Raw genomic sequence first — 144,179 nt, forward strand, 5'->3', positions numbered from 1 at the left:
TGTAGTCAGATCTCTATATATTCACTTAGGTTTCATCCCAGGAGAATAAAGCTCCATGAGAACAGACACTTTTTTTGTTGACTGCTATTCCCTAGTGGCTAGAACAGGACCCGACTGTACTAGACTCATAAATATTTGCTAATGAATATATAGCAAGGCAGCTCATGGTATTGAAATTAGCTGGTATGGTTTACCAGCCAGACTGTAAGCCCTTAGAGATCCTAACAGCCCTTACACCTAGCCTAAAATCTGATGTACTGCAGGTGCTCAGACGTTTGTTCAAAAAAGAAACAGCAAGGCCAGGCTGTTGGAATGGATGGAATGTTGCCTGCGCTGCCCTCCTCTTAACCCAGGCTACGACAAATGGCAGCTTTAATTGAGCCCTTTGTCCCTCTAGAAAGGAGTGCCTCTGGCTTTACCTGAACTGAGTTCCTAAAAGGGAATCAGAGATATGGTAAAACCTGGGGTAAGTGGCTTATGTCAGGAATTCCCCAATCTATCTCTGGAAACCTCTGAAGACCCCACAGTGGCAACGGTGCCCACTTATTTAAAAAAAAAAAAAAAAGTGAAGAATGGAATTAAGTGTCAATAATACTAAGCTCACAATTACCAGTTAGCAGTGTCATGTTTGTTTTCGTTTTGGTTTTGCTTGTATAAAAACAAAGTTTATTGCCTTCTACTTTTATAGTTTTCCTTTCCAATTTTCATTTTTGAAAAATCAAAGTATAGTTGGAGTTCCCATCATGGCGCAGCGGAAACAAATCTGACAAGGATCCATGAGGATGTAGGTTCAATCCCTGCTTACTCAGTGGGTTAAGGATCCAGCGTTGTTGTGAGCCTGTGGTGTAGGTCACAGACGTGGCTCAGATCCCCCATTGCTCTGGGCTGGGGTGTAGGCTTGCAGCTACGGCTCCAATTTGACCCCTAGCCTGGGAACCGTTATATGCCATGGGTGCGGCCCTAAAAAGACCAAAAAAAAAAAAAAAAATGTTGATTTACAGTGTTGTGTCAATTTCTTCTGTACAGCGTAGTGACCCAGTCATACATATATACACTCGTTTTCTCATACTAGCTTTCATCATGTTCTACCCCAAGAAATTGGATATAGTTCCTTGGGCGGTTGTATAGCAGGACCTCATTGCTTATCCATGTTTGTCTTTTTGTTATTTTTGTTGTTTCATCTCTCCTTCCAAGACTAATACAGGTCATGTTTTTCAGACCTCAAATCTATTAGGGAATTTTAACCCTCCAAAAAACAAAACAAAGACATTTTGTAGTGTCCCTCCATTTTTAACAGAGGCTACTCTGATGATAAATTTTAGTGTTCATTTCATCACACAAAATATAAATCACAAGACTTAATGAAAAACCAAAAACCCTGTATATTCATCAGGAAAAATACTATATGCCTTGTGTAAGCCTTGTTTATAATCAATGAAGAAACACAAGAGTCCTTTACAAGAAAACAAAAGAACAAGCGTCAAGTCCATACACCACTCAAGACTGAGAACTTGTCTATTCTCAAGACTTGTGGGGCACCTTGGGATGGGAGGGAGTTCCCAAGATGGTGGAGTGGAAGGACCCTGAGCAGACTTCCTCTCAAGGGGATACCAGAACACAACTATTTACAGAACAACTATTGATGAAAAGACTGGAACCTAGCAGAAAAGATCTCCTACAACTAAAGATATAAAGAAGGAAAGGGGGGAAAAAAGGAGTTCTCTTGTGGCCTAATGGTTAAGACTCAGCATTATTACTGCTATGGCTCAGGTTCAATCCCTGGCCTGGGAACTTCTGCATATTGTGCATGTGGCCAAAGAAAGACAGACAGAAAGAACTATGAGACAGGAGGAGCAGAGTCACAGTACTGTCAAGAGCCCTACCCCTGGGTGTGTGTGTGTGACCTGAACATGAGGATAACTACAGTTGCAGAGGTTCTCCCAAAGGAGTGAGAGATCTGAGCCTCATGTTGGGCTCATAAACCTGGAGGACCTGCAATGGGAAGACAAGCCCCCAGAGTATTTGGCCTTGAAGATCAGGGGACTTACTTTTGGGAGACCCAGGGGATGGAGGGAAATAGAGACTCTACTCTTAAGGGTGCACACAAAATTGCCAGGCCCTAGGGAAGAAGCAGTAATTTGAAAGGAGCCTGGTTTAGACTTACCTGTTGATCTTGGAGAATCTCCCAGAGAGGCAGGAGATAACTGGAACTCGCCCTGCGGACAAAGACTCTGGCAGCAAGCCATTTATGGAAGACTGTTCCCCCAAGAGGCAAGCACCATTTTAGAATCCTCCCTCTAGTCTCTTAGTCTCAGGACCCAGCCCCACCACCACCCACCAGCCTGGAGGTACCAGTATTCGGATGCCTCAAGCCAAGCAACTAACTGGGTAGGGACCCAGGCCCATCCACCAGCAGACAGACAGCATTAAGAATTTCTGTGCCTACAGCTAGCCCTGGACACAGCTCTACCCACCAGGGCCCAGGACATGACACCACATACCAGATACACAGGCATTAGACCTGGGATCCCCAGGGCCCTGCAGCCAGAAAACCCTGGGACCAAGTTCTGCCCAGAATCTTCTGGGCCCTGGACCCACCTACCAGTAAGCCTGCTGTTCAGACCAGCCTCACCCACCAGCAAGACAGGACCAGCCCTGGGACTGGTTGGGCCTCAGCCCTGCCCACCAGCAGGCCAACACACATTTTGCAACACTCTAGACCCCACAGCCAGCTGTGTCAAGAACTGGCCCCACCCACTAGTGATCCAATACCAGCTCTGGGACCTCTGTGCTCTGCAGCTAGACCCTAGAACCTGGTTTCACACATCAGTGGGTGAGCACTAGCCCCAGGATCTCCTGGACAATGAATGATTCCATCCAACAGGCAGCCAGCACTAGCCCCAAGGGGCTTGAAGTTCCAAAGCTAGCCACCTTGTGACCTGGCCCTACCAATCATTGGCCAGCAGTCTCCACACAAAGCAAGGCCTCACAGCCAACCAGATCAGGGTTCAAAAAGCAAGTTAGGCAATATGAGGCAACAAAGGAACATGTTCCAAATGAAGGAAAAGACAAAACCTCAGAAGAGCTAAATGAAATGGAGAGAGGTGATCTACCCTAGAAAGAGTTCAAGCTAACTATAGCAAATGTGATAAAAAAAAAAAAACAACTCAGAAGAATGGATGAACAGAGAGAAAAGTTAAAAGTTTTTAAAAAAGAGAAAATATAAGGACAACCAAACAGAGCTGAATAATACAATACCTGAAATGACAAATGCATTAGAAGGAATCAAGAGTAGGCTAAATGATACAGAAGGATGGATCAGTGATCTGGAAGTCAGAGCAGTAGAAGTCACCAAAGATGAACAGAAAAAAGAATGGGAAGAAATGAGGACAATTTAAGAGACCTCTGGGACAACATCAAGTGCACTAACATTCACATTATAAGGTTCCCAGGAGGAGAAGAGAGAGATGGGGCAGAGAATATATTTGAAGACATAATAGCTGAAAACTTCCCTAACTTGGGAAAAGAAATAGACATCCAACTCCAGGAAGCATGGACAGTCCCAAAGATCAACCTAAAGAGGACCACACCAAGACACACTATAATTAAAAGGGCAAAAACTAAAGATAAAGAGAGAATATTAAAAGCACCAAGGGAAAAGCAACAAGTTACATACAAGGGAATTCCCATAAGACTATCAGCTGACTTTTCAGCAGAAGCTCTGCATGCCAGAAGGGATGGTATGATACATTAAAGTGGTGAAACCAAAAAACCTACAATCAAGAATACTCTACCAGCCAAAGCTCTCATTCCAATTGTCACTGAACGCATGTCCATGCCCATGCACAGTGAGGCCAAATAATACCAAAATGCTGGAATTTGGAGCAGGGAATGGTTTATTGCAGGGCCATGCAAAGAGACAGGTGGCTCATGCCTTAAAAACCTGAACCCCTTGAAGCCTTTCAGCAAAGCCCTTCTATGAGAAAGGTGAAGGAGGGGCATGGTTAGTTGTTGCAAACTTCTTGGTGTTGGATCCTTTGTTCTTGAATCTGTCCACATAGGTTAGGTCACAGAGAGGTCACGATGTTCTGTATTTTTTTTTGTCTTTTTTTGCTATTTCTTGGGCTGCTCCCGCAGCATATGGAGGTTCCCAGGCTAGGGGTCCAATCGGAGCTGTAGCCACCGGCCTACAACAGAGCCACAGCAACTCGGAATCTGAGCCGAGTCTGCAACCTACATCACAGCTCACGGCAACGCCGGATCGTTAACCCACTGAGCAAGGGCAGGGACTGAACCCGCAACCTCATGGTTCCTAGTCGGATTCGTTAACCACTGCCTGTCTTTTTTTTTTTTTGTCTTTACGATGTTCTGTAAATCACCATCAAAATGCATGTTATTTTCTGTTCTGAAACAAAGCGATTCCCCCCACCCCATCTTATTGCTCAAGGTCCCAAGCATTGACTTTCACCTTCTGCGGTCTAGGCCCTGGCTAAGAGCAGGGGACAAGGGTTGGGGCTGGTCACCCTGCCCAAGAGCATTTGCCTAGCTCCCAGCCTGGGTCCTCCCATCAATGCCTAGGCCTGGCTGAAAAGGTAGCTCTCAGCTAGCAGTGCCCTCTGGTGCAGGTCCAAAGACCCTGCTCAACTGTCATCACTGAGGGAGCAAGGTGCCCAGGACCCAGCTAGTCCTCAGACTCCCTAGGCCAAGCAAACAGTGACCAGGTCTCATGGACTGTGACCCAGGCAGACTGCCACTGTCATTAGGTTGTGGGGGTGGGGCCTGGGCCTGTCCAGTGGGCAGCTGCTGCAAGGGCTCTGGAGTGCTGCAGGACACAGCCCTCAGCCTGTCCCAGGCTACCCCCAACTCACCCACCAGCCAGAGGCTGGAGGGCCCTGTAGAAAAGCCCGCAGTCTGCTTCTCACCACACTCTGCCATGAGGCAAAGTTGTTGGCAGAGCAGGACCTCTATAAGTCCTGCACTAATGGTCATGTGCTAACAGCTGTGTGCCTGTCCTGCCATTATTACAAAATTTGATGGAGAGATCAAAAGTTTTACAGACAAGCAAAAAAGAAAAGGCCACAACTAGAAATATGAAGATTACAAAAAATATCATTGGTAAAGGCAAATATACAGTAAAGGTAGTAAATCAACCATGCACAAAGCTATTAGAGAGGTTAAAAAACACTAGTAAAATCATCTACATCCACATTAAGCAGTTAAGGGATACATAAAACAAATAGATGTAAAATATAATGTCAAAAATAGCATTTGTGAGGGAAGAGAGTAAAAATGCAGGGTTGTTAAAAATGTGTTTGAAATTAGGAAGTTAGCAACTTAGAACAATCTATTTTCTATATGTAAACCTCACGGTAACCACAAACCAAAAATTTACTATGGATACACACAAGGAAAGGAATCTAAGCGCTAAATATAGTAATCAAATCATAAGGGAAGAGAACAAAAAACTATAAAAAAGTCCAAAAATAATTAACAAAATGGCAACACATATATACATACCAATAATCACTTTAAATGTAAATGGACTAAATGCTGTAATCTAAAGACAAAGACTGGTTGAATGGATACAAAAACAAGACGTATATATATGCTGCCTACAGGAGATTCACTTCAGATCCAAAGACACACACAGACTGAAAGCAAGGGGATGGAAAAAGGTATCCTGTGCAAATGTAAATCAAAAAAAGCCAGAGTTGCATTAATAATATCAGATAAAATAGATTTTAAAACAAAGACTGTTACAAGAGACAAAGGAGGATATTACATAATGATAAGGGATCAATCCCAAAAGAAGATGTAACAATTTAAAATATATATTTATTATATATATATATATGTACATACATATATATATAAAGGAGAAATTGGCTATAATGCAATAATAGTAAGAGACTTTTATATCCCACTTACATTAACTGATAGATCATCCAGACAGAAAATTAATAAGGAAATACTGGCCTTAAAAGATACATTAGACCAGAGGGACTTTTATATATAACATTCCATCTAAAAGCAAGAGAATACATCTTTTCAAGTATACACAGAATATTTTCCAGGACAGATCACATGCTAGGCTATGAAACAAGCTTTGGTAAATTTAAGAAAATTGAAATCATATCTAGTATCTTTTCTAACCACAATGCTATGAGACTAGACATTAAGTAGAAAATAAAAAACACTTCAAAACACAAAACAGGTGGAGGCTAAATAATATGCTACTAAATGGCCAACAGAGCACTGAAAAAATCAAAGGATAAATTTAAAAAAATACCTGAGACAAATGAAAATGAAAGCATAATAATCCAAAATTTACACAGCAAAAGCAGTTCTAAGAGGGAAGTTTACAGCTCTACAAGACCTGGGCCAGATGGCTTTGTAGGTGAATTCTACCAAACATTTAGAGAAGAATCAACATCTATACTTCTAAAACTATTCCAAGAAATTTCAGAGGAAGGAATGCTTCTGAACTCATTCTACAAGGCCAGCAGCACCCTGATATCAAAACCAAATATATCACAGAAAAAAAGAAAATTACAGGCCAATATCACTGCTGAACATAAGATTTAAAAATCCTCAATAAAATATTAGCAAACTAAATTCAACAATACATAAAAGTATCATACACTATGATCATCTGGGATTTATCCCAGGGGTGCGAGGATGGTTTAAAATCTGCAAATCAACATGATACACCCCATTAACAAACTGAAGAATAGAAATCATTTCAATAGGTGTAGAAAGAGCTTTTGACAAAATTCAGCCTTTGTTTATCATAAAAAAAAAAAAAACCCAACTCTCAACAAAGTGGGTATAGAGGGGAAAACCTCACCATATTAAAGACTATATGACAGGCCCACAGTTAACGTTATAGTCAACGTATTCAACAGTGAAAAGCTGAAAGCATTTCCTCTAAGATCTAACAAGACCAGGAGGCCTACTTTGAAAACTTTTATTCAACATAGCATTAGAAACCCTAGCTACAGCAATGAGACAAGAAAAAGGAATAAAAGGACCCCAAATTGAAAAGGGAGAATTAAAATTGTCACTGTTTGCAGATGACATGAAACTATGGATAGAAAATCTTCAAGATGCCACTAAAAAACTATTAAACTAATAAATGAATTCAGTACAGTTGCAGGATACAAAATGACTATACAGAAATCTGTTGCATTTCCATATACTAGCAGCAAACTACTGGAAAGAGAAATTAGGAAAATAAACCCATTTACTAAGCCTTTTCTCACTAGTATAAACAGTTTGGCTGAAGTGTTGCTAGCTTCCACATGTTCTAGAACTTACCTTCATTTTCCTTCACTAAGAAAGAGAACAATAGGTTAAATAAATAAACATTCACCCTGGAAATGGAGAAAACAAGCTTTATTATAATGATTTGAGATTTTGTGCATGGTCAAGATATACACATAAATCTTGTTTCTCCTATGTTTCAAGACAGAATTAATTTAAAGATTTATTGTAGACTAAAGCATCCAAAATACTGTGGTACGTATGTAGCTACGAACATACAAACACTTTGATGCACAGCGTTCATTCTTTTCTTTAAATAGGCAGTCAGCATTTTGATTCATAAAAGAACAAATGGTGAGAATCTATCAGTGTCAGTGTCAAAGAGAGCAAGACTTAGTGTTCTCTACACAAAACGTATGAAACAGACCTATAAAGACGGAATGTACAAAATTAAAAAAAAAAGAAGCAAAAACCCCTCATCCTCATTACATAGGATTGAAAGGCTATAGAATTGAGAATGATATAAAGAATTCTAAGCATACACTCTGTTGATGACAGAACATTCCTGTGTCATAAAGCAAAGACATTGAGTTTAAGGCTGTGTTGCTTTCAAAAGTTAATGGACGTGCTGTACATTCATTGGAACAACATAGCCAATTTATTCACCTATTTTCAAACAGGAATAGCTTTCATACGTTCTCCACAAACAGACCACACAATCACTGCCACACAATTCATCTTCAGAAAATTTAAGATTAACACCATGATTTGTAGCTTACTGTCATTTAAAACAAAACCAAAAAAATTATTTATTTATACCAAACACATCTTTATTGGGCACTTAGTTTCCTTTATGGCAATGCTAGATTCCTAGTTATCAAAAATATTAAAATAACTGTAAGTTTAAAACCCTGCAACATTTACAGAATGCAACAGTATCACGATTTTTGATTTTAAGCAAAATGAGACAATGTTTGCTGCAAATAGCTTTGATTTTATCCTACCTGGAAAGGTCTTACTTTTCAATGATTAAACTAAAAATAGCCCTCCTTTTTCAGAAGCTGGTGAAGGGAGGATATTAAGAGTCCCAATGTCCAGAAAGGTTTTTCCCATCTGAAGTCATCTCCAGATTACCTGACATTTATCTGCTATGTCTTCCAATGAACTCGATAGGTATTACCAAAGCATTTATGTGAATCCTTCCATGTTAAGGCTCCACAGACACTTGCTAGTGTACTGCTATTCCAGTTCACTCCATTAGAACATACCCTGTATACTTAATTGCAGAAGCAAGTGTGTTCTAGTTGCATGGACGTCTTAGTACTTACTTGCCTCAAATCTAGTCAAAGAGGAAATTAAAATAAGGAAATGTGGAGACTTTAGTTGCTGAAGGCTAAAGTTTGAACAAAATACCAAGAACCATTTTTTCCCCCAAAAAATGGTTAATAGTCATAAAGGCTTTTTATTCATGCATTTCTAGACGGTCAAGTGACTCTCCACCCACCTCCCGTGTCCAGCAGGGGAGGTCTGTCTGGGAGAGGCAGGTACGGACATCTGTAACGGGGGAGGGAGTGCACTGTCACCGACCTTTACATTCCAACTGGCAACCTTCTGCCATAAGTGCCCAGGGGAAATCTGAATGGGTCTCTTTTCAGTGCTACTTATCATGAATGTATGACAGGATCTGTACACTTGACAAAGAGAAATCAAACAATAATGGTAGCCCGGGGGGGGGAAAAAAAAGCCTCACTTATTTGAATATCCTTCTCAGTTTACTAGAAACCATTTTCCATAGAATGTGACAAAACTTCATTGAAATCTTGTCTATTCGTGTCTTAGCAGCAGCACTTTTCTCACCTAAGATATGCTTACTGGGAAATACAGTAAATGCACATATGTATCCAATTTTGAAATCTTATCTATATTTTAAGATTAACCATATTTTGGGGAAAATATGGTGTTTCCTTGAGTGCCCATGTGTTTTAGGAATAGACAGTGGAACAGGTCTGAATTATAATATCTCTTTCTTTCATTTCAGTTTCACTCCAATACTGGCATGGAAAAAAATTAGCTCTGTATTCCATCTACTATTGAGATAGCCAGTCTGATATGTTTGGATAGCTGGTTAATTTCCAAATTCACAAGTATAATTTAAATGTGCCAAAAAACACAATAAAACCCTTTTAAGTAAGCTAGTCTTAAGATCAATGGCCTAGGACACAATCTAAAACAGGAAACCATTTTCACTTGTGAAAAAATAAACTAAAATGAATTTTACCGATTTTAAAAGTTTACTTTTAGACATTTTAGGAGCTATCAAGTGTCTAGCTTATCTTTTACGGAGAATGTTAGTAAACAGTAAAATGGGATTCCCTCTCTAGAATGTAAGCCCCAAGGGGGCAGGGAATTTTGTCTGTTTTATCCATCACTGTATCTCTAGTGCCTAGAACAGGGCCTGGCACCCAACAAGCACTCATTAAATATGAATGTTTAAATTCAAAGGCTTAGGTCCCTGACTTTAGGATACGATGTCTTAGTTTAACGTTCTAAAAATGTTCTTGAATTTTACAACTTTGTCACAGACTCAAATATTTTGAAAACTCTACCTAACTAAGAAAATATGAAACCTAAATGTAAATCTGGCTGAAGAAAATGTTTTTAAGAGGTTGATTTGGGCATAATAAATTTGATAGATAATTGAAAGTAGCTAGATTTCCCTTCTCGATTTAAAAAAGTCCTCTATAAGAGAATGGCGGAATTAGAAATTAATCGGCAATAAGCATCACATTCACATAGTTATACATGTGGGAAATGTTGTCTTATAGTAAGTACAGTGCTAAGGTGCTTTCAGTGAAGAAGGTCCCAAAGTCATTACCGAAAATGTCAAACATGACATCCTATTTGGTAGAACTGAGTAGAAAGTTAAACAGTGGAAATAGGCCACGTCTTATTTTATAGCATCAGTGACAGAGTAACGATTGACTAAATGATTCTTAACATTTCTCAAAACGCATTTATACTTAGTTTATTTTTTATTTAAAAAAATTGGGGGGGCCACACCCAGGGCACATGGAATTTCTGGGCCAAGGATTGAACCCGTGCCACAGCAGTGACAATGCCAGATCCTTAACCTGCTGTACCCCAAGGAAACTCCTATACTTACTTTAAATTAAGTGTAACTCAAGTTCGGAGTTCCTGTTGTGTTAAGAGTCTGACTTAGTATCCACAAGAATGTGGGTTCGATCCCTGACCTAGCTCGGTGGATTAAGGATGCAGCATTGCTGTGGCTGTGGTGTAGGCTGCAAATGTGGCTCGGATCCAGTGTTGCTGTGGCTGTGGTGCAGGCCGGCTGCTGCAACTCCGATTCAACCCCTAGCCTGGGAACCTCCATATGCCACAGGTGCACCCCTAACAACAACAACAACAAAAGGCAACAAGTTCAACTTTTCTTTCGACCTGTTTTTTGTTCTGTTTTATTTTTGAAAGCACAGAAGGCCATTTTCTGACAAAAAGTCAGCTGATACCAGCATTCCTGGAAAATGGCAAAAATTAAATCTGCTTTAGGGCTTTGCTCTACTCGGACGGCTTTAAACTGTGCAGTAAAGGAATGTGCTGAAGATGCTTCTGTCTTTCAGAGTGCTGCCTATTTTAAAACACCGAAGATTCAACGATATATATATATATATATGATACATTCTACCTTACCCTAAGCATGTATACATAGTCCTTTAATGCCTCTACTAGTCATTAGACGATAAATAACCATAACATGCCCTTACCTGTAATGCTTTCGAGATAACACAACTTTGGTAACACTTGCTTTCTAAGGGGAAACCGTTAAGCAATCACATGTCTTTGGTTGACACCATCAGTTCTCCAAAGGGCTGCTTATGGCTCTCTGTCCTAGGATACTGGTGTCCTACTGCACGTGCTGACGTTTTGCAGGAGGTAAAGCTTTTGCATTCATGAAGTGGAAGAGGAGAGACACAGGTGAGAACATGGCACAGACAACGCGACTGACTTTTCCTTGATGACATTTCAGTGCGTTAATCTGGAGTTCACGGGGCTGATGGTTTACCAGAAGGTAGCATCGCCATTGTAATAGGCTTTTCAAAGTATTAGGGATTTCAGGTTTCCCTGAAAATGTACTTTGTTTTCTTGATACCAAGTGAGCAGGGGAGAGGTGAAAAAAACACACGAAGATCTCTGATCCAACTCAAAAAGGATGGGGAATTTGCATTGACTTTCAGGTGCGAAACGGAAGAGCCTTGCTAATCCCAGATGGGAGGATTTTGCAAGACAAAGTTATTTTTCCTAAAGTAATTTATGTGCAGTGATTGGTAACCCCCCCCAAAAAATGTCACAAGGGTACACCTACTGTAAAAGTGAGGTTAGAAGATCCCCTGGGTCTTGTGACCAAGGTTAAATAAAATATATAACTATAACCGATCTTGTTTTTGGAAGCTCTGCGCAAAAGCTACCACTCACAGGATTAACACATACCTTTAAATATTCTAGTTGCTTTTTTAATGCCTGTTTGACTTGCAAAATTAGTTTTACTATGTAAATCCCTGTCCTATAAGCCATAGTCCACAGGAGTAAAACTTTGCAGTTTTTTGTTTTGTTTTTTTTACAGATTCAGTAGAAGAGATTTCTTTTTCTTCAACCCTAAGTGTGGATTACAGAAATCAGATATGCAGTTTTTTTAAGGAAATCGTTACATTCAGAAATAACCTTGGAAAGTTCACGATGATTCCTTCCAGTATGTAAAGTCTAGTATCATCTGGTCCTGCGTCGAGAAATCCATTCCAGTTTCTAGGGTAAGAACTTTGTAAGGGGTGTCCAGCTGCCCACTGTTACTGAAGGTACCGATAGACCTTGAAACAGTGGTTTCCAGAGTCTGCAACCACCACGTGGCCGTCTGAAGTGAGAGCCAGGCCTTGGGGGCCGTAGAGTGGGTCAGCAGAGGTGTTAATGTAGGACAAAAACGATCCGCTTCCATCAAAAACCTGTAAATATAAAGTCAGAGTGGGAAAGGAAAAGTTATAGTAATAGGATGCTGTTATTACTGTCGGGGTTAGAAAACCCTTGATGCTAATGTTTTTAATATAAACACCTGTGTGCAACCCCTCCAGGTTTGTTTAGGTCATTATCACAGACAAGCCCTCCCCCTCCACGGACCTGGCTTTTCCTCTCGTCTATGCTCCAAGGTCACTGACAAGGACATGCCGTGGGCCAGAGGATCTCCCTCACATTCTGACAGTGCTCACATATGGGGGGAATGGCCCTGGACGGTGCCTGGAGAATAAATAACCCTTACTTCTCACTTTCTCCCCTTCCAGCCTCAGAGCCTTCTTTTATTCCCAATCAGAAGAGAGAAAAATCAGCAGCTGGACCACAGAAGAATGATCTGAGTCAATGTGTAAGGAGAAAAAATAGAGATGATTTTTTTTTTTTTTTACTTTCCAGAAAAGAGTACGTTAGACCAAGTCAGTGGTTCAGCACCTCCGTTTGGATCTTCTTTGGTCTGTAGGCTTCCAGGAAATAAAAGGCACACTTCTCCTTCACAGGCCCAGGCTGGTTTCTTCCGACCATTCTGGTTGGTGCAAAGGGGGCTTCAAAAGGCAGGGTAACTAGCCAGGTGCTCTGAGAGACACGATATAAAGAACTCAGTGTCTGTGGCCCTAACAGAACTGCTTTGTGGACCTAGTTCCCTGTCTGCTTCTGGCTTCCCATCAGATGCAGAATGCCTCTTTCAAATGTTGATGTCTACTGGGATAATTAAGCAAGATAAATATACTGGAGAAATAAAAGCATTCAGTGCTACGTTTATTTATTTATTAAATTTTTGGCTTTTGTCTTTTTTTAGGGCCAGCCCCGAGGCAAATGGAGGTTCCCAGGCTAGGGGTCGAATCAGAGCTACAGCTGCCGACCTACACCACAGCCACAGCAATGTAGGATCCGAGCCATGTCTGCGACCTACACTACAGCTCATGGCAAGGCCAGATCCTTAACCCACTGAGCAAGGCCAGGGATCAAACGTGTGCCCTCATGGATACTAGTTGGGCTCATTAACCACTGAGCCACGACGGGAACTCCCCATTCAGTGCTGCATTTCACAGCCCTTTTCCTAAGAAGTAGATACCTGTGTCAGGTTCAAACTGCTGGCCATGGCGGTCCTCACAGAGACACCTGAAAGCGCCTAGGTCTACAGTTAACCTATACAAACCACACAGGTAAGGATGAACTGCCCCGTCTGTAAATGCATGCTTAGGTCCATGCAATGACTACACAGAGAGATGTGAGAAAATTCTTCCTTCAGTGAGGATTGGAAAGCTTTGTTTTTAATTTAGAGGAAAATCAAATTTATTTGCGTCATGGGCCCCTCTGATAGTCTGACAAAGACTACAGACCTCATCACAAAATAGTGGGGGGTTTTCTGTTTTGTTTTGTTTGCTTTTGGGGGCTACACCTGTGGCATATGGAAGTTCCCAGGCTAGGAGTTGAATCAGAGCTGTAGCTGCCAGCCTACACCACAGCCACAGCAAGGTGGAATCCAAGCCACATCTGCAAACTACAGCACAGCTGACTGCAATGTCGGATCCTTAACCCACTGAGCGAGGCCAGGGACTGAACTCACACCCACATGGATACTAGTTGGGTGCATAACCTGCTGAGCCACAATGGGAACTCCCATAAAATAGCGTTTTAGTGTTTTGTTTTGTTTTTTTTTTTCCTGGAATGTAACCAGTTTTATGATTATTTCTATCCAATCAAAATGCCAAATGCCATTCAGAGTATCATTGCTCCTAAACCATGAAAACATATTTAAATTCATTATTAATATTACTTTTTTGGATCCTTTTTTAAATTTTGAAATAATTATAGATTCAAAAGAAAATTGTAGAGATAGTACAGAGCGATTCTGTGTACATTTCATCCAGTTCCCCCCTGTGGTTACATCTTCTGTCATGTAGGACAATAAAAAACCCATGAAATTCATGCTGGGATGTGTGTATAACTAACTGCACGTCATTTTATCACAGGTAACCCCTGCAGTCAATACACAGAACTCTTCCATCATCACAGAGATCTCCCTTGTGCTGCCATTTTTGGCCACAGAGGATGTTTCTAGGCCAGGGATCGAACCCTGGCCACAGCAGCAGCCTGAGCCTTGGCAGTGACAATGCCTAATCCTTAACCTGCTAGGCCATCAGGGAACTCCTCCCTTTTTATAGTCATACCTACTCCCCTTCTCCCACTACCTCTAACTCTTGCCAACCGCAAATCTATTTTCTTTCCATATAATTTTGTCATTTTGAGAATGTTACCAAAATGGAATCATAGAGCATGTGATTTTTTTTTTGTTTGTTTGTTTTTTAGGGCCGCACTTGAGGCACACATGTGATGTTTTGAAAGTGGCTTTTTCTCACTCAACTTGTGCCCTTGACATACATTAAAGTTAGGTGTGTCATTAGTCTTCTTATATTCCGTAGAGTGGCTATACCAGTTTGTTTGGCCATTAACCTATTGAAAAACATACTGGTTATTTTCAGTCTTTGGCCATTCCAAATAAAACTTCTATGCATAACAATTTACTAGGTTATAATAAGGTTAAATGCCCCTGCAATTACTGAGTTTTATGGTAAGCGTGTGCTTAATTTTTTAAGAACTTGCCCAACTATTTTCAAGGCTATCATTTTACATTCCCACTGGCAATGTATGAGAGAGCTAGTTTTTCTGCATGCTTACCAGCATTTGGCATTATCAATGTTTTAAATTTTAGCTGTTTTAACAAGTGCATAGTAATAATTCATCAGAGTCTTAGTTTGCACTTCCCCAACGTCTAGTGATACAGAACATCTTTTCAGTGAAACTTCTCTTCATGTCTTTTGCCTACTCTCTAACTGTACTGTTTGGTTCTTTTATTCTGAGACTCATTATATGTTTTAGCTATAAGTCCTTCGTCTGGTAATGTGGTTTATAAATATCTTCTCCCAGTTCGTTGCATGTCTTTTTATCCTCTTAACAGAGTCTTTCATGGAGTAAAAGTTTTTAATGTTGATGCAGTCAAATGTGTTGATTTTTTTCTTTTATGGATCATATTTTTGGTATCACGTCTAAAAATTCTTTACCAAGCCCTATATCCCAAAGATTTTCTTAGAATCTTCTAAAAGTTTGTATTCTAAAACATCATCTTCTAAAAGTGTTTTTTTTTTTTTTTTTTTAAACGGCCACACTGTGGCATAGGGAAGTTCTTGGGCTAGGGGTAGAATTGGAGCTACAGCTGAGGCCTATACCACATCCATTGCAACACTGGATCCAAGCCACATCTGCAACTTATACATCTGCACATTGAGGCAACACTGGATCCTTAACCCACTGAGCAAGGCCAGGGGTTGAACCTGTATCCTCCAGAGACAACATTGGGTCCTTAATCTGCTGAGCCAACAACAGGAACTCCTAAAAATTTTATAGTTTTACATTTTTCATTTAAGTCTATGATCTTGTTTGAGTTTATTTTTATGTACGGTGAGGTTCATTTCCTTTTCTCTATGGAGACCTTAACTGCTCTAGCCCCATTTGTTGAAAAGGCTATCATTTCTCCATTAAATTGCCTTTGCACCTTTACCAAAAATCAGTTGATTGTACGTATGTGGGTCTCTCTTCTGTTCCACTGATCCACATGCCTATCCCTCCACTAATATCACACAGTCTAGATGACTACAGCTATATAATAGCTAAATAATAACTCATGAAACCAGCTGGAGGGATTCCTCTAGTTCTCCTTTTTTTTCAAAATTGTTTTAGTTATTCTAGACCTTTTACCTTTCCATACAAATTTTAAGATAATTTTGTCTATATCTACAAGAATTCCTGTTGAAATTTTGTGGTAAACCTGTATGTCAATTTGGGAACAACTGACTTTTTTCCTTTTTCTTTTGTCTTTTTAGGGCTGCACCAGTATTCCTAGGCTAGGGGTTAAATCGGAGCTGCAGCTGCCGGCCAACGCCACAGCCACAGCAAGGCCAGATCCCAGCTACATCTGCCACCTACACCACAGTTCATGGCAACACTGGATCCTTAACCCACAGAGTGAGGCCAGGGATTGAACCCACGTCCTCATGAATACCAGGTGGGATCTTTACTGCTGAGACACAATGGGAACGCCTGACTTTTTTTCTTGAGTCTTGCAATCCATGTAAACAGTACGTCTCCCCACTTATTTAGATCTTCTTTTCTTTCTTTTATTAGCATTTTAGTTTTTAGATATATATACTAGACATGTTTTGTTATTACATCTAAATATTTCCATTTTCCAGCAACTGTAAATGGTATTGTATTTTACTATTTTTTGTTTTTATTTTAGGATGCAGAGTATTTTGATTTTTTTTTTCTTTTTAAGGCTGCTCCTGTGGCATATGGAAGTTCCTAGGCTAGGGGTCGAAATGGAGCTGCAGCTGAGGCCTATGCACAGACATTAACCCTAACTTAGGCTGCAGCTTGTGGCAACACCGGATGCTTAACCCACTGAGCCAGGCCAGGGATCGAATCCACATCCTGACAGAGACAACATCAAGTCCTCAACCTGCTGAGCCACAATGGGAACTCCACTGGTATTGTATTTTAAATTTTGGTTTCCACATGTTTGTTGCGGTAGCAACAGAAATATCATTGATTATTGTATGCTGATCTTGTATCCTGTGACCTTGCTGAACTCTTTTATTAGTTCTAGGAATTGACTGTCTTGTAGATCCCTTGATATGTATGTGTATATATTTGTTTGTTTGTTTGTTTTAGGGCCACACTCGTGGCATATGGAAGTTCCCAGGCTAGGGGTCTAATCAGAGCTACAGCTGCTGGCCTATACTATAGCCACAGCAACGCAGGAGCCAAGCTTCATCTGCGACCTACCCCACAGCTCAAGGCGATGCTGGATCCTTAACCCACTGAGTGAGGCCAGCGATTGAACCTGCAACCTCATGGTTCCTAGTCAGATTTGTTTCTACTTCGCCACAACGGGAACTCTTAGATCCCTTGATATATTTTTATGTAAAAAATCATGTTATCTGCAAATGGGGACAGTTTTTCTTTCTAATTTGTACATTTCTCATTTCATTTTCTTTTCCTGTTGTATTGGCTAGAGCTTCTAACATGAGGTTAAGAATGGTGAGAGCAGTGCCCTGTTCTTGATCTTAGAGGAAAAGCTTTCAGTCTTTCACCATTAAGTATGGTGTTAGCAGTAGGTTTTCATAGAAAATTCTTTTATCAAACTCAGAAAGTTCCTATATATTTCTAGTTTTTTGAGCTTTTAAAATTAATAGGTATTGAATCTTATCAAATGCTTTTTCTGCATCCATTGATATGGCCACATTATTTTTATGCTTTAGCCATTTAATATGGTGGATTAAACTGATTTGTTTTCTTTTTCAGCCATGCCTGCGGCACGTGGAAACTCCTGGGTCAAGGATGGAACCCATGTCAAAGCAGTGACCCAAGCGACTACAGTGACAACGCTGGATCCTTAACATGCTGAGCCACAAGGGAACTCCTACACTGATTTTTTTAAAATGCTGAACCAGCCTTGCGTTCTTGGAAAAAACCCCACTTGACTACGGAAAGATTTTCACATATTGCTGAACTCTACTTTATAACCATCTATTAAATATTTTTTGCATCTATATTCATGAGGAATATGGTCTATTCTTTATTTTTAAGATTTTTATTTAAAAAAATTTTTTTTGTCTTTTTGTCTTTTCTAGGGCTGCACCCAGAGCACGTGGAGGTTCCCAGGCCAAGGGTCCAATTGGAGCTGTAGCTGCTGGCCTATGCCACAGCCACAACAACTCCAGACCCAAGCCACGTCTGCAAACTACACCACAGCTCACGGCAATGCCAGATCCTCAACCTACTGAGTGAGGCCAAGGATTGAACCCGAAACATCATGGTTCCTAGTCAGATTCATTAACCACTGAGCCACAACAGGAACCCCATGATTTTTATTTTTTATTATAGTTGATTTACAATGTTCTGTCAGTTTCTGCTGTACAGCAAAGTGACCCAGTCACATACACACACACATTCTTTTTCTCACATTACCCTCCGTCATGTTCTATCACAAGTGACTAGATATACTTCCCTGTGCTACACAGTAGGTTCTCATTGCTTATCCACTCTCTCTTTTTGATTACAGTTTATTTACAATATTGTGCCAATTTATGCTGTACTACAGTTTTCTTTTTTGTACTATTTTAGTCTAGCTTTGGTATCATTGCATCAGTAGCTGAGTTGGAAAGTGAACTGTAAATTATTCCCTTGTCTATTTTCTGGAAGAAATTGAACTGGTGCCAATTGTCTTTAAACATCTGGGTTCTTGGAGTTCCCATCGTGGCGCAGTGGTTAACGAATCCGACTAGGAACCATGAGGTTTCGGGTTCGGTCCCTGCCCTTGCTCAGTGGGTTAATGATCCGGCATGGCCGTGAGCTGTGGTGTAGGTCGCAGACGCGGCTCGGATCCCACGTTGCTGTGGCTCTGGCATAGGCCGGTGGGTACAGCTCCGATTAGACCCCTAGCCTGGGAACCTCCATATGCCTCGGGAGCGGCCCAAGAAATAGCAACAGCAACAACAACAACAACTACAACAACAAAAAAGACAAAAAGACAAAAACAAAAAAACACATCTGGGTTCTTGATTTGACTTATTCTCCAATGAAACCATTTGAGTCTGGAAATTTCTTTTGGGGGAGTTTGGAAATTATGAACTGAATTTCCTTAATAGCTGTAGGGCTATTCAAATAATTTACTTTATATTGGGTGAGTTGTAGGGTTTATACTTTTTTAGAAATTGGTCAGTTTCATCTAAGTTGTCAAATTGATGCATGCCAATTCATAGAATTCCTTATAATCCTCTTGATGCCTGCAGGATCTGAAATGATACTAGGTTTTTCTTTGTCAGTCTTACAAGTTTCATTATCTTTTCCAAGAGCCAACTTTCTGTTTCATCAATTTCCTCTATTTTTCTGTCTTGAATTTAACTGATTTCTAGTACTACCTTTACTATTTCTTTCCTTCAGCTTGCTTTCAATTTTTTTTTTTTTTCTTTTAATGCCCACCCCTGAGACATATGGAAGTTCCTGGACCGGGGATTGAATCCGAGCCACAGCTACAACCCACACCACATCAGCCAAGACACTGGATCCTGTAACCCACTGCACCAGGCCGGGAATCCAACCTGTACCTCAGCAGTAACCTGAGCCACTGCAATCGCATGCTTAATCCAATGCCCTGTGGTGGGAACTCTGGTTTATTTTGGTCTTCTCCTAGCTTCTTGAGGTGGGAGCTTGGGTTCTTGATTTGACTTATTCTCTGTTCTAATGCAGCATTTACTGCTATTTATTTCCCTTGCAGGTAGAGTGGTGGTTACCAGTGAGTGAGGATGAGGGAGAAACTGGTCGAAGGGTATAAACTTCCAGTTAGAAGATCTATAAGCTCTGGGGACTCCAACGCACAGGGTGATGATAGTAAACTGTACTATGTTTTGCAAAGTTGCTAAAGGAGTAGAACTAAATGTTCTCACCACAAAAGATAAATGGTAATTATCAAATGCATCAAGATGCATGCATTAAATGTGTGCCATTGTTTTGTATGTCCATTACACCTCAATAAAGCTCGGAGAAAAAAGGAAAAAAAAAGAAATGATAATTATGGGACATGATGGAAGTTTTAGGTAAAGCTATAGTGGTTATCATTTTGTAATAAATAAGTGTATCAAATCAACCAGCTGCGTACGTTGAACGTACGCAATGTTATCTGTCAATTATATAGCAATACAGCTAGGGAAAATATTCCTTCTGGGCAATGTTTTAGCTGCATTCCACAAACTGATATGCAATAGTTGCATTTTCATTCAGGGATCGAACCTGCATCCTCATGGATGTTAGTCAGATTTGTTTCCGCTGAGCCACGACGGGGAACTCCCTAGACTGGTACTTCTGTTGATTTAAGGCCAATTACCTAACCAATGAATAAACAGAAAACATTCCAGTTTGGGGGACAGGCAATTCTTTGCCGTCAGCAAATACCAGTCACTCTTAAGAAATAAATCGGCGTTTGAATCTACCTGGATCCTGCTGTTGCCCCAGTCAGCTACGATGATGTTTCCATTTGAATCCACCGCTACCCCCGTGGGGGCATTAAACTGCCCATTTCCTTCTCCATTCGAGCCAAACTTCAACATGAATTCTCCTTCCTGATTAAACACCTGTATGAAATATTTTTAAATTATTATACTTTTCATTAAAAGAGTTAAGCAAACATTATGGCTTTTAAAAATATCTGAGTTGGTTATTTGAGACATTCTTTTAAAGAGGGGGGCAGTCACGCTATAAACCAGCTATGATGGAAAAAATTAAAATCATTTAAAAAGCGGGGGCAGTCTCCAAACTAGACCTTATATTACTTGTCACTCCCCAGTTTATGGCCTATATCTGACTTAGTGTTTTTTTGTTTTTTTTTTTTTTTTTTGGTCTTTTCTAGGGCCACGCCAGCAGCATATGGAGGTTCCCAGGCTAGGGGTCCAAACGGAGCTATAGCTGCCAGCCTATGCCAGAGCCACAGCAATGCCAGGTCCGAGCCGAGTCTGCGACCTACACTACAGCTCACGGCAACGCTGGATCCTTAACCATTTGAGCAAGGGCAGGGATCAAACGCGCAACCTCATGGTTCCTAGTCGGATTCGTTAACCACTGATCCATGATGGGAACTTCTGACTTAGTGTTTGTTAAACCACTTCTTTTTTCTGGCTTCTGTTTATTATTAAATACCATGTAAAAATACTTTTGTTATAAATTATAAAATATATACAAATATGACAGACTATGAGTAAGCAAAGCTGTAATTTCCAACATTATTCTTTCTGCCTTTAAATATAGCGAATTTCAAGAATGGGCATGGTATTTCTATCAGGATGGATGGTCACTCAGAGCTGAATCAGAGAAGGAAGCCAGATACTCAGAATTTATTACCATTTTACTAAGTTAACAAAGAAGAGTAGGCTTTACAGCAAGGAAAATTCACTGAGTAAGCGAGTAAGAGACGGGGTCGGCGGAGGGAGGGGTGATGGCAGCCGGTGAATAAGAAAAAGTCTTTTTAAAATAAACTTTTTCCAGAATATATTTTAGTTAAAACAGAGATTTTATATGACCCTGAGGCTTTAATAAGTAGAGCCTCTGACAGAGGGGAGGCTGACCCAAGTGGGTGGGTGGGAGGGGAGCTAAAGAGAACTCTTAAGAACTCTCTAATTCTCTATTATCTAATTCGGTTAAGCAGGGAGTTGTTGTTATTTAAATATTCTTATTCCTAGAGTGTTACCAAATTTGTATCAGTTGCAGATTACTCATTTTGAAAGAATTAAAATTTTAACAGGTGCTTAATAATAAGACTCTAAGCATGATTTTATCCACATTTTCTGTTTTTCCCATCTAAAATGTCAGTTAGTTGCTTATACTTATTCAGGTAAAAGTATATTAAGAGGCAGAAGGATAAGCTGAAATCATTTTTATAGGTTTGCTCTTTTTTTCTTTTTTGGCGGTGCCAGAGGCATGTGGAAGCTCTTGTGCCAGGGATCGAACCTATGTCACAGCAGTGACCCAAGGCACGGCAGTGACCACATGGGATCCTCAACCTGCTGAGCCACCGGGGAACTGCCGGTTTTGCTTTCTAATAACAGTTGTGGTTTTTTTCCTGCTTTTTTTAGGGCCGCAGGTGCAGCATACGGAGGTTCCCAGGCTAGGGGTCGAATCGGAGCTGTAGCTGCTAGTCTACACCACAAGCACAGCAACACAGGATCTGAGCTGCATCTGCAACCTGCATCACAGCTCACAGTAACGACGGATCCCTGACCCACTGAGCGAGGCCAGGAATTGAACCGACATCCCCATGGATACTAGTTGGATTCATTTCTGATTCGCTACAACAGGAACTTCCTAATAACAGATTTTTACAGATGGGTTTTGTAACTTTGATGATAATCCTTTTGATTTTAAAATTCTGCTCACCTCAAATACCACCTCCACTTGGAAGTCTTCCCTGATAGGCTTAGGTACAGACATCTCTATTTCTGGATATTTACAGAACTTTATATGTACCTATTTTTAAGAAATTGTTTATTGCTACAGCCTTGCATTTTGGTTCTTATATATATAACATTTCCTCCCACAGTGTCATCAGGTGTCAAAAGGAGTTGACCCACATACCAGTGCCAGATGATGCCTAGAGGCTCCCTGCAGTGTTGGGACAGGAAAGGCTCTGAGGCCACTGTTGGCGCTTAGTGGAAAAGAGCGACTGGATTAAGGTCACTGTCTTCTGGGGAAGGAGGGCAGCATCTATGCCAGACTTTGCTGGCCTTTGCACTGTGAAGACCTAGATCGGTTTCTTTCTGGTGGGAAGCACCAGGTTAAACGATGGTTCCTTTAGACAGTGAGTGAAGGGTAAGGAAGCGTGATAACAGCCTGAGTAGTGACGCTCATCGCACAGGACTGTTACACCCCCTGGGACGTTGGTCACAAGCCCAGGCCCTGCTGCCTATTTGCTCTGTTTCCCTCCTCCTCCAAAGACCTTTCCACTGTCCTTCCTTTTTCTGGTCTTTTTAGGGCCGCACCCGCAGCATATGGAGGTTCCCAGGCTAGGGGTCTAATCGGAGCTATAGCTGGCAGCCTACACCACAGCCACAGCAACGCCAGATCAGAGCTGCCTCTGGGATCTACACCACAGCTCACAGCATCACCGGATCCTCAACCCACTGAGCGAGGCCAGGGATCGAACCTGCCACCTCGTGGTTCCTAGTCGGATTCACTAACCACTGCACCACCATGGGAACTCCCGTCCTTTTCCTTTTAACAAGGCATCCCCACCACGAGGGCAGCAGCTCTGGAGATGACACGGCAGGAAGCAGGCTGCCCAGTGAATGAAGGTGGGCATTCTTTTCCTCATCCTGCCCCACCACCAAGGCCCCCAGTGCTCGCCTCTTGGCACAGGGACTTGGTACCCACCACCGCAGCTCAAGGCCTTTCCCCTTATTTACTCAGTTTATAGATACCTTCTTTCAGGAAGAGCTGGGGACATAAAGTGGGGAGGGACACAGACGAGAGTAGCTTTGGCTGTTGAAATCCTATCCTTAGCTACTATTCTAGTTTTCATCACTGCAAACTGTTCTTAAGTCGCGTTGCTCAATGATGGTCTTTAAGAGCAAACTTTAGTTTACGACACATTTTCTCCTTCCAGTAGGTGAGACATGTGTTTTTAACCACTTTATTGTTTCCTGATTTGCTCATAGCCGAGGTCAAAGCGCCCTCCTCCCTCTACCGGGTGGGAGAGTTTAGATGTACTAAACTATGTGGAAGAAGGGGTGGATGCTGTTCCCTAAGGAACATCTAGGATGTAGGAAACGCTCTGGATGAATGTTCCCCTCCCCAGATCTGTTGTTCTAGCTGAGTTCTGATATCTCATTTGGTTTGAAAGGCCTGATGATGTAGAAAATTGAAAAAAAAAAATGTGATCTGGTTTTAATTTACTGAAGAGCTGCAAGACATTAAGCTTCAGAAAGTTCTGGCTCCCTAAGTTCAAGGGACTGCTTTTTTAAATTTAATTTTCAAGGCACCGCCATGTACACCAGCTTCAAATTAAGAAACGTATGGCCACCATATTTTGTTCACTTTTCTGACTTTTCAAAGCCTGTATGTTCAAACAGAAACCCGTATTTTTTTTCTTTTTTCTTTTTTTGGGGCCACACCTGTGGCATATGAAAGTTCCGAGGCTAGGGGTCCAATCAAAGCCGCAGCTGCCGGCCTACACCACAGCCACAGCAACTTGGGATCCGAGCTGCATCTGTGACCTACACCACAGCTCACGGTAACGCTGGATCCCCGACCCACTGAGTGAGACTAAGGATCGAACCTGTGTCCTTATGGATACTAGTCAGATTTGTTTTCACCGTGCCACAATAGAAACTCGGGAAACCTGCATCTTTAAGGAGGAGCAAAAATCTACTCTTTCAGATTAACTCCTCTACGTTCTGGGTGTCTATGTGGGCATTACGTTTTCTTCCAGACCGATTCCTCAATCAAAGCAGTTAAAAGTTAACAACAATTGATCAGTTCGTGGTACCTTGACAGAATGATTATGGAAATCTGTAACAATAATCTCATTATTGCTATTTACAGCTGCAAAATGGGGACCTGAAATAAAGATAGGAAAAAAGATATGTGATGACTGTAACAACAACAATGATTACAACACAGTAATTTCAAGACATAATATTAACTTAGTTATTTAAGAAAGCACAAAGAATCGTCAACCCAGTCCTTGAAAGAGTATTCAGCCAGACCTCTGGCTGCAGATAACATGGATTCTATAGCATCCTACGCCTGGGACGGTCTTCTCTGCCTTCTTCCAATCAAGCCAAGAGCTCCAGCAGCCCTCAGGAAGTGGGATGAGCAATAAGCATGGGAATTCATTCTCTGCACCAGCATCTGAAAGTCACACCTGCCAGCTGCCCTGGGAGTCACATGGGACCCTCAGCTCCCACTGTGGAGGGACATGGTGACTCTCAGCACAGGGAAACAAGTTCCAACATGTAATATTTTTCTTGGAGTTCCTGTCGTGGCTCAGGGGTAATGAACCCAACTAGTATCCATGAAGACACAGGTTCGATCCCTGGCCTTGCTCAGTGGCTTAAGGATCTGGCGTTGCCGTGAGCTGTGGTGTAGGTCACCGATATGGCTCATATCTGGCATTGCTGTGGCTGTGGCTGTGGCTCCAATTCGATCCCTAGCCTGGGAACTCCAATATGCCATAGATGAAGCCTTAAAAAGACATATATATATATACACATTTTTTTTCTCCTTAAGCTGAGCAGAAACCCACACATTATAATTTTGGTGACATTCAGAACCTGGCAAAACTGGAGACAAAGCATAAAGAAAGATTATGCAAATTAATGTTAAATGCCAGAAGCATCCATAAGAAAATCAATAAACCATGTTTAGCATATGTAAAAAACAAAGTAAGCTTGTGATTGCAAGGTGGTGCACTAACAAAGAAGTCAGAGACTGCCTTTCCTGTGCTCAGAGAATATTCTAAACTTCTGCTCTCTTATAAACACCTAGAAAGCTGAAAAATACTCTTTCAGAAGCTCTTTAAATAAGTCTACAGCTAGGTGGAAACAGGAGTGTCTCCATTGTTTCACAAACATTTTTTTTTAAAAAAGACTTTATTTTAAAGTTAATGCTTTACTTATTATTAACATTCAAAGGTTAGACTTCTGAGTTGAAAACTGCCACCAATAGAAGCCATACAAGGCTGCGGTTGACCTGACTGTGGGAGAGTAACTGAGAAGCATCTAACCATGCTTTTGCTTGGATTTCATCCCCAGCATCTTTCCCAAAGCTGGCAAACACGCTAGGGGATGCGGCGTCTTCAACATGCTCCAACGTCATGCAAATGTGAGCAGAAGAGGCATAAAGAAGGGGGTTTACATATTACCATCGAGTGTACCTGCAAACTGCCTGTCCCCATTTCCTCGGCTACCAAACCTGGTGACTATTTTCCCGTTGGGCTGAAAGATGAACACACAGCACGCCTTGTTATCCACCACGATGATATGCCCGTTGCGGTCCACAGAAACGCCTTTGGGCCCCATCAACTTTCCTGATCCAATTTTTGTCTGTTGGAAACAAGTACGGAAAGGAAGGTGAAAGCACTGCAGAACATGAAGATAGACACTGGTTTCAGCAAACATTCACCTGGATGTTCAAAAGTGCACAGCTACTCATGTGTTACCCTGATCTTCTGTCTTGGAAAACTGTCTTTGTCACATCCATTAAATGTGACTGATATTTATATGACATCCTTATTTTTGGCTTTTTAGGGCCGTACCTGTGGCATATGGAGGTTCCCAGGCTAGGGGTTGAATCAGAGCTATAGCTGCCAGCCTACACCACAACCACAGCAACACGGGATCTGAGCCGCATCTGTGACCTATACCACAGCTCATGGCAATGCCAGATCTCTAACCCACTGAGCAAGGCCAGGGATGGAACCTGCATCCTCATGGATACTAGCCAGATCCGTTTCCACTGAGCCACGATGGGAACACCCCTTTTTTTGAAAAAGGGATCGCCATCAAAAAATTGTTCTAGAATCCCCCTCACTGGGGTCACAGTGCCCATGGAAAGAGGCAGGGTGGCACAGCACTAGATCACTGGATTGGGGGGTAGGGAGATCACCCCGTCACTTGCTTCAGACACAACTGATACACAAATGGATTTATTTCCTTAAGCTTCACATTTCTTATATATGTAAAATGTCGGCGTTCCCACTGTGGCTCAGTGGTTAATGAATCCAACTAAGAACCATGAAGTTGTGGGTTCGATCCCTGGCCTTGCTCAGTGGGTTAAGGATCCAGCTGTGAGCTCAGTTGCTGTGAGCTGTGGTGTAGGTTGCAGATGCGGCTTGGATCCTGAGTTGCTGTGGCTCTGGTGTAGGCCAGTGGCTACAGCTCCAATTAGACCCCTAGCCTGGGAACCTCCATATGCCGCGGGAGGCAGTCCTAGAAAAGGCAAAAAGACCCAAAAAAAAAAAAGTCAAAAAATAATGACCTCAGTAACTTCCAATGGTATTTCTGGAATATGTATCCAGTAAAATTAAGTAGGTAAAGTGTTTAGTGTAGAGGACAACACATATTAAACAGTCATGAACGGGAAGTCATCTTTATCATTATTCTAAGTCACAATTAATATCGAAATTGCCAGACATCTCCCACTGAACTTTACTAGAATTAAGTACCACATGGGTGGGAATCACGTCTATTTTATCCAGTACTATGTACCCAGAGCCTAGCACATGTCTTGATGCCTAAAAGGTACTCAACAAATATTTGTTCAATATATTAACTTAAATAGTCTAGCATTACCATAGGGTAATCATGATGATTACGTGGTTCCAGTTTTCATAGTATTTTATTTATTTATTTATTTGGCTGTGCCCATGGCATGTGGAAGTTCCCAGGCCAAGGATCAAACCCTCACCACAGCATTGACCAGAGCCACAGCAGTGACAATGCAGGATCCTTAACCTGCTGAGCCACAGGGGAGCTCCATCACAGTATTTTAAAATGGGAGAAAAGCATTATATTTCTATTAAACATACACTGTATGCATTTAAAATCTTGCTCATTTTTATGAGTAGACTACAGTATGTAGACAAATACCTGTTTGCCATATGAGGTGTGCCTTATATCTTAACTTTTATAGCTCCATTTTCTAGACTACTTATAAAGAAGAACTTTACTCATTCATCCATTTATTTACAAATTCTGCAAACACTGCTCGAGCTCCCACTACATGGCACTTGGCAGACAAAGATGAAGATGACACCCATCCTCCAGGGCATCTCGGTTGCACTGCCTACCATGCCCTTTCTATTTCTATTTATTTTCTTTTTAGAGCCAAACCTGCAGCATATGGAAGTTCCCAGGCTAGGGGTCGAATCGGAGCTGCATCTGCTGGACTAGGTCACAACCACAGCAACGCCAGATCTGAGTCACGTCTGCGACCTACCCCACAGCTCACGGCAACACTGGATCCTTAACCCACTGATCACGGCCAGGGATCAAACCTGTGCCCTCATGGATACTAGTCAGATTTGTTTCCACTGAGCTATGATGGGAACTCCTACTGTTGTGCCTTTTCTAAAGTGCCGGGTATCATCAAGTGTTCAATTTGGCAGATTTGGGAACATTCAATAGGTCATCTCAGAAGCCATGTGGAACAAGAACTTGATGAGGCAGGTCATCTAGATAAGGAGTGAGAGGGGGCACCCAAGAGGAGGGAGCAGAGGGGGCCTGGGAGTTGCGGGGGGTCAGCAAGAACCACGGTCCTCCCGGTACCGGGCTGGAAAGTGTCAGGGTGAAGGAGATCTTTCTGAGCCTTCAGGAAAGACATTCAACACACTTCTGAACACAGCAAGGCACAGAACAGTCAGCAGTCTGAGCCTGCCTGTATTTAAATGTGTTTAGATAGGTATACATATTCCTGACCAACTAGTGTTTATATCTTAGAAAGTGATATTAGTCGTGGCAGGAAAAACATTTTTCATTTTATACTCATCTGCAGACTTAGTTGAAAAATCTATGTGCATGTATTACTTTTTAACTTAAAAATGGAAACTCCCGAGAGGTCCCGTTGCGGCGCATCGGAAATGAATCTGACCAGTATCCACGAGATGCGGATTCAATTCCCTGGCCTCACTCAGTGGGTTAAGGATCCAGCGTTGCTGTGAGCCGTGGTGTAGGTGGCAGACGTGGCTCGGATCTGGCGTTGCTGTGGCTCTGGTGTAGGCCGGCAGCTACAGCTCTGATTCGACCCCTAGACTGGGAACCTCCATATGTGGGGGGTGGTGGCCCTAAAAAGACATTAAAGAAAATGTAAACTCCCCAAAAATTACATTCTCAAAATGTAAGGTTCTGTTTTAATCCTCTCATTGCCCCTCTATGTTAGTGCTTGCTGACAGGAATATATTATTAAGCTGCACAAGTAACTTCAAATTTTGTAGCAGTCACATCAACAAAGGAAAAAAAAACAGGGAAAATTAATTTTAATTATGTATTTAGCCCAATATATCCCCAAAGTCACCATTTCAACATGTAAAATTATTAATGAAATATATATATATATATATATATATATATATATATATATAGGACTAAATCTTTGAAATCCAGTATGTATTTTACACGCACAGCACATCTCAATTCAGACAGCCCCATTTCAAGAACTCAGTACCCACCGTGGCTAGTGGCTACCACACTAGACTTTACACACTTCTGAGATCTCATTTACACTCTGGCGTCAACTTTCACCTCAGTGTGTAAGATTCTCAAATCCGCTTCTTTGGTCATGGCCTATTTCACAGGTTATCAACTTGAACTCAACCAATGTCAAACCAGATATCTTCTTTATTCCCATCATTAAAAAAAGAAAAAAGAAAAAAAAAAAAAGAACCCCCAAACTAGCACCTCCTGATTTCCTAATTCCTTATATGACATGATACCATCGAGTCACCCAGGATCAAAATTTCAAAGCAAAACTCATCCTTTCTTTCACCGTTTTGAACCTCAGTTTCCTCATCTGTAAAATGGAACCTCCGATATCTACCTCCTGGGTTGTGCAGATTCCAAAGGATAAAGAAACACGCCAAGCACAGCCTCCTTCTACCCCACCTTCTCCAGCTGATATTATTCCTTATCTTCTCTCCCAACATAGACACGAAGGTATATGCAAAGAGAAAGCATGAAGACAGGGATGACGACCTGCTCACAGCGGAGGTTCAGACTTTGTAGCATCTTTCACTCTTGAAAGTTCATAAATGAGATTCAGACATGAGATTCATTTACTTAGGAAGGAAACACTGGCATTCTTGCAAGAGAGTCTGTTGGTGAATTTAACTCTGATTCTGCAATCTAGCCCCAAGATCAGAGACTAAAACAAAAGAGCTTGCAAAAATATATATACTTTCTGGAGTTCCCTGGTGGCCTAGTGGTTAAAGACCTAGCATTGTCACTGCTGTGGCTTGGATCACTGCTGTGGCTCAGGTTCGATCCCTAGCCTGGGAATGTCCACATGCCACAGGTGCAGCCAAAAAAAAAAAAAAAAAATTATGGACTTTCTTTCATGTCTGAGTGGAAGATGTGTCAATAGAAATCAAAAGGAAGAGAGGAAACTCTGATTGTTAACCAAGTGGATGATAATTATATAATATAAAAACAGAAAATAAGGGATTACTGTCATTCTCTCATTTAGTGAGAACTAGTGTATAGCTAAAAGAAAAAACTTAAATGTTGAACCAGAATCTCTTTTCCTTCCATTTCCCTTCATCACTCCCAGTTTAGCTGCACCAGATTCTACCACATGAAATAAGAATGACTGCATTTGGCCTGATGACACGTCCCCCATCTTAAATAGAATAATAAGCAGAGATATCAACTTTACTATTATACCAATAATAAGCAAAGCTTGCTTTAGAAAAGCTAAATAAAAATATTTAATTCAACAAATAGGTTCTTTTTTTTTTTTTTTTGCTTTTTTAGGGACGAACCCCTGGCATATGGAGGTTCCTGGCTAGGGAGTGAATTGGAGCTACAGCTGCCAGCCTACACCACAGCCACAGCAACCTGGGACCCAAGCCACATCTGTAACCTACACCACAGCTCACGGCAATATCAGATCCTTTCATCCCCTGAGCGAAGCCAGGGATTGAACCTGAGTCCTCATGGTTACTAGTTGGGTTCATTACCACAGAGCCACAACGGCAACTCTGGGAAGATATATTCTGGGTCACAAAAAGTTCCCTGATGGACTGGAAGATGTAAGTCAAGAGGGAAGATGGAAAGAAAAAAGATAAGAGGCAGAGAAGAACGAAAATTAAGGCTAAGAAGTTGGTGAATCAAAGCAAGAAAAGAAGATAAGAAAGACTATCCCTACCACTATTAGGAATAAATACAGAGACTCAAATTTGTGTTACAGTTTGTCTTCTGAGCACTTGCTTAATTTTACTGAATTCCACTGAAGAAGAAACTAAGTATCTGTTCATGGCCATGGCCTTCACACCTGGATGAAACGCCATTACAGTACAAAAGTGTTTTCACTTATTATCCTACCACTCTTTGGGTTTTGTTCAATACCTCTCAAAAAAGGGGAATATGTTGAAACCATACCATATCCATTCCTCCAATCCTCTAGAGGGCATGAGTGTTCTTTAATGTTTATTCCAGTTATTACTGACAGCATTCCACCTCTCAGAATCTAGTTCTTCCAAAAACAAAGTCTATTATGTGTAGAACACGGAACTGCTCAATGAAAAATGCTCAACTCAGGAAACCATTCTCTCTTAAACATAAAACTTTCCATTTGTTTTAATTTATTAGATATGAAATATTTCAATACAGTAGATATAAAACTGTTTCAATAACTATTTTCATATTAGTTTCTGAATTTAAAAAGACAGCTCAGGAGTTCCTGCCATGGCTCAGCAGAAATAAACCCAGCTAGCATCCAAGAGGACGCATGTTCAATCCCTGCCTCGCTCAAGGGGTTAAAGATCTGGCACTGCCATGAGATGTGGTGTAGGTTGCAGAGGCAGCTTAGATCCCCAGTTGGCCAGCAGCTGTAGCTCCAATTCGACCCCTAGCCTGGGAACTTCCATATGCCACAAGTATGGCCCTAAAAAGACAAATAAATAAATAAATAATAAATAAATAAAAAGACAGGTTAGGAGTTCCCTGATGGCCTAGTGGTTAAGGATCCAGCATTGTTACCTCTGTGGTTCAGGTTAGATCCCTGGCCCAGGAACCGCAAGCTGTAGGCCGAGCCAAAAAACCCCACCAAAAAACAGGTCATAGTTTTGCTAGAGTACCAAACTAGAACAAATGGGTAACCTCCAAATCTGAAGTGTTCATTCTACTGATGTGAAAGTTGTCATATTTGGGTATTGTCTTACTACAAACACAATTAGGAAGACGGAAGAGAAAGAGAGGACGTTAGAGATACAGAAAGATGTATACGTGGCCAACATTCAGACATCAAATTTCTGGTGGAACAAAAAAATCAAGGACAATTGAAGATTTGTATACAATATGGTAGAATTAAAGATGACAGCTTTTTATTCTTCTAGATTGAAAAGATGGTGCCCTACAAAAAACAGAGGCTCCCATCAGAGGGTTATTAATTTTTTTTGGCCACACCTGTGGCATGTGGAAGTTCCTGGGCCAAGGATCAAACCTGCATCACAGCAGGGACCGGAGCCACAGCAGTGACAGTGCCAGATCCTTAAGCCACTGAGCCACGAGGGAACTCCTGACAGTTGGTAACTATGTAGGTAACTTGTTTTAATAAAAACGAGGCAGGGACTATAATGATCCAACGACTAAAAAGGAAAATGGGGAGTTCCCGTCATGGCGCAGTGGTTAACGAATCTGACTAGGAACCATGGGGACCCAGGTTCAATCCCTGGCCTTGCTCAGTGGCTTAAGGATCCAGCGTTGCCGTGAGCTGTGGTATAGGTCACAGACGAGGCTCGGATCTCAAACTGCTGTGGCTGTGGTGTAGGCCAGCAGCTGCAGCTCCAATTGGACCCCTAGCCTGGGAACTTCCATATGCTGCAGGTGCAGCCCTAAAAAAGACCAAAAAAAAAAAAAAAAAGGAAAATAGAAACTCCTCCAATAAAGGACTAATGAGTGTAATCTTCAGGTTTCAGAATGGATTATGAAGAGCATCATGTCTGCATATTTCAAGTAAGAAGGAATGACTTCTTCTGTCTCTCAACTGGCCAGTGGTAGTTAATCTTACCTTGAACTTCCCATCTGAAGAGAAGATGCTAACCCATTTGTTATCATAGTCTGCAATGATTATGTCCCCACTGGGATGTACCGCGACGCCCGTGGGCCGCTGCAGCTGCCCGGGGGAGCGGCCCCGGATGCCAAAGCGACTTTTGAACTGCCCATCGTTGGAAAATATCTGTAAAACAAATTACACTCATTGGCAGGTGACCTAGCACAGACATCAGTAAGAAGGAAGCAGTCTGGAACATTTGTCATCAGTCTTACAGATCAGAACATGCAAACTCTATTTGAAGAAAAGCCGATACACACATTATAAGCCTCACTTTCTTTCCTTGCATCTTCAGTCTTAAGTAGGAAAATAGGCAGCTGTCACTATTTTTTTTCACCTTGAATTTATTTATTTATTTATTTTAATTAATTTATTTATTTTTCTGTTGTACAGCATGGGGGCCAAGATACACTTACATGTATAGATTTTTTTTCCACCTTTCGTTCTATTACAATATAAGTATCTAGACATAGTTCTCAATGCTACTCAGCAGGATCTCCTTATAAATCCATTCCAACTTGTATCCGATAACCCCAAGCTCCCGATCCCTCCCACTCCCTCCCTCTCCCCCCCGGGGGGCCACAAGTCTATTCTCCAGGTCCATGATTTTCTTTTTTGTGGAAATGGTCATTTGTGCTATATATTAGATTCCAGTTATAAGTGAAATCATATGGTATTTGTCTTTGTCTTTCTGACTTATTTCACTCAGTATGAGAGTCTCTAGTTCTACCCATGTTGCTATAAATGGTATTATGTCATTCTTTTTTATGGCTGAGTAGTATTCCATTGTGTATATATACACGACATCTTTCTAATCCACTCATCTGTCGATGGACATTTAGGTTGTTTCCATGTCTTGGCTATTGTGAACAGTGCTGCAATGAACATGAGGGTGCATGTGTCTCTTTTAAGCAGAGTTTTGTCTGGATATATGCCCAAGAGTGGGATTGCGGGGTCATATGGAAGTTCTATGTATAGATTTCTAAGGTATCTCCAAACTGTTCTCCATAGTGGCTGTACCAGTTTACATTCCCACCAGCAGTGCAGGAGGGTTCCCTTTTCTCCACAACCCCTCCAGCACTTGTTATTTGTGGAGCTGTCACTATTTTATCTTTTTTTTTAATTTTTTGGCCACCCGGCAGCATACAGAGTTTCTGGGCCAGGGATCAGATTTGAGCCACATCTGCTGGGACAACACCCGATCCTTAACTCACTGTGCCAGGCTGGGGATTGATCCTGCATCCCAGTGTTCCAGAGATGCCACTGATCCCATTGCACCACAGTGGGAATTCCTCTAGTTTATCAATATAAGTAGTTAAAGGTATACGATTAGGGGCCATACCTGAACACATTGGTTGTTACTGTCTGCAATTAATATCTTTCCACTTGTAGATGCAGCTACCCCTTGAAGATTTGTAAATTCTCCTTTATTTCTTCCTTTAGTACCTAAAAATAAATTAGAAAACCCCAAGAAAGTAAACAATTGAGCGTTAGATGTCTCCATTTTAACAAGAGAATTACTCAGGCTTCTGTAGGTAACCTGAGAATGCAATGTTTTTTAAATTACCCATTAAAAAAAAAAAAAAAAAAAGGAACCCCTTCCCCATGACCTAAACCATATGCTGTAAATTTTTCTTCCAGACCAATAAAGCCTTTGCAAAATCATGTTTTCCGGTGCAAACACCAATCTTCTCTTATTAACTTGCAACTACATAGTAACATGATTAAAATATATTTATTTAATTTTTTATTGATTTAGAATGTTGTACAGCAGTGATTCCACTGTATACACACACACATCTATCTATCTATCTATCTATACATTTTAAGGTATTCTTTTCCATTATGGTTTATTGCAGGCTATTAAGTACAGTAGGACATTATTGTTCATTCATTCTCTATACGATAGCTTGCATCTGCTAATCCCAAATTCCCAGTCCATCCCGTCCCCACCCTCCTCTTCCTCCTTGACAACCACAAATCCGTTCTCTACTAAAATATATTTAGATTCCACAAAGACACAATTATAAAAAATAATACTACAATTGAGGGTCACAGGAGAGAGCCTTAGTTAGGAGTTTTACCAAAATCCCACCCTCCCACTCAGCAGCTCTTAGAAACCTGGACGCCTGATATTCAACACTCTTTTTTTTTTCTTTTGGCCACCCTGCAGCATATAGAGTTCCCAGGCCAGGGATCATTGCAGCTGCAGCAACCCCGGATCCTTAACCCACTCTGCTGGACCACAGATGGAACCTGCGTCCCAACACAGCCAAGCCTGTTGTGCCACAGAGGGAACTCTGACATTTAGCACTTTTTAACAAACGATAAGGTCACAGATGTTATAAAGCAGATTGATTTTCATACACCAGAGTTATTTATGCATTATTTTCAGAGACTCAATATCTCATAAGCTGTTTATCTTTCCTGTAAAAGGTATCTCGATCCTGCTTTCTAAATTAAATAAGATGGAGTTCCCATTGTGGCACAGCAGAAATAAATTCGACCAGGAACCATGAGGTTATGGGTTTGATCCATGGCCTCGCTCAGTGGGTTAAGGATCCGGCATTGCTGTGAGCTGTGGTGTAGGTCACAGATGTGGCTCGGATCCTACATTGCTGTGACTATGGTGTAGGCCAGCAGCTGTAGGTATGATTCAACTCCTAGCCCGGGAACCTCCAGATGCCTCGAGTGCGGCCCTAAAAATAAAAAAAAAAAAAAAAAAAAAAAGGAGTTCCCATCGTGGCTCAGTGGTTAACCAACCTGACTAATATCCATGAGGACACGGGGTCAATCCCTGGCCTTGATCAGTGGGTTAAGGACCTGGCATTGCCATGAGCTGTGGTGGAGGTCACAGACGCGGCTCAGATTTGGTGTGGCTGTGGCTGTGGTGTAGGCCAGCAGCTACACCTCCAATTTGACCCCTAGCTTGGGAACCTCTATATACCTCAGTTACAGCCTTAAAAAGACAAAAATAAATAAGTAAATAAATAAGTAAAATAAGAAAGGCAAAAATAAAATGAATTAATCCAAGGAATATTCTCATCCTTTCTAGACTTTCCATGGAAGAGATGAGGCAGGAAGGGGAAAAAAAGTGTCTATGGTTATTAACAGATGCTTGTTTTTGTTTCAAAAGCAGTGTTTATACCTTTGCTTGCTTTCAGCCACAGCATGCAGCAGATTGATGTGGGATCTCAGTTCCCAGACCAGGGACTGAACTCAGGCTAAGTGGTGAAAGCACTGGGTCCTAACCACTAGCCCACCAGGGAGCTCCCTGGCATTATTTATAATTTATTTTAATAGGACCATATAAATGTTAACAGGTGGAAACAGAAGGAACTTTGCTCAGAAATGACTGGCAAGGGAGTTCATAGATTTCATAGTTGCAGAAAGAGAACTAAGCCTCAGTTTTATAATTTCATTTATATTTTATATTCCAACGAGCAATTTGGTATTTGCTTATAGACATCAATGCGGTGCCTCAAGAAAGAGTAGACAGAGACACGCTACTGGTAGCCAGTGTCAAGCACAAGCTTAGGCTGCTTAGGAATAGGCAAGACTCCTCTGAAACTGGTTTCTGCATTTCTGCACTTCCTAGTGAAACTGTGATGGAATTAAACTCAGAATATAATCAACAGGGAATTGCTGGGTGAACCATTTCAGATCACCTGGTTCTCGCCAGACCCACATGGCAGTTGTTTAACTGAGACCCTGGACTCAAACAGTGACTCACCACCTCTCTTTCTAACATTAAAGAAAAATCGGAGATCGAGATCCTCAAAAGAACATCTTCTATGCGTGGGACAAACAGTTCTACTTTATTTCAGATGTTTCAGAAGAGATGACCTTATGGATAAAGGAATATGTGTGGCTGAATCACTTGGCTGTACACCTGAAACTAATGCAGCATCGTGGACCAACTATACTCCAACAACAACAAAAAAATTTTTAAGGAGTTCCTTGGTGGCTAGTGGGTTAAGGATCTGCTGTCTTCACTGCTGTGGCTCTGGTTATTGTGGTGATGCAAGTTTGATCCCTGGCCTAGGAACTTCTGTATGCCACAGGCATGGCAGAAAGAAGGAAAGATGATCTTTACACTTGATCTGCATAGAATCCCTATAACATGCAAGTCCATGGGATCAGCTAACACACTAAGAATGGCGTATTGGTATCTGTTGAGGGGCAGCAGGGAAAGGAGGGATTGGCCCTTGAAGGAGGTGTGTGCCACCTGGTATTAGCTTTTGGTCGCTCCTTCTGATGTCTGCATAACAGATGGTTAACAGGTACAGCAAAACCTAAGGACCACAAAAAGAAATAATTCTTCTAAAATGCTCTATTTATAAATACTTTTCAAAAGGTCAGAGTGGGGGACAAGGCCAGGATCCGTCAAGAATAAAAATTTAATTTACCAAAAGCATGGAAGTTATTAGCAGGATGGGAAACTAAGGACCACACATAATAGGGAGTTCCCACTGTGGCTCAGTAGTAACGAGCCTGACCAGTATCCATGAGGATGAGGTTTTGATCCCTGGCCTTGCTCAGTGGGTTAAGGATCCAGCGTTGCTGTGAGCTGTGGTGTAGGTCACAGATGTGGCTCGGATCTGGCATTGCTGTGGCTGTGGTGTGGGCCGGCAGCTGTAGCTCCAATTCAAGCCCTAACCTGGGAACTTTTCTATGCTGTGGGTGTGGCCCTAATAAAAAAAAAAAAAAAGACAATGAAAAACAGTCCTACTAGTGAGAGTGGAGAAGCGGCTGTAAAGGAAACCCAGGCCAGTCCAGATCCTCCTTCTGTAAAGTGCAAGTGCACCCACAGCTTCGCGGGCACACAGGCAGGGGGAGAAATACTGAAAAGGAGGGGAAGGAGGAACCACCCCAACAGTAGATGTGCATTGATTTGCTGTTCTTAAATCCATCTGCTGCTGTCTTTTATTCATGGTCCGTCCTGCTAAGGACGAAGCCTATTATTCTATTCAGAGGTGGCTCTGCAGGCAGCAGCAGCCGAGGTTTGAAAGGAAGGGAAAAAATGGAGACACTGGTGCTTTAGTAGAAGAAGATCAGGGGCGCCTGAGCCAAAAAGACTTAACTGCCCTTCTGAACAAAGAGAGGCGATGTGAGGGAGGGAAAATATAAGAGCAAAAAATACTAACATTATTTTCCTTCTCTGCAAAAATCAACACACATTTTTAAGTGTCAGTAGAAACAGCAAAGAACTGTATTTGGGGGTATAATTTTAAAACTTGGGAACATATTTGGAGTACCTGTTGTGGCTCTGCAGTAATGAACCCGACTAGTATCTATGAGGAGGAAGGTTCGATCCCTGGCCTTGCTTAGCGGGTTAAGGATCCAGCGTTGCCGTGAGCTGTGGTGTAGATTTTAGGCGAGGCTTGGATCTGCGTGGCTGTGGCTGTGGTGCGTGCTGGCAGCTACAGCTCCAATTAGACTCCTAGCCTGGGAACTTCCACATGCTGGCCCTAAAAAGACAAAAAAATAAAAAATTAAAAACTAAAACTCGGGAAGACGTTTAAGTTGAATTCCATACCAATACCGTTTGGAAGAAGAAGACAGACTCCACGCTCAGTTTGAAATGAATGTGAGGTGCTAATGCCTGTAAATGAGGGGCCATGAGAGCAATGTCTCTGCACTGCAGCTGACCACAAAGCTGGGAGAGGTTCTCCACTCTCCCCCACCACCCCAGGCTCTGGGCCTCGCTGTCACTCATGGTCTCATGATAGCTAGAGCTTCAGCCTGCGGCCCCACGTGGAAATAAAATCACAGGGCTGGAGGCACATCTGTTAGTCCCAGATTGCTTATGTATTTTTTACTTTTAAAGTTTTATTTATTTATTTTGACTGTGCCCACAGCATACAGAAATTCCCAGGCCAGGGCTCAAACCTACATTACATCATGGGAAAAAGAAGTGTCCAGTTTCAGCACTTGCATATACATTCTCTCTCACGCTCCCTATAACAAACCCAAGAACCAGTAAAACTAAATATGATCATTCCATTTTGTAGATGAGAAAATGAAGCCAGGCACATCACAAAGGTCGTAAGGAGAGAGAGTAAAGAATAAAACCTGCAGGGTTCCTCTTGTGGCTCAGTGGATTATCCGACTGCAGGAGTTCCTATTGTGGCTCAGTGGTAATGAACCTGACTAGTATCCATGAGGACTCAGGTTTGATCCCTGGCCTTGCCCAGTGGGTTAAGGATTTGGTGTTGCCATGAGCTGTGGTGTAGGTCACAGACTCAGCTTGGATCTGGTGTTGTTGTGGCTGTGGTGTAGGCCAGCAGCCGCAGCTCTGATTTGACGCCCAGCCTGGGAATGTCCATACATATATTTAAAAAAGCAAAAAATAAATAAAAAATCAGGAGATAGAACCTCCTTGCCTGCCCTCTTGCATCTCCCACAAGCATTCTATCTTAACAAATCTATTTCTTGCCTATTAAAAAAAAAAAAAAAAATCTGACTGCAGTGCCTTGGATCCCTGACTGCAGTGGCTTCAATCCCCAACCTGCCCCTGTGGGTTAAAGGATCCCTGGCGTTGCCACAGCTTCAGTGTAGCTTGCAACTATTGCTCAGGTTCAATTCTTGGCCCAAGAACTTCCATATGCTGTGGGTGCAGCCATCAAAAATAAAATAAAACAGAACAAAACAAAACCTGGTTCTCCTGACCCTTCATATTTTTTTTAATACACACATTATCTCTCTCTAATTGGACAGAGAATAAGCAGGTTTCTAAGGTGAGGATAATTACCCTTTGGGTTCATGTGCATCATGTTTTCTCCATAAAATCTTTCAGAAAACTCCCCTTTAACTGGTTCACTGTCTCCCTCACTAAACTGGGAGCTCTCCGGGGGCAGGGGTGACAACTGCCCTGTTCCCTGTTGCATCCTCCAGCACAGTGCAGTGCCTGGCACTCGGTAAATAAGAGCAGCATCTTTTTATGGATGAAATGCAAGAAGAGTTCCTAAGGATGAGGTTCTCAAGGGGTTTGGGCAGGGTTCCTATAATGACCTCAGGTGCCAAATTAGCATCATCTCCTCATTCAGAGATTTTTAGGGAGGGAAGGTGGTGGTTTACAGGGGGAGACAAGGAAGAGGAGTTATAAAATAGCATATCTTTCTGTAAAGACTTTGAACTCATGCTATGTGATTTGACATACCCATTTTTTGGGGGAGGAGGGGGCTGGCATGTGGAAATTCCTGGGCCAGGGATCAAACCTACACCACAGCAGTGACCTGAGCCACGGCAGTGAGAACGCCAGATCCCGAACCACTAGGTCGCCAGAGAACTCCTACACATCCACCTTCCATCACATGAAAGCACACTGATCTAGAGTACAAGGAGTGGTTCATTCAACATACCCTGAGGATTCATTAAGGCACGGTGTATGAATTACATAACTTGAAACAATTCAACCATAATAATTTTTTTACTCCCTTTCACATCTTCAGGCTTCCTCTTTGTTCGATGATTTTCTTTCGTAGCTGACAAAAGTGGCTCATGGCTTAAGTCTGCACACTCTAACAGTTCAGGAAAAACAATCTCTGTGCTTCAAGGAATCACCAATAGATGCTCTCAGCCACCTTCCTAAACTCATTCAGGATTGTTGTGCAATACAATATGAGACAGTAACTCATTCATAGTGGGCATAAATTATGTTTTCAGGCATGGGAGGTGTCAAACAGCTCAACTTTTAACCACAGTAGTTAAAGGACATTTTTTTTTTCTTGCCTTTTTAGGGCTGCACTTCCCAGTCTAGGAGTTGAGTCATAGCTGCAGCTACTGGCCTTTGCCACAGCCACTGCAACGCAGGATCTGAGCTACATCTGCGACCTACACCACACCTCACAGCAATGCCAGATCCTTAACGCACTGAGTGAGGCCAGGAATCAAACCCGCAACCTCATGGTTCCTGGTTGGATTCGTTTCCGCTGAGCCACAACAGGAACTCCACGGTAAAATTTTTTTAGACGCAAAGACAGCGGAGAATACCTAACGCCTTAAAAGCACATGCAAAACAGCCATTCTCATTTTTTTAGCTCCTCCTACATGCCAGGCATTAAGCTTGGAACTTAATTCTGAGAAGCAGATAATTTTATCTTTTCTTTTTGTGGATGTGGAAACTGAAGCCCAGAGAAGCTGAGAGACCTGCCCAAGGTTTAATTAAGTGGCAGAACCTGAGTGGCAGGCCTGGGAGGCTCCCAATTCTGTGCCAGTCCTGGGCCCTCCACTCTGCTTTGGTAGGGGTGTCTCAACAGCTCTGCCCCCACAGTACACAAATGCCAGTGGATGGAGGGCCTCCATGCCCTGATTGGACAGCTTACTTGTCATATCACGGTCTTTACCAAGATTCAGCCTAAAGAATAAAAATAACACAGGATAATATATAAGAAAGAAAAACAAGTAAGACAGCAGCTCAGAGTTCCCTGGTGGCTCAGCAGGTTAAGGATCTGGTGTTGTCACTGTGTGGCGCAGGTTCAATCCCTCACCCAGGAACTTTCATATCATGGGCATGACGAATAAACAAAAAAGCTTTTGCCCAGGAATGTTCCCAGGAGCCTTATTTTCCCAAGATGTTCTATGGAAAAAGTTCTAGGGTCAGAAAAATTTGTAAGTGCTGCCTGTTATCCCTCCTGTGCCTTGGAGACTTTCGGTGCATATTGGCAGATTGTAAAGGTACTGCAGCCAAAAAAAAAAAAAAAAAATCTTTTTCTTTCACTTAAACTAAGTTTTCCCCAATGTTTCTGAACCACAGAATTGTTTTTCTCCATGTGTCAATTAGCATCCCTTGCAAGGTAGGACCCAAGAGGCAGAAAGAGAAGCAGGCTGGAGATACTTTTAGATACAGTAGCTAAAAGGCCGACTTTTTAAAGAATCATCAAATGGTTGGTTGTTTTCATTGAGTCTCCTTTCTATTGAAAAAATGGACAGCTTAAAAAAAAAAAAAATCCAAGGCACTAAATCTGACAAGGGAAGGGCTATTTGCATCCCCAAATCTCTTGGCTTATCCTAAACCTTCTTGCTTCCGCCCCAACCCCATTCCATTCTCTGTTTCCACCCACCCTCCCCTCTTTGGGGCTGCTCTCCAGTTACAAACAACTGGATGGTGACCACATCTTGCAACGCACCATGCCCCTCGCCCCCGCCCTTACAATGCTGGAGCAGTGACAGGGAGGCGTCAGACTCTGCCTACAGCCACAGCCGGCGCCGCCGACAGAGTCCAGAGAAACGCGTGAAGTCATCTGATAAGAACCGTCGCCCAGCCTTGGGGCTAGGCAGGAGCACTCCAAAAACATTCCCAAGGTCGGGGGTGGGGTGGGGGATTACCAACATTTCCTTTAAATTGTCCAGATTACGACTGCTGAAATTTGTCTAATTCTCTTTCTGCTTATTTTCAGTTTCTAAAGGTCCGTAGTGAATATGCAGTAGCACTTGCGAGGTTACGCAGGAGGAGGAGGGGAGAAGATGAGGGGGAGAAGAAGGAGGAGGGAGAGGGGGAGAAGGAGAAGGAGGGAGGGGGAGGAAAGAGGAAGGGAAAGTAAACCTAGAAGACCATCCGAGCTCAGCTAATACAATACACCCGCGTCTCCCAAACACCTTCAGCCACAGCTGTGGCCTGCAAAGCTGCAACGCGCGACCCTCTCCCCGCCACCCTTGAACCGAAGCCACGCTCAGAGCGCAGCCGCCCGCTCCTTACCCACTCGGAAGATCAGATCGTCTTCGATGGGATTCTCTTTTCGTTTGCCGGTGCTGTACATGCTGGCGGGTCTCTTCACCGCCTTCTGCTTCACGTGGCCGCTCCCCGGGGACTTGACGCGCCTCTTCACGCCCTCAGTGGTGGGGGACACGTCAGCCGACCGGATAACCTTGAGCTTGAACGGGCTGCCGCGGATGTGCTGGTCGTAGAGCCGCAGCGACAGGGTGAAGTCGCCCTCCTTCTGCACGGTGTACAGGAACTCGTACGTGCCGTTCTTGTTGTCCAGGATCTCCCCGTCAGCCACGCTGCCGTCGGGCGTGCTCAGCTCCGCCGTGAGGTAGGCGTTGCCGGTTTTACACAGCTCGCCGTCTTTGTCCTTGGTTGTTATGGTGACGGACATGGGCTGCCCGATGATGGTCTGCCGCAGCCCCTCGCCCGTGGCCACCGTCTCGGAGGCGACGGCGTTGGTGGTTAAGATCGTCCCCAGGTTATGGATGGACTTCTTGAGCCCCTCGGTCTCCACGATGAAGTCCAGCTGGTCGTTTTCTCGCGGGTGCAGCGGGAAGTCCTGGTCTGCCAGTTCATTCAGCTTCTCGCTCATCTGCTTCTTCACGAGCAGCACTTCCGTCTCCGTGCCGTGGTTGAGGGCTTGCGCCGTGAAAGTGCTGCAGCTCTTGATGCTCTCCTGCCCCTCGAGCAGCGTGTCCAGCTGCGACTGCAGGACCTGTGGGAAAACCGAGGTGGGGTGAGCGCTTCCTGCAGCGCACGCGCGCTGCACCTGCCACGGTGGGGTGGCGGGTGGGAGGGCCAGCAGGGGCTTTCAGTTTAAACTGGTGAACCCGCTTCTAATGCTTAATCCGAAATCGCCTTCCTGGGTTACTTTGCTGTACAGCAGAAATTGGCAGAACATTGTAAATCAACTATAATTATTATATACATGTATAAATATAACCACCCTAAACCCCAAATCACCTTCCTAGTACCTCCTCTTTTCCTTCCTCCTCGTCCCTTCTCTCCCACACACATATTTCTGGGGTCATGTGCCTTTGATGGGGCAAGCACAAACGTCACCACACCACTGACAGCTTGGCAGCCAGATTGCTATGCCTGGCATTTGAAATATTCATTATTCATTATCTTTTCCTAGTGTCCAAAGCTCCCCTGTCACCACCTAAAGGAACAGAAACTGGACAAATGAAAACTCCACACCTGAGAATTAGACGCTTTCCTCCCCAGTTTTGTGACTGGACATGCAGAGTGAAACAAAGGCTGCAGTCACGGTTCACTGTGAAGTTGACTAACAGGTTGGTGTGGGTGAGAGAGCAATTAAGAGACTATTAGCCATTATAAGTAAGGAAGGAAAACAATCCGGTTTAGCCCTAAATCCTGAAACCTCTTATGTTCCATCTTGCCTTGTGTCAATTATAAAGTGGTATTTAAGGCCACAGGTTCCTAGTTTTGCTGAAAACAGGAAGGGAAAAAATAGCTGGATATGCCATTAAATGAAAACTACTGTTTTCTGAACAGCAGTGACACTTAAGGATTTATTTGAGTCTCCTTTACTGCTAGCTGAACACAGTGCGCTACCCAGAGAAGGCCCAGCACATCGTGCCTCTTACATGACTGGTATGAATGGCTGGAGTCTTACTTTGTGTTTGAGGCCATAGTTGACTTCCAGCTCCATAAGCAGCACACTTTTGCGCACGTTCAGAGTCTTCTGGAGCTCATCAAAGGTGGAATGGATGTCATCCACAATGCTGGCCTTTTGGTTGGTTAACTGATGGATGATTTCTGAGATGAACTGAAGAGCAGAGTCTATTTCTGGGAGCCTGGAGGACAGGTGTCAGAGGTCACTGTTTGAGTAACACGGAAATAGTAAAATCCATGCAAATCCTATATTTTGTCAAGAAACATTTTCTGTGCCTTTCATCGTCTTTAAAAAGTAATAATGGAAGAAGAGAATGAAGAAGACATGACATAATTACTGCCTTGGAAAGATGAGATTTTGAGGGCCCATGTCTATTTCAGTCTACCTCAATCATTTAATTTTAGTAATTGATGGTACAAATCCTTGAAGCTCTCAGAACCCCATGGCTTTTCCTAACCCTGCAAATCAGGCATTCTCAGGAGTTCCTGTTGTGGTTCAGCGGAAATGAATCTGACTAGTACCCATGAGGATGCAGGTTCAATCCCTGGCCTCGCTCAGTGGGTTGGAATCCGGTGTTGCTGTAAGCTGTGGTGTAGGTTGCAGATGTGGCTTGGATCTGGCATTGCTGTGGCTGTGGTGTAGGCCGGCAGCTGCAGCTCCGATTCGCCCCTAGCCTGGGAACCTCCAAATGCCATGAGTGTGGCCCTAAAAAGGCAATCGATCAATCAATCAATCGGGCATTCTCTAACTTGACACTATTGTTGATATTTGGGGCCAGATAAGTCTTTATTGCAGGCGACTTTCCTGTGCATTACAGGATGCTTAACAGCATCCTTTTCTCTACCCTCCCCCACCCAGCTGTGACACCAAATTCTCTCCAAGCATTGCCAGATGTCCCCTGGGGGTTACAATGGCCCATGGCTAAGAACTACTGTTCTCAATATGTAGCTATATCTTTCTTCTCAATTACATGAAAAACTTACCCAAACTCAGAGTTTTCTGGGAACTTCTTGCAGGTTTCCAAATTCCTTTTATTATTTATTTATTTATTTATTTATTGTCCTTTTGTCTTTTTAGGGCTGCACCCAAGGCATATGGAGGTTCCCAGGCTAGGGGTCCAATTGGAGCTGTAGCTGCCTGGCCTATGCCACAGCCACAGCAACGCAGTATCTGAGGCATGTCTGTGACCTACACCAAAGCTCATGGTAATGCTGGATCCTTAACCCACTGAGCAAGGTCAGGGATCGAACCCGCATCCTCATGTATACTAGTTGGGTTTGTTAACCACTGAGCCACACTGGGAACTCCCAGATTCTTTTAACTGGTGTAGAATAACCACATTTTTTCTCACTTCGACTATTGGTAGAGAGATTTATTTTCAGCGGCTGTTTAATTCTTCCCTTTGATCCTCATGCATCAACCCCCTATCCTGTTCCTTCATTTCTTTACCAAATAAAGAGCGTGGAAGCTGGGAAACAGAGCAAATTGAGCAGGTGCTGCTCAGGGCTGTTTCGCTGGGCTCAATCAGAGAGCAGCCAGTCACAGCTGGTGCAATGGGCCTCTACGTATGTCAAGAACAGCAGCTGAGGAGTTCCCTGGTGGTGCAGTGGGTTAAAGATCCAGCATAGTCACTGCTGCGGCAATGGTTTGATCCCTGGCTAGGGAGATTCCGTATGCTGAGGGTGGGCCCAAAAACAAACAAAAAAAGGACAGTAGCCCAGAAAGCCTCTGCAGACAGCCTGGTTTCAGGCACACATTTCAAAGTTCTGAGAGCATTTTCCTCAAGTATATTGGATCCATTTAGTCCTACCAAGGTGCTGAAAGGAAAGCCACCCCTTATAGCAAAAGGGGGCTGGAATTTTACCAGGGGAGAGGGGTTCCCCTCATCCCTCACTGGTTTATGACAACAGACCTTCGATCAAAGGAGAATTTATTTAGGCCACATGAACCTACTGTCCCTCTGGGAACACGAGACCTTGCAGCCACCGGCGGCCAGCTGGGAGCACACACCTTTTGTTGACAGCGTCCAGCTGGACCTGGAGGGAGGCCTTGTGCTGCTCCACCACGTCCTTGAGGGGGACTGTGGGGTGTTCCGCGTGCTCCCCTTCTGTGCACTCTTGGCACATGGCGGTCTCACAGGACTGGCAGTAAAAGTCCATCACCTGTGGGTGACACAAGAGCAATTCCAGGTTGAGTGCCGCTGACTGGGCGCCAGCTATGCACGCTCTCATTTAACGCTCCAGACCTATCTGGCCCATGGGTATGTTATATCTAGCTTCCCAGGAGAAAAGGAGACATAAACTGTTATGTGCCACATCTCAGAAGTGGACTGGACTCCAAAGCTGCTGCTGTGGCCACAAAACCAGCTTTTCTTGTCCACTCCCCTAGGGCGGGAGTGTGCAGGACTGTGGTGCTCAAACTGGACACTCTTTCTAAGTCACTGAGGACTCCATGCTTTTGGTTTATATGTGTTAAATCTATAGATATCATATTAAAAAGGGAAAATGAGAAACATTCCAAATTAGTTATTTATTCAAAGCAAAAATAAGCCCATGAAATGTTAACATGAATAATTTATGAGAAGTATATTTTGCCAAATAAAACATTTCTTGAGGAGAGTGGCATTGTTTTCATATTTGTAAATCTCTTCAGTGTCTGGCTTAAGAGAAGACAGCTGGAATGAATAAAGAAGATGTGGTACATATACACAATGGACTATTACTCAGCCATAAAAAAGGAGATGATGCCATTTTCAGTAACATGGATGGACCCAGAGATTAATGTACTAAGTAAAGTAAGTCAGAGAAAGATAAATATCATGACATCACTTATATGTGGAATTAAAAAAAATGATACAATGAAATTATTTACAAAATAGAAATAGACTCACAGACACAGAACAAACTTATGGTACCAAAGAGGGAAGGGGGGAGATAAATTTGGAGGATTAACATATATACACTATATATAAAATAGTTAATCAACAAGGACATACTGTACCTACTGTGCAGCACAGGGCACTCTACTCAATATTTTGTAATAGCTTATATGGGAAAAGAATCTGAAAAAGAAAGGCTATATGTACATGTATAACTGAATCACTTTGCAGTACACCTAAAACTAACACAACATTGTAAATCAACTATACTCCAATATAAAATAAAAATTAGGGAGCTCCCATTGTGCCACAGTGGAAATGAATCTGACTAGTATCCATGAGGATGCAGGTTCAATTCCCTGGCCTCGCCCAGTGGGTTAAGGATCTGGCGTTGCCATGAACCACAGTGAGCACAATATCCGTGAGGACGCAGCTTGGATCCCATGTTACTGTGGCTGTGGTGTAAGTGGGCAACTGTAGCTCCAATTCAACCCCTAGCCTCAAGAGATTCCATATGCCATGGGTGTGGCCCTAAAAAAGCAAAAAAAAAAAAAAAAATATATATATATATATATATAAATATAAATAAATAATCAGCTGTATTTCTATACACTAGCAATGAACAATCCAAAAGTGAAATTAAGACAATTCCATTTATAGTAGCATCCAAAAGAATTTCAAATACTTAAAGAATAAATTTAACTATGTATAAGACCTATACACTGAAAACTTAAAAAAATTTGGAGTTTTTTGTTTGTTTGTTTGGCTTTTTAGGGCCATACCTGTGGCATATGGAGATTCCCAGGCTAGGGGTCAAACTGGAGCTGCAGCTGCCAGCCTACACCACAGCCACAGCAATGCCGGATCCAAGCTGCATCTGTGACCTATGCCACAGCTCACGGCAACACCAGATCCTTAACCCACCGAATGAGGCCAGGGATCCAACCCACATCCTCATGGATACTAGTTGGGTTCATTACTGCTAAGCCACGATGGGAACTCTCAAAACATTTTTGAAAGAAATTGAAGAATACCTAAATAATGGAAATAAATGGAAAGATATCCCATACTCATGAATTGGATGACTTGGTATTGTTAAGAGAGCAACATTCCCCAAACTGATCTACAGATTCAGTGAAATATCTATCAACATTCCAACTTCTTTCTTCAGAGAAGTGAACAAGTTGTTCCTAAAATTCCTATAGAATTGCACTGGGACCTTTGAATAGCAAAAACAATCTCTAAAAAGAAGAACAAAATTAGAAGCCTCACGCTTCCAATTTTGAAACTTACCACCAAGCTAAAGTCATCAAAATTTGTGTCTTGGCAGGAGAAGGAAAGGAATATAGATCAATGGAATAGGTGGAGAGTCCAGAAATCACACATTTGTAGTCAACTGATTTTTGACAAAGGTGCCTAGACCACTCAATGGGGGAAATGAGTCTTTTCAACAAATGATGTCTAGGCCACTGGATATGTACATGTAAGAGAACAAAGGTGAATCCTTACCTCACTCCATACACAAACATTAACTCAAAACAGATTAGGGAGGTCCCTTCATGGCGCAGTGGAAATCCGACTAGAATCCACGAGGATTCGGGTTTGATCCCTGGCCTTGTTCAATGGGTCAGGGATCTGGTGTTGCCGTGAGCTGTGGTGTAGCTTGCAGGCTTGGCTTGGATCCTGCGGTTGCTGTGGCTGTGGTGTATGTAGGCTGGCAGCTGTAGCTCTGGTTCAACCCCTTGCCTGGGAACTTCCATATGCTGTGGGTATGGCCCTAAAAAGAAAAAACCAAACAAGACAGATTAATAACCTACATATGAGCAGTAAAACTATAAAAACCCTAGGAGAAAAACATAAGGGTAAATCTTCATGACCTTGGATTTGGCCATAGATTCCTAGATATGACACAAGAAACACAAGCAAAAAAAGGAAAAATAGATAACTTGAACTTCATCTAATGAAAAACTTGTGCAAAGAGCAGTACCAGGAAAGTAAAAGGAACGGGAAAAGTATTTTTAGTTATACATCTGATTAGGATGTAGCATCCAGAACATAGAAGGAACCCCTCAACTCAAGGAGAATCCAATTCAAAAATTGTCAAAGGAATTGAATAGACAATTCTTCAAAGAAGATAAACACATGGCCAATTTCTACAGGAAAACACGTTCTCTGTTATTCATCACTAGGAAAATGCAAATCAAAACCACAATGAGGGAGTTCTCCTGTGGCATGGTGGGTTAGGGATGTGGTGATGTCACTGCAAGTGGCTTGGGTTGTATGAAGATCCCTGGCCCAGGAACTTCACACGCCACAGGCGTGGTCCCCCTGCTCCCCTTCACATCAACCAGGATGGCTAGACTCAAAAAATCAGGTAATAACAAGTGTTGGTGAGAATGTGGAAAAATCAGAACTCTCATCCTTTGCTGGTGGGAATTTAAAATGGCATAGCTGCTGTGAAAACAGCTGGCATTCCTCATTACACATTACCATATGACCCAGCAAATCTTCTCCTAGGTATGCACCCAAGAGAACTGAAAACATCTGTCTACACAACAACTGCACATGAGTGTTCATAGCAGCATTATTCATAATAGCCAAAAGTGGAAACAGTTTTCTTGTGGCACAGTGGGTTATGGATCTGGTGTTGTCACTGCCAGTGTGGGCTGCTGCTGCCATGGCTTGGGTTCAGTCCCTGGCCTGGGAACTTTCATATGCCACGGGTGTGGCCAAAAAAAAAAAAAGTAAAAACAACCCAAATATTCATCAACTTATGAAGGCATCAACCAGTTGCAATATATCTGGATCGTGGAATATTATTTAGCCATAAAAAGGAACGAAGTTCTCCTATAGATGTTACAATAGAGATGAACCTGGAAAACATTATTCTGAGTGATAGAAGCCAGACTCAGAACATCACATATCATAGGGTTCCATTTATATGAAATGTTCAAAATGGATAAATCCATAGAGACAGAGAGCAAGCTGGAAGATGCCCAGAGCTAGGGTGGTGGGGAGGGACGAGGAGCTTAATAGGTATGGAGTCACTTTGGAGGACAATAAAAAACTTCTGGAATTAGACAGTGGTGATGTTTGCACAACCTTTGAAACATACTAAATGCCATTGAATTGTACACTTTAAAATGGTTAAAATGTTGACTGTTATATTACATGATTTTTACCTCAATTAAAAAAACAAAACAAAACTGGGGAGTTCCTGTCATGGCTTAGCGGAAACAAATCCTACTAGTTATTTATGAGGATGAGGGTTTGATCTCTGGCCTCAATCAGGGGTTCGGGGATCTGGCATTGCCATGAGCTGTGCTGTAGGTCACAGACGTGGCTCGGATCCCACGTTGCTGTGGCTGTGGTGTAGGCCAGCAACTGTAGCTCCAATTCAACCCCTAGCCTGGGAACTTCCACGTGCCTTAAAAAGACAAACAAACAGGAGTTCCCGTCGTGGCGCAGTGGTTAACAAATCCGACTAGCAACCATGAGGTTGCGGGTTCGGTCCCTGCCCTTGCTCAGTGGGTTAACGATCCTGCGTTGCCGTGAGCTGTGGTGTAGGTTGCAGACGCGGCTCGGATCCCGAGTTGCTGTGGCTCTGGCGTAGGCCAGTGGCTACAGCTCCGATTCGACCCCTAGCCTGGGAACCTCCATATGCCGAGGAAGCGGCCCAAAGAAATAGCAAAAAAGACAAAAAAAAAAAAAGAAAAAAAAAACGACAAACAAAAACTGATTGCACCTTTGAAGAGTTAGCAGCAGACCTGGTAACGGTGTCTGGTTCTGTATCCTGTTTCTTGGGGAGTCAAGGCCCTGAAATGGTCCTGAGGTGTCAACAACTAATCATTCTCAAATGCCTGTGCCCAGGTTCTGACAGCTTTGACTCAAGCTGAGACTTAATTGCGTGAGGTTTTCGACAACTGAGCTGAGCGCATCCCTCCTGGATGAAGATGATGCTGCTGCTCCCTGGGATGGGGGCGGCCAGAGGCCAGGAGGAGCTTAAGGTTGACAGGCCATCACCATCTGTGTTCATCCCAAGAGAAGCTGGCAGGGCTGTATGCATTACTAATGTGCTGAAAAGGATGGTCAGGGCCCTGCAGCCAACCCTGAGGCTTCCGGAAATGGGGACTGATTAGTGGCAGGCCATTCTAAACAAGGATCTCTCCTTTGCACCTCTTAACGCCTCAGCAATGGGGCTTAATGATCCTTTGTGTTCTGGGACTTTGAGGCCTGAGCTCAAATGTCTGCTTTCAGTGGCAAAGACCCTCATAAATCACTGATCATTATTCCCCTTTTTCTCCGTATTTGAACAATGCAGCCACAGCAGTTAATGAGAAGACAGACAGTGTCACAGCACTTAAAGTAAATGACAGGCTCTCACCCACATACGAGAATCAGCACCAGGCAGTTGACAGCAGCAACATCCTGCTTTATTGTTAATTACTCGATTTTATTAACCTTCAGACGCTTGAATTGTTTTTAAAGATTTACCCATGGCAATTAACTACAGCCATTAGCTGTACTATTGCGTGCATTTGGCTTGAATATGCAATGAGGATTGCTGTTTCAGAGCAACAGCGGTGAAATCCTAGAGTCTGTGATGGAACAACAGAATGAATGACTCTTGACAGGCGGTTCGTCCTCCAAGGCCTCTTGCTGGCTTATAAATTTGGTGATTGCTGAGAATCATAAGGACCCAGCCTAGAGAAAGTGCTCAGAACACCCTTTAAATGGCTTCATTCACCTAAAAGAGGCTCCAACTCTTGAGACAGAATTAATGTTTAATGTGATTTGATGTGCTAGGTTTGGCAGAGAGAGAAGGGAGAGTTTTAACCTAAAGGCTTCTTTAAGTTTGCTGGAATTAGCATCTATGAGAGTGTTTCTCCTCAGTAGCCTGTGGCACCCAAGAGTGTGAGCTGCCCAGGAAAGCTCAAGAAAGCTTCAGGAATTCTTTGTGAAGTTTCTCATTTTTTCCATCTATCATCGTTGGCCTTTTATTTATCTCCTGTGAATTCTTTAAGTTCGATGCTCATGTTCTTTTGTGATATCCATATATATATATTTTTTGTCTTTTTGTCTTTTTGTTGTTGTTGCTATTTCTTGGGCCGCTCCCGCGGCATATGGAGGTTCCCAGGCTAGGGGTTGAATCGGAGCTGTAGCCACCGGCCTACGCCAGAGCCACAGCAACGCAGGATCCGAGCCGCTTCTGCAACCTACACCACAGCTCACGGCAACGCCGGATCGTTAACCCACTGGGCAAGGGCAGGGACCGAACCCGCAACCTCATGGTTCCTAGTCGGATTCGTTAACCACTGCGCCACGACGGGAACTCCCATATTTTTCTTAATTAGTAAGTGCTCTTACTTTTACCATGTAAAAATTTGATGTTTTTGTTTTTTCTTTTTCTTTTCTTTTTTGGCTGCCCCCACCCCCAGCATATGGAGTTTCTGGACTAGGGATCAGATCCGAGCTGTGCTGGGTCGGGAATTCAACTTGCACCCCAGAGCTCCAGAGACACTGCCAATCCTGTTGTGCCATAGCGGGAACTCCTGTTTTTTTTTTTTTTTTTTTTTTGCAGGGGTGGGGGGGGTTGACCATACCAGTAGCATGCAGAAGTTCCTGGGCCAGGAATTGAACCCGAGCCACAGCAGTGACAATGCTGAATCTTTAACCACTAGGCCGCCAGGGAACTCCTGGGGTATTTTAAGTAAGAATTTTACAGCTACTTTCATAAAGCGAATGATTCCTAGTTTTCTTGTTCAGTCTCCAATAGATTTTGGTGTCAGCATTATGGGTATATCATAGGTGAATTGGAGAGCTTCCTTTCTTTTCTTATGATCCAGAAGTAAACATACTATGAATCATATATGTTTTATACAGGTTTGAAGGCATTTGGTTTTAAAATAACTTTCACCAGTTTCATCCAAGATTTTACGTCTACTTGGGTTTTCTAGATCTTTTTTTTTTTGGTCTTTTAGGGCCGCACTGGCGGCATGTGGAGGTTCCCAGGCTAGGGGTTGAATAGGATGTAGCTGCAGACCTACACCACAGCCACAGCAACATGGGATCTGAGCGGCGTCTGCGACCTACCCCACAGCTCATGGCAATGCCAGATTCTTAACCCACTGACTGAGGCCAGGGATTGAACCTCGTCCTCATGGTTGTTAGGTTCATTAACCACTGAGCCATGACAGGAACTCCCTCTTGATCATTTGTAAGTTTCCTAGATTAATCATTCATTTCATTCAAACTTTCAATATATTAGCCTTTAGCACAGAGACTGGATTTACTAATTTTAAAATCTTTTAAGTCTGTGCTGATATCTCTTTATTAGTCCTAATTTGATTTGTTTATATTTACCCTTTGTTGCTTTATCAGATGTCAGATTATTTCTTTAATTAAAAAAATTCAGCTCTTGAATTTATTCATCAACTCAATGGTTTCAGTATTTTCAAACTCTCTAAGGTTATCTTTATCCTTTTCTTTCGTTTATGTTCCATACGTTTATTTTGTTGTTCTGTTTCTAACTTCCTGAAATGAAGTTTTTGAATAAAAGAGACTATTTAAACCTATAAAAGAGATTATTTAAACCTATAAAATTTCCTGAGTGTAGATATGACTTTATCTTATACATTTAATAAAGTTTCCACTTTCAGTATTTTGTAAATAGTCACATTTTGCTATTTCTTCTTTGACTGAATAACTATAACCTTTCTAAAAAGATTTGGGGTTTCTTCCCTAACATATGTTACTAAAGTAATTTTATTGCTTTGTGGTGTAGGAACTTGGTCTACACAATGGGAAAATACAGTGATTTTTTTTAATGATCTATGAATATGATCCATTTGAATTGCTCAAATTCTCACAGTCTTAATAGCTTTGTTGAATAGATTTTAGTATATGCCTTTTATTCTGGGGAGGCAGAGTCTCAAATGAAATAGTGCTCTTTTCTCTGAAATCCATCTTTCCTTTTCCAAGTTCATTGATGCTGCTTTTGTTCTACCCCTTCTATCACCTCTCAGTTGGACAACTCAATACTAAATTCAGAGCTGGTATTGCAGCCTCCAGTCTCGGCTACTCTATCCCTCCAAAATGCCACTAAAATACCTACCTCCTGTTTAAAAGGAGTTTTTTTTGTTTTTTTGTCCATGGCATATGGAGGTTCCCAGGCAAGGAGCTGAATCGGAGTTGTAGCTGCCGGCCTACGCCAGAGCCACAGCAACGCTAGATCCAAGCCTCGTCTGTGACCTACACCACAGCTCACGGCAATGCTGGATCCTTAACCCACTGAGCGAGGCCAGGGATCGAACCTGTGTCTTCATGGATACTAGCTGGGCTTGTCAACCACTGAGTCCTGATGGGAACTCCCTGTTTAAACTTGCTGCTTGTGGGAACCTTTCCTTGATGACATTCAGCTCATGACAATTTCTCCCCTCTATCTTTCTGGACTCATCCCTATTTCCATCACCACCCCGTCTCTATGCTTTAGCTACACTGAGCTACAAGCTCTTGCCCAAATTCCACCACACTCTTGCCTTTCCTTATTAATGTCATCTTTTCAGTTGCCCTTGTTTCTCATTCTGACTGTCCTTTACACCCCAAAGTTGGACCAGTGTGTAAGTAGATCTCGAGATGTTTCTACAAATGTACTCCCCTCTCAAGTCAGATCTCCAGAGAGCCCCGTGCCCGGACTGCACTTTAGGAGAACTCAAGTACCTGATAGAAATGCTTTCATAGACTAGTATTTAGAATGTGAGTCCTAGAGTTCCCGTCCTGGCTCAGCAGTAACAAACCCAACTAGTATACATGCGGGTGAGGGTTTGATCCCTGGCCTCGCTCAGTGTGTTAGAGATCTGGCGTTGCCGTGAACTGTGGTGTAGGTTGTAGACGAGATCAGATCCCGAGTTGCTGTGGCTGTGGCACAGGCTGGTGGCTGTTGCTCTGATTTGACCCCTAGCCTGGGAACTCTCATATGCTGCAGGTATGGCCATAAAAGGAAAAAAACAAAAACAAAAAAACAACCCCAAACCTCCCCGAAAATGGTCACTAATTAACATTTTAAAATCAATGTTAACTTGAAGAACTTATCTATTATTAAATCTTTATCCATCATTTATTACACAGATGTGTATGTGGGTCAAAGTATGCCCAGCTTACAAAGAGTTGTGGGTGTGCTCTCCTGGGGAAACCCACAATTTGTGCTCAGTGGACACACTGAAGATTGATCTCATTATTGAAATAGATTTGGGCAGAGAAAGGAAGCAGGTGCACCAGTCTGAGGATGGGTACACGGTGTTTTTAGTCACTCCTCTTCCAGGAGGAGCTCTATGTTAGTGGATAACCTCCGATTGCCCAAAGCCTCCCCAAATCAGGCAGCCACGCAGCCAGGCAAAGCCTGCGACCCGCTCACTTACATTCCCATCGTGGTTTGGGCAAGACAGAGGCTTTCCTGCAGCCACAGCAGTGACTGTCTCCAGAATAGAGGACTCCTCGGCGTTGCTGCCAGGAGTTCGCTGAAGCACATCCATCAGGTTCGTGATGAAAAAGTTGTTCTGGAGCGCGGCCACCCCCTTCTCGGGCAGGATGGAGGTCTGGCGGCACACCGGACAGGAGAGGGTTAAGCTGTAGGCGGGGATGTAGTTCTGTAGGCACCTGTCGCGGGAGCAGAAGCAGGGCTGTCATTAGCGGGGCTCTTGGGGTGGGAACCATGCAGGGTCTCCTGGACTACGCGGCTACTTCGCATAAACGTCCCTTGTGTGCTCCCTCACTAGGAAAAGATTGCTTCTCAACCCAACAGGTTAACTTCACGTCGGACCTGTTAACTGAGCAGGCAAATGATTCTGCTCGAGGAATCATTGACTTCATGGAGTGTTTCCCGGAGCTTAGCCGCACAAACAAAGTGTGGTCCAGTTAAGCCTCTGCGGCCTCAAAGGGGAGCCTGGAAGAACCCCAGGATCGCAGGATGCACTCCAGGCTTAAGGAATCAGAGTCCTAGGCAATGTGTATGCACCTTTAAGGGTGAGAAGCCTTGGCCTAGACTCTCTAGTAAGACAGTCATGAACTTGTGCACTCTTGTACAAACTGGGAGAATCATGTCACCTTTCTTTGGGTTAGCATGCAGACGCTCCTTACACACAAAATCCTAAGGTCATCTCTGATGTTAAAAATGCATCAAAGTGGAAATGGGTTGTTTGAAACAGGGATGGGATGGAAGTGCTTGGGAGCTCAGTAGGTTAAGAATTGGATGTCGTCGCTACTGGGGCTTGGGTTTGATCCCTGGCCCCTGAACTTTCGCATGCAGTGGCACAGCCAAAGAAAACAAACACCAAAAAGAAACAGGGATGGGACATTCCGTCTCACTGACACGCTCTCTTCCTGCCTCTCGTGAAGAGCCATCAACTTAATTGATTTAATGAGCGAAATAAATGGCTAATAATGACAGACGTATTGCTCGCTAAATTCAGAGTACAGTTGACTCTGGAACAGTGGGGAAGTTAGAGGTGCTTTGACAGAAAATCCATGTACAACTCACAGCCAGTCCCCCGTTAACTGGCCCCTAAGCATCTGCAGATTCACCCAACCAGGGATGATGGTGCTGATCCTGTGGTTCCTACTATCGGAAAAAATCCATATGTAAGTAAACCCGTGCACTTCACACTCATATTGTTTGAGGGTCTTCTGTACTTCTGATAATCTCATGACCCCTTTTAAGCATTTGAGGAGACACAGGAAGGATTTGGGCAGGCAAGGGCACAGCAAGAGTTCAAAACCAGACAATTCGGCACCAGAATATACGCTCAACGTAACCACGCTGTACAATGTTCCCCAGTATCTCCAACAAGCAGAATCTGAAATCCTCTGATTTCACCCCATTTCTTCTATCTTGAAGATGGGGTAAGATATGAGGTTATCTGACCTTCCCAATGTCACACAAGCAGAGAGCACTGAGCCAAAGCTAGAGATGAAACAGTTTAGCAAGCTAAGGTCAATAGTGACATCTAAATCTAACAGACATGTTTCAACTGTCTAGAACTAGACTAGACTTCTCAGCGGCATTCATCAAGCCTGACCTCTGCCTCCCTACCCCTCCTTTTCTTTCTTTCTTTCTTTCTTTCTTTCTTTCTTTCTTTCTTTCTTTCTTTCTTTCTTTCTTTCTTTCTTTCTTTCTTTTCTTTAGTTTCTTTCGTTCTTCTTCTTTCTTTCCTTTTTTCTTTCGTTCTCCTTTCCTTTCCTTTCTTTATCTTCTTTCTTCTTTCCTTCTTCTTCCTTCCTTCCTTCCTTCCTTCCTTCCTTCCTTCCTTCCTTCCTTCCTTCCTTCCTTCCTTCTTTTTTTTTTGAATCTTTTTAGGGCTGCACCTGTGGCATGTATGGAGGTTCCCAGGCCAGGGATCTAATTGGAGCTGCAGCTTCCGGCCTAAGCCACAGCCACAGCAATGCCAGATCTGAGCCAGGTCTGCAACCTACACCATAGCTCATGGCAACAATGGATCTTTAACCCACTGAGCGGGGCCAGGGATCAAACCCTTGGCTTCATGGCAACTTGATCTTTCCTGGCGTATGACGCCATCCACCTGGTTCTCCTTCTGCCTGCTCTATCTCTTCTACTGAGTCAGTATAGTTTGGAGTTAATCAAGGCTTATTGTAAGCCCTCTTCTCTCTTTGGGATATTATATTTTAGTACATAAAGTACCCCACTCCATGTTTATATTTCAGGTCTCCTCTGAGCCACATATCTGTACACCAACTGCTCTCTTGACATCTCTTAGATGCCCTGCAGGTCCTAGAACTCCCCATGTCCAAAACCAAACCCATGATCTTGCTGCAAACTGTGTCTCCGCCTGTCTCAATGAACAGCACCTTGGTCATCTAAGCAATCCAGAACTAGGACTTGCTCCTTCTTTTTCTGTTTTACAGCCGCACCTGCAGCATATGGAAGTTCCCAGGCCAAGGGTCAAATTGGAGCTGCAGCTGCAGGCCTATGCCACAGCCACAGCAATGCTAGATCTAAGCCGAAGATCTGAGTCTGTTTTTCTTTATTAGAAGCAGATTATTTTATTTTATTCTTTTTACCACTGCACCTTCGGCATATGGAGGCTCCTCAGTCAGGGGTTGAATCGGAGCCACGTCTGTGACCTACACAGCAGCTTGCAGCAATGTGGGATCTTTAACCCACTGAGCGAGGCCAGGGATCAAACCACATCCTCGCAGAGACGATGTCGGGTCCTTAACCCACTGAGCCACGACAGAACTCCTGGAGTAGTTTGTAAACAGTAATTCCCTGATAGGCCTTCACAGTCCACGGCAACCCACCACCAATGCCTGGAAATTCTTAAATGTCTTTCCAGCGCGCCCAGGTCTCCGGCTCTGCATCACACCACTCTGGCTTAGATTTCCGAGTAGCCCTACCCCTGGTTCACCATCACCCGCCTTGAACCTCCTCACCCTTCTCCTTATGGCAACCAGAGAGACATCCCCCACACTCAAAGCTGACCCTATAAACCTCCTTCCTCCTCACAGCTAAGATGAAACGCTGCCACGGCTGCCTCCACTTACAGTGCAAGCAAGAACCTGCATGTGGTGATATGGATTATGAACGTCTGGGATCGGCACCTACGTGTTTTCTGTCTTTTCCCCTCATTTGATGCACATCTGCCACACAGGGCTTCTGTCAATCTTTCCAAAGTCTCGTGGTCCCTGTCACGCTACACCTTTGCAAATAGATGACATTCTTTTCTTCTGCTCACTCCCCTATGCTAAATTAATTCTTTCTTTCTTTTCTTTTTCTTTTTTTTGCTTTTTTAGGGCTGCATATGGAAGTTCCCAGGCTAGGAGGTTGAGTCAGAGCTGCAGCTGCCAGCCTACACCACAGTCACAGCAACGTCGGACCCAAGCTGCATCTGCAACCTACACCACAGCTCATGGCAACACCGGATGCCTGACCCACTGAGCGAGGCTAGGGATGGAACCTGTGTCCTCATGGATACTAGTCAGGTTTGTAACCTGCTGTGCCACAACGGGAACTCCAATTCTGACTCATTGTTGGGCTTTCTGCCTAATCATCACTTCTTCAGGAACGCTTCCCTGATGACAGCCGATTCCCGTCTAATGGGGCCGCTTGTGTCTTTCTAATGTGTAGCCCTTGTCACTGCTTTAATTTCACATCAATCAGAGGGATTAGGTGGTTACTGACTGGCTCCTCCACTAGGCTGTAAGCGTCATGAGGCCAGGGGCTGTGTTTCTCTTCCAAGTCCCCCTGCTGGTGATATTTTGTCTTTTTTTTTTTTTTTTTTTTGTGCTTCCCAGGGCCACAAATGTGGCACATGGAAGCTCCCAGGCCAGGGATAGAATCGGAGCCACAGCCACCAGCTTACACCACAGCCACAGCAACTCAGGATCCAAGTCGTGTCTGTGACCTACACCACAGCTCACGGCAACGCCAGATCCCCAGCCCAGTGAGCAAGGCCAGGTATCAAACCCACATCCCCATGGATCCCAGTCAGGATCATTAGCCACTGAGCCACGAAGGGAACTCCTGACATTCTGGAAGAAATGAGAGTAAGAGGGCAGCTGCCCACCAAGCAGCTGGTGTTTGTGCCCAGCACGGGGTGGCGTTGAGGGATCCCAGGTCTCACGTTCTTCTGAGCCCTGAAGGTCTGACTCTACAAAAACAAAATTTTCTTTTCTTTTTTTTTTTTTTGTCTTTTTGTCTTTTTGCCTTTTCTAGGGCCGTACCCATGGCATATGGAGGTTCCCAGGCTAGGGGTCTAATCGGAGCTGTAGCCGCTGGCCTACACCAGAGCAACATAGGATCTGAGCCGCATCTGTGACCTACACCACAGCTCACGGCAATGCCGGATCCTTAACCCACTGAGCAAGGCCAGGGATAGAACCCTCAAGGTTCCTAGTAGGATTCATTAACCACTGAGCCACAACGGGAACTCCCCAAATTTTCCTATTTTAAAGGAAATGGCCAGCACCTTCAGAAGAAAACAAGTTCAGGAGTTCTGGCTGTGGCCCAGTGGGTGAAGGACCTGGCATTGGTGCAGCTGTGGCTCAGTTTTGATCCCTGGCCCAGGAACTTCCATATGCCTTGGATGTGGCAGAAAAACAAAAGAAAGAAGTTCAATGCACACGATGCTAAAACAATGTCAACACACAGCATCCCACAGGGACTTGTTGCCATAGGATCTGGAAAATCTCCAGCACCAGCTATTGGATGGGGAGGGGAAGTGGGTTGGGCCAGACCTAATTGAGAGGGCAGTGGGAAACCCAAGGCAGCCCAGAAGTGTTGCTTCTCACCTGTCAGAGCCAGGAAATGGGGCCAAAAACAGGCCGACCAGGCACTGAACACTGGGGTACGGGGCAGCTCTGCCAAGCTCACGCTGAGTGGCTCTAGAGCACCAGGCTGTGCCGACTAGTGCACATCAAAGAATGATCTTACTACATGAGCCTAAGGATGCGCGGACAATTAGCTGGCGTTCATATTTTGGCTACAGCCCCTGAGTGACGAGTGAAAAATCACTCTCTATTTAGCCTTTTGGGAATGTAAATTATACAGTACTTAAGCCAGGTGTAAAATGAATGAAGTATAAAGTATCAGGGTCTCATATACCACTTGAAACAAAAAACTGTACATACAAGCACACTCACACACCTCAAAACAAAGAAACACAACACTACAACCACAAGTAGCAAATCCACCTTCTCCAGCCATCCATCACCACCAAGGATGTAGTTATTCTGTTGCCTCTCAGACCTTCCAAAGTAAATCAACTCAAAGCACATTCAGACAGATAACAGATGTATGTTAAACTGGATGGTACATGTAATTAGCATTGATTTGAAGTCACTGGAGGAGTTCCTGCTGTGGTGCAGTGGGTTAAGGATCTGGAGTTGCCAGAGCTGTGGTGTAGGTTGCCAGAGCTGTGGTGTAGGTTGCAGCTGAGGCTGGGATTCAATCCATGGCCTGGGAATTTCTATATGCCCCAAGTGCAGCTGAAAAAAGGGGGAGGAAAAAAAAAGAGGAAGAAGAAAGAAAAGAGAGATAAAAAAGAAAAGAGAAGTTTGTGGAGTTCCCATTGTGGCTCAGCAGGTTAAGAACCAAAGTAGTATCTGTGAGGATGGAGGTTCAATCTCTTGCCTCGCTCAGTGGGTTGAGGATCTGGCGTTGCTGCAAGCTGTGGTGTAGATCACAGATGCGGCTCGGATCTGGTGTTGCTGTGGCTGTGGCTGTGGCTGGCAGCTGCAGCTGATTTGAACCCTGGCCCAGGAACTTCCATATGCCACAGGTTCAGCCGCAAAAAAATTAAAAAAAATATTTTAAAAAAGTTTGTTTTCATAGGTAGCAAATTGTACATTCAGAAAATTTATAATTATTTCATATATATATAAATTTTTTTTGGTCTTTTTAGGGCCATACCCACAGCATATGGAAGTTCCTAGGCTAGGGATCTAATGAGAGCTGCAGCTGCCGGCCTATGCCACAGACACAACAACACCAGATCCGAGCCACGTCTGCGACCTACACCACAGCTCACAGCAGTGCTGGATCCTTTAACCCACTGAGCCAGGACAGGGACTGAACCCGAGTCCTCATGGATACTAGTCAGGTTAGTTACCACTGAGCCACAACAGGAACACCCCATATATATACTTTTTTTTTTCCTTCATCTGAAACATCCTAATGTTCAAATGTGCCACCAGTATGTGTTTTCTGAAGTATCTTTGGAGAAAAGCTCTCTCCTTTCAATTAACTCCTTATATATGCAGGTGTTTTACCTGATTTGTTATGCAGGCGAAAATAAGATTTTTAACTGGCCCTCACCAAAGATCCTCTACGAGGAATGCTATGGTTGGCAAAAATTGTTTCACAAATAACCAAAGGGAACATTTTGAAAAATTTTGCATCTTAAAATATTTTATGCTCCATCTCCTGGGGAAATAAATCAATAGCTATTGGACCGTTCCCTCCCGCTTATAGCTTTTAGGAAATCAAGTAAATTCTTGATTATGTTTCTGGATGGCTATCAGAAGTACAAAACGTGTATTGTCTCCCACAGGTAACTGGAGAATTCTGGAAAGAACCCTTTGGCAGCTTAGAGGAGGTGAGTCTGTGAAGCTCCCATCTCTGAGCACAAAGGAGGCTTACCTCTCGCAGAAAGTGTGCAGACAGGGGAGAACCTTGGGATTCTTGTATCTTTCCAGGCATATACTGCAAATCAGAAACTGCTTGTCAATCTGGCGCACCACAGGACTTGGGATGTTGGTGGCTTCACTGGCCATCCTAGACCACTGACATGGGGGGCCGGCTGTCTTTGACCCTGCACGGTGCTGCTGTCAGACAGAAAAACCAAAATGGAAAAACGTGACAACCTGTAGCTGCAAATCATCACTGACTTATTCGCTAGAGGCACAGGGAGAATTCCACGTCCATGACCTCAGAAGGACCATAACCAACCCTCATCATATAGACCGTGTACAGTGAAGGGCCTGGTTTTGTAATTCAATCAAAGCCACACGTTCGCCACGCAAACAAAGAAAACAAACTGGAAGACGTTATGTTGTACAAGGTCACAGCTTGCTGAGTTTCGAAGCAGGGGCAGCTGCAGGATGAATACTTAACAAAGCTATTGCCAATGGCATCTGCAGCAACATGGATGGACCTAGAAATTATCATGCTAAGTGAAGTTGGTCAGACAATGAGACATCAACATCAAATGCTTTCACTGACATGTGGAATCTAAAAAAAGGACACAATGAACTTCCTTGCAGAATAGATACTGACTCACAGACATTGAAAAGCTTATGATTTCCAAAAGAGACAGGTTGGGGGGTGGGGGGGATGCACTGAGGGTTTGGGATGGAAATGCTATAAAATTTGGTTGTGAAGATTGTTGTACAACTATAAATGTAATAAAATTCATTAAGCAATTAAATAAATAAATAAATAAATAAATTTCTACAGACCATATGCTACTTTTTTTTTTTTGTCTTCTTAGGGCCGCACCCATAGCATATGGAGGTTCCCAAGCTAGGGGTCCATATGCTACCTTTTAATAAAGGGGGGAAATATGTTTTCTTCAAACTATTATACTTGAAGGGGGTCAAAATATGCCACCCCAAAATAAGTCACCTTTTTTTTTTTTTGCTTTTTTTAGGGATGCAGGCATGGCACATGGAAGTTCCCAGATTAGGAGTCTAATCATGGCAACACCAAATCCTTAACCCACTGAGCAAGGCCAGGGATCGAACCCTCATCCTCATGGATCTTAGTCAGGTTCATTACTGCTGAGCCACAACGGGAACTCCCAATTCCCATTTTTACAGATCTTTTAAAACTGAAGCTCAGTTAATAAGTTTGTCAGAATGCAAACCCATGACCTTTCAGCCCCTGGAGCACCTCACCTCCCTCGACCTTGTGTTTAAAGAAAGCTGTGCGATGGAAGCTTGGTTTATACATTTTGAACTTGGCCTGGAACTTGTGTTTATAGAATCAATCTACTTATTCTTTCTAAAGGAAAAACTCTTTTCAAATATAAATGATGGCTCTTCACTCTCCCCACGACTTTTTAAAAAGTATGTCAACTTTTATCCAGAAATTTCTACTATTTACACATATTTGAGTATGGTTACAAACATGACACATCCATTTTCCAACTCTATGCCTTCTAGGTAAGTTCTTTAAAAAGCCTGATTCATAAACAGATCGAGCTTGTGAAAGCACCTGCTGTACCAGAGTGTCACGTTCAAAAAGAACTCACTGTATTAGTTAAAAAGTGTAGGTGTGACATATCTAATTAGCTGGTATTATCTGCTAGACTTTCATAGAATGTCTCCCAAAAGAAACTGAATAGAGAATGATATCCACCGATTGGATGAAACGTAGCTCTTCTCTCAGGAGCTCAATATGTTGGCACGTCATCCGCTTTGCTTTAATCGCATCCCTAAGACTTCATCCCTAAGACATCCTTCCATAGGGAGGGAATGCATTTGTCTAGCTTTACAATAAGGAAACCAAAGCTGAGGGTTTAAATGATGGGCCCAAGGTCAACCAGTAACATTGGTGAATCAGATTTCAAGTTTTCTATCTCATCTGATAAGTTGATGATACCTACTCTTAAGCAGGTGTAACACTTTACAGGCGCCCTGCTGTGTGTGTGTGTGTGTGACTGATAAAAAATTAGAGAGAGAGTTCCCACTGTGGCTCATCGGGTTAAGAACCCAGCTAGTATCCATGAAGATGCAGGTTTGATACCTGGCCCCACTCAGTAGGTTAAGAATCTGGCATTGCTGTGGCCTAGAATACAGATGCAGCTCGGATCTGGCATTGCTGTGGTTGAGGTGTAGGCCTGCAGCTGCAGCTCTTATTTGACCTCTAGCCTGGGAACTTCCATATGCTTGCTGCAAATGCAGCCTTTAAAAAAAAAAAAAAACAAACAAAAAGACAAAAAAAACCCCAGAGTACCAACGATGGAACAATGGATTCCAGACCTGGAAGGTTGATTCGGTCCCTGAGCAAGAATGGCACACGAATTACTGACTCATTCCATATTTTTTAAAAAATCATATTGAACTTTTTCGCTGAAATCAGTTAAACAGAATTTTATTTTGAATAGCTTTTGAAAATGTTCATATTACCCTTTGAAATAATCAGTCACTCTGAGTATTGAAACAAGCAGAGAGAAAACATCACATTGTATTTTACTCTTTTTTTAAACCTTAAAATGTTGGATTTTGGGCAAGGAAAAAAATATTTGTTTCAATTAAATGATGAATGTTGACTAAATGAAACTTCCTAGGATGACATTTTTTATCTTCCAAATTGGAAATAAAAACATTTCATTCTACTTTTCACTCTAATTTTATGATAATTTTTTTTTTTGCATTTTTTAGGGCTGCACCCACAGCATATGAGGTTCCCTGGCTAGGGGTCAAATTGAAGCTACAGCTGCCAGCCTACGCCACAGCCACAGCAACGCCAGATCCGAGCCACACCTGGGACCTACACCACAGCTCACGGCAAAGCCAGATCCTTAACCTGCTGAGTGAGGCCAGGGATCCAACCTGCAACCTCATGGTTCCTAATCAGATTCATTTCTGTTGAGCCACGATGGGAACTCCTAACTTTATGATAATTATTGTAGGGGGTGAGAGTAAGTCTTTGTTAGTATTGTTAATTTACATGGTAAATTAAGTTTCTCATTAGCAGTAATTTAAAATCATGACGCTATTACAATCTGTCACAAGTGACCTGTTGAAGATATTTGGATTTTCAGGACTCCCAGCGTCAACATGAAAGGTTTTCAACCCCCATAGAGTCTCCAGCCAAGACTTTGCCAGGATAATGATCATTCCCTCAACAGAATGGATGCCTGCAGTAGAAAGAAATTTGACTGCCCCTAAAGGGATAATGTGCTGGGGAAAATGGAGGCAGAAAATGTGCTAATAAGCGCTGCAGGAAGCCTTCCATCCGTCTGAATGTGCTGCAAGGAATAGACACAGAATATGCGACAGCCTTTCATCAAAGCCTTGGGGCACAACCACTGTGTCTGCTCTTCTGGATTAGAAGAGCAGGAACCACTATCTAAATTCTTGGCTGTTCTTTCCCCATCTTGGGTTCTGAAGCATCAAAGATCCTTTATACTCACCGAACCAGCAGAAACAAGTGCACGATAATAAAGCTTAGAATAGAGAACCAGGGGGTTCCCTTCGTGGCTCAGCAGAAACAAATCTGACAGATATCTATGAGGATGCAAGTTTGATCCCTGGCCTTGCTCGTGGGTTAAGGATCCAGTGTTGCTGTGAGCTGTGGTGTAGGTTGCAGATGTGGCTTGGATCTGGTGTTGCTGTGGCTGTGGTGTAGGCCAGCAGCTGCAGCTCCAATTGGACCCCTAGCCTGGGAACCTTCATATGCCTCAGGTACAGCCCTAAAAAGACCCTCCCCCTCCCCCTCCCCCCCCCCCCAAAAAAATGGAGAACCATTCTTTGGCTGGGAATCCGCAAAACTGACTTCTGTAGAGAGACACATGAAAACACACCTGGCTGGATTGGGTCTCTGCAGGAGCCAAAATGCTTTTGGATGCAGGAACTATCACCAGACACGTTGACCAAAGGCCAAGAGAAAGGAAATGATACAGAGGCAAAGGCAGGAAGAGCCATTTTAAAACTACATAAATAGCTAAGATTTAGTGTCATATATTGACATTAACCAGCTCTAAGAAGTTCCTTGGAGTTCCTGTTGTGGCTCAGTGGAAACAAATCTGACTAGTATCCATGAGGATGCAGGTTCTATCCCTGGCCTTGCTCAGTGGGTTAAGGATCTGGCACTGCCATGAGCTGTGGTGTAGGTCCCAGATGTGGCTCGGATCTGGCGTTGCTGTGGCTGTGGTGCAGGTCAGCAGCTAAAAAAAAAAAAGAGGTTCCTTGTCGGTGGGCACCAAAATACTGCTTAAAGAGGGGTTCACTGCCCTCTCCAGCCCTTGGCTCAGTATCACCTGCCCAACCTGTGACCCTTCTGTTTAAAGCTGAAACTAGCCCCCAATCTCCAAGCACTTGCCGCTGCTGTCTTTGCTCTATTTTTCTCCACAGCACCAGGCCTTTTACAATGTAGTGTACAATGTATTTCTTTTGCATATTGTCTCCTCCCCCCTTCACGAGGATACAAGAGTCACAAGGGCAGGGATTTTGGTTTGGTTGCTCTGCCATAGTCTCGTGCCTGGTACACAGTAGGCACATGGAAGTAGAGCTGACTTACAACCCTGTGTTATTTCTGCTGTAGAGCAAGAAGCTCAGCTACATATGTGTGTATGTATGTACATGTATGTGTACGGATCTTCTTTTTCCTATTCTTTTCCTTCATGGTTTAGCGCAGGATAGTGAATATAGTTCCCTGTGCTGTACAGTAGGATCCTGTTTTTTCATCCATCCTCTATATACTAGTTTGCCTCTGCTCATCCCAAACTCCCAGTCCTTCCCTCCCCAATCCACTGGGAACCCCAGGTCTGTTCTCTGTCTGTGAGTCTGTTTCTGTTTCCCAGATATGTTGATTGACACTTTTTTTTTTTTTGCTTTTTAGGGCCACACCCTAAAAATGTTTGGAGGTTCCCAGGCTAGGGGTTGAACCAGAGCTACAGCTGCAGGCCTACACCACAGTCACAGCAATGCCAGATTCGAGCCTTGTGTGACCTACACCACAGCTCACAGCAACGCTAGATCCTTAACCCACTGAGTGAGGCCAGGGATTGAACCCGCAACCTCATGGTTACTAGTCAGATTTGTTTCCTCTGTACCACAACAGGAATTCCTATGCTTTATTTATTTTTTTTAATGGACTGAAAGAATGACATATAACATGGCAATAGACTCAGTCTCAAGCAGACAAGAGTGGCATTTGCTGAATTACATGATAAAGAGTATGGTCATTACCAGTCTCGTGAACGTTTTTACTTGACATCAGACGTTACCTGCCTTCCTATGTGACAGTCTAATGCTTAGCAACACATGCCATGATCCAGAGGGTAAACATTTAGTGATATATTTGCACACACTGGAAATGCAGGAAAAGAAATTGAGAACTATGGAGGACACATATGCATGGAAATAAAAAAAAAAACAAATCTCTGAGGACACATACGCATGGAAATAAAAAAATCAAAGAAGGCTGACCTATAAATTCCTTATTAGTTGGGACTTGCCAACTAAAGGCAGCTTGTGTGGGTAAGAACAACGCAACCATCACATAACAAAATCCTTGGGCACAGAAAAATCCTGTCCCAGCATTTCTTTCCTCACGTCATCTCTGGTATTTTGCCTGGCTCCCCTTCTCAAATCTCCTACAACTTGGTGGAAATTACAACCAAATGGGAAAGAAGAATTTGATAGGAGGAGATGAAATGAAAGACAAATGCCTGGGTCTGCAATTCTACAGTCAAAACCATACTCCCACTCCAAATTATACCATTTAGATCAGGAAACTATCCAAACCCTTTACTGCTGACATAGTGTGAGGAGGAGCAGTGAGAGAGGATGGGAGAGAAAAGACAGACGGAAAGCACTCTTCTGGAAAAAGGAAGAGACTTGGAGAAAACTTGTCTGGCTAGGACACAGGTCAAGAGTCCTTCAGAAAATAAAATTGTAACATAATTTGTGGGGAAGAGGCAGCACCTTTGATGACACATCATCCTAAAGGCACGAGATTCCATTTCTTTTGTTTAACTGTATGGCACGCCTGGATTATGGCTTCTCTTTGTTGCTACTTAGCTGAATTTATTTATTAATTTAGGCACATTTTTGTTGTTGTTGTTCTTGGGCCCATGACAATGGGGCAGACGGGTGAAAATCAGTTCCCCCAATAAGTTAAAAAATCTTCGGGTACATTTACAGAAAAGAGATCTTGAACCACTAAGGAGTATCTGCAATTCACAATAGGCTACTTTTTACCTGGCAGAGCAGGTGTTATCTAGAGCTCAAGACACAGATTAAACTACACTTTAAAAAACATATTTGTTTAATTTTTCCAATGTATGAGCATCTTATCATTCACCTATAATGAAATCCACACTGATACTGAGGAAAGAAAAGAGGCCAGTCTTCGGTGAAATTAAAACAGGGTGACCTATTTCCAGTTAAATCAAGCCTCTATCCCACATGGGCCATTTTGTAAATTAGAAAAGCCAGATGCAATATCATTCTTGACAGCAGTAGGCGTGTGAGTGTGTGGATGTGTGTGCTGGGGTGGGGGGTGGGGGTGCCAGGAGGCCAGGGACTTTAATTTCTGTTTCCAGGGAAGGGTGTGTCCCAGCTCTCCCAGGGTTCTCCTTCATTCCAGAGTCAGCAGTATGAGGGCTTCCCGAGATTGCTGGGGTCTCCCCTCCGAAGCTGATTTTTAAGCCAAGCCCCCAGTTTGTCTCTATACCTGTTTCCCCTACTTCTTTCCTTACTGGAAGTAACCTTCTTCATAAAAGGCCTTGCCTTTTGCAGCAGTTCTTAAGCTTTGCTTGGGGTTTTCTAAGTTCCAGGAGGCTGAGGCTGTGTGCTGGAGTGTTAAGTGGTCAGGCTAATTGGCGTTCATCTTACTGTCAAGATGCTGGGACAGTCAAGATGCTTGGGGCTCCCCTCCCCTCATCTATCACCTTGCCAAACCTCTTCCCTTGCTTTCCTTGGGGACCACATGAAGAGGCTGAATATTCCCAGAAAAGGCAGAGGGCAGCCAGGGCCCTAAACTCTGGGAGTTGGGTGAGATTCGCAGGAAGGAGGAAGGGAAATTTATTCTGCATCAGAACTGCAAAAGACACAGGGCTACCGAACAGCAAAAGCCATCATTTTTGCCCTGGTGGAGAGGGAGCATATTATTTAAATCTGCTGTTGATTAGAATAAATGTTTACTTAAATTCACATGTTTTTCAAGGGTAATAATAAAAAGGACTTAACAGAAGAATAGAAGCTATTGAGAGTATAAAGGCAGAAGACAGTAAAATAAGAAAAAGGTGGACAGCCTAGCAAAAAAAAAAAACACAGGAGTGAGTGTTTCTTTCAATGACGCTATTTGAATAATTATATTGGGCTTCCCTGGTCTAAACTAAATCTCCAAATTCTAGGAGAAAACCTGACCTGTTAAATTCAGATAATCTACACAATAATAATATTCAAAGAACCCCAAGAGTCAAGTCCATTATAGAGCATATTCTACTAAAATCTACACTAAAGTCCTTATATAAGAAATAAAGAGGCACAGATGACATCGGAGATTTTTTTAAAGCAATTACAGATTAGTGCAAATTAGAATTTTGCCACAATTAGCAGTAATTTTTTCTTTTTAAAATAAAAAAATATCAAATACTTAATCATGTGGTAGCAATTTTTTTAAAGTTTGAAAGTATTTCTCTTCCATATATCTTACTAAACATACAAATGTTTGGTTAAGGTCTTAGCGTTATCAGAGAATGAAAAAAAGGCATAAGGGAGTCTTAAAAATTAAGCTTAAATTAAAAAAAATTGCTATATATTCAGGGCTTTTTTCCACTTAATAAAGATAGATAAAAGAAAGTCCTAAGTTTGGAGAAATTAATGCCTAAAGATATCCAAGTGAAGGATATTTGCATTTCTTAGACAAAGAAGTATGTTTTACTTTATTTCACAAGCAGCAGAATCTACCAAGCTCATATCACAGAAGATGAAAATGAAGTCATCTCCATGATTAGAATATTAATTATTGTGAAAATGTGTAGGGATTTTATTTTCCATTTTAAAATGAGTGGGTTACATAGAGGCTGCAGTCCTGTTTCTTGAAACAGAACATATTCTATCAGAGAACCTTTCTACACTCAGCCATGTTTTAACCTTTCTGATGCTAATCCCTTGTGTCTTTCCAGGAGAAAACTGGAAGGAAATACTTAGAGGTTTAGGAAAGGCCACTATTCACATCCCTGCAACAGAAAGCTGCTTTCTCTTCCTCATCCCACAGCGCCCATGAAACTTCTCATTGTGTGCTTGCTGGGGAGGGGCATGCATTATTGAACACTACAGTGGGTTAGGAACGGCACCGCTAAAGCATCTGGCCCAAAATACTGAAAGGCACCAGAAAATTGGTTCACAGTAGGCAGGAGCAAATCCCAGTACTGAAGAAATCAAATGCAGAATCTGGGCAAACAAATGGCTCTCTTTACATATTCTACTTAAAACAGAACCAAGAATAAAAAGCCTCTAACAATTCATCCACAAGGAATAAAACTACTGTAAAATGAGCTGAGCCAAAGAATTGAGCGAATAATTTTTTAAATGCCTCATTCTGAATCTCGATCTGTTCCTTAAAGCTCTGACACTGAAACCATCTTTTCTTAAGACAAAAACATCATTTCACCTTTGGGTTCAGAAAGCCACGAATTAACATTCACTTTTTAAAATGAGTAGCTTTCCTATTTGCTTTCCTATCCCCCAAAATGAGGAATAATGGCAGGGTGGGGCATCATTGTAGAAAAAGCTCTCAGATACAAAAATGATATTCACTGTTGCAGGAAGCAAACCTAAGGCGCAAGTCAAGTTTTTTTTCCCCCTTTCTGTGTAAGGCTACCACCGAACTCCACCCAGATTTGAGCCTATTTCAAAGGCAAGGAAAAAAAAAAAATCAGAAAGACCCCAAATGATCTCTTGCATATTTTCTGATCAGTGGCATTCAGGATTCAGAGGGTCGAGTCATGCATTATGAATGAATGGGGTTTCCATTGGTAACTGGGAACCGTGGCCCTCAGACCCCAGGCTTCTCTAACAGAGGACACGGTGGGGGAAGGGACAAATGGCACGTTCTCCTCCACCCTGGGGTACTGAGGAAGGAATCCTGCAAATTAAATATTTCATCCCCATCTTCGTACCCCACAGAGAGATGCACGAGGTGGGAGAATCTTATATTTAAAATAGGTTGATACATACATTAAAATGAGAGTAGTAAAAAAAAAATCTGGTCAGATCACATTAGAAACTTGACAGGAAAAATCTTTCGTGACTTTCTCCCTATTCTTGCTAATTTGATGCCTTTGTTTAAGCATAGAGTGGGTCTCCCTTGGTCTTACAGAGAATATAGCATCACCGGGGGAAGGGCGGGGGGGGGGGGGGCAGCGAGGACCAGCGGTCCAAAGACAGCAGGAGAAATTAGTTATTCACCTGGCAGAAGACTAAGCAATCCGAACATTTACAACCTACCCATTTCTGCAGACAGACTAATCACCAAGGCAAAGAATGAAATCCTCCCCAGCCTGGCGCTGCAGCCCCGCGGCAAACCCAAAGAACAATGCCCAGTTCTGCTAACCTCTCAAGTTTGGAAGCACCATGCGAAGAGAGTGGTTAAAATTCCCTACCATGCAGTGCAGCCATCATCAGAAGCCCAGCATATCTTCTGCTCTATGTGGTGATGTGCCAGCTCATGAACAGAACAGAGGAAGAGAAAAAAATGAAGGAAATAACAGAAGGCTCAGAAAAGTCGGCAGGAATGTTTTCTGGGTCATTAACAAGTGGGAGACCCCTGCTGGGATTCAAACCCATCAATCTTTATCGCACAGGACATCTTTTTCTCACTCAGCGTCTGTTGAAAAGACTGCAGCAGACCCAGCAAAGGATTCTGGGATAGGGATGCAGCAGCGAGCTGCAATGAGATTCGTGGGCGGCTTGCTCTCCCCTCTGAGTCAGCAGTCAGCTGTTTCCACGCTCTCGCGCTGGGCCCCAGGGCTCCATCACCGGAATGTGGCTGCACGGTTAACCGGGGATGGGGGCGCTGCACCGGGCGGGGGTGGGGTGGGGTCGGGGGGCTACACGGGGCAGGGGCGGGGACGGGAGGCCTGCTACAAATAGGAAAGAGGATGTGCCTATAAGCAGGAGGGGATGCAGTGAGAAAATGTGCCAGAAAGAAAACTAGGCACAGGGGACCTAAGTATGAAAAGTTCAAAACTACATTGAGTGTTTCAGGGGAGTGTGAGAGCGCACACTTCCTGCAATAAAGGGGAAAAAAGATCTATCTTTTAACACAAATGCAAAATTCTTAAGTATTATTTTTATTTTCTGTATTTTTTGGCTTTATTTATATATATATTTTATTTACTTTAAAATTTTTATATTATAGTTGATATACAATGTTTTGTCAATTTCTGCGACACAGCAAAGTGACCCAGTTACATAGATAGATAGATTGATTCTTTGTCTCACATTATCCTCCATCATGTTCCATTACAAGTGACTAGATATAGTTCCCTGTGCTATACAGCAGGATTTCATTGCTTATCTACTCCAAAGGCAATAGTTTGCATCTATTAACCCCACATTCCCAGTCTAGCCCATTTCCTCCCCCTTCCCCTTGGCAACCACAAGTCTGTTCTCCAAGTTCATGCATTTCTTTTCTGTGAAAAATGTTCATTTCTGTCATATATTAGATTCCAGACATAAATGATATCATATGGTATTTGTCTTTCTCTTTCTGACTTATTTCACTTAGTATGAGTGTCTCTAGTTCTGTCCATGTTGCTGCAAATGGCATTAAGTTGTTCTTTTTTGTGGCTGAGTAGTATTCCACTGTATATATATCCCACATCTTCTTAATCCACTCATCTGTCAATGGACATTTAGGTTGTTTCCATGTCTTGGCTACTGTGAATAGTGCTGCAATGAACATAGGGGTGCATGTGTCTTTTTCAAGGAAAGTGTTGTCTGGATATATGCCCCAGAGTGTGATTGCTGGATCATATGATAGTTCTATATTTAGTTTTCTGAGGTACCTCCATACTGTTTTCCATGTGTACCAATTTACATTCCCACCAACAGTGTAGGAGGGTTCCCTGTTGTCCACACCCTCTCCAGCATTTGTTGTTTGTAGACTTACTAATGATGGCCATTCTGACTGGTTTGAGGTTGTACCTCAATGTAGTTTTGATTTGCATTTCTCTAATAATTAGTGATGTTGAGCATTTTTTCATGTGCCTTTTGGCCATCCATATGTCTTCTTTGGAGAAATGTCTATTTAGGACTTCTGTGCATTTTTCAATTTTTTGTTTTTTGCTGTTGAGTTGAATGAGTTGTTTGTATATTTTGGAGATTAAGCCCTTGTCAGTTGCATTGTTTGCAACTATTTCTCCCATTCTGTAAGTTGTCTTTGTTTTGATGATTTTTTTTTTTCTGTGCAAAAGCTTGTAAGTTTGATTAGGTCCACTGGTTTATTTTTGTTTTTATTTCTATTGCCTTGGAGACTGACCTAAGAAAACATTTGCATGGTTGATGTCAGAGAATGTTTTGCCTATGTTCTCTTTTAGGAGTTTGATGGTGTCTTGTCTTATGTTTAAGTCTTTAAGCCATTTTGAGTTTATTTTTGTGTATGGTGTGAGTGTTTTGTTTATTGAAGTGTGGTTGATTCACAATGTTGTGTTAGTGTCAGGTGTACAGCAAAGTGATTCAGTAACACACACACACACACACACACATATATATTCATATTCTTTTCCTTTATTGGTTATTATACAATATTGAATATGGTACCCTATGCTCTATAGCAGGTCCTTGTTGGTTATCTATATTATATATAGCAGTGTGTATATGTTATCTGTTTTATATACAAAGTGTTCTTTTTTATATAGGGCATATGGAGTTCCCAGGCCAGAGATCAGATTTGAGGTTGCAGTTTCAACCTCTGCCACAGCTATGGCAATGCTAGATCCTTTAACCCCACTGTGCCAGGTGTGGGATCAAACCTGTGTTCTGGCACTGCAGAGATACCACCAATCTCATGGTGCCACATCGGGAACCTCAATTGTTTGTTCACTTTTTGATGGTGGCCATTCTGACTGGTGTGAGATAAGAGTTCATTGGAGTTTTGATTTGTATTTCTCTAATAATTATGGCTGCTGATCATTTTTATGTTCTTAAAACCTTTTAAAGTCAGTTGAATGATTTGATAGGAAATCAAGTTATGTAAATCTGTGAAGTTTGACAACTTTCTGAATGTTTAGCTGAAACCTTTTGCATCATCGAAAAACAGAAGATTCTGTTCATCTGTTATCAAATAAATGTTGACATATATGATTTTTCTCTGAATGACTAGAATGACAAAAAGCAGAGAAATGTCATTAGCATTATTTGAAGAACTATATCTTATAACCCTTTTCTGGGTAAATACCAAGAATGAAAAAGGTAGCAGAGGTCTCTTGACCTAGCTGTTGTGCGTTTTAAAAAATTTGTGTTTGTGTTTCAAGATACGGTGTATTTATACAATGGTACACTACTCAGCCAGAAAAAAGAATGAAATAATGCCATGTGAGCAACACAGATGGACCCAGAGATGATCATAAAACTGAAGTAAGTCAGACAAAGACAGATATCCTATGATATTGCTTATATATGGAGTCTAAGAAAATTATACAAATGAATTCATATACAAAACGAAAAGAGACCCGCAGATCCAGAAAACAAACTTACGGTCACCAAAGGGGAAAGATGGGAGGGAGAGAGAAACTAGGAGTTTGAGATTAGCAGATACAAACCTCCCTCCCTTTCTACTTACACAAGGTCCTACTGTATAGGACAGGAACTATAGTCAATATCTTGTAATCAACTATAATAGAAAAGACTCTGAAGAAAATCCATAGACATACCTATGTAACTGACTTTGCTGTTGCTGAAACTAACACACACTGTACCTACACCTCAATTTAAATAAAAAAGAGCTGTACCCTTTAGCTCTCACCCACTATACCTTCCCATACCCCACAGTCCTAAGCAACCACTAATCTCCTTTGTGTCTCTATAGACTTCTCTATTCTGGTCTGTTACATAAATGGAATCATAGAATATGTAGTCCTAGGCATCTGGCTTAATTCACTTAGTGTAACAGTTTCAAGGTTCACCCATGTTGTAGCATGGGTCCCTACTTCACCCCTTTACGTGGCTGACAACGATTCCATTGTAGGGATATAGCACATTTTGTTTGTTCATCTGTCAGGTGATGGACATTTGGGTTGTTTCCTTTTTTTCTTTTTTTGCTATTAGGAATAATACTGCTATAAACATCTGTGTATGTAGGGGTATTGGTGTAGATGTGTGTTCTGTATTAGAAGTTTACAATTTAATTAGAGCCAACTCTTTTTTTTTTTTTTTAAATCTTTTTGCTATTTCTTGGGCCTCTCCCTCGGCATATGGAGGTTCCCAGGCTAGGGGTCTAATTGGAGCTGAAGCTGCTGGCCTACACCAGAGCCACAGCAACACAGGATCTGAGCCGCGTCTGCGACCTACACCACAGCTCACGGCAACGCCGGATCGTTAACCCACTGGGCAAGGGCAGGGATCGAACCCGCAACCTCATGGTTCCTAGTCGGATTCGCTAACCACTGTGCCACGATGGGAACTCCAGAACCAACTCTTGAAATGACAGGCAGGCAAACCCTACTTCACTTTACACTGTCCTCTTCCTAAGAAAGGCCATCACGGCACACCCTGACTTGCTAAGATAGGAGTCCCCTCTTCTCATTAGTGTTTCTGAACCTCTCTGGTAGCCAAGTTCACCAAAAGCTGATCCCTCCACTATGACATCCTCTCTTCTGACCATTCTCCTTCTCTTGCCCCACTCTGGGCACACAACCGAGAGGGTCTCTTTTACCCTTGGTTTTGTTGCTGGGCTTGTAGTCAGAGTAGTTTCACCACTCACTCGCTCATTCATTCCAGCCCATAGTCACTGAATGTCTAGTGTGTGCCAGGCATTGAGTAGACACTGAGGAGACAGAGAAGAATGGAATGGTTTCTTAGGCCTCAGAAAGGTCACAACCTAGTGTGGAGATGGATTAATAAGCGGGCAATTGAAAGTGGGAGTGGTACGTGCCTGGGCCGGTGGTAGTGGCTGTTGGTAGTAGAAAAGCTCAGTTTCATATCTGCATGGCTGGGTCACTTTACTGTACAGCAGAAATCGACAGAATATTGTAAATTAACTATAATAAAAAAAAAAAAGAAAAGAAAAGGAGTTCCTGTCGTGGCACAGTGGTTAACGAATCCGACTAGGAACCATGAGGTTGTGGGTTCGATCCCTGGCCTTGCTCAGTGGGTTAATGATCTGGCATTGCCATGGGCTGTGGTGTAGGTCGCAGACGCGGCTTGGATCCCCTGTTGCTGTGGCTCTGGCGTAGGCTGGCAGCTACGGCTCTGATTGGACCCCTAGCCTGGGAACCTCCATATGCCCAAGAAATGGCAAAAAGACGGAAAAAAAAAAAAAAAAAAAGAAAGGCTCAGTTTTTTTCTGGGTTGGAGTTTGCTTGTATTGAGATCTCGTGCAGCCAGGGTGTGGGGCCACAAGAGCAGAGAGGAGCCCAAGAGCCTGGGGATTGAGTCCACTGCCCACCTTGCTGAATCCTTAGTGCTGTCTTGCCTGCCCGTTGCTTCCTTCCAGTTGAAAGAGACACTAGAGTCAACTGTCACCAGCCAGTTACACAGATGGTGCATATGCATAAGAATAGGACACGTGCTAACTAAAGTGGGTTTGGCAGGCTCCCTGGAGATAGCTGAAATTTATTGACTTTTTTGGGGGTTTTTTGGATTTTTTTTATGGCTGCATTTGTGGCATATGAAAAACCCAGGCTAGGGGTCAAATCTGAGCTGCCAGCCTACACCACAGCCACAGCAATGTCAGATCCGAGCGGTGCCTGCAACCTATACCACAGCTCATGGCAATGCCGGATCCTTAACCAACTGAATGAGGCCAGGGATCGAACCCGCATTCTCATGGATGCTAGCTGAGTTCTTAACCCCCTGAACCAGGATGGGAGCTCCAGTGGTTTAGCATTTAGAAAATACCTTCAAAACACAAAGCAAACCCAGAGACAGAATGGGAAGGGGAAATCTGGCTCCCCATTGGATCTGTTTCTTTTACTGTAACTTTTGTATTGTATTACTTTTGCTACGAGTTAACAATGCGGTCTATAGTCTGAAATATATAGCATTGCCCATTCCCAAGCCTCTGACCTTTAAAGATGTAACCCTTTTCCATTCATACAGAGATAAAAACTTGCAGGACAGAGAATAACATTTGTCTTGTTGGAGGTTTATATGAACATTGCGATCAGATCTATCTGGAGAGCTGCAAGAACAAAGGATTCTGGCCCGGAGAGGTCTGCAACAGCCAGTCACCCTCCCTCCCCTTTTGGTATAAAAGCCTGAATTCTAACTTGGGGAAGATGGTTCTTTGGGACACTAGTCCCCTGCCTTCTTGGTCTGTTGGCCTTCCAATAAAGTCGCTCTTCTTTACCCCGCAATTCATCTCAATCTATTTGCCTGTCATGCAGCAAGCAGTACTGACTTAGACTGGGTAACAAGAGCAGACATTGTTATTATTTTAGTGGAAACTGAGCTTCAGAAAGGTTACAGGACCAGCCCAGAGTGGAGCAGCCGGTAGGCAGCAGAGGTGAATTAGAGTTCAGGCCTTGAGGCTGGCAGAGTTCCTCTTGCACTGTGCCATGATGCCCCTCAAGGATGGTCAAAAGCTGGGACAGTTAAAAGGCAATTCAGCAGTGGAACAAAGCCAGCTGATTAGAGAGGCAATGTGTTTCAGCGAGAGATGAAGCTGCCTGAAATCCAGAGCCTATAAAGTCTGCCTATAATGCAATCATCATTTAGTTCAGTTTTTTCCCCCCAATCTTTGCTTTCAAATGCCATTATGAAAACAGATGCTGAGGAGTACCCATGTGGCTCAGTAAGATAAGGATCCAACATTGTCTCTGTGAGGATGGGAGTTTGATTCCTGGCCTCGCTCGATGTGTTAAGGATTGGTGTTGCTGTGGCTGTGACGAAAGCCAAAGCTGCAGCTCCAATTTGACTCCTGGCCTGGGAACTTCTGTATGCCGAGGGGTGGCCATAAAAACAAAAACAAAAACAAAGAAAAGAAAAGAAAAGAAAATTGTTGCCAAATGGTCTTCTGGAAGAAGATAGTAAGGAACAATTATTTCCAGCCTTCGGTTTGGGCTTGAGTGACCAGAAAAGGGATGTGGTTAGGATGGTCCAGAGGTCAGCATCAGGTGTAACCCCTCAGAACCAGGCTTTTCTAGCCAGTCCAGACTCGTTGCAAACCAGTTTGGGTAAGTGGTTTGGCTTGGACCCCGAGAGGCTCCTTCCTCTCCATTGGCAGAGGCCCTGGGAGTTAGAGGCCATTCTTTAGTGGCCTTGGGGAGGTTCTAGACCGAATAGGACCGTTTGAAAATAATGATGATAAAGCGGAAAGGATCTTCCCTTTAAGTGTCCTTAAGAAGAGACATGGTCCAAGTTGGCCTTAACCCAGTGGGGTTATGTGGATAGAAACAGATTAACCAGGGGATCCGATGACCCAGTTATAGCTCAGGAACACTCACAGGAACTGGCCTGGCCTTAGAAGGACCATCTAAAGTGATCCATTTCACAAACAGTTATGTGCCAGCTGGTGTACCAGGCACCAATGACACAAAAAACAAAGGAGACGTGAACAGAATCTCTTAAAACTTCTCCTGGGGACAGAGTTTCCTGCCTCCAAGTCACAGATGAGTTGATTGGGTCTCAGGTGTTAGCACAGCCTTCCCAGACCGGTGGAAGGTTTGCACCAAACTGACTCCATGCCCAGTATCTTTTTTTATTTTATTTTTTCTTTTGCAGCATATGGAAGTTCCCAGGCCAGGGGCTGCATCAGAGCTACAGCTACCAGCCTAACATGACAGCCACAGCAACTCGGTATCTAGGCTGCACCTGCAACCTTTATTAAACTTTGCAGCTACACTGGCTCCTTAACCCACTGAGCAAGGCCAGGAATCAAATCTTTGTCCTCATGGATCCTAGTCAGGTTTGCTACTGCTGAGCCACGACAGCGAACTCCCCTGCCCAGTATCTTAACCTCCAGCCGCCTATGTCTTTCAAGGTGGTGCTGCCTAATCCTGACGACGTAAGCCAGGTGGGGTCTGCCCTGCACAGAAAAAATCGAGACCCGTAGTCTTCCTTGATCTAAGACTTCTTCTTTTATTATGACCCATTGGTGCTTTTGTCATCTTGAATCATATTAAATAATCAGAATTCATGTCTAATAACTGTCAAAAAAGAATTCCAGAAGTTCCCCTGGGGCACAGCAGGTTAAGGATCTGGCATTGTCACTGCAGCAGCTTGGATCACTGTTGTGGAGCAGGTTCACTCTCTGGCCCCAGGACTTCTACACGCCATGAGCGAGGCAAAGAAAAAAAAAAAGGAATTCCCGTTGCTCTGGTATAGTTTATTCTTACGGAACACATGATGCTTTTTTCTCTTTTTAAATTGGCCCATTAATATTTGCCTATAAAATTATGCTCAAAAGACTTCCTTAGCCTACAATTTGTGGGTTTCACCTTTGTAAATAAAAAGTGTATTTGCCTATCTCCAGTCTTTAAGAAACTCACCTTTTTTCCCTAAAAGCTCATAAAAATCAGAATTTGTGATTGGGCCATCTGTGCAATGTATTCTTTCAGAAACCTGGCATGTCATTTATTGAAACCAGAGGACCATTAAAATTTAGAACAACTTAATTTTCTATTTTTACCTACTGTATTTGTTTCTTAGGGCTGCTGTAACAAAGTATCACAGACTGGCACAATTTATATAACAAGAGAAATTTATTCCCTCACACTTTGGGAGATTAGAAGTATAAATATTAGAGGATCAAGGATTTTCTGAGGTGGCTCAGCAGTAACGAACTGGACTAGTATCCATGAGGATGAGGGTTCGATCCCTGGCCTTGCTCAGTTGGTTAAGGATCTGGTGTTGCCGTGAGCTGTGGTGTAGGTCACAGATGCAGCTCAGATCTGGCATTGCTTTGGCTGTGGCGTAGGCCGGCAGCTGCAGCTCCACTTCTACCTGTAGCCTGGGAACTTCCATATGCCAAGGGTGTGGGCCTAAAAAGACTAAATCAATCAAACAGTCAAATCAATCAGGAGATCAGCAGGGTTAAATTCCCTCCAAAGACTCTAGGAAAAGTCTTCCTTATCTTTTCCAGTGTCTGAGAGCCCCAGGCACTCCTTGGCCCATAAATATATCACTCCAGGTTCTGTTTCAAGGCTATCTTCTTCCTCCACATATAAGGACACCTGTCATATTGGATCAGCCCCCATCCCACCCCGTGCCATTAGAATATGACCTCATCATAACTTGATTTTATTTGCAAAGACCCTATTTCCAAATAAGGTCACATTCATAGGTATTGGGGTTTGGGACTTTAACATACCTTTTTGAGGGACATAATTCAACCCTAAGGCCCACTGTGGGTAAAATGCTAACATGAGCCCTGGGCTGACCCAGGCCCACCTGAGAAGGACCTGGCTTTCCCAGAGCACTATTCCCTTGACAACAGCGTTGAGATCAGCGGAGAAAGTTCTGTCTGCCTCGTTTATGTGGTGCATTAGTGGGGCTGGGTTGTGGCTAGGTACCTAGGAGACTGATGGTGAAAAGGGGGCTGTGGCTGGGTGTGTCAAGGTGAACCCTGCATACATTGGCTCTCCTCCCTGGGACAGATCCCAGGTGGGTGATGGGGCAAAGAAGCTTCTAGGGCTCCAAATAGGAAGAAGGTGCAGCATCTCCTGCTTTGTATCCTTTGCCAAAGCGTACTAACCATATGAGCAAAGGAAAGCCTTTGTGTCTCCAGAGGCTGATTGTCAGCTTGCACCCGCAAACACAGCTGTGCTGCTGTCCTGCCCTGGTCCGAGTTCCCTCTCATTAGCCTTCAAAAGCCCCTTCTCAGCCTGAAGGTGTCCTTGGCACGGAAGCCGGAAGCAAAATACTAAGGCTCTGCCATCCATGGTCACACATCAGACACCCTGGCACCACACCACCCTTCCCTTATTCTCTGCCTTGCTCTATGATAAAAATAACAAGCAGGAGTCAGGAAACAAAACTGCTCTTTTGTTTTGCTCTTGTCTGTCCTGAGGATACCTGGAAAACAGCGTCCCAGTCCTAATGCTGGATCCTGAATGACACCCAGGTCCACACTGATCACGGCCAGATAGTGTTTTTCTCTTGAGCCGGTTCATGATCACACTTTTCACTTGGACAATTAAATTTAAGGCGGTGCCAAGTTCCCGCCCGCCTCAGCGGTTTACCTTGTTGCACCCATCAGCGGCACCCTGACTACCAGGGTGGGATTTAGAGGCGGGGATTCTAGGCTGCTAATTTCCCTCGGCGACGGCCCGGCCAAGGCCAATGCCCAGCCAGACCTGATCGGGTCGGGGCGGTGTCCACACCGCAGCGCCAGGAGCCGGCGGTGGCGGATGTGCGTGTGCAGCTAGTGATGCCTTACTAGATACGCCTTCCTCTTCCCCACGTTCCTTCCTCTCTGTCCCATAAAATAAATTATTCTTTACCACCATGTAGTTCGGAGAGAATCTTACAAAAGTTCATGTCGACTGATCACATAATTCCGCTTCTAGAACTCCATTCCAAGGCAGTAATCTCCCACAGCGCTGACTTCCCAGGCTAGGCAAAGCCCAGACACCATGCACGGGTCCCCACCCGCGGCGCCCGGCGGCGGTTTCTGTGGCAACAGGCTCCTCCCCCAGGGGCCTCCTCAGAGGCTTGCAGGGATCCTCTCTTTGAATCTCTTCCCAGCCACGCCCCTCCTCCCCCACACCCCACCCCTTGGAGGTTTTTTTTTCTAACCTTATTTCTCAAGGGCAGACAGGACCACTCTAGATAATAACTGATATTAATAACTCCATATAACAATTTCAAGTGGTGGCGATGACATGGCGGGATGGGGGGTGGGGGAACATCAGGCATTCTATTGTGGTGACAGCAATAAAAGCTGTGAGGTTGAGGGGTCCCCCCCACAGGGCCTTTCCCATCCCCTGGTATTGTGGCTCTTCTGCCTTCCAGCCACAGGTTTGCTTCTGCATCTGAGCTGACATGACCAAGGCGCCACAAAGTCAAGGTGGGACTTTCTCACCCCTGTTAACATGCCTGAATTTCCCGAGGACTTGGAGAGTTCAGGGCTTCCACGTGAAAGGTAGGCGTCTGGGCACCTGGGAAGGGTGAGTAATCTGAGGATGGCAGAACTTGACATCACCTGCAAGAGGCCGCCTCACCCATATCTACAGCCAGGAGAGTATTTTCCCAAGCAGCATGTGTGGCCCACGCCACACTGGTCACCTATATTAGACTCACACTGTGAATGTCAGCATGAAGCTGTAATTAAGGCACAGGTTCTGAAGACACATTGGTTTCTGCTCTTCATGCAGACTGCTCTTGGCCTTTGTAAGCTCATTTGTAAACTGTCACTAAAAAAGAGCTGGACCCCGCCGCCCTTCCATGTCCTCCACCTGCCTTTTGTCTATGGGAAATATTCAGCCAAAGAATAAGTTTAATCAGAGAAGTGAGAAAATGCAGAAACAAGAGAAAACAGTCAAATAAGGCCAAATAATAGTAGTGTAGCCATTGAACAAAGTCAAGGACCTTCAGTTCCTTCTCAAGGACTATAGGGAATATTTGGAGCCATATCTTGCGAGCTGTCTTGTGGATACTGAAAACACCCACCAGATGGAAGAAGTTAATTTCATGATGACCAGAATGTAGCCATGACCCAAGCTGCCACAATTCTGAGAACTGGCCTCAAAGAAATGGGAACAAACCCCAACCCTGGAACTAAAGACTAACTGTCCATAAAATAGCCAAGATGACGCTGATCAGACCACTGAAGAACCAATTTCAAGATGATGGTCGGAGCTGACTGTGCTGGTTTTTGCATGCAGTCCGCTCTCTCCACCTGCACACTCCTCAATCTCTCCTTTAAAAGGTCTTGACCACTGGTTGTCAGGTTGTCAGTGAGGGGAGTCAGCCTTTGGATATGACTTCATCGGTCCCTCCCACCCTGTTCCGCTGCCCTTTGCTGCCAGTGTCTGAATGAAAGCAAACATTCCTTTCCACCAACCTTGCCTCTTTTTGGGTTTAGAATGGCAGGCAGCTGGACCCCACTTTCAGTAACATCACCGTGTAAGGCTGTCGTGATGGTTAAGTGGTATAGCCTGTAAGCGCCTTCGCACCCTGCTCCATGCCCAGCAAGGCTCAAGTCACCATGACAGAGCAACAGTGGAGAATATGGGCCCCAGGGCCAGGGCAGATTTGAGTTCTGGCTCTGCCACTTAGGACTTTAAGCAATTTAACTTCTCTGTGCCTTGATTTCCTCATTTGTATAATGGGGATAATAACCGAGTTCATTGAGTTATTGTGAGAATTAAATACTTTCGTCTATGAAGAGACCCTAACCCCAGCCTCCAACACATGGCAAGCAGTCAGTTCACGTATTAGTAGAGTATCAGTACTACAATATTGCCTCTACTTGGAGTCCTCCATGGCTCAGTGGGTTAAGGATCTAGCATTGTCACTGCAGTGGCTCAGGTTGCTGCTGTGGCACAGTTTCCGGGAGCTTCCATGCTATAGGTGTGGCTAAAATAAATACATTTTTAAAAAGTAGAGTTCCCATGGCTCAGCAGTAACGAACCTGAGTAGTATCCATGAGGATGCAGGTTAGATCCCTGGCCTTGCTCAGTGGGTTAAGGATCCGGTGTTGCCATGAGCTGTGGTGTAGGTGGCAGAGGTGGCTGGGATCCTTCACTGTAGCTGTGGTGTAGGCGGGCAGCAATGGCTCCGATTCAGTCCCTAGCCTGGGCACTTCTATATGCTGCAGGTGTGCCCCCCCCCCAAATAATATCACCTCTATTAGATTCAAGCTCTTTAGGAATGGCTAATGATTCCCTTTTGTATTCCTAGAGCCTGCTCATGTAGTCTCAATAAACATTTATTTTTGGATGCATCACTAGACTAATAACACACTACTCCTCATTAAATCTTTTCTTAGCCAACTAAAATAAGTCAATAAATAAGAATGGGGCAGTTCCTGGCCTAGCAGGTAAGGATCCGGAATTGTCACTGCAATAGCTCAGGTTGCTGCTGAGGTGCAGGTTTGATCCCTGGCCCGGGAACTTCTGCATGCCGGGAGCACAGCCAAATAAGTAAATATAAATAAATAAATAGTGGGTGGAACCCAGTAAAATCAGAAATGATGTATCTATCCACTTTTATCATCCTGGCAGGACACAACCTCCTCGCCCACTTAGGGCAGGCAGGGGACTCCTGGCTGGCTTTGACACAGTTAAGGAAGAGGCTGCAGCTACTTTGTTGCTCTTAGTGAGTCACACTAACTCCTACTCGCAGGCCAGCCCTGGGAAGGAAGGGGGTCTCTGCTCCAGCCCCCCCGTCAGCAGCCAGTGTCTTGCCTTTAGCATCAGCAGCCTTCTTAGAAAGCTAAGCAGAGAAAGGACACCTTTGGGCCTCTTCCCAGAGCCACTTTCCCCTTTGATGAAAGTCATCCTCTCTGGCTGTGAGAATGGAGGCCTCCCTTCCACGTCCGCCTCTGAACGGAAGGCCTCCGCAGCAAACACTGGCTTGCCCAGCTCTCCTGGGTCAGGTGCCAGGAGGCACAGGGCCACCAATGGCAAGGGGGGCAGGGGCTGGGGAGCATCTAGGCCACGGCAGGGGGTGTATACACCAGCCAGGGCGGGTATGCCAGGCCCCGGGAATCTTGTGAGATCTGGTACCTGGTGAGCCAGGTGGAGCCATCCACCCGAAGGCCAATGCCGGGAACTCCTGACTCATCCTGGATAATGACATTCCTCTCTCTGTCTCTCCCTCCCCACTTTTCCACTCTTTCCCCCCTTCCCACCCACTTCACTCTACCATGGGCTGGGCACTGCTCAGGGGTCCGCACTCAGTCACCATCTTCCAGGAACAAGTGCGTGCTCCGGAGAGATGAGCATATTATCTCAGTTCAACACCAATTAATGAAAGTAAAAATAAATGTGGTTTCAAATGAGCAATTTTGGCGTTCCCGTTGTGGTGCATCTGAAACAAATCTGACTAGCATCCATGAGGACGCAGGTTCGGCCCCTGGCCTTGCTCAGTGGGTTAAGGATCTGGTGTTGCCGTGAGCTGTGGTGTAGGTTGAAGATGTGGCTCAGATCTGGCATTGCTGTGGCTGTGGTGCAGGCCGGCAGCTCCAGCTCTGATTTGACCCCTAGCCTGGGAATGTCCATAGGGCAGGTGTGGCCCTAAAAAGATGAAAAAATAAAATAAAATAAAAATAAATTAAAAAAAAAACCAAGCCATTTTTCTTTGGGGGCGCCCACCTCAGACCAACGCAAGGATGCTCATGGGGTCGCTCCAGCCACTGGATGGCCTTCTGTGCTGGATGATATTCCACACTCTGGGATCAAACAGATGTGTGTGCAAGTCCAGCACTGACCCTGACCAGCAGTGTGATTTGGGGGAAATTATACAACCTCTCTAACTCTCCTTTTCCACCTCTGTAAAATGGCAAGAAGAGTTACACCCCATAGGGCTGTTAGGAGGGTGAAATAAGCTAATGCCGGAAAGATGCCAAACCCAGTGTCTGGCACATAGTGAGATTCAAAAGACATCAGATACGGTGGTGGTTTCAATTGCTCAAAGCCAGAGATCAGCACACTTTCTCTACAGACATTTTGGACTTTATGAGCCACACAGTACCTGTTACAACTACTCAACCCTGTTTTAGTTTTGTTTTTTTTTTTTTTTAAGGGCCACACCCACGGCATATGGAAGTTCCCAGGCTAGGGGTTGAATCAGAGCTGTAGCTGCTGGCCTACACCACAGCCAAAGCAATGCCAGATGAGAGCCGCAGCTGTGACCTACACCACAGCTCACGGCAACGCTGGATCCTTAACCCACTAAGCAAGGCCAGGGAATGAACCTGCATCCTCATGGATGCTAGTCAGATTCGTTACCACTGAGCCATGACGGGAACTCTGAGGTTTTTATTCTTTAGTTCATATCAAATTCCTCGCAGGCCAGACATTTTTTTCTCTAAAGCTATAAAAAGGCCATATTCCAGATACACTGCAATTAATAATTAAACTCATTTCCCTTGGCCCAGAGGAAATGCAAAGTCTTTCTTAGAAAGCCATACAGAGAATCAAATCTGTTCTTGTACATTTTTTAAAAACTACTCATGCAGTTCAATATCAAAAAAAACAAACAACCCCATCAAAAAATAAATAAATAAATGGGCAGAAGATCTAAATAGACATTTCTCTAAAGAAGTGAGAGAGATGACCAAAAACCACATGAAGATGCTCAATTACCAGAGAAATGCAAATTGAAACTACTATGAGGTACCACCTTTCACCGGCCAGAACGGCCATCATCAAAAAATCTACAAACAATAGATGCCGGAGAGGGTGTGGAGAAAAGGGAGCCCTCTTACACTGTTGGTGGGAATGTAAATTGGTGCAGCCACAGTGGAGGACAGTATGGCGATTCCTCAAAAAACTGAAAACAGAGCTACCATATGATCCAGCAATCTCACTCCTGGGCATCTATCTGGAGAAAAACATAATTTGAAAAGATACATGTACCCCAATGTTCACTGCATTACTCTTTGCAATAGCTAAGACCTGGAAACAACCTAAATGTCCATCAACAGAGGATGGATAAAGAAGATGTGGTACATACACACAATATTACTGAGCCATAAAAAGGAATGAAATAATGCCATTTTCAGCAACATGGATGGACCTGGAGATTAGCATACTAAGTGAAGTGAGACAGTGAAAGACAAACATTATATGACATCACTTGTATGTGAAATCTAGAAAGAGGACAAATGAACTTTTTCACAGCGCAGAAACAGACTCACAGTCGCTGAAAACAAATTTATGGTTACCAAAGGGGACAGGTGGTGGGGAGGTATGGACTGGGAGTTTGGGATTGGCATTTATGTACACTATTGTATAGGGAATGACTGATCAGTGGAGATCTGCTATATGGCACAGGGAAGTCTACCCAACATTCCGTGATCATCCGTATGGGAAAAGAATCTGAAAAAGAATGGATGTGTGTATATATAACTGAATCATTTTGGGGCACAGCAGAAATGAACACAACATTGTAAGCCAACTATACTTCAATAAAACTTGAAAAAATGAAAAATAAAAACTGTTTTCATGTCCTGCTATCATTACTGGATAAAGAATCTGCTAATCCAGCCCGACCGAAGTGCTGAGCAGCCCTCAAGGTCGGATGTCACACTAACACCTCTAACTTGGGGGCGGGGACTCCCCTTGGGAGAGGCACAGACCAGTCACAGACACACAAGTATATATATATAGTTCAAGTCAGATAAACCACGGGCTCCCTGCAGAACTGCCTTTCTTGTTGCGTTGGTTTTGGTTTTTCTTTCATTTTTTCAAGTTTTATAGAAGTATAGTTGACTTACAATGTTGTAGTCATTTCTGCTATACAGCAAATTGATTCACTTACACGTGTACACACATCCATTCTTTTTTTTTTTTTTTTTGGTCTTTTTGTCATTTCCTTGGCTGCTCCCGCGGCACATGGAGGTTCCCAGGCTAGGGGTCCAAACAGAGCCGTAGCCACCAGCCTACGTCAGAGCCACAGCAACGCAGCACCCGAGTTGTGTATGCAACCTACACCACAGCTCATGGCAACGCCAGATCCCCAACCCACTGAGCAAGGCCAGGGATCAAACCTGCAACCTCATGGTTTCTAGTCAGATTCGTTAACCACTGTGCCACGACAGGAACTCCCCCACATATCCATTCTTGTTCAGATTCTTTTCCCACAGAGGTTATCACAGAATATTGAATATATTCCATCAATTTCACATATACATATTGGCAGAGTGTGCATATGCCAATCCCAAACCCCCAATCCCTCCCTGCCTCCCTCCCCTTCCCCTTGGTAACTATGACTTTGTTTTCAGAGTCTGTGAGTCTGTTTCTGCTTTGTAAATAAGTTCATTTGCATCATCTTTTTAGATTCCACATAGAAGTGATATATGATGTCTGTCATTCTCTGTTTGACTTTGTGCACTCAGTATCATCATCTCTAGGCTGCTCTCTAATGCAGAAAGAAGGCAAGGCTTCTTTAGAAAGGAAAAAGTGAGGGGCTGGGATCTGGGAGGGTATCTTGGCTAAGATGCACCCAACTGCACCCAGGGCTCCTTTCCTGCCCATCCAGAAGCACAAGCCCGAGGTCAAAGAACCTGGCATTCCCTGTCATCTTTCCCCTACCGTGTGCTGTGACCCCGCCCTCTGCAAAGGGATACCAGCTACCCCACTGTCATAGGGATGCTCAGCCTCAGACCAAACAACCTAGATCAAGGGCATAGACTCCATCACTTCCTAGTCCCTTTGGGGGCTCAGTTCACCAGCCTGGCTCCTGGCCTGAATCCTGACTCTCCGCCTGTCGGGCCCTCACAGAGCCTCTCCACCAGGGACTGGAAGCAGGAATGCACAAGACTCTGATCCTTTATAGAATCAGAGGTATTTAAAGCTGGAAAGGACCAGAGAGGTGATACAGGCCCGTGGTTTTCAAGCCGCAAAATACCTTCTCTGAAGAACTGGTCCTGGGGGGCCCTGCTAACAAGCTATCTCTCACTCTGCTGGGCCCCCAATGCATCTCTTCAGAATGCCTGGAGCTCCGAGGCCATATCGGGTCTAAATTACACCATCGCACAAAGAAACAGGCTGGGAAGGTGAGGGGACTCCCCCAACATGTATAACCTGTCTCCGGGTACTTTCTTCTCTCCATCAGTAGACCCCAAGCCCTCCCCTTCCCCATCTGGCAGACCTGGGGAGCCACCTCTGCGGGCTGCCCAGGTTTCATTATGATCTCGTTGGTTCTCTGGAGACTTTTCCACCATAGAAACGACTGTAGATACAAGCACAGGTGTGTTTCTTGCCAAGTGGAGACAGAAAACTACATTGAGGTGTAACAAACAGCTCTTAGACTGCAGCAGGCCTGCGCAAGAGGTAAAGGTTTAGAGTTTATGACGGCGCAAACCCCGACAGCAAACAGCAGGAGTTCCCAAGATAGCAGAGAAACAGGAACCCGCCACAAGGGATGAGAGGACGGAAAGGTTAAATCTCTGGCCATCCACTCGCAAAGGGCAGGGAAAAAATAAACCAAGACATCCTGTCAGAGGGGGATTCACAGAGAAGGCGGACTCCTGGGAGTAGAAAGGGAAAAAAAAACACAAGACATAATAGACGGAGGTTATTTACCAACTCTGCATAGTTAAGAAGCTATGGTTATTGGCTATTTACCAATTTCTGCATAATTAAGAAGCTGCGTTTCTTCAGAATGACCTTGACAATAAGAATCCGACACCAAAATAAACACAGAAGAGTGGAACTCAGATCCTTAGCCATTGTACAGACTCTGTATGAAGCCTTCTAAGCTAGTCAAATTTGAGAGTAGGGTAAAGTGATAAAAGCAAACAGATTCTCTCAAAAGAATGTTTTGTTGGCATCAGACAGCTGCTGTGCTCTGGTCTTTCTCTCTTCTATTCCCTGATGGGCCCAGTAGAATTTCCATTCTGTTTTTATTATTTATTTATTTATTTATTTAGTCTCATTGTCTCGTAGGGCTGCACCCATGGCATATGGAGGTTCCCAGGCTAGGGGTCTAATCAGAGCTACAGCTGCTGGCCTACACCACAGCCACAGCAACACAGGATCTGAGCTGCATCTGCTGCCCATACCACAGCTCATAGCAATGCTAGATCCTCAACCCACTGAGCAAGGCTAGGGATCGAACCCACAACCTTATGGTTCCTAGTTGGATTTGTTTCCACCGAGCCAGAATTTCCATTCTGTTTTTAAAATGCTATTAACACGTTAGTTTGCCCCCAGAAAAGGAAATGGAAGAACCCAGTCTGAATTTAGACGTGCCCATAAAGCTGATGTATGATTAAAAAAAAAAAAAAGACAGGTTGTATTTCAATTTTTCTTTTTAATCTAACAGTCAGGCCTTTTCTAGTGGCATTCTGGAACCTTCCTCCAGGCTTCCTGTGCTCTCAGGCTTCTGTGCTTCACTCCCTCATTCTCTGTCCACTGTTTCTGGCTTTTTAAGAATCAGTCAACCCGCTACCCCAAGTCCAAATTCTGAGATCTCAAGTTCAGAGAAGGAGGCTGCCTTGTTAGAAAATGGCCAAGGGACAGGGTCTTCACAAAGGACAGGCCAGGCCCCCTCAGCCCCCGCCCATCTCCGGGTGCAAGGCTGCCCCTGTGCCCTCGGCTCTCTGCCCAAATGGTGCCTCCTCTGAGGCTTCCCCCTGACCCTCCCATGGTAAATGTGTGTCCCCCTTTGGTTTTTCAGTGCTTTACCCTGTTGGAATCCTTGATGACAAGTGTGACCATTTGTCACAGTATGAATATTTCTAACTAATCCCATGATGAGGGCCCCACCCTCATGACCTCGTCTACCTTAAGGACCTCCCAAAAGCTCCATCTATGAATGAATACCATGTACTGGAGAGTTAAAGCTTCAACATATGAATGGGGTGAAGCAGTAGGGCGGAGGGGGGCAATTTCAGTCCAACACTGGAGCCCTTAGATGTTCCAAAAAAAATTTTTTTTTAAGGGCTGCACCTGTGGCATATGAAGTTCCCAGGCTAGGGGTCGAATCAGGGCTTCAGCTGCTGGCCTATACCACAGCCACAGCAACTTGGGATCCAAGCCGCATCTGCAACCTACACCACAGCTCACAGCAATGCCTAGGAGCCCATAGATTTTTGTACAAGAGGGTCTAAACCTGTTCCACCTCTGTGACCCCATATCCTGGTTCTCCCTGCAGTGACTTGAGCATCCAAACCACTATGGGTCACTGGAAACACTAAGATCCCCTGACGAATCATAGACATTCAAGCCCAGCAGTTCCGATGTGTGTAATTGGGGCTGGATCTGCTACACTTACTGGCTCCAGGCCTGTCCTCCAACAAGTCTTCTGTAAAGGATGTTGGAGTTCCCACTATGGTGCAATGGGATCAGCAGCTTCTCTGGAGCGCCTGGATGGAGGCTTGATCCCCAGCCCAGTGCAATGAGTTAAAGGATCCAGTGTTGCCGCAGTTGTGGCATAGGTCACAACTAAGGCTCTGATTTTACCCCTGGCCTGGAAACTGCATGTGCCGTGGGGGAACCAAAAAAAAAAGAAGAAGATGTTAAACTCACTCATTTTAGGCCTCCAGGGAGTTCTGAGTTAGTCCCTTCCTCGTGTCCTTTAAATCTCTGTGCATGTTTCCCCTCAGCCGGGAACCCAACCCTTTTCTTCTCTTGCTGGAGACTGAATTGATGCATCACCTCTACTCTGAAAACTCTCCTGATGGCCCTGTGCTCAGCCAAGGCTTTCATTCCTCCTTCTATGTCCTTCTATGCCTATACTTACCACCCTCTGAGGAGCCTCTCCCACTGGAGAGTGAGCTTCTGGGCCATGACCGACCATCCTCTTCTCCCTGATATGCAGGGTCTGGATATAAGTAAGTGCTCAGTAAATACTACTCATTTATTCTGGGAATATCACTTTTCCCTTATACACATTTTGGTATGGGGTATAAGAAAGGGAAGGGAACTTACATTTATGGGGCACCTGCTGTGTACCAGGTTCTATGTCAAAAACCCTTTTTTTTTTTTTTGTCTTTCTGCATTTTCTAGGGCTGCTCCCACGGCATATGGAGGTTCCCAGGCTAGGGGTCGAATCGGAGCTGTAGCCACCGGCCTACGCCAGAGCCACAGCAACTCGGGATCCGAGCCGCGTCTGCAACCTACACCGAAGCTCATGGCAACACCGAATTCTTAACCCACTGATCAAGGCCAGGGATCGAATCACATCCTCGTGGTTACTAGTCGGGTTTGTTACCACTGCACCACACCAGGAACTCCCTGGATTAAGAATATTTCTAAAGCTTAGTTATCTTAACTCTAAAAGAGCAGTGATTGAAAATGGTGCTTTTCAGAGTTCCCGCTGTGGTGCAGAGGGTTAAAGACCCAACTGCAGTGGCTCAGGTCACTGCAGAGTTGCAGGTTCCATTCCCAGCCCATCAGAGTAGGTTAAAGGATCTGGTGTTGCTGCAGCTGCAGTGTAGGTCACAGCTGTGTCTTGGCTTCAATCCCTGGCCTGGGAACTTCCATATACTGTGGGTGTTGCCATAAAATAAAATACCAAAAAAATGGTGCTTTATAATCCTACTCCTGGGCATATATCCAGACAAAACTATAACTTGAAAAGATGTATGTACTCCTATGTACATAACAGCACTGTTTACAATAGCTAAAACACAGAGGCGACCTAAATGTCCATTGGCAGATGAATGGATAAAGAAGATGTGGTGCATATATACAGTGGCCTAGCAGTCATAAAGAAGAATGCAATGATGTCCTCTGCAGCAACATGGATAGACTAGAGATTATCATATTAGGTGAAATAAATCAGAAGAAGAAAGACAAACACCACATGATATCACTTACATGTGGAATCTAAAATATGGCACAGATGATCCTATCTACAAAACAGAAGCAGACTCATAGACAGAGAACAGACTTGTGGTTGCCAAGAGAGAGGAATGGGGGTGGGAAGGGTTGGGCGTTTGGGATTAGCAAATGTAAACTAGTATATGTAGGGTGGATGAACAACTAGGTCCTACTGTACAGCACAGGGAACTATATTCAAGATCTTAATTTAAGATAATAAACTATGATGGAAAATAATCTGAAAAAGAAATCACTTTGCTGTATAGTAGAAATGAACACAACACTAAATCAACTATACTTCAACAAAAATTTTTTTGTTGTTTTTGTCTTTTCAGGGCCACACCCATGGCATATGGAGGTTCCCAGGTTAGGGGCCCAGCCTACACCACAGCCACAGCAACTTGGGATCTGAGCCATGTCTGTGACCTATACCACAGCTCACGGCAACACTGGATCCTTAACCCACTGAGAGAGGCCAGGGATCGAACCTGCATCCTCATGGATGCTAGACAGGTTCATTAACTACTGAGCCATGACAGGAACTCCATGAAAAAGAATATATATATATATACACACACACATATACATATGCATATATATATATATAAAATCACTTCGCTGTACAGTAGATATTAACAGAGCACTGTAAATTAACTACACTTCAATAAAATTTTTTTAAATAGTGCTTTATAGGAATGATTGAAACTTAGGAGTTCCCACTGTGGCACAGTGGGTTAAGAATCCAACTGTAGCAACTCAGGTGCAGAGGCGTGGTTCCACCCCCAGCCAGTACAGTGGATTAAGGATCCGGCACTGCTGCAGCTATGGCTGCCTGGGATTTAATCCCTGGCCTGGGAACTTCCACATGCTGTGGGTGAAGCAAAAAAAAAAAAAAAAAAAGAATAAAGAAGAGAAATTTAACATTTAGCACAGCTTGTAGCTACCAAAACCCATAAATGACCAAGAACCACCCAACTTGGTGTTGACAGTAAGGCCGCCTTGATGCGACTGGAACGGTCCGCCATGATCCAGCTCGCCCTGTATTGAGTGGACTGTATTGCTGCAATCCCACCCACTAGTCCTTTGAAGCTGGTCAAACACAGCATCCCTGCTCACTGTTCCTCAGCACAAACGTTCTTCAACAGTCACATGGGCATGACTTTAAAAATTGGATAAAAAAATTCTTTAAAAATAATTCTACCGTGTGTGCAGGTAGAACTGAGTTACTTTGTTATACAGCAGAAATTATCACAACATTGTAAATCAACTACACTTCAATACATTTTTTTAAAAATGAAAAAAAAATTCCACTATTTGGATGCTTCTGGTGTTTAGATACCCAGATAAACTATCCTTTCTTGTCCTGATTTTGTGGTCTCCCAGGACCAATGCCAAAAGCACACAGCGGTTATTGCTGCAGTTATCACCAGTATTTTCCACATGTCTCTTTGTCAGGACAGACGTGACACTGCACAACAGCCAATTTGCTACCTTTTCCTCCATGATATCTGCTTGGGTACAAGTCATGGAATGTGTTACACCACACAGCATGCCTTCATGATTCTGGAAGTCAGACCCCATCAAAGCACATAAACAACGGAACACTGGCAACTTTCCCTAAAAGCTGTGTGTGAATTTGATTCATCAGCTTGTTCTTGAATATTGTTTGGATGGTAGACTCAGACACACAAAAGCTACTGCCACCTCCGCCTGCAGGCTCCCCTTTACTCAGCAGTTAGATGGAGAGAGGGCAAATAAATGAGAGGGCCCATCTGTGTAGCCCTTTGGCTTGGAGGAAGGCGGTTGTTTCATGTGGATTAAAAAAACTGAACTTTAGGAGTTCCTGTTGTGGTGCAGCGGAAGTGAATCTGACTAGGAACCATGAGGTTGCGGGTTCAATCCCTGGCCTCGACTAGCGGGTTAAGGATCCGGCATTGCCGTGAGCTGGGTGTAAGTTACAGATACGGCTTGGATCTGGCGTTGATGTGGCTGTGGTGTAGGCTGGCAGCTGTAGCTCTGATTCAGCCCCTAGCCTGGGAACCTCCGTAAGTCGCAGGTGTGGTCCTGAAAAGCAGAAAACAGAAAAAAACAAAAAAACAGAAAAAAAACAAAAAAACATAACACTGTTCATACATTTTCTCTTTAATCCTTTCAACAACCAGATGAAACAGATAACTGTTACTATCCCCATTTTGTAGATTATGGCTCCAATTAAGCCACAAGGACATTCAGTAGCCTGTGGAGGGCCACTTCCCACACGTTTGTGACCGTGGTCCCCAGAAGAAACACATTTTATGTTGCCGTCCAGTATAGACGTGTGCGTATATCTCATTGAACCAAAAGCTGTGTGTGATTCTACACAGCTCCCTGCTGTCTTCTATTTCATTTTAAAACAAGCTGCTTGCAACCCACAACCTGATTCACAAGCTGCTTGTGAAACCCAGAGTTTGAAGACTGTTGTTCAACACCCTCCTGCCTCCCTCACCCGAATCACGTGACACGCAAAGGTGCAGAGAGATGACAATGACGTCAGAGGCCACAGGTGGGAACTTCACGGCAGGGTGACTTTAAGTCAAAAGTATAACATGATGGGCGACATGACTCTCTTTTGCCAAATGACACCCTGAGGATGTGTGTGGAAGCGGGCCCTGTAGCTGTGACTCATTCTCCTGGCTGTCACATACATTCGTGGGGACGGAAGCCTGTGTTGCTGCCAAGTTCTTCCACTGTACGATACAGGAAAAGATACAGAGGCACTTCTCTTTGGAGAATGGTGAAGTTGTTAGTTCTAAAATTGCTACAGTATTCCATGGCAGCAGAATGTGGGCTCACAGCCCAAAGAAGACCAGCTCCGCGCCTGCCCTGCACGTTGATTTAATTCCCACAGACAGGACTTGCAATAGAAAAGAATACCTCCAAGGTGGAAGCGATGGAAAATGACTTTTAACATCTTTCTTGGCAGGAAATGGCTTTGCTGGCAGGACTTTAGGAATCCATCCCCCAAATATACATTGCAGACCCTGAAAATAGGCATTCTTCTTTCCATTTCACAGGAAGGAGGGAGAGAATCCTTTTCACAATAATTAACCCTTTCAGAGACCCCCATCTGCCTCCTTACCACTGTCCCTCAGTTAACCCTTCCTTCAGCTTCAAAGGCATCATTTTTCTCCTTTAATATAACTTCCCTATTTTATTTTATTTTATGTCTTTTTAGGGCCACACCCACGGCATATGGAGGTTCCCAGGCTAGGGATTCAATCAGAGCTATAGCCGCTGGCCTACACCACAGCCACAGCAATGTGGGATCTGATTCACATCTGTGACCCACACCACAGCTCATGGCAATGCCAGATCCTTAATCCACTGGGCGAGGCCAGGGATCGAACCCGCATCCTCATGGATCCTAGTAGGGTTTATTAACCACTGAGCCGCGACAGGAACTCCAACTTCCCTCCTGTCTGACTTCGCATAAATCCCGGCTTCCTCCCAGAAAGTGCTTCAGCAGGAAGGACTGCTGGGAGAAGATGCAACTGTTCCAAGTCTTGATAGTAGTAATGTTATACCACTGAAGGCATTGCCAAAACTTATGCAGCAGGAGTTCCCATTGTGGCTCTGTGGTAATGAACCTGGCTAGTATCCATGAGGACTCAGGTTCAATCCCTGGCTTCGCTTAGTAGGTTAAGGATCTCACCCAGCTGTGAGCTGTGGTGTAGGTTGCAGACATGGCTGGGATCCCGCGTTGCCGTGGCTGTGGTGTAGGCTGGCAGCTGCAGCTCTGATTTGACCTGGGAACTTCCACATGCTGAGGGAGAGGCCCTTAAAAAAAGAGAAAAACCTCAGAGGAGCTCCCAATGTGGCACAGTGGGTTCAGAATCTGATGGCAGTGGCTTGGGTCTCTGCAGAAGGAGGGTTTGATCCCTGGTCAGGGAACTTCCATATGGTGTGTGGTGCGGACATAAAAAATAGAATAAAATAAAATTACCCTCATAGAACTGAACACCAGAAAAGAGGAATTTTACCACTCGTAAAATCTATCTTGAAAAGAACAAAACTTCAAAATAAAAGCCCCCACTCCCCCCACACACACACTTTTTTGCCTTTTTTAGGGCCATACTTGCGGCATATGGAGGTTCCCAGACCAGGGGTCGAATTGGAGCTGCAGGTGCTGGCCTACACCACAGCCACAGCAATGCTGGATCCTTAACCCACTGATCGAGGCCAGGAATCAAACCCTCATCCTCATGGATACTAGTTGGATTCTTTTCCACTGAGCCATGAGGGGAACTCCCCGAACCTCAAGAGCTCTAGGTGAACACAATAGAAAGACAGATGCGACTGTGCTTCCCCTTCTGCATCCACTTGCTCAGAGATCTCACCCACTCTCGTGGGTGGCCGGACAACTAGAGTGCATCTGACTCCCAAATCTATTCTAGAGAGCAGACAGCTAGCTTGGGTGTCCAGGGACACAGTGGCCATTGTCACTCTGTTGCACCTCAGATTCAGCATGTGCAGCTGCCTTTGCCAGCTGCTCTCACTGGCGCGGATGGCCTCACCGCTGGCCCTTCTCGCTGGCCAGAAACCCAGACATAGTCGTCCAGATCAAAGCAGGCAGTGGAGCGGAAACGCTCTGTGAACCGCCACATTCTAGACTAATTATCATTACTACCACTGAAATCTTTTCAACTAGTCCTTTGAAATGTCTGCAGCTTTTACCTATTTTTTTCTTCATCCCCCACTCTTAGCCTATGGCTCCCTGCCTTCCCCCTCAAGTGTACTCTGTGCTCTGCTGCTAATCTCTCTGTACTAAAACAACTTCCCCCTACCCTTTACTCTGCAACTCGATTCTTTTTTTGTATGTTTGCTGTGGTTTTTCGGGCCTTGCCATGGCATGTGGAAGTTCCCCGGCCAGGGATCGAACCAGTGCCACAGCAGCAATCAGAGCCACAGCAGTAACAATGCCGGATCCTGAACCGAGCCACCAGGGAGCTCCTAAAGACTTTTTTTTTTGCGTTTTGGGGATGAACCTGTGGCATGTGGAGGTTCCCAGGCTAGGGGTCAAATGGGAGCTGCAGGTGCCAGCCTACACCACAGCCACAGCCACAGCCACAGCCACATCAACACGGGATCTAAGCCTTGTCTGTGACCTACACCACAGCTCATGGCAACGCTAGATCCTTAACCCACTGAGCAAGGCCAGGGATTGAACTTATGGATACCGGGTTCGTAACCCCTGAGCCACAACGGGAACTCCCCTAAAGACTCTTTAAAGTCTCCTGTACTGGGTTGAATTGTGTCCCCAAAAGATAAGAAGTCCCGCAGTACCTCGGACTGTGACCTTATTTGGAAATAGGTTTTCACAGAGGTGATCAAGTGAAAATGAGGTCCTGAGCGAGGGCCCTAATGCAACATGAAAGGTGTCCTTATACAAAAAGGAAATCTGGACACAGAGAAAGACAAGGACATGACAACACAGGGAGAAAACCACCTAAAGCCAAGGAGTGCCTGAGGCCACCATACGGTGGGGGAGGCACAGGCCAGATGCTCCCTCACAGCCCTCAGAAGGAACCAACTCTGCCCACACGCTTTATGCAACAAAACATAGGGTCTTGTTTCTCTGTTTGGCCCCAAAGATCTGTGATTTGGCCCCAGCTTCCCTATTCAGCCTTAATTCCTATGACTTCCCTACTCAGACTTTCCGGTCAGCTCCCCTCCAATCAGGGCATGTCTTTTTTTTTTTTTGTCTTTTTTTAGGGCCTCACCCTTGGCATATGGAGGTTCCCAGGCTAAGGGTCAAATCAGAGCTGCAGCTACCGGCCTACCCACGGCCACAGCAAAACCAGATCTGAGCTGCGTCTGCAACCTACAGATCATGGCAATAATGGATCCTTAAACCACTGAGTAGGACCAGGGATCGAATCTGCACCTTCATTGATGCTAGTCAGATTCGTTTTCACTGAGCCACGATGGGAACTCCAGGTGTGTCTTTAATCTCCATCTGAAGCATGGCCCCTCTGCCTTTGCTTGCGATGTCCCTAGCAGCCTAGTACACCTGATCCACTTCTCTCTCGAATCTATATCTTGCACAATCTCTTTTCTTTTGGGGGGGTGAGGGACACGCCCGTGGCATGTAGAAGATCTTGGGCAAGAGATCGAACCTGTGCCATAGCAGGGACAATGCTAGATCTTTTAATTACGAGGCAATTAGGGAACTCTAAATCTTGCACGTAATTTCCCCTCTAACTTTAGTCCCTCTTCCTCCATTATATTGTCAAAGATTTTTCACCTACTGTGTTCTCTCTCTTCTCTGAACTGTCATTGAAGTAACTGCCTGTATCCTATAAACGGACACCTGATCATGTCTTGTTCATACAGTTCCCTAATGGTTTCTTGTGCGATAGTCTTGGATCTCGAGTTAAATTTTAAGTGTCTATTAGAGGAGTTCTCTTGTGGAGCAGGGGGTTAAGGATCTGGCATTGTCACTGCAGGAGTGTGGGTTTGATCCCTGGCCTGGGAACTTCCACATGTCACAGAAGTGAAGCCTTACTTTTCTTGCCTCTAATACATCACCTCTCAGAGTCGTTGTGAAGATAAGAGGGAACAATTTATGTGAAAGTGATTTTCAAAAGGTAAAGATTTGCTCAAATGCGATATGAAATCACGATTATCCCCCCAGTGCCTAGTTCAGCCAGTTCGCTGTCTGGCTGAGGAAATTATGGGCTTGAACCAAGCAAGCTAGTTCATCTAGATTCCTGCCACAGGGACCAATAAATTTCATGACCAATAGAGTGGGAAAAAGGATGGAGAAAACGGCAAAGAATATCCAGTGAGTCAGCAGGGTTATCTTCATAAATAAAAGCTACATAGCGTGTAGTCACCTCAATCTGCCTGAAGAAACATGGTACCCCAGGCTCTCAGAAGACATAACTGACAGCCCCTGACACCATCAGCTCTGGTCTAATAAATCCACCAGTGATACGTTATGCCGAAGTCATAATGTTTTCTTCCTTTAAAAAAATTTTTTTTTAATTTTCATGGCTGCACCTGCAGGCCATGGATCAAATCAGAGCTGCAGCTGCCAGCCCACACCACAGCCACAGCAACTTAGGATCTGAGCTGCATCTGTGACCCACACCATAGCTCACGGCAATGCCGGATCCTTAACCCACTGAGCGAGGCCAGGGATCAAACCCGCATCCTCATGGATATTAGGTTCATAACCCCTGAGCCACAATGGGAACTCCCAGACTTGTTGTTTTTCTATTAAATTTTTTTTTTCTTTTGCAGCAACATAGATGGACCTAGAGATTATCATACTAAGTGAAGTAAGCCAAAGACAAATATCATGATATTGCTTATACATGGAATCTAAAAAGTGATACAAATGAACTTCTTTACAAAACAGAAATGGACCCACAGACATAAAAGACTTATGGTTACCAAATGAAAAGGGAAGGAACAAGTTAGGAGCTTGGAATCAACATACACACACTGCTGTACATAAAACAGATAACCACCAAAGACCTACTCTACAGCACAGGGAACTAACTCAATATTTTGTAATAATATATTAGGGAAAAAGATCTGGAAAAGAACAGAATATATATGGCATCAGAGATATATATATACATCTGAATCATTTTGCCGTACACCTGAAACTAATAAAACATTGTAAACCTACTATCTTGCAATTTAAAAAAAGTTCCTGGAGTGTCCTTGCGGCACAGCAGGTTAAGGATCAGGTTTCATCCCTGACCTGAGAACTTCCACATGCAGCAGGTGCAGTCAAAAAAAAAAAAAAAAGAGAGAGAGAGATCTATTTTGTTCTATTTAGATTTAATTCTCACATGGAGCATCCTGTGTGGAATAAGCCCCAAACATGCCAAGAATGTTTTGTACTGCATTGCAAATGAAAACCAGCTCCCCATGCAGCTGGAATTCCAAATTTTATAACTCAAATCTGGCTTCCTCTTATCACAGAAACTGCTTTTAACCATTCAAAGCAAGTTCTTAATTATCTCTCATTGTTGATATGTAAAGCCTTTTTAGAACGTAGTATGAATTAGATTCATAATAGATGCCTATTAAAAATTCAGAGGCTTTGTTTAAGCAAAACCATTTAGGTGAACTACAAGTTAAAGCCTTAGAGGGGAAATCGCGGAGAAATCCAATTTTTTTTCTTTTCATGACATCGTGTTAAAAAAATGAATAAAACATACCTTCTTCTGTGGGGTCTGTAGCTGAAGCAGAGACATTAGAATAAATGTTCCAGGAAAAAGGAGTATATTGCACAGACACCCCCCCCCCACACCCACCTCTTCCCCTTTCAAGCTCTCAGATCTTTTCATGGTGTTTTTGGTGGGTGGCTTGGCTGCTTGCAGTGGGTTTTAGCCTTCAGGCATCAATGACTTTGTACTTCAGGTTTCTGGATTGAGACTTTGGGGAGGAAAAGAGAACACTCGAAAGGTAATTGCCACTTGAAGACAGAAAATAAGCAAAAGCAGTAAGAAGACCCCAGTCAGCTTCCGCTCACCCTTCCTCGAAGCAAACAGCACCCCAGTCACTTCACTGTACAACTTGACTGTGTGTGACTTCCGTGTGACCTGGGCCAAAAAACGGCATTTGTCATCTAAGGCTTATTTGTTGTTATGTGTCGCAACAGACTGATGGGAATTGCTTGTCTAATGTGGAAATAGCTTTGTTTAAAAAAAAAAAAAAAGACTTCTTTTTCATGGCACCAGGCATCTGGAGACCACATTCTGTAACTGTTTGTGAGGTCTGGCTTTGATCAGTGCCTTCATTATCAGCAAAGCTTTCGAAGAGACAGACACCTACTTCTGGCCATTTCTCTTTTGCAGCAACCAAGATGCAAACGTTCAGCCCATGTGAGTATTTTTTTATTTGCTTTTCTTGGGCAACTTCTGATTGATCATGTTAAAAGAGGAAGCGGGTGATTATTTTGCCTTTCATAAGCAGAATCCAGGGCAGAGGTAAGCAGAGGAACATATGCAGAACAAAACGGGGGAGCCAGGGGCCGCAGCGTGCAAGGAGCCCATTCACCCACCAATACTGAGAGATGACTGCACCCTGAGACGCAGCCCTTAACCGAGATGTAGCCCTTGACCGTAAACTACACACACAAAAAAGGAGTCAGCACTGACCCCTTGCTTCCCCTCTTCTGAGTCCTACAGGTTCCTGCCCTTTCCCTTCCCCATCCTGCACCCCCAGCTCACTATTTCCACTCCCAGCAGAGTTACAATGAAGGCAGGCTGCCCAGCTACAAAGATAGTCATGCACCCTCCTGGGCAAGCAGCAAGGACGTCCAGGCAAGCTAACAAGATGCAAATCCCTTTCAATGTGGCTAATGCCTTTTTTTTATCCCTAAGCCAAGGCCCAGAAAACGCATTCTTTCAGGTAGTTTTATAATAGAGCTTTGACCCTAATGTCGAATGTGTCACATGAATTTAAATAAATTGCATGTGGTCAGCAAAGGAGACAGGTGTGCCTTTGTTTAGTCTGCGAGGCCATTTTCATGGTTAAAGAGAACTGATCTTGTCCTCCTTAAGGCCAGGCTCAAGGATAACTCTGCCCCCATTATGGATCATTTTGGTGCTGGCCTCTGTTGAACTGCTTGGTGGCTGGGAGAATGCTATAGAAATAGAGGCACATACTGACCAGGAGTCTTGGGGTTAGGTAGCAAGTGTCACTTTGTTCAGGTCACGTTGAAAAGCCAAGAACAAAGGAATCGGGAGTTCCCACTGTGGCTCAGCAGTAACGAACCCAACGGGTTCGATCCCTGGTCTCCCTTGGTGGGTTAAGGATTGGCATTGCCGAGAGCTGTGGTGTAGGTTGTAGATGTAGCTTGGATCCCATATTGCTGTGGCTGTGGTGTAGGCTGGCAGCTGTAGCTCCAATTCAACCCCTAGCCTGGGAACTTCCATATGCCATGGGTGCGGCCATAAAAGAAAAGAAAAAAAAAAAAAAGAGGAAGTTTCCCTGAGCTGAACTATACAGAAAGGGGCTCCTACCACAGCCTAGACCTGGCTTCCCAGGTGATGAAATCCATGACCAGGTGGGAGAAGGATGTTTGCTGAGGTCTAAAGGTACTGCTGAGGCTTGAAAATTCCTTCAAGGCTTATGCTCTGCCTTTTACACTATTGTACTTTTCAGATCATGAAGCCAGGGCTTGAAATTTAATATTTGTTCAATAAATCCTGTTGGCTGGCAGACTGGGCTTGAAAAAAAAAAACAGCTTTCCTTTCTTCTACCCGATTGGATAGCACCATCTAAGACAAAACTGGGTCTAATCTTTCACGTCTCAGCTTATGGCACATCTCTCTTTTCAAGGGACCCCTGTTTACTTCCTGGTCCTCAAAAATCAGCATCCCTGGGAATTTCCACTGTGGCTTAGTGGGTTAAGAACCTGACTAGTATCCATGAGGCGGCAGGTTCAATCCCTGGCCTTGCTGAACGGGTTAAGGATCCAGCAATGCCCTGAGCTGTGGTGTAGGTAAAAGATGTGGCTCAGATCTGGTGTTGCTGTGGCTGTGGTATAGGCCAGCAGCTGCAACCCTGATTCCCTAGCCTGGGAACCTCCGTATGCCACAGGTGTGGCCTAAAAAACAAAATAATAATAAAAAAAATCAGCATCCCTGAAGGCCTGTGGTGACATAGCTCTAAAACCCTAGTCCTGATCCTAATGGGAGATACAGCAAGACTTTGCACCTCTCTTGATATTTTGGTTTAAATCATTGATTCTATTAAAAAGACATCCCTCCAAGAGCAGACATTCTGAAACCTGAAAAATATATCCAATAAGGAGAGGGTGATTTAAAAAGCTAATCAACTCCCAGAACTCCAGTCGCCTCCAGCATATCTGTACAAATTGGTCTGGTTCCAGAAGTGTGTGTGTGGGTTCATTTGACTACAGTTAAGGCGGAAATGAATCAGCACCCCAGCTTCTATTTGAGACCTTCTACACCATCATAAATTAATAAAGATGCTGACAGATACAGTGTTTGACTCAAGGACACACCCAAATCTTCCTGGCCAGCCCTTCTGCCTAAATAAATTTCATCTAGACATCCAGTATGTTATGAAAAAGAAGAATATACTATGAATTTGAGGAAGAGGATATTTGGGTCAAGGCTTAAGGAAAGATTCAAAGGCAGGATATGCAGAAATAATAGTTTTACATAGGAAGGAATCAGAATGTAAGACAAAATATTTGCCAACAACCGCTCACTTTCTGAGGTTGCATTTCCACTAAAATCTTTAGTGTTTTTTCTTTTTTTCTTTTTTACCTGTGTCATATGGAAGTTCCCAGGCTAGAGGTCAAACCAGAGCTGCAGCTGAGGACAAGCTACAGCCACAGCAACATCGGATCCAAGTCACATCTGTGACCTACACAGCACCTTGCGGCAGTGCTGGATTCTTAACCCACTGAGCGAGGCCAGGGATCGAATCCACATTCCCACGGACACTATGTTGGGTTCTTCACCCGCTAAACCACATCGGGAACTCCTCTGCTACTTTTAAAAATACTTAAAACCTGGAGTTCCCATCGTGGCTCAGTGGTTAATGAACCCGACTAGCATCCGTGAGGACGAGGATTCGATCCCTGGCCTCGCTCAGTGGGTTAGGAATCCAGTGTTGCCTTGAGCTGTGGTGTAGGCCGGCAGTTGTAGCTCTGACTCAACCCCTAGCCTGGGAACCTCCATATGCTGCAAGTGCAGCCCTAAAAAGACAACAAAACAAAACAAACAAACAAAAACCCAGAAAAGCTGAATAGCTAGTAAATAGTCAGTTCTGCATCACTAGATTTACTCCCCTTCATATCTCCTCTAGCTGCTTATCTCAAAGCTTGATTTACCGATTTCTCCCAACTCTAAGCACAGACACTGAGCATGTCAAAGAAATAAACTAAACTCACAGATAACGTGCAGGGACTTTTTCAGACCTGCTAACTGGCAGGTCAGCCTTAAGGTCTGATATATAAGGGTGTAAGAAATAATGCCGGTGTACCCACTGTGGCTCATCGGGTTAAGAATCCCACATAGTGTCCGTGAGGATTCGGGTTCAATCCCTGGCCTCACTCGGTGGATTAAGGATCTGCCGTTGCTGTGGCTGTGGTGTAGGCCTGAGGCTGCAGCTCTAATTTGACCCCTAGCCCAGGAACTTCCATATGCCACAGGAGCAGGCATTAAAACCAAAACCAAAACCAAAACCAAACAACAACAACAACAAAATAATGCTGGTGACAGAGTATGACAGTCCCTCAGCCTTGACTCAAGGTTTTTAAGATGAAAAGTCTCAGAGAGGCCTCACAAACAGATATCCTGAAAAGTATTTTCTCATGCAACCCTAAAGGTCAACCATTACTGCATCATTAGCAGCAGCATTGGAAGCATCTTGCCAGCACCAGCCAGCATGAACTTTTAGAACCTAAATCAAGCTGAGATTGTCTTTGGGGAATTTATAGTCCAAGATAGCTTTGCTATAAACCAAGCAATGTCATTTTTCATGGAGTAATGAGAGAAGAAGAAAGTTCTGATGATGTTATCTTTCCAGACTTTAGGATTTCAGGCTGACACTCTGAAAGGTTCCTTGAGCACTGCTGTATTACCAGATTGGGTGTTCTCTGCTGAACAGGCCAAATTCTCAACAAGCAGTAGCTGGAGAGGTGGTGAGTTACTGCCACGCAGAAAAGGTCAAATAAACAAGTCACTCCTGAGCCCCAAGGTAAATATCGAGCTTCTTTCTAGAGTAAGCAGTGGACAGAAATTCCAAGGACAGAATTCAACCCAAGGGCAGACCAAAGAACAGATCAGTGTGTCCGCAGTTAATGCTCAGGGAGACTCCCTAACCCATTTACATTAGATTAGAAGTTCTTTCCATGTGTGTTTCCATATGAAGCAAAAATAACAAGCTGACCAGACAATCAGGAAACCATGCATGTCAACAGGAAAATGATGCAAGAAAAATAATCCCAGATGTAGGCGCCATCTTTACTTTTGAAAGATACGAAGGCATTTCCAATGGAGGATTGAATGGATGAAAGAGTTTTCCAGGAAAATAAAGGTGGGATTTGGGAAAATGTTCTGAGAATACTGATAAAGGGACACTGTGATCTAAACAAGCTTGACACTGAAAAGTAATGATATCCTAGATTCTATGCCAAATAGAGTCATGGTATATACCTCACAGGGGACAGTATAGAAAATGATGGAAAAAAAAAGGGAGGGTCCTAGGGAAAGAATGTGTAAACATGCGGGGGAGAGAGCGGATCTGGTGCCATCCATCCTGTGTGCCAGCCCGAATATGACGGAATTATCTCACCAGAAAAACAGTTTATTAGTGTGGGTGGCCATCCCCAACTCAATCAAATCCCTGTTTACTCTAAAGGAGGAGGCAGGTGGAGGTTTTGCTTGTTTTTTAAATTGATCTTTAATTGCTAGGTGGACCTAGATTTGAAGAGGAAGGAAACAATGGAACCTGCGTCATAAAGAATTTAATCAAATACTTTGCATCTTTGGTTAAAGTTGAGGTAGCCAGAGGATTGTGAGTCATTCCTGCTCTTTTGTTTCTTTCAGCCACAAGGCAGGTACTAGGGCTGCCAGGGGTGAAATCACGTGGCAGTCTGAGACTAGAGGTCAGGACAGCCAGAGCTAGAAACAAGCACGGTAACTTTGCCACCCCTCTAGTCATGGAACCCGGAAATACAAGGAGCCCCGCAAGAAGTCCGTAACTGCGTTCTACAATGATTGATGGGAAAGTTAACTCTCCAGTTTAAGAACAAAATGGGCTAAAAACTGTTTCCTGGGGGGGAAAGGGCATCGACATGCCTACTCCCACAGGAACAACAACCCCTCCCACCCTGGGCTCGCTACCTCTTTGCGTATCTGGAACTCAAGGTGCTTTAACTGTAACCACTTACAAACAGCTGAATCTAACGCTGTCTCTGCTCATAAAGTAAGGTTGGTATATTTGAGCGGGAGGGAAGGGGTGAAGAATGAACCCGTGGCTTGTGGGGTTTGAATTACAGGTGGGAACCAGTTTAGGGTTCAAAGAATGCTTGGGATCTGACAGGCATTTCATGCGACAAACCCTCCTGCCCACTCCTGGCCTCCTACCTAATTTGTGCGCATGCAGTTTTCAATACGGGGCATGTATTTTCAGGATTTATTAATCAAAAAAACAAAACAAAACACACAAACCCTGAAAACCCTCAAACATCAACATCTCCCTCCTCTAAGAAGCCAGACGGTAGTATGAACTCGGGCAGAGGGTCAGAGTGAAGGCTAATTAGGAAGTCAATTGATTTCAGTAGTAGGGAAACGACCAAAATGTAAAGAGAGAAGGAAACCCATCTTCTGAACAAGGATTAAATCTACCGCTTTAAGGTTACAGAGCATCTTTTTTTTCTTTCTTTCTTTTTTCCCTCAGTGCAAAATGACGTGAAAAGCTTTACTTCCGAAGCTCGGGGCACAGCTTTCGAGACTGGCGGAGGGTCCCCGCCCCCGGAGACCCAGGCAGGCGCGGGCCTGGCAGCAGGTCCCCGCCCCCCCCAACCCCCGGTCCCCCGCCAGGACCCGGAAGCGGAGTCTCCCGCGGCTCCGCACACCTAGGTCCACGCGGACCTTGCCCGGAGCAGAGACTCCAGATGGCCGGGTTGGGCCCGGGCCGCAGCCGAGAGAGGATCCACTTACTGCGCGACGGCGTCAGAAGAGGCGCGCACGGCCCGCGGGGAGTGACGCCGGGCTCTAGGCTGAAGCCGCCAAAGCGGACGAGCCGAGGGCCAGACGCCTCCCGGCTGGATCCCGAAGGGCCTCAACTCCGTGTCCTCGGTTCCAGAAGACGATCGGATCGGTCACTTCCATCCCGTGCTCAGGCCCGGGGCGGACACATCTGTTTTCCATCCGCCGCGGGGCCGCGGCAAATCCTGGATTACGCGCTGCGCGGCGCCCGCCCGCGTTCCCGGCCCTGGCGCGGCGGCTAATCCCCGCACAAAGGACGCGCTAACCGCACGCACCCGGGGCCCGGGGCCGGCGGATCTCCCTACTCCCTACTTGGGGCTGGAGCGGCCGGTCCCCGGAGAAGGACCAATCGCAGCCCCAGGGGCAGAAAAAGGGGGGCGCGGTCCTCCCAACTCTTCTCCAACACGCATCAGTCCCCCCCCACCCCCGCCGCCGCCCCCACCCCTGTAAATACGCGGCAAAGTCTGTCCTTTCGGGGGAGTGACTTCAGTGGGACGAGGCTGGGAGCGCTGCAAAGGGCCAGCCTCCGGACAGAAGAGCTCATTAGTGAAAACAATCACAATTCTTGAAAGTGAGAGAGGAAAAAAAAACCAAAAACCTCTGCGTTTACTTTAAGTAAATTCTGACAATGAGCCAACGAGGACACAATCAGCTATGAAATCACGGAGAAATTACTGCCTCTCAAGGTCTTATATTTTATTCGGTAAAATAGATTGGGGTAGGGTGTTCCCTCCCCCTTCCCTTTCCCTTCCTTCCTCCTGGAAACTTTTGAGTGCCTCCTTTGTGCCAGGCACTGGACTGAGAAAAGAAAGCTGGGAAAAAAGAACCTGAAGTCTCTATGCTCAAGTGCCTTAGTGGGAGGCGGGGGCGGGCGGGACAAAGAGGGTGGAAACCGACAATTTCAGTGTGTGATGAAATTGCTGTGATAGAATCTATGCCCAGAGGGTTAGTGGAACTCAGAAGCAGGTTCTGAATCATGCTGGATATCCAGGAGGGCTTCCTAGAGGAGGCTACATTGGAGTTTTGAAGACAGAGCAGGCATCATGTAGAATGAAGAGAGGCAGGAGGAAGAGCTGAACTTCTGTAGGGCTGCCCAAAGCAGGGAGAGGTGCAAAGGTGAGAAGAGGGGGCTATCCAGGGTGGCAAGGACTCAGACCAGAGAGATCTTATCTGCTAAACTTGGCAATGTGATCTCCGCTTGGAAGCTATGAGGCCCCTCTGAAGAATTTTAAAGCAGATAGGTGGCTTGATTAGGTTTGGATTTCAGAATGATGGCCTGGGGAAGGGAGGGAGTGGAGGGCTGGGATGGGCAGGAAAGGCTCCAGAGATGAGAGGTGGAAGCTTTAGGATTAGACGCCCACCTAACAAGGGGGGGGGGGGGCAGAGTCGCAGGCTGTCACTCAGGTTTCTGACACATGCAACCAGGGAGACAGAGGGTGCCTGTTCACCAAGACAGACAGATGGAGGAGCAAGTGGCACCAGAGAAATAAGGAGTGGAGTCTGGATGAGTTTCTGGTTTCTGGGAAGATATCCCGATGCAAATGTGTCCCCAGGCAAGCCCACCCTTTGGATCCATAAGGTATTTGGGGTGTTACAGGCAAAAGTATAAAGTAGGCAGTTGTCCAATTATAAGAGGAAGGTAAATACAGGCATAAAGAAAATTCACAACATTTGCTAAGGCTGCCATTAATGATGTACCGCAAACTGAGTAGCCTAAACAAGAGCCACTGATTGTCTCACAGTTCTAGAAGCTAGATCCAAGATCAGGGTGTCAACAGGGCTGTGCTCCCCCTGAGCGTACCATGGAAGGATCTGTTCCAAGACTCTCTCTTAGCTTCTGGGAGTTTCTTGGCTTGTGGCAGCGTAACTTCAATCCACATGGCCTTCTCCTTATGTGAGCATCTGTGTCCAAATGTCCCTTTTCTATTTTTTTTTTTTTTTTTGGCCTCACCCTTGAAAGTTCCAGGCCAGGGATCGAACCCTCACCACAGCAGCGACCTGAGCTGCTGCAGTTGACAATGCCAGATCCTCAACCCACTGTGCCACAAGGGGACTCCCAAAAGTCCCCTTTCTTTTCTTTTCTTTTTTTTTTGTCTTTTATGCCTTTTCTAGGGCCGCTCCTGTAGCATATGGAGGTTCCCAGGCTAGGGGTCTAATCGAAGCTGTAGCAGCCGGCCTACACCACAGCCACAGCAACTGGGGATCTGAGCTGCGTCTGTGACCTACACCACAGCTCATGGCAACGCTGGATCCTCAACCCACTGAGCAAGGCCAGGGATCGAACCCACAACTTCATGGTTCCTAGTTGGATTCGTTAAACACTGAGCCATGACGGGAACTCCCCAAAAGTCCCCTTTCTATAGGAACACCCTGAAACTGGATTAGAGCTCCCCCCCACTCCATGTGATCTGATTTTAGCTAATTACATCTGCCGTTATTTCTACCTCCTATTTGGAAATTACCCTCTTTGCATATAAAGTCACATACTGAGGTACTGGCTGTTCAGATTTCAACATATGGGCTTTAGGTGGGACACAATTCAAGCCATAACATTTATAGAGTGTGAACAAGTTATTATGAGCAGGATTGAATATGGAGGGATGAGAAACCCCAGTTGCAAGTGGGTAAAGAGAACACTGGGTGGAAAGTGAGAGGAAAAATGATTGGTAAGATACAAGAAGGACGACCCACATCAATGAAGAGAAATGTTTGAGAGGCGTGATTAACACTGCCCAATGCTTAAAAAGTCAGGCAAGATAGAGCTAGAAGTTGCCATAGCCTTTGCCAGTGTGACATTCAGTGGACCAAATGGTCAGAACAGATTGAACTTCAAAGGAGCTCGTTTAGCTTCAGTATTCTGTGACTTTAAAGTCATGGTCCAGTAAATTCACTGAGGGAACTTGTCCCCCATGCGCAACCAGCTTTCTCAGCCCCCTTTGTAGTCAGGGATCTAAACCGTGGCCGAGGCTCTGGCAGTCAGGTGTATGGGTACCAGGCTTCAGTCTGGATGAAAGCAACACAGGTGGTTCAACCACCATGGGAAACAGTATGGAGGTACCTCAGAAAACTAAATAGAGAACCACCATATGATCCAGCAATCCACTCCTGGGCATATATCCAGACAAAACTACAATTCAAAAAAATACATGCACCCCTATGACCATAGCAGCACTATTCACAACAGCCAAGACATGGAAGCAACCTAAGTGTCCACTGACAGGTGAATGGATTAAGATGTGTTTACAGAGATACAGTGGAAAACTACTGAGCCATAAAAAGAATGAAATCATGCCATTTGCAGCAACATGGATGCAACTACAGATACTCACGCTAAGTGAAGGTAGTCAGAAAGAGGAAGACAAATAGCATATGACATCACTGATACGTGGCATCTGAAATATGGCACAAATGAACCTATCTGCAGAACAGAAAGAGACTCACAGACATGAAGAACAGACTTGGGGCTGCCGAGGGGGAGGGACTGGGAGGGACTGGGAGTTTGGGGTTAGTAGATGTAAACTATTGCAGTTGGAGTGGGTAAGTAACGAGGTCCTGCCGTAGAGCACGGGGAACTGTATCTAGTCACTCGGGAAAGAACACGATGCAAGATAATATGAGAAAAAGAATGTATATAAGAACAATGATTAAATCTACTGCTTTAAGGTTACAGAGCATCTTTGTTTTTTTCTTTTTCCCTCAGTGCAAAATGACTGGGTCACGTTGCTGTACAGCAGAAATTGACACAACATTGTAAATCAACTATACTTTTAAACAAAGGAAGTGACACAGGAAACCAGACTCTAGAAAAGCCATTTTCTGTGAGGTGGTAGAGTCTGGTGGGAAGGTATGGAGGCTCAAAGCCAGCAGGAGGAAGGTCCAAGGTGATGTGCCCGAGGACCAGTAAGTAGCAGGACTCATCCTAGAACCATCCTCCAACAGAATTTAGGCACTGTTCTCAGCAGGGTAGCCTCGAAGCCTCAGTCTCTGGATTTCTTGGAGATTCTCTGAGCCATGTAATATTCTTGGGAAAAAAACCCCACAACTGCTTTATTGAGATATAATTCACAAAATATAAAATGCATCCATTTATTTTATTTTTGTCTTTTTAGGGCTGCACCTGTAACATATGGAGGCTCCCAGGCTAGGGATCAATCGGAGGTGTAGCCACTGGCCTACGCGACAGCCACAGCAACGCCAGATCCAAGCCATGACTGCCACCTACACCACAGCTCACAGCAACGCCAATCCTTAACCCACTGAATGAGGCCAGGGATCAAACCTGTGTTCTCATGGATATTAGATTTGTTTGCACTGAGCCATGATGGGAACGCCAATGCATCTGTTTAAAAGCGTACAATCTGGAGTTTCTGTTTTGGCTAAGCAGATGAAGAACCCAACATAATGTCCATGACAATGTGGGTTCAATCCCTGGCCTCGATTGGTGGCGTTAAGGATCTGGAATTGCCGTGAGCTGTGGCATAGGGTGCAGCTGCAGCTCTGATTGGACCCCTAGCCTGGGAACTTCCATATGCTGCAGGTGTGGCCATTAAAAGGAAAAAAAAAAGTGTACAATCCATATATACATAATAGATAACCAACAAGAACCTACTGTACAGCACAGGAAACTATACTCAATATTTTGTAATAACATGGGGAAAAATCTAAAAAAAATACAGATATAACGTATAACTGCTGTATACCCGAAACTAACACAACATTGGAAATCAATCATATTTCAATAAAAAAAAGAATCTTGGAGTTCCCGTCGTGGCTCAGTGGTTAGTGAATCCGACTAGGAACCATGAGGTTGTGGGTTCGATCCCTGGCCTTGCTCAGTGGGTTAAGGATCTGGTGTTGCCATGAGCTGTGGTGTGGGTTGCAGACATGGCTCAGATCCTGCATTGCTGTGGCTCTGGCATAGGCCGGTGGCTGCAGCTCCAATTTGACCCCTAGCCTGGGAACCTCCATATGCCATGGGAGCAGCCCAAGAAATGGCAAAAAGACAAAAAAAAAAAAAAAGAATCTTTTCTAAAAAGCAAAATCCAGTGACTTTTAGTATATTTGCATGGTTGTGCAACCACACTCTAATGCCAGAATATCTTCATCACCCGGAAGAGACACTTCACACACACTAGCAGTTCACTCCTCATTTCCCCCTCCTTCTAGCCCCTGGCAACCACTAATCTACTTTGTGGCGCTATGGATTTGCCTATTCTGGACATTTCATAGAGATAGGATCATACATTGTGTGGCCTTTTGTACCTGGCATCTTTCCAGGATTAATTACTTACTAAGTAATTAACATAAAGTGACAAAAATTAGAGTTCCCATTGTGGCTCAGTGGGTACCTGACTAGTATCTATCAGGAGGCGGGTTCGATCCCTGGCCTCACTCTTTGGGCTAAGGATCTGGTGTTATCTGCAAACTGAGGTATAGGTTACAGATGCAGCCTGGATCCCTCATTGCTGTGGCTGTGATGTAGGTCTGAAGCTCTGGTTAAACCCCTGGCCAGGGAACTTCTATATGCTGTAGATGTGGCCATTAAAAACAAAACGAGGAGTTCCCGTCATGGCTCAGTGGTTAACGAATCCGACTAGGAACCATGAGGTTGCGGGTTCGGTCCCTGGCCTTGCTCAGTGGGTTAAGGATCCGGTGTTGCAGTGAGCTGTGGTGTAGGTCGCAGACACGGCTCGGATCCTGCGTTGCTGTGGCTCTGGCTTAGGCTGGCAGCTACAGCTCCGATTAGACCCCTAGCCTGGGAACCTCCATATGCTGCAGGAGCGTCCCTAGAAAAGGCATAAAAGACAAAAAAAAAAAAAAAGAAAGAAAGAATAAAAACAAAACGAAACAAAACAATATCATTGTGCTCTTCTGCAGAATGAAACTCCCCTACAAATGGAAGATGATTCTTCTTTGCAGAGAGGTCAGTTTGAGAACCATGGAAGCTGGTCAGGAGCGCCCCCTGAGGCCAGATGAAAGGAATGCAGGCCCTGCACAAGTCCGGACCCTCATCACAACCCCTCCCAAGAACCATTGCTGTAAAATTCCTCATCAACTCCTTTTGAAGGCCAGAGCCCCCAGTGGCTCCCTTTGCCTGGCAAAGCAATAAAGCTAGGGAGTTCCTGCTATGGTGCAGTGGCTAAGGATCCGGCATTGCCGAGGTTCACAACTGAGGTTCAGATTCAGTCCCTGGCCTGGGAACTTTCATATGCCACGGATGCAGCCCCCTCACCAAAAAAAAAAAAAAAAAAAAAAGGCAATAAAGCTATTCTTCTCTCCTTCACCCAAAACTATCTCTAAGATTCAATTGGACGTCAGAACGGTCCTTTATAAATGTTTTTTAAAATTAATCTTTTATTGTTTAATTTATTTTTTTTTTTTGCTACACTTGCGGCATGTGGAAATTCCCAGGCCAGGGATTGAACCTGTGCTACAGTGGTGACCCAAGCCACTGCAGTAACAGTGTCAGATTCTTAATCTGCTGAGCCACACAGGAACTCCTAATTTTTATATTCTGGAAACAAGTCCCTTATTGGAATTTGATTTGAGAATATTTTCTCATTCTGTATGTTGTTCTTTCACTTTCATGACTTTTTTTTTTGTCTTTAGAGGGCTGCACCTGTGGCATATGGAGGTTCCCAGGTTAGGAGTCTAATTGGAGCTGTTGCTGCTGGCCTATGACAGAGTCGCAGCCAACGCCAGAACTGAGCCATGTCTGTGACCTACACCACAGCTCACTACAACACCAGATCCTTAACCCACTGAGTAAGACCAGGGACTGAACCTGCAACCTCATGGTTCCTAGTTGGATTCATTTCCACTGAACCACAGCAGGAACTCCTCATGATGATTTTTAATATTCTTTAATAAATTCCTTTTCTACTCTAACTAGATAGTGTTTTCAGTACCTAAGAACCTTGACAGGGGCCCTGGGTTCTGCTAAATACCATCTTTTTCTTTTCTTTTTTTTTCTATAACAACCTGACTCATATCACATCTTCTATACAATATTACCTTAAAACGTTGATTACTTTATTTTCTCCCTAAAGCCTCTCCTGTTCTATCTGAATCTCACCCTATGATATTGTGCTTTATAATAAGAAATATATATTTGGTCTTCATTTCATTTCTGGCATAGCATTCCTAAACTCCTTGGAATTTTCCAAGTGAGGAGACCCATTAAGGGGTCTTTTGTTAATGATAATGAATTGACTTTTAGACCACACCTAAAGATCAGTGGGGGCTGACTGCCAGGACAACCAACCCTGTGATAAGTTCAGTCCCACATCCTGACCTCTAGGGAGGGGAGAGGGGCTGAAGGCTTGATCAATCACCAATGGCCAAGGACGGAATCAATCGTGCTGATGTAACGAAACCTCCATAAAAACCTAGAGAGACAGAATTCAGAGAGCTTTCGGGCGGGGGAACAGGTGGAGATTCAGGGGAGAGTGTGTGCCTGGCATGGGAGCCCCTCCCCCTCTTGCCACACCTTGCCCCATGCATCCCGAGCGCTAGTCTTTCAGAAGAAACCAGTGACCTAGAAGGGAATATATCTGAGTTCCGTGAGTCGCTCTAGCAAATTAATGGAACACAAGGAGTGGGTCGTTGGAACCTCCCATCTACAGCTAGTAGGTCAGATGAACAGTCACAACCTGGACTTGTGACTGGCCTCAGATGGGGTGGGGCTGGGGGGCGGGAGTTGGGGGAGGGTAGGGTTCTGTCTTATGAGACTGAACCCTTAACCTATGGGGTCTGAGGCTCTCTCGGGGTATCACTGTCCAAAGTGATTGAACTGTAGGAGACTCTGCTGGTGAATTGTTTGGTGGGGGGGGGGGGGGGGTGGCGGGGTGGCGGGTGGGCGGGCGGGGGGAAATGTCCAAGAAACCTCGTAAAAACAACAGCCTTGAGACAGCACTGGCAGTTACTAATTGTGCAACCTGGACGAAATAGTTAACCAACTGCTCTGGCCTCAGTTTCCTCATCAGTTACACAGCACTCAGAGTAGTCACAGAGATTAAATTAGTTAGGATGCATAAAGAACTTGTAACAGTGCCTGGCCCAACACTGTAAATCAACTATACTTAAATAAAAAGAATAAACAGGAGTTCCCTTCATGGCGCAGTGGAAATGAACCTGACTAGTATGAGGACGCCGGTTCAATCCCTGGCCTCCGTCAGTGGGTTAAGGATCTGGTGTTGCTGTGAGCCGTGGGGTAGGCCGGCAGCTGCAGCTCTGATTGGACCCCTAGCCTGGGAACTTCTATTTGCAGCAAAATAAAATAAAATAAAAATTAAAAAACACATAAGTAAAAATAAAAAGAATAAATAAATAGAGATTGCTAGAGGAATTACAAAATAATAATTCCCAAAAAAAGAAATAGTGCTTGTCACACCATTAGCAGTTCAAAACATGTTAAGCATAACTGTTATTATTCCAAAAACATTCATCGCTATATTATTAATAATAGCAAAAAAAAATTTTATAATTTTTAAGTTTTTGTATTTTTTGGCCATGCCTATGGCATGCCGAAGTTCTCAGACCAGGGATCAAACCCACCCCACTGCAGCCACCTGAGCCAGAACCTGAACCTATTGCACCACAAGAGAGCACCAGTACAAATTTCTGAAAGAAGTTAAATAACCAGAAATGGAGATATGAATACATACCCTCCTGTGCAGCCACAGGAAAAAAAATACAATGCACCCCTGAGGGTATGGCATAGTGGAGTCAGAATGCCAGCCTGCCCTAGCCTGGCTGTGCAACCTTGCACAATTTTCTTACTTCTTCAAGCCTGTTTCCTCATCTGAAAACAGAGAACAATACCTATCTGGCAGGTTAACTGGTTCAACACACATAAAGCACTTTAGAAGAGTTCCTGGCATACAGTTGGTGCTTGGTCAGTGTCAGTCCCTCCGTTTTAAGTGCTGGACTCTGAGTGCCCTGGGATCTATCACAGCATAAAGCTTCCCTGTGGAGGGCTGGGAAAGCACTGTGCCTGGGAGTTGCAGGTGAACAAAACCTACATTCCCTTGGGGTTATCAGAAGGAATTAGAGACACAAGGCTGGCCCGGGGGTTACGTGCACAATCGCCCCCGGAAGAAGCTGGAGAGAGCTGTTTTCCGTGGCAGCCCCAGAACGGATTGATGAAAAGGAAAAAGCAAAAACAAACCCAAACAAAAACTCCCACCGCAGCCACAGCCAAGCCTTGGCGAGAGGAAGGAGCTGGCGCATTTTTTCCTCCTCCCAGCACCACCCCGCCCTCACTTGGGGCATTTCAGAGACTGAGGAACAGGAACGGAGGAGAAGACAGATTTACATCCCCTTAGGGGAGGAGACATGCTCCCGGAAAGAACTGGAAGCTGCTCTGATGGCACCCCTCCCCCTGCCCACCAGGAACCCAACGCTCTCGCCCTCCAGGAGCAGGGTGACAACCCACCTTGGAGATCCGGAAGGTGCTGAGACGTTTCTCTGACCCAGTCACCCCAGTTCCCCCGCCTCCTCCTTCCACCCTGAGCCCAGAACCCTTCCTGGCAGCGGCCCCCTGCCCCAAGGACCCTGTCCCTCTAAAGCAGCCCCACGTCCCTTGCAGATGGCAGCTGGGGAGCAAGAAGGCGGAAAACACCAGGTCGGCCCGCGACGGGGGGTGGGGCTTCCCGCCCTCGAGTGACATCGTTTGGGAAGAAAGCTGCTCTTCTCAGGCCTTGTCACTGCCTTGCCTTGACACAGTTCCAGCAAGGGTCCTGGGGCTTGTAGAGCTTGTAGAGTCCCTGCTACTTTCCAGGGTCTTCCATTTTCTCTTTATAATAGATGCGTTAATGACTATTTATGTGCCCAGATTTCACTGGGATGCAGAAGGCACAGCAGCTCTGAGAAATCACTGAAGGCTGCTGGCTTCTCGTTAAAAATGCTCTTAAAGTAACAGAATCATCCAGTGAGGAGCACAGGCCAAGAATCCTGTCTCCTGAGAGCCCCATTCTTGTCACTTGGTCCCCAGTGTGTCAATGACACATCAAAGGGATTCTGCTCTCCCAGGGATGTCTGGAAATGCCGAGGGAGGTGCCCTGGCAGACTTTACAGGACTCTGGCAGACACAGGCCCTTCAGCAACATTTGGCTGAAAGCTCCTGTGGTTGCAATGAGATCACCCAGGAGTTCCTGTTGTGGCTCAGTGGGTTAAGAACCCAACATAGTGTCCATGAGGATGCGGGTTCAGATCACTGGTCTCGCTCAGTGGGTTAGGATCTGGCATTGCTGTGGCTGTAGTGCAGGCTGGCGGCTGTAACTCTGATTTGACCCCTAGCCTGGGAACCTCCATATGCCACGGGTGTGGCTCTAAAAAAAAAGAAAAGAAAAGAAAGAAATGAGATCACCCAGTGTTGCAACTGGGAAACTATTGATTTGGTCATAAGGACCCATAAGGGTATTTAAGGCCAGGTTACAGCTTCAAAGTTCAGCATCAACTCTGTGTTTTGTCCTTCTGGAAAGAGTGGGAGGAATCGGAGGAAACGCACCCAGTGAGAGATCTGTCCTTGTAGGGGGGGGGTCCCTAAAGGGATCTCAGGAGCGATGTCACTCCCTAACACAGCAAAGAGATGCGCTGGATGTGGCCTGCCCTGACCTGGTGTTTACGGAGGATGCTGCAGACCCAAATGTCTGCCTCCTACGCCCCCAGTAAAGAGGCACAGCATGTCTCAGGTTAGTTCCAGAGACTGGTGTCAGGAAGCCTATCTGGGGATTGTAAAGTCAGAGCTTGGCCCTTTGGCAAACTTGGTTAGTGTTAGGAACTATTCTTTAGTTGCTGGGAGCAGTCACAATAAAAGGATTAGTATTCACTGAGTTTCTAGAGAGTCAATGATTGGAAGAATTTCACTCCAGTTCCTTGGGAACAGCTGCAAAATGGGAAGTGTGCTGTTCCCTCAAAGTCAGCTTGTCAGGTACAGTTCTAGAAAGCACAGGCCAACACACCTGGTGGTTAAAGGCCTACATACCAGGCACCGCTCTCCCTGAAAGGCTCAACAGGACGGCGGGTGTGATAAAGGACAGTGTTCCCAGCGGATGAGGTGTGAGGTGAGACCACATCTATCTTTGTGGCTCCCCGGGGCTCCCCAGGGAATGAAATCCCAGCCCAGGCTTCTGGCTCCCTTTCCAACTTTTTCGATGGTTCCCTTTAACATCCGGGATGACCAAAGAGCTTGCTTAAAATGTGAGTGGTGGTATGTGACCCATTTGAAAATTTAAGTTGACAAAAAAATACATAAACACAGGAATTCCCGTTGTGGCTCAGCGGTAATGAACCTGACTAGTATCCATGAGGATGTGGGTTCGATCCCGACCTTGCTCAGTGGGTTAAGGATTCGGCGTTGCTGTGGCTGTGGTGCAGGCAGGCAGCTGCAGCTCTGATGCAACCTCTAGCCTGGGAACTTCCCTATGCCACAAGTTTGGCCCTAAAAAAGCAAGCAAACAAAATGAAACAAAAATATGGGAATAGCAAGGGGTTATAAAGCAAATGAAATTGCAGTTCCATCGCTTTTGGTAGGGAGGCCTCTGGAGAAGCACAGTCTCCGGGCTCTGTTCCCGGGCTCTCTGTTCCTTAGCCATCGGCAGGGCTAACCTTTCAAAACTCCCATGTGTCAGTCTGTGCTGTGCCTGACACTCACCCAGCCCCAGATTTGCTTCCAGCTCCAGACCTTGCCTGGCAGGCTCTTGCTTCTGTAATTTACAGAATGTTTCAAAGTTCTCTACTTCGAAGCCTCTGCAGCAGCATCTAGAACCTCCATCAGAATGAATGAGATGGTTCATTCATCGGTTCATTCATGAAACGGATGACCCCATGCCAAATGCTATGGAGAGATGTGTTATCTTTTCAATCCTCATAACAGCCCTATAAGGTAGACAGTGTATTCCTCTCCTTTTCAGGTGAGGAAAGTAAGACTGAAGAGGTTGGATAACTTGCCCAAAGTCTCTAGCAGTCAGAAAACCAGGAGACTTGGAATTCCAGTTCAGTTCTGTTCAGCTCTGTTTGAGCTGTGTTCCAGTCTCGGTGCACCTATGGGATATTCTGCTTTTCACAAAATGTATTATGAAAATTATAAACAAGCACAAAAGTAGATGATGGATTCCCCAAATAACCATTACCATGAAAAAACAGTTGTCAAGACTTTCTTTAGCTTCATTTTCTGTCAGTTTCATCTCATCCAGGACCACTCATTCACTCCCATGTCAGGTCTCCACCAGACTAAACTAGCTCTTTAGTTGTTCCCTGAATATTGTTGCAGACGTGGATCACGGGTTCGATCCCTGGCCTCACTCAGTGGGTTAAGGATCTGGCATTGCCATGATGTGGCTCGGATCTGGCATGGCTATGGCTGTGGCGTACGCTGGTGGCTACAGCTCCCATTTGACCCCTAGCCTGGGAACCTCCATATGCCACGGGTGTGGCCCTAAAAAGACAAAAATAAATAAATAAATAAATAAATAAAAATAAAGTAACAGACTTAGAATACCTCCTGAGAAAATAAAAAAGTGTATTTTTCAAAGCACACTTTGGAACTAGTAGATTCCAGAAGAATATTTCATTTCAGGACCATCTACTAATTCTTTTTTTTTTTTGCCATGCCCTCAGCATGCAGAAGTTCCCAAACCAGAGACTGAACCTGAGCCACAGCAGTGACAACACCAAGTCCTTAACCTCTAGGCCACCAGGGAAACGCCTACTAGTTCTTGATGAACTCAACATGGATAAGCATGATCAACACTAAGCCAGGGTAGTTTCAAACTGTGTTTAATTTATGCTTATGAGTCCCTGTGAGGGAGATTTCTGCCCCGTTGAGAGTCATAGATCAGAAGCTGAAACACACCTTGACTATGTGGCCACACAGACAGATCAGAAAGGGTCCACAGCTACACAATGGCCGTGGTGGAGACTGGACATGAACAAGCTTGCTAATGTCCAGCCTGCTGTTCTTGCCACTACTCAGCATCCTCTCGCCATCATTAAATGTCAAAGGTAACCCAAAGAGGCATTCAGCAAACTTGGTTAGTTTTCAGAACTATCACTGAGTTGCTGCGTGCAGTCACAATAGAAGGATTGCTGTACACGGAGCATTTGCTGTGTGCTGCGCACTGTGCAAAAATCATTTACCAGTTACTGCCCTTAGTTCTCACAATGGTCCAGTGCAATGTTGAAATACAGTTTCCACAAAGTTTGTATCAAGCATTTCTAACTTTGATTATAAAAATGATAATCCAGACACTGTCATTTCTGATCTATAGTACTTTTAAAATATTTATGATTTTGCCACTGATGTTGAATTTGTGTTAAAGTAAGATTCCTCTGGTGGCTCACCTCAACAGTTTTTGAGGCAGCTTCTAGCCTTTCTATTCTTCTAAAGATTCTAAAGGAGATGTTACATCTGTATTTACATAGTTTTTTTTTTTTTTCCTTTTATTTAGGGCCTCACCCGAGACACATGGAGGTTCCCAAGCTAGGGGTCGAATAGGAGCTACAGCTGCCAGCCTACACCACAGCCACAGCAACGCAGGATCCGAGTCGCATCTACCACCTACACCACAGCTCATGGCAACGTCAGATCTTTAACCCACTGAGCGAGGCCAGGTATCGAACCCACAACCTCATGGTTCCTAGTCCCCCTTGTCTTCTAGCTGAGGAGGCTGAGGCTTGGTGTGATGGGGCACTTTGCCTAGTATGACACAAGAAAAGGGCAAAGGTGAGGCTGGAACCAGGAGTATCTGAATCAAAGCTCTTTCTTTCTTTGCTCTTTAGGGCCGTACCCACGGCATATGGAGGTGCCCAGGCTAGGGGCTGAATTGAAGCTGTAGCTGCTGGCCTACACCACAGCCACAGCCACAGCCACGTGGGATCTGAGCCACATCTGCAAGCTACACCACAACTCATGGCAACACCGGATCCCTGACCCACTGAGTGAGTCCACAGATCAAACCCACATCCTCATGGATGCTACTTGGGATTCATTTCCGCTGTGCCGCAACTGGAACTCCAAAGCTCTTTCTTTGGTGTGTCGTCCCCTCCCAAGGCTCTGCACCACACAGCACAGGCCCCCCCATAGTGTGACAGGGCCAGGCCCAAGCGCCTCCCTCAGGTGGCCTTCCCGGCTCTCTGCGCACTGCTGTTCTTCGGCTTGCTCACCAACTTAAAGGAAGTGGTTCTTGGCTTCCCTTCCCAGCTGCCAATTAACATCCCACAGGAGGTCACATTTTGGTGGCGGTGATTAGATAGATTCTTGACAAGCTATGAATGTGAATGCCAGCTATATTCCACAGACAAGCCTCACTTCATAATACAGAGGACTTTATACCATCCTCATGATTCATTTTCATTTCAGGTCACTTACTAGCTGTGTGACTTTTTGCAAGTTACTTAACCTCTCTGTGTCCCAGTTTCTTTCTTTGTAAAATGAGGGCAATAACTGTACTTCAAAGGGGTTAGGGAGAACTGAGTGAGATAATACATGTAAAAGCCTGATACATAGTAAGTGGTTAATAAATGAGCTATTACTTCCATTAGCATTTGTCACTGTTACAGTATTTCATCCACATGTGCCTGTTTGGGTTCATAAGCCCATGAAAATAGCCCTTGGTATTTATAACAATAGAGGAAAATTACTTTTTAAAATAATGTGGAAATTCCTAGGCCAGTGACGGAAACTATGCCACACAGCAGCAACCTGAGCCACTGCAGTGACAACACTGGATCCCTAACCTGCTGAGAACTCCAGGAATATCGCTTTGTATCATATCCTGGGGCATATGGAAGTTCCCAGGTTAGGGACTGAATCCGAGCCGCAGCTTTGACCTACACAGCTGTGGCAATGCCAGATCTTTAACCCACTGTGCTGGGCTGGGGACCGAACCCAAGCCACTGCAGACACAACATGGGATCCTTCACCTGCTGCATTACAGCAGGAACTCCCCATAAATCTCCTATTTTAGTATGAGTCTGTATACATTCTGTATCTAAAACTGATGCTCTAAGTGTCTGAAACTCCCAGAGCCTGGGGTGCTCACCATTCTGACAGAAGAAGCCAGGCAGGTGCTGTCTTTGTGTTTGTGGGGTCTCTTGGAATTGACCTCATCCTTTCTCACCAGGATTTGGGAGGCCGAGGGGGAGGGTGGGGTGGCCCTCTACCGGCTGAGCCTCCACCCCACCTGGGACAGCCCTGGCAGGGCGGGGAGTTCTGTCCCTGAATGAGATCACTGCACAGGGCAGCTCACCCCCCTTTTCTGAGCCCTCCCACCCCTGCAGAGGGTCCTGGCCTCCCTTGGGAACCACCTGGTGTTTTCACTGCGCTGCAATGTTCGTGATGCTTTGGGTCAAATTCATTCAGACAAATAAAATAACCTTTGCATCTGATTTCATTCCTCTGGGAGCCCCAAGTCGAGTTGGCTTTAAACGTGCTGTGTCCAGATAACAAATACAAAGTCTGGGGATGGGGGCAGGTGGGGACATTTATAAAGCAGCCGATGTATTACAGCCCCAGGATTCACCCTTTGCTTTTTCTAAAAATCAAACCACACCTGTTCCGTTTTCCAGGCTCTTGTCTAAATCAGAGACGGAGGTCACTGACTTCAGAAAGGAAAGGACAAAATCCTCCCATAGGAGCTGCCAGGGTGATTTTTCTGTTCACCCTGGCAGGAATTTCCAGAGCAATTTCCGGGACGTTCGCCGGTCCATCCCCTCGCCCCTACCTGTATCCCAGCAACCACGCACTTACCCTGGGAGAGGTGTCTCCCTCCGCCAAAGGGAGTGTCCGGGAGGATGAAATAATGCACCCCGACCCGATTCTTCTCCCAGGCTCATCCACACACCCGCAAAACCAGACATGAGTCGAGGACGGCTGGCCAAGCCCCTTTCCAGGCTCGCCCCCACCTCTCACGTGATGTCCCCTAGCTTGGCGGGCTTCTCTCTTGGCTGGTCAAGGACAAAGCTCTGATCTTCTCTCCTTTCCTTCTTTCTCGGCCTTAGTACCCTCTGAACACTTTTATGGGGCAGTAAAACTTTATAGCCGGCAGCTCTGAACTGTTCCCACATTCCTGAACAGAGCTATTAACGGCATACCAAGCTGCGGCGGTTTACCCTTTGAAAACACCAGCACATATTAGACCCTTTCCGAGGGGGTCGACTGAGTTACATCGGCTTAACAGCTGGCTTACAGCAACCCCACAGTGGCAGCCCCAAACTCCTGTGAACGGCTAAGTTAGAAAATGAAACAGCCTTTGAGACTCACGGCAGCACCAAGGGATGCCTACGCCCTGCCTCTTACACGCTGCTTTGGTGTCAAACCTGCTCACCCTGGATTTTTTGCCTCCCTGCTGCCTTCTGGTCCGGGGTCCACGGGAATTGCTGTCAGCTTCATCAGCGAATCCAGAGGCCCAACCTCCTCCTTCCGTCCTTAGCAGGCAGAAAATCAAAGCCAGGAAAAAGCCAGCAACTCAAAGACAACTTGTTTCTCCCCACCAGTGCCCAGGAGGAACCAGCTTAGCCCAGAAAAAGCATCACTTCAGACTCAGAAGCAGCCTTACCCGTGTTCCATATCGGCCATTCCAGCGCATCCGGGCAGGGCTCCAGCCTCCTCGGCTGAGGGGACTGGGCTCTCTGCAGCCCACAAACAATCGGGCCCATTATAGTCACCAGGCTGCCGAGTTAAAGGGTGGCCCTTACACAAATATAAACAGCTCCTCAGCACAAGCCAAGGGGGCGGGGATGCAGCATCAGGGACAATGGGAGCCAATGATCAGTTTTAAGATATTGTGTTCCTTCTGAAGAAGGGGAGACAGAAAGCAAGGAACAAGGAATAGGAAGGGCTGGCCCAGTAGCATGAAAGTGGTCCAGGTTGAAAAGTTTAACCACTGCCTACAGAGGACTGTTCCCAAGGAGGAGTTTGTATGCTTGGCACATAGGGATAAATATTTTTAAAAGTCATAGACATTGGTGTTGCCTTAGCGATCTTTGGTCTTCTGGAGTTAATACACGCAGTACTCATGGGGTAGAGAGGGGTTTTCAAAGAACAAAGTCTAAGAAAGATGCTTTTGTGATATGCTTATTTTGTTGAATTCACGATCTGATGAGAAGCACTCAATCTATCTATAGAGAACATGCTTGATTTGATTGGTTTGTCTTCAGAACCCAGAGAAGTGAGCTTATTTTATTCCCAAAATGCCTCATATTTTTTTCTTCTTCTTCTTTTTTTAAATGCTCAATGAAAAATTCCTTGGTGTTCTACATGATGGAAGATAATGTGAGAATAACAATGTATATATATGTATGATCAGGTCACTTTGCTGTACAGTAAAGATTGACACAACATTACAAACCAACAATACTTTAATAATAAAAAAAAAAATCTGGGCATTCCCGTCAGAAATGAATCTGACTAGCATCCATGAGGACGCAGGTTTGATCCCTGGCCTCGCTCAGTGGGTTAAGCACCTGGCATTGCTGTGAGCTGTGGTGTAGGTAGCAGACATGGCTCAGATCCCACATTGCTGTGGCTGTGGTGTAGGCTGGTGACTACAGTTCAGATTCAAACCTTAGCCTGTGAACCTCCATATGCAGTGGGTTCGGCCCGAAAAAAAAAAAAAAAATCTGTTTGTGAAAACCAAAAAGAAAAAAAAAAGAGAGAGAGAGAGAAGGGGGGAAAAACAGTTCCCTGGTATGCTAGTGGTTAAGGACTTAGCTTGATCACTGCTGTGGCTTGGGTTTGATTCCTGGCCTGGGAACTTCTGCATGCCGCCAGCGCAGCTAAACAAATAATAAAATAAAATAAAATGCTCAATTAATCAATCATACATACACACACAAACAAGAAGTTAGTTAAGTGTATTTGAGAGAAGGCAATACAGCTATGGCTTTTTTTTTCTCTCTTCTCAACTTAACTAAATTCTACTTTAAAGCTACCAGGTCAGCTTAACCTTTGAGGTCCCTATGGTAATAACTAAGAGCCAGGACATAAACTGGGGCTTTTTTTTCGTTATATGATTCTAAATAATATACTGAATAAAAATAAAGAGGCATTTGGCTGATTTGCGTCATTGACTAAATTACAGGCATACAAACTTCGAGAAAAGTAGTCATTACAATTTGGAGTAATCTTATTATTTGAACAGGAAAGCACAGTAGCTATCAAAATTGACCAGCAGGGTAACAGAAAAATGTTGAAATACAGTTTCCACAAAGTTTGTATCAAGCATTTCTAACTTTGATTATAAAAATGATAATCCAGACACTGTCATTTCTGATCTATGGTACTTTTAAAATATTTATGATTTTGCCAATGATGTTGAATTTGTGTTAAAGTAAGATTCCTCTGGTGGCTCACCTCAACAGTTTTTGAGGCAGCTTCTAGCCTTTCTATTCTTCTAAAGATTCTAAAGGAGATGTTACATCTGTGTTTACATAGTTTTTTTTTTTCCCTTTTTTTTAGGGCCTCACCCGAGACACATGGAGGTTCCCAAGCTAGGGGTTGAATAGCTGCCAGCCTACACCACAGCCATAGCAACGCAGGATCTGAGCCGCATCTACCACCTACACCACAGCTCATGGCAACGTCAGATCTTTAACCCACTGAGCGAGGCCAGGTATCGAACCCACAACCTCATGGTTCCTAGTTGTATTGTTTCCGCTGAGCCATGACAGGAACTCCACATAGCTTTTGATTTTAAAGTAAAGGTTTCCATCTGGAAATGGTCTAGTTTTACTCTAAAACATTGAGGCCCTATGGAAACCAAAAAGCCAAAAAAGGAGACCAAAAAAGCATGAACAAAAGAAAAAGATAAATTAGACTGCATCAGATTAAAAACTTTTGTATATCAAATCCATTATCAGGAAAGCAAAAAGATAACCTACAGAACAGAAGAAATATTTGCAAATTATATATTTGATAAGGGTCTAAAATGCAGAATATATAATGAACTTTTACAAACCCAACAACAAAAGGACAACCCAGTTTACGTATTTATTTTTGTTTTTTATTTTTTGCTTTTTAGGGCCACACCCATGGCATATGGAGGTTCCCAGGCTAGGGGTCGAATCAGAGCTGTAGTGGGATCCAAGCCACGTCTGAGACCTATAGCACAGCTCATGGCAACGCCGGATCCTTAACCCACTGAGTGAGGTCAGGGATCAAACCTGCATCCTCCTGGATACTAGTCGGATTTGTTTCCGCTGCACAATGAATAACCTAGTTTAAAAATGGGCAAAATTCTTCAATGGAAATTTCTCCGAAAATGATATACAGATGGTCAACAAGCACATGGCAAGATGCATAACATGATTAGTCATTAGGGAAATTGAGTCAAAATACACTGAGGTACCACTTCACAACCATAACGATGGTTATTTAAAAAAGAAAACAACAAGTGGATTGAGGAGGATGAGGAGACGCTGGAACCTCTGAACATTGCTAATGGGATGTAAAGTGGTTCAGCTACTGTGGAAAACAGTTCTTCAGGTCTTCAAGAAGTCAAACATTAAACTACCATAGGACCCAGCAATTCCACTCCTGGGGTATCTACCCAGAAGCAATGAAAGCACATACTCAAACATATGTACTCATGTTCATAGCAGCATTATTCACGGATCGCCAAAAGGTAGAAACATCCTAAATGCCCATCAACAGTTTAATGAATAAACAAATTGTGGAATAGGCATACAATGGAATAGTATTCAGCCATCAAAAGGAACAAAGAACTGATGTAAACTACAACATGGATGAACCCCCAAACATAATACTAAATGAAAGAAGCCAGAGGAGTTCCCATTGTGGCTTAGCAGTTAACGAACCCGACTAGTGTCCATGAGGATGTGGGTTCAATCCTTGGCCTCACTCAGTGGGTCAAGGATCCAGTGTTGCCGTGAGCTGTGGTATAGGTCACAGACATGGATCTCAAGTTGCTGTGGCTGTGGTGTAGGCTGGCAGCTACGGCTCCAATTCGACCCCTAGCCTGGGAATCTCCATATGCTACACAGGTGCGACCCTAAAAACACAAAAACACAAAAAGACCAAAAAAAAAAAAAGAAAAAAGAAAAGAAAAGCTAAAAGCAAAAAGAAAAAAAAGGAAGGAGGAAGAAGCCAGACACACAAAAGGTCACATATTACATGATTCCATTTATATGAAATATCCAGAATAGATTAGTCCATAGAGACCAAACATAGACTGATGGTTGCCAGGGACCAGAGAGAAGTGGGAATGGGGAGAAACTGAAGGTTTATTTAGGAACTAGATACAGGTGGTGGTTGTATAACATCGTGGATGTAGTATATGCTATTGAATCATTCACTTTAAAATGGCTAATTCTATGGTTTTGGTTTTGTTTTTGTTTGGCTTTTTGCTTTTTAGGGCCACACCCGAGGCATATGGAGATTCCCAGAATAGGGGTTTAATCGGATCCGAGCCACGTCTGCAACCTACACCACAGCTCATGTCAACATTGGATCAAACCTGCAACCTCACGGTTCCTGGTCGGATTCATTTCTGCTGCGCCACAACAGGAACTCCATGTTTTTGTTTTTAATAGCCTCAGTATCTTCTCAGTTCAACAGAGCCTTCCTTGCAAGCTCATCCCACAAGGTTACTGATTTTTTATTTTATTTCATTTTATTTTTGGCCGCACCCAATGGCACACAGAAGTTCCAGGGCCAGGGATAGAACCCCTGCCATGACAGTCACCCAAGCCACAGCAGTGACCATGTTGGATTCTTGTTGGTCCCACTGAGTCATCAGGGAACTCCTACTGAACGATTTTTTAAAAGATGTATTCAATTCATTCACTCACTCACTCATTCATTATTTGCGCATTGTTTGGCAACTGCTATGTACCAGATACCGTGCGTGGGGCAGTGGGTACCAGGAGACCCACTTTTACCCTCGCTATCAAAGGGAGAAAGAACAGAACCATCCAATGGAGAAGGCCAATGGCGGGCAGGGGGAGAGGATTACTGTTTGGTAAATGGCTGCTACCTGCTGGGTCATTTGGTCCTTGATCTTACTGACTACTCCAAACCACGTGGTGTGGAGGTGGTAGGAATTATTATTCCCATTTTATGGAGACAGAATCTAAGAATCAGAGAGTTTAATGACTTTCCCAAAGTCACCCAGCCCTTAGGCAATGGAGCCGACTACGCCTGAGTTCCCGTGTGAGGAACTGAATCCACTCCCTATGCAGAAAGAAAAACAAAACATGACTTACATTTATTAAGAAGCATTTTATTTTACTTTTTATTTTTTGTCTTTTTAGGGCCACACCCAGGGCATATGGGAGTTCCAGGCTAGGGGTCTAATTGGAGCTGTAGCCACTGGCCTACGCCACAGCCACAGCAACGCAGGAGCCAAGCTTCATCTGCGACCTACCCCACAGCTCAAGGCGATGCCGGACCCTTAACCCACTGAGTGAGGCCAGGGATTGAACCTGCAACCTCATGGTTCCTAGTTGGATTCGTTTCTGCTGTGCTCTAACAGGAACTCCTTAAGAAGCATTTTAGATGTCAAAAAAAGGCCGTGTGGCTCTCTTTCTAGAGGGATAATGTCACAGGTCAGGGGAAAAAACAAAACTAATTTCCAAAGCCTTACTCAGAGAGTTTCATTTTCAGAAAACAACCACAGAACTGTTAGATGGTGGCTCATCTAAATAGTTTTTGAGGCCGCTTCTGACCTTTCTAGTCTCCTAAGGATTCCAAAGGAATTGCTACATCTGTACTTACATAGCTCTTGGTTTTAAAGTCAAGGCTACCTTCTGGAGATGTGGCTTGGATCCTGAGCTTGCTTGGCCATTTGTATGTCATTTTTTGCAGAAATTTCTATAGAACTTCGTCTGTTTTTAAACTGGGTTATTTGTCTTCTTGTCATTGAATTTGTTAAGAGTTCATTATATACGCTGCATGCGAGACCCTTATTAGATATGGAGGGATTTTTTTTTTTAGGAATCTGACCAGATACTCTCATTTTTCTGATGGGAAATCCGATGCCCTGCAAAATTAAGTGATATGCCCAGAGTTACACAGCAACATAGCAAAAAGTATTCAAGTTTCTTAACTCCTAGTCCAGCGTACTTTCCACTGGCCACACCCATACACGCACACATTAAGAAATCAGTCCCAGGAGTTTCCATCCACCGTTAATGAACCCAACTATCCATGAGGATGCAGGTTCGATCCCTGGCCTTGCCCAGTGAGGTATGGATCCGGCGTTGCTGTGAGCTGTGATACAGGTCGCAGACATGGCTTGGATCCTGAGTTGCTATGGCTGTGGTGTAGGCCAGCAGCTACAGCTCCGACTCGACCCCTAGCCTGGGAACCTCCATATGCCACAGGTGTAGCCCTAAAGACAAAAAGACAAAGAAAGAAAAAAAAAGAAACCAATCCCAGATTAATCTTTCACTGAGTGGACCTCAAATTCTCCACTTCTCCACTGCATTTTTTTTTTTGGTCTTTTGTCTTTTTTGTTGTTGTTGTTGCTATTTCTTGGGCTGCTCCCGCGGCATATGGAGGTTCCCAGGCTAGGGGTCCAATCAGAGCTGTAGCCACCGGCCTACGCCAGAGCCACAGCAACGCGGGATCCGAGCCACGTCTGCAACCTACACCACAGCTCACGGCAACGCCGGATCGTTAACCCACTGAGCAAGAGCAGGGACCGAACCCGCAACCTCATGGTTCCTAGTCGGATTCATTAACCACTGTGCCACGACAGGAACTCCTCCACTGTATTTTTTTAAAAATTCTTTTTAGGGAAGCATCTGAAGCATAGGGAAGTTCCCAGGATAGGGCTCAAATCAGAGCTGCAGCTACTACAGCCACAGCAACTCAGGATCCAAGCCACATCTGTGACCTACACAACAGTTCACAGCAACGCCGGATCCTTAACCCACTGAGCAAGGCCCGGGATCGAACCCACATCCTCATGGATACTAGTCCGGGTCTTAACCACTGAGCCACAATGGGAGCTCCAGCCTCTCCAGAGTTTAACGGGCGTAATTCCTACTCTCTCTAAACTCTGAATGTAATGACTTACAGCAGGTCTTTGACATTCTCTGAGTTTCCTAGTTTTTTCAACATACAGTTTGTTAAATACCAATAAAGAGAGTGATTCATTAGTTATTATCTGTGAAGGAATATATTTGACCTCAATTCATTTGAGCACAGGTGAGCCTCTTGGAAAGTTGGTACAAGAAATGTAGTGAGAACAAAGAGAAGGAGGAGGCTTTGAAGGCCTAGGAAGAAGACTTTGCCAGGAATTTCATCAAGAAAACACAACCAAAGAGTTACTGTCGTGGCTCAATGGTTAACGAATGTGACTAGCATCCATAGGGATGTGGGTTCGATCCCCAGCCTTGCTCAGTGGGTTAAGGATCCAGCGTTGCTATGAGTTGTGGTGTAGGTCGCAAACACGGCTCGGATCTCGTGTTGCTGTAGCTGTGGTGTAGACCAGCAGCTATAGCTCCAATTTGACCCCTAGCCTGGGAACCTCCATATGCCTCGGGTGTGACCCTAAAAAGCAATAAATAAATAAATAAATAGCAGAAAGGAAAACACAACCGCATAAGACTGAAACTCTCTGACCACACTGTCCAATACACCCCGAAGGCCTGTTTCTGTCCTGACCGTCGTATCCTCTGGCATTGGCCTATCGCTGTTATTAAACATAATACACAAAATAACTACAGAGGGAAATGTATGTTCTTTTAAAAGATTGGATGGTGACATCACTACTTTCTAAATTTCAAACCATTAGATTATGCAATTCGGAAAATTGCTATGTCCCCTTTGAGAATGCTCATCATCCAATTACAATTTTACCCTTGATCCCAAACAGCTACCTCTTAGTCACCCACCACTTGGCAACCTGAAGCTTCAATTACCCATAAGAAGAGCTTCACCCAACCCTCCTAAGACTGAAGCCCCAATTAACTGACTTAGTTCAACATCCCACAGTGCCCTCGTTATCAAGCCCCTGATTTGCCGACCTACAAAGCCTCGTACTAAAGGGAAACCATTAAATTGTGTACTGATATATCTTTTAAAGTGATACGCTCATACTTAGGTTCTCATGTTAGGACAGCATACAGATCATGGCATTGAGTAAAGTCAGAAGAGAGGCCCTCTACATCCATCCAGACAAAAGTATAATTCAAAAAGGTATGTGCACCCCTATGTTCATAGCAGCACTATTCACAACAGCCGAGACATGGAAACAACCTAAATGTCCATCAACAGAGGAATGGATTAAGAAGATGTGGTACATATACACAATGGAATACCACTCAGCCATAAAATAGAATGGAATCACACCATTGGCAGAAACATGGATGCGACTAGAGAGTCTCATACTAAATGAAGTCAGGAAGGGAAAGACAAATACCATATGATATCACATATATGTGAACTCTGAAATATGGCACAAGTGAACCTATCTACTCAACAGAAACAGATTCACGGACAAGGAGAACAGCCTGGTGGTTGCCAAGGGGGAGGGATGGAGGGGGGGTGGCAGACGTAAGCGCTTATACACGGGGGGAGGGATGATCAACACGGTCCTACCGCACAGCACAGAGGCGTGTATTCAACATCCTAGGATAAAACATGATGGAAAATAACGATTTCTTTAAAAGAATGTAAAGAGAGAAAAAAAGAGGCCCTTTGGAAACTATATGGATGAATGATCAAACCTCTAAGTCTTCTCAGAAGATTCTGGAAATTATAAACTTCTTTTTTTTTTTAAATCCAAGACTCGGTGAGCCTTCGGAGCATCTCCTCTGGGCTACCGGGTTTCCATGTTGTACAGGGAGGTCAAGGGGTTGGGCAGAGTGTACCAGTCAGAGTCCGGGCTGGTACTTTCAAAGCGAGAATCCTATTGTTGTCTTTTTTTTTTTTTTGCCTTTTCTAGGGCCGCTCCCGCGGCATATGGAGGTTCCCAGGCTAGGGGTCGAATTGGAGCTGCAGCCACCGGCCTACGCCAGAGCCACAGCAACGTGGGACCTGAGCCGTGTTTGCAACCTACACCATGGCTCACGGCAACGCCAGATCGTTAACCCACTGAGCAAGGGCAGGGACCGAACCCGCAACCTCATGGTTCCTAGTCGGGTTCGTTAGCCACTGCGCCAGGACGGGAACTCCTGGAAATTATAAACTTCCAAGGCTAAATCCTTTACTTACTTTTTTAAGGACCAAAAGTGAGGCACACACAATATGGTTTCATAAAGAGAAGCCCAAATTAACCATCAATGACACCGAAGGACTCTGCAGATGAAGGAATAAGAGTTACAGTCTTTTTTAACCTGACAAGGCTTTTGGTTTTGTTCTGCAGAGCTGTTCCTCAATGTGTTATCGATTTTGGATAAAAATCATTCATTCTTTGGTTTGCTTCCAGCCGCTAAAGAGATGCTAAATTTTCACCATCCTCAGACACACTTGTTCTTTGCAAATGAGGCAATTTATAACTAATTACGTGGATGCTCCGTATTTACTCTTCAAGATAACTTTTTTTTGTCTTTTGTTTTTTTAGGGCAGCACCTGTAGCATACGGAGGTTCCCAGGCTAGGGGTTAAATCAGCACTGTAGCTACCGGCCTACACCATAGCTCACAGCAATACCAGATCCTTAACCTACTGAGCGAGGCCAGGGATCGAAACTTCATCCTCATGGATACTAGTCAGGTTTGTTAAACACTGAGCCACGACAGGAACTCCTCTTCTATATGACTTTTTGGTACTGTTCTGAGAAAGACAGCAACGGTAAGGCTTAAAGTCAGGTTCATATGAAGTTGAGCTGTGAACAGGACTCTGCTAACCTATCAACATGAATGTACTTTTATTTTTCCAACCAGGCTGGTGGATTTTTACAGGACTCCTATGGTCTTTTTACTCTGTCCCCAGAGACCCAGTGGCCCGCACTTGCAAAATGATGCCCAAAGTTAGGCTGTAGCCACGGAAAAGATCAGTAAATTGACTTATATGTTGGAACATGCAATGGCCTTGAGCCTGTTTGCTGTCACCAAGCCCACTGAGCTAAAGCGTGACATGCTTTGACACCACAAAGGCTTTCAGTTCGTTGGTGAAGATTATGAGGGGATTTGCAGAAAACCTAGTTACCTAGTTCAAAATTAATCTCAGGACCCATGAGCAAAGTGCAGTGTTTTCAGCAGTAACCCACAGGATGGAAGGACGTGTACCATTCATTTTGAGGAAGCTGCAAGTCGAGCCACCTCTTCAGAAGCGGGGACAGAACCTAAAGACAGAGGTAACAATATGTAGTCAGCATCTGCTATGTGCCAGGTGCTTGTAAGAGTGTATACATCTATTAACTCACTTAATCCTCCCAACCAACCCTAGGCAGTAGGTACGCACAGTCATTTTACAGACAAGGAAACTGAAGGTTAGAGGCCTTAACGAATATCCATCTAGGGAGAAATGGTCCAATACCAAGAAACGAAAATTCCAACAGGACTAGTTCAGAGAGGGAGAAACAAACAACAGAAATAAGATATAGGGTTAAAATCAACTAAAGACAGTAAGGAATATGAATACCTAGGGGTCCTGCATAGTTTGCTAGGGTTGCTGTAACATATTTCTATAAGTGTAAAATGACAGCAATTTATTCTTTTACAATTCTGGAGGCCAGAAGTCCATCAAGGTGTCAGTGGGTTGGTTCCACCTGGAGGTCTGGTGAGAGGATCTGTTCCACACCTGTCTTCTACCCTGTGGTCGGTGCCAGCAGCTCCTGGCTTACAGCCACATCACTTCTATCTCTGCCTCTCTCTTCACATGCCTGTCCCCTCAGGGTGTCTCTGCAAGACCACTCGCCATTGGATTTAGGGTGGGCACTGACACAGGATGATCTCACTTTGAGACCCTTAACTTAGTTACATCTATAAAGACCCTCCTACCAAATAAGGTCACCTTTTGAGCTTGCACGTGGACCTAACTTTTGTGAGCCATGATTCAATCCACTGGAAGCCCTGAGAAACCTCGTGGCAGAAAGGAAGACAGAGGCAAGTGCAGTCAACCCTGTACAGGGAAAACTTCTGAGCAAAGCTATTTTGACCACCACCCCTCACCTCCAACTTAAATAAAAAAATACTGCAAAGCAAAGAAATTATTTATCAAAGTTTAGGAAAATATGAGAATTCTCAACTTAAAAGTCTCAGGAAATAAATCCCAAAGAACACATTTATGGATCTGACCATTCCAATTCTGTGTTTATTTTGATGTTTTGACATAAAGATGCACCTATGAAATCATGATCACAGTCGGCATATTGGGAGTTCCTGATGTGGTGCAATGGGCTAAGAACATGACTGCGGCAGCTTGGGTGGCTGCAGAGGTATGGGTTTGATCCCTGGCCTGGTGTAGTGGGTTAAAGAATCTGGCATTGGCGCAGATGTGGCATTAGGCACAGTTGCAGCTTGGATTCACTCCCTGGCCCAGGAACTCCCATATGCCATAAGTGTGGCTATTAAAAAAAAAAAAAGCAACATATCCATCAAAAATTCTTCCATATATATATATGTATATATATGTATATATATACATATATCATTTTTTTGGGCCACCGCCTCAACATAGGGAGTTCCTAGGCCAGAAATCAGATCTGAGCCGCTGTCTCGACCTGAGCTGCAGCTGCGGCAACACCAGATACTTTAACCCACTGTGCCAGGCCAGGGATTGAACCTGTATCCCAGAGCTCCCAAGACACCAACGATCCCATTGGGCCACAGCAGGAACTCCTTGAAAGGTTATAAGGAACTCCTTATAAGCCTTATAAGCCTTAATAATCCCGCTCTCCTACCTCTTCTGCATCCCAGCCTCAGCCCCAAGCAACCATGGATCTGCTTTCTGTTACAATTTTTTTTTGTCTTTTGTCTTTATAGGACCATTCCCGTGGCATATGGAGGTTCCCAGGCTAGGGGTCTAATTGGAGCTGTAGCCACCGGCCCATGCCAGAGTCACAGCAATGCCAGATCTGAGCTTTGTCTTCAAACTACACCATAGCTCACGGCAATGGCGGATCCTCAACCCACTGAGCAAGGCCAGGGATCGAACCTGCAACCTCATGGTTCCTAGTCGGATTCGTTTCCACTGCGCCACCGATGGGAACTCCCAGTTACTATTTTTACTATTGATTAATTTGCTTATCTAGTATTTGATGTAAATGAAATCATATAGAATATCCTTTTTTGTTTGGCTTCTGTGTTAGTTTGTCCAGGATGCTCTAACAAAACACTATAGGCTGGACAGCCTGTAAACGACAAAAATTTATTTCTCTCAGTTCTGGAGGCTGGACGTCAAACATCAGGGTGCAGGCGTGGTAGGGGGAGGGCTGTCTTCCTGGTCACAGATGTTGAGGTGTGTCGACACACGGCAGAAGGGAGCAGGAAGGTCTGCTCGGCCTCTTTTCTAGAAGCACTAACCCCGCTCGTGAGGGCTCCATGCTCAGGTCCTAATCAACCTCCCAAAGGGCTCAACCCCTGATTCCATCATCACACTGGGCATTAGGATTTCAACATATGAATCAGAGGAGGGATGTGAACATTCACGTCACAGGAGCTTCTTTTAGTCCACGTTTTTTTCTGAGATGCATCCAGGCTGCAGGCTGTATGAATAGCTTATACTTTTTTATTGCTGAGTGTTGTTCCATGACATGAAAGTTGCACAATTTGTTTATCTACTTCTTTTTAAAAATCTACTTACTTCTTAGTTTTTTTTGGCCATACCCATGGCATGTGGAAGTTCTAGGGCCAGGAATTGAACCCAAGCCACAGCAGTGACAACACTGGATCCTTAACTTGCTGCGCCACCAGGGAACTCCTCTACTCATTTCTTAAAGGAGCTCCCCTGTTTTTCATTTAAATTTTTTTTTTTTTGCTTTTTAGGGCCGCATCTAGGGCATATAGAGGTTCCAGGCTAGGGGTTGAAATGGAGCTAGAGCTGCCAGCCTACACCACAGCCACAGCAATGCGGGATCCAAGCCACATCTGAGACCTACACCACAGTTCAAGGCAATGCTGGATCCCCAACCCACCAAGCAAAACCAGGGATCGAACCCGTGTCCTTATGGAAAACAGGATCATTTCCACTGTGCCACGATGGGAACTCCTAAAGTTCCTTCATTTAATCAATGAAATAATTTGCTATTTCAAGACTGGGGGAGAGATAAAAGAACATGAATGGTAATTTCTCAGACTCTGAGTTCTCCTCTCTCTTTCCTCCTTGTCTCTCCCTACCTCACCTCCAAATTACTCTCACACGCTCCAGTCCACACTCGCACTTTCTTCCCCAGTCCTCACTGCTTAAACCATTGGCCCAAAGCTGCCCATTTGCTCCTGAATTCCAAGCTGGAGCAAGGGCTCCTGGTAAGACAATGGCTGAAGCCTCCTGTAGTTGCTGCTTATCATCTTCTCCTGGGACCTGCCCTTCCCTCCATGTCCCCACAGCCCTGCTCTTCTTGCATTTCCCTCCTTATTTCTTCTGCCTCTTGCAAAGAGCCAACATCAGCTCTCTTACACTTGAACATCATCCTCCATCTCTTCTCCGGCATCCTGGCCCAGAAAGCATCCTATGGTTGGCCTCAGCCCAAACCTGTACCGTCTGGGTTCCTGCCAAATATGGCTCAGCTCTTTAATTAAGGGAGGCAGCTTAGCGGTGTTTGGGAGCAGAGGCTCTGGAACAGACTGCCTGTACCAGCTGTGCTGGGCATGTGCCTCTTGTGTCCTACTTCATAGACCAGCATGAAGATTAAATGAGTCATAGGTGTAAGTAATTGAGAGCAGTGTTGCACAAAGTATGCATTATATACATTTTCCATAAAATAAAGGCAAATGTTCAAGGGCTCTTTCTCATCATAAAGAATTCTAATTGCATTCATAGATTTATTCCCCCAAAGATTATTTACTGAGGCTCTCTCTGTGCCAGGAACTCTCTAAGAGCTGGGGAATAAAGTGGTGAACATAAAACACAAATTACATTTACTGGGGGAGAGAGACAGCACATGCATTGCCAACTGAAAATATAAACCACATCTGTTACGTGCCATGAGGAAATATAAAATTGCCTAAAAGGAGGATTGGGTTGGGGCTTAGTAGATACAAACTATTGCATTTGGAGTGGATAAGCAATGAGATCCTGCTGTATCTGGTCACGTGTGCTGGAACATGATCAGGATAATGTGAAAAAAGAATGTATATATGTGTATGACTGGGTCACTTTGCTGTACAGCAGAAATTGATAGAACATTGTAAATCAACTATAATAAAAAAAATGGAAAAAAAAAAAGGAGGGGAGTTCCTGTCGTGGCTCAGTGGAAATGAATCTGACTAGGATCCATGAGGATGCAGGTTTGATCCCTGGCCTTGCTCAGTGGGTTAAGGATCTGGTGTTGCCATGAACTGTGGTGTAGGTTGCAGACGCGGCTCGGATCCAGTGTTGCTGTGGCTGTGGTGTAGGCTGGCAGCTGTAGGTCCGATTCAACCCCTAGCCTGGGAAACTCCACATGCTGTGGGTATGGCCCTAAAAAGCCAAAAAAAAAAAAAAAAAAAAGAGGAGGATTGGGCATTCCCAAAGATGGGCTTGAGTGGGCTGGGCTGAACAAGAGCGTTGTAGTTTTCTGATCCGGATAATCAGAAAAGGCCTTGCTGAGAAGGCGTTCTCTGAACCAAGTCCTCAGAGGGCTCAGGGAGAGAGTCATGGGGCTGCCTGGGGAAAGAACATCCTTGGCAGTAGGAATAACAGGCGTAAAAGCCCAGAGGCCCTGGCACCTAGTCGTTCAGGGATATTGTGGACTGGCTGGCTGTGGATGGGCACAACTGGTTGAACTTTCCTTAAATTCATTTGTTCTATTGTCATTAGAACTTCTTGACCTTGATGATTAAATTTTAAAAATGTCTTGACATTTTTTTCTCTCCCAAATATTTATGGATTGAGACTTTTAAAAATGGCATATGAGGATTTCCTGTCGTGGCGCAGTGGTTAACAAATCCTACTAGGAACCATGAGGTTGTGGGTTCGATCCCTGGCCTCACTCAGTGAGTTGAGGATCCGACATTGCCGTGAGCTGTGGTGTAGACGCGGCTCAGATCCTGTGTTGCTGTGGCTCTGGCGTAGGCCGGTGGCTACAGCTCTGATTCCACCCCTAGCCTGGGAACCTCCATACGCCACGGGAGTGGCCCTAGAAAAGGCAAAAAGACAAAAAACAAAAACAAACAAACAAATAAATAAAAATGGCATATGAAAGTTCCAAGGCCAGAGACCAAATACAAGCCACAGCTCCAACCTGCTGCAGCCATGGCAATGCCAGATACTTTAATGCACTGAGCTCGGCCGGGATCGAACACATACCTCCATGGTGATCTGAGCCAATGCAGTCAGATTCTTTTTTTTTTTTTTTTCCCCTTCGTTTTACAGTCATAGCTGCATCTTATGGAAATTCCCAGACTAGGGGTCGAATTGGAGCTGTAGCTGCAGGGCTACACCACAGCCATAGCAACACCAGATCTGAGCCACATCTGCGACATACACTGCAGCTTGTGGCAATGCCGGATCCTTAATCCACTGAGCAAGGGACTGAACTTGCATCCTCATGGATACTAGTTGCTGCACCAGAGTGGGAGCTTCCTAGGGACTGAAACTGTGGATTTAAAGCCTCAACACTGTTTAGCATACAGACACAATGCTGGTCATAGTGAAATCCAATTGAAACCAGTTGTCCACGTGTCACTGCGGTTTGACAATCACCACAAAGCTGGGACCCTTGGGGAGAAGTGGGGACCAGGAGTGACCCTCATTGTCCTCAGAGCTTCCCTAGATGGCTGACCACTTAGACCTGGGCTTAGCATCCCAAAGGGAACTCAGGGATGGTTGAGGGGCTTAGCAGAGGGTAACCTGGATAATAAAAGAATTGGAAAATAAACCCAGAGGGGACATTTTGGGAACTGAACATACAATTACTTGGTGTGAAGAAGAGATGCTTATGTATTCTTATCCATTTCCTCTGAGAACAAATTGGAACAAAATTGACTTAACTTGCAGTATGATGATTTTAGGGACATTTGTTTTAAAAAAAAATGTTCCTTGTAGGAAGGCTTGTTAAACACTGCAGACTGTTTGACTCCCAGTTTCTGAAATAATTGAAAGGAAGGGGAAATATATATATTATATATAATACACTATATATATATATATAAAATATATAGTATACTATATATAAAAATATATGTAAGGATATATATATTTAAATCCTCAACCTGTTTTGTTTTGTTTTTTTGCTTTTTACGGCTGCACTGGCTGCATATAGAAGTTCCCAGGGTAGGAGTCAAATCAGAGCTACAGCTGCTAATATGCCACAGCCACAGCAATGCAGGATCTGAGCCGCGTCTGCAACCTACACCACAGCTCAAGGCACCGCCGATCTTTAACTCGCTGAGCGAGGCCAGGAATTGAACCGCATCCTCATAGACACTAGTTGGATTCATTTCCACTGCACCACAACAGGAACTCCCCTCTACCTGTAATTTTTAATCTTGTTATCAGATTAGCTGGTTTCTAGAACTATGTCATCATAAAGCAGATCAGTTGTTAAAAAGACAAAACAAACCCAAAAAACTACAAAAAACAAGAAGCTTAGCTAACATCTCCCAAGAGTTCCGCCAAACAGCAGAAAACCTGGTACATTTCTCCAAGCATAGCTTATGTCAGTTCCGCTGAACCCTTGTGGTACCCTGCATCAGTTGTATGACTATGTAGTTCTGACTTAAAAAATTTTAAGCTTAGGAGTTCCCGTCGTGGCGCAGTGGTTAATGAATCCGACTAGGAACCATGAGGTTGCGGGTTCGGTCCCTGCCCTTGCTCAGTGGGTTAACGATCCGGCATGGCCGTGAGCTGTGGTGTAGGTTGCAGACTCGGCTCGGATCCCGCGTTGCTGTGGCTCTGGCGTAGGCCAGTGGCTACAGCTCCGACTCGACCCCTAGCCTGGGAACCTCCATATGCCGTGGGAGCGGCCCAAGAAATAGCTAAAAAGACAAAAAAAAAAAAAAAATTTAAGCTTAAAGGTACCCATGTTCCTAATTCTTTTCTGTTCTTTTTTGTTTTTTAGGGTTGCACCTGCAGCATATGGAGGTTCCCAGTGGTAGGGGCTGAATAGAGTTGTAGCTACCAGCCTACAGCACAGCCACAGCAATGTGGGATCTGAGCATCGTCTTTGACCCACACCACAGCTCGGGGTAATGCCGGACCCTTAACCCACTGATGGAGGCCAGGGATCAAACCAGCATCCTCATGGATACTAGTCAGATTCCTTACCACTAAGCCATGATGAGAACTCCTCATTATGTGTTTTAGATATCCACTGGTGATAGCTGTCCAGTTTATAGTGATTTCTCCTTCTCTGGAATGGCCCACGACCCAGAGGTCAGCTGGTCCCAAGGGAGCTGGTCTTTTTCAGCCTTTGGATGGAACTGCTGGCAAATCCCTGGTAACTTTTTCAGTCACACTCAGGTAATTAAAATCTGACAATACAGCGTTCCCATCATGGTGCAGTGGAAACGAATCCGACAAGGAACCGTGAGGTTGAGGGTTCGATCCTTGGCCTTGCTCAGTGGGTTAAAGATCTGGCATTGCCGTGAGCTGTGGTGTAGGTTGCAGATGTGGCTTGGATCTGGTGTTGCTGTGGCTCTAGCACCAGCTATAGCTCCGATTAGATCCCTAGCCTGGGAACCTCCATATGCCATGGCTGTGGCCCTAAAAGGACAAATGATGAAGAAAAAAAATAAAAATAAAAATAAAATAAAATCTGACAATAGTCCATATTTGTAGAGGCATGTGTGTCAAATGTTTCTAAGCACAAAGCATTATTTCCTTCATTCTTGCAACTTTATGAAGCATTGTTAGAAATATAACATACACATTAAATTTTAAAATACCTATATAGACATATATTTTACCAAAAAATTAGAAGTAGAAATATAAAAAAGTAAATAAGCAAAGGTCTCCTGAGCACTTTCAATGCCAGGAAAATCTCATTTCAATAATGTGAGTATCTTATAAAACAAAAAGCACAGACAGTAGTAGAGAAAAATTGATAAACAGAATCTTATCAAAATTTAAAAACATTTGTTCTCCAAAAAATACCACTAAAGAAATGAAAAGGCAGATGTTCCTGCTGTGGCGCAATGAGATTGATGGTGTCTCTGGAGCGCTGGGACACAGGTTCGATCCCCGGTCTGGCAAAGAGGGTTAAGGATCTGGTGTTGCCACAGTGCAGTGTAGGTAGCAACTGTGGCTCAGCTCTGATTGCTAGCCCAGGAACTCCATTTGCCACTGGGTGACAAAAAAAAAAAAAAAAAAAAAGAGAGAAGATAAAAAGGTAAATCAGAGACTGGAAAAAAAATATGAAGCAACTATATCTGACAAAGAACTTGGGTCCAGACTATATGAAGAATCATACAGCTCAATAATTAGAAAACAAGTAACTCAGTAAAAAATTGGACAAAACATTTGGCCAGTGATAAAAGAGACGAATGGCCAACAGGCCTATAATAAGATGCTCAACATTATCAGTCATCCTGAAAATGAAAATGAAAACCATAATGAGATACCAAAAAAACACCACTAGAAGAGCTAAATTTAAAAGTCTGACATCACCAAAGGTTGTCAAAGAATGGAGCAATTGGGATTCTCATACACTGTTGGTAGGAAGAGAAAATGGAACTACCGCTAAAAGAAAACACTTGATTCATTCGTTATACGTAAACACACACGTATCACATAACACAACAATTTCCACTCCTATGTAATTACCTAGAAGAAAGAAAAACATGTCTAATGAAGACTTGTAAGAAAATGTTCACAGCTTTATTAATAATAGCCCATATCTGGAAAAAACCCAAATGTCCATCCCTAGGTAAATGGGAAATAAGCTATGGTATATCCATTCGACAGAGCATAACTCAGCAATAAACACGAACAAACTGCTGACCCACACCACATGGATAAATCTCAAAAACATTACACTGAACGTGCAGTGTAGCAGGGGAACTATATCTAGTCACTTGTGATGGAAAGTGATGGAGGATAATGTGAGAAAAAGTGTATATGTGGAGATTCCCAGGCTAGGGAATCAGAGCTACAGCTGCCAGCCTACATCTAAGCCACAGCAACATGGGATCCGAGCCACGTCTGCAACTTACACCACAGATCACAGCAACCACTGAGTGAGGCCAGGGATCGAACCTGCATCCTCATGGTTACTAGTCAGAGTCTAGTGAGCCACAATGGGAACTCCATGATTTGAATTTTTAATATTGGAAAAACATTTTACAGTGCAAAATGAGCCTCTACTAATTTGCGGATTTTATTAGAGTCTATTGCTTTGTCTAGAAAGTACCAACAAATGTAACATCATCCATTTGTTTGGGCCACTCTGACAATTTGTGTTTTTAGACCAGCTTCTCTGTGCAAGCAAAGCTTATTTGCTCATTCTTTCCCTTCTGGTCCTCTCTTAAGATCTTAGAAGAGCAGGCGCCTTTTGATAAGAAGAGAGACAGGTGGCAGACAGGGTGTGGCTCCAATTCAGTCAGAGCCCAGAGAAGAAAGGCTCAGGCTTGGGAGAGCTGTGCATCCCTTTCAGGGACCTGGCAGCTAAGACAATACTTTGAAAGCCGCCCTTAGGTGCAGCGGGCTGGCCTCTTAGGCTCTGTGTAACACTAGAAGATTTTCTTCTGGGCTGTCCCTCCAGCCCCATCAAACATTCCTTCCTTAGCGACAAAGCATGAGAATGAGGCTCTTCCAGCTCCTTTTACAGGTTTTATGCGGATGAAGTGGTTCAAATTTTGAAAGATTCATCTAAGGCTTATACACCATTTCCTAGAAAGTCTCTTAAAAACCCTCCTCCTTTTTTCTGCTTCTTTCAAAAGCAGGAAATTCTGGAGCTATTCGAAGTCCATCCTTCTCCCATTCGAGTTAGCATCGCTCAGTCACAGAATGTTGGAGCCGAGTGTAACCTAAGAGGTCTTTACGTCACAGATAAGGAAACCGTGACCCAGGGAGGGGAAGTGGCCCAGACTCCCCAGCTACCCTGCGGGGAGCTCCACCTCGGCACCCTTGATATCTGGGCTGGAGAAGTGTGTGTGGTGGGGTGTCCTGGGCATCGTGAGATGTTTAGCGGCACCCCTGGCCACCCCCCCCTTGCCAGAAGTACCTCTTCTCCCTCCTCCATTGTGACAGCCCCAAATGTCTCCAGACATTGCCAAATATGGCATGGAACAGGGAGGGAGAAGAATCAGCCCTGGTTGATGTACTGGTTAGCAATTTCTTCAGTCCCCTGCCCACATGGGCTAAGGGATGACTGGTGTTTTGCTTTGTTTTATTTTGTTTTAATGCACAGCTGTTTTATTTATTTATTTATTTAAGATTTTACTTTTTCTATTATAGCTGATTTGCAATGTTTTGTCAATTTCTGCTGTACAGCAAAGTGACCCAGTCATACATTTATATATATATGCAATAGTTTGCATCTACTAATCCAAAATATTTAGTATTTAATACGTATGGCAAGGCACAAGGCACCCCCCGCCCCCGACCCTTTTTTTTTTTTTTTTTTTTTGACTGCACCCATGGCAAGTGGAAGCTC

The 144,179-nt window shown here is 44.3% G+C and overlaps 1 protein-coding gene across 3 annotated transcripts; it reads right to left on the reverse strand.

Moving 5' to 3' along the window:
• Nucleotides 1–10,739: 10,739 nt before the first annotated feature.
• Nucleotides 10,740–107,615, reverse strand: TRIM2 (tripartite motif containing 2). 3 transcript variants are annotated; one of them, XM_047798278.1, is made up of 12 exons: nt 107,486–107,615; nt 62,084–62,268; nt 55,350–55,587; nt 46,065–46,216; nt 44,055–44,235; nt 42,407–43,130; nt 34,049–34,152; nt 32,665–32,832; nt 25,817–25,985; nt 24,428–24,498; nt 20,385–20,525; nt 10,740–12,272 (listed from the first exon to the last, which is right to left on the reverse strand). In XM_047798278.1, exons 2-12 carry the CDS (start codon nt 62,215–62,217, stop codon nt 12,120–12,122), a joined length of 2,235 nt encoding a protein of 744 aa, XP_047654234.1. In that variant the 5' UTR covers nt 62,218–62,268; nt 107,486–107,615; the 3' UTR covers nt 10,740–12,119. The 3 variants fall into 3 exon arrangements, with proteins under 3 accessions (XP_047654234.1, XP_047654235.1, XP_047654236.1); XM_047798279.1 differs by having other exon boundaries at nt 62,084–62,265; nt 107,486–107,608; XM_047798280.1 differs by lacking the exon at nt 62,084–62,268 and having other exon boundaries at nt 107,486–107,532.
• Nucleotides 107,616–144,179: the final 36,564 nt, after the last annotated feature.

This window comes from Phacochoerus africanus, chromosome 10, assembly GCF_016906955.1.
Source record: "Phacochoerus africanus isolate WHEZ1 chromosome 10, ROS_Pafr_v1, whole genome shotgun sequence".
Lineage (NCBI taxonomy): Eukaryota > Metazoa > Chordata > Mammalia > Artiodactyla > Suidae > Phacochoerus > Phacochoerus africanus.

Excerpts from the sequence above, each read along its gene's own strand:
- TRIM2 (XM_047798278.1), bottom strand. The coding sequence starts at position 62,217 with ATGGCCAGTGAAGCCACCAACATCCCAAGTCCTGTGGTGCGCCAGATT. Across the intron at positions 46,217-55,349 it reads GCCCAAACCACGATGGGAAT|GTGATGGACTTTTACTGCCA; the intron begins GTAAGTGAGCGG and ends TGTCACCCACAG. Across the intron at positions 44,236-46,064 it reads CTGGACGCTGTCAACAAAAG|GCTCCCAGAAATAGACTCTG; the intron begins GTGTGTGCTCCC and ends CCTGTCCTCCAG.